Consider the following 120,498-nt stretch of genomic DNA (forward strand, 5'->3'; position numbering starts at 1 on the left):
CCGAATAATTTTTTTGCGGGAACTGAGGGGGAATTAGTTGTCGTCGACAGAGTATTAAAAAAGGGGGGGAATATGAGTGCCAATTAACTGTTAATGAAGGGGGGGATCATCGGAATATAAGAAATCCTTATGAGGAGGATCAGGATCAGATATTTCAATCGTGAAACCCCCCCCCCCGGCAGTGCACAATAACCGCTCACGGAACAATGCAATTTGCATGGAAATCGAGGAACGACCAATTTCAGAAAGAGTGCACAGATTGGATCGAGTGTTAAAATTCAATCCAACGATTAGTGTGCGGTTCGATGAGCAACGACAAACATTAAGGTTAGGGTCGAGGGGAAAAGAATTCACAAGCCCAAGTGTGCTTGGTATGGAACTATCATCCTATCATCAGTCTATTGTCAAAGTACTTGATTAAACTTCATGCAAGATTTTCCTTCCGCGCAAAAAGATATATACATGTTTATCATTTTTATTCGTAGCCATTTTAATTATTATGCAAAAATGGAAACTGTTTAAAACAAGTCACGCAAGCAACATATCATAAACACGCAATTAAAAAGGTTGCATCAAATGAATGACTCCTTACTAAAATGAAATCCTCACCTTGATCGCGCCCGTGCACGATTTCGGAAAGGGGCACATCGCCCGTCTCATCGTCACTGTAGCTCAGAAGAAAATTGAGAGTTTGATCCAATTACGGGATACATATTTATAAATTGACCTTTTGTCGACAAAAGCTGTTTATTCATAATCATGAGCGCATGTTTATTCTTGTTTGATAAGCAGTATATTACCTCGTCATCACATCATCTAACTGAATTCGTGCGCTGCTTGTTCAGATCTTTAGTTTGTTTTTGAGACCAGTGATCGAGTAAAAAGTGCCCTCACAACACTGAAAAAAAACTTAGAGATGAAAGTCCTAGCAGCTTTACTGTTTCTCTCCGTGGCTCTTTGTTTCACAACAAGCGCATCAGGTATAGCTGATAGACTTTGGTGGTAAAAGATTCAGATGTTTTTGCTACCCTTAGAGACTTTTGTTGACGATGATCATGAGAGCTCATTCGTGTAAACGGTGGCTCGAAAGTCTTCGCTGTTCTGAAATTACTTAACGCTGGCGATAAGTTGTTGTTGTTGCTTTTTTTCTTTTAAGGTTTAGAGTTTTAAGATTTCTAAGATAGTGACTGACTCGATGAAATCAACCAGAGGGTGTTGCGTGTCGTTCGCTTTTCCATACTTTTGAAATTGTTTACCTGGATAACCTTAGTTTGCGGAGGTGCCCAAAATTACTCACTTAGGTCGATATAAAAGGAATTAAGTTGCTTTCCACCAATCTTGAATCATTTAATATTTTTATATCTAGCTTTGCCAAGGAGTTCCAAACGAGATCCTCGTGGGATACTTGAAAACATCGAAAATGCGTTTGGTAAGTTTAACAAGAAACGATGGTCATGATAACTTTGGAAGTTCAACATGTTTTCGCTGTTTTCAGTTCTTAACTTCGAGTTGGTTTGAGAAGCAACCTTTTTCGGGAGCAAAATTAGCTGCATGCATGTTCGCAGGCATTATAAACGGCATAAATTTTTTTTCATGCGATTTTTCAATCGTTTTATTCTACATTTTCGTTTGCGATTTCATAGCCTAAGAGTACCCACCCCCACCCCCTCGGAAAAAAACGGGAGGGTACGTCGCCCGAGCATTTTTTTCAAGAGCCTCTTGCAGGAAAGACTGGTCAACCGCCCCTTCCACCCCCCTCCTCTCTCCGACGTCTCGCCTCGTTATCATCCGTTATCATTTATATGTAGTTAAATTACATGTTTTTGATTCGTTCCCAGGCAACCCGTGCCCCAATGGTTGGACACGCTTTAACAACTACTGTTATCTGGTGAGCACCACCTCTACTTATTCTTGGTCCCAAGCTCAAGCGCATTGTCGCTCGCTGAGTGCAGATCTGGTCAAGATAAACAGTGCTGAAGAAAACGAGTTTATCTTGAGTCTCGTCAGGAAATTGGCTCCGTCTCTGAAGCAAATCTGGATCGGATTGAAGTGGAATACAAACGGATTTTACTGGATTGATCTTTCAGTTCCGGTTTACAAGAGTTGGGCCCCTCAGCATCCGAATGGCAACGCAAACGAACCATGCGTTCAAATGTGGATCAATAATGGACAACATCTGCCCAAGTACGCATCAGGCTACTGGAATGATATAGATTGTCATTACCGGTCAGATTTCCCAAACGGAATTGTCTGCAAGAAACTGCCTTAAATGACAATTTATCCCGTTAACAAAGTCTTAAGACTGTGTGACTGATTGATTGAGTGTAAGTGATTGGGTGACCGAGTGACTGACTGACTTACTGACTGGCTGACTGGCTGACTGGCTGACTGGCTGACTGGCTGACTGGCTGACTGGCTGACTGGCTGACTGGCTGACTGGCTGACTGGCTGACTGGCTGACTGGCTGACTGGCTGACTGGCTGACTGGCTGACTGGCTGACTGGCTGACTGGCTGACTGGCTGACTTACTTACTGGCTGCCTGACTGATTTACTTACTGACTGACTTATCATGACTAGTTGACTTCAGTACTAGAATGATCTAATGACGCCAAGACTGTATTACCTATCGACACTGAAGCACTGAGTGACGAGCGCAACTGACTCACTAACTGCATGACTGCCTGATTGAAAAAAGTTCTTATTAACAATTTGAGTATTTAGTAGTCTTACGCCTTTCAAGTGGAAAATAAATGACAGCCTGAACGTATCAATTTGATTTATCATTGTGCTCGTGGGTATCACTTAAACAGCTTGTTCGTGTCTTAAAAATTTGCCAGTTTTACGATCAACGATTGATAGTTCGAACAAAATTAATTTCTCGAAACATCAACGAGGACCTCAGATGGCCCCATAGAGTTTTAGCCAGATTATGAAACATCAACGAGGACCTCAGATGGCTCCATAGAGTTTTAGCCAGATTATGAAACATCAACGAGGACCTCAGATGGCTCCATAGAGTTTTAGCTAGATTATGACGCGTGCGCAAGTGTGAAATCAAATTTGTCCTGCCGATCATTTTGAAGTCGAAAAAGGGGTTACAAAGGCAGCTCTTCGCCTTTTCTAAATTGTTCTTTTCTGCATCTAACTTATTATTATTATTATTATTTTTTTTTATTCATTGACAATAGGAACGGCGAATAGAATAGAACTTCGCCAAAGCTTCGCCAAGATCAATATCTGAGCATGCGTAAACATTTGAAACTCGCGAGTGCCAGAAAACCCTTTGGAGACTCTTTAATGTAAATTTCTAAAGAAACTGCGGTGCTGCGTCGGTGGGAGATTCCAACAGGGTAATTTAGTACCACCGACTGAGTTGAAAATGTAAATTGGCCACCGTTAAGAGTTTCAAAGCCTAAATTTCGAGCGTTAGCCCTTCATCAGAGCGAATGACGAAGGGCTAACGTTATCAACTCAGTTGTTAAGAGAAAATTACCCTATCTTTTAATATCCGTACGATCTTGCAATTTTCGTATCAGCTCGTGCGCATTCCTTTGTTATCGACGGTTCTTTAAGATTTGCTTAAAGCTTGCAGGCATACAACATTGCGTTCGCACAGAGCAAGATTTACCACAAATTTGCGTTCGAAGGCCTTCTATTTCAAGTTGGATACACAGTCAGCTAAGAATCCCTTATAAGAAACAGAGCATAACAGCTATTAGCTTCGTCATTCAATAGTTTAATGCATGGGAAGCAGTTTGAAGAGAGCCGCTCTTTAAATGTACTGAAACATTAAAGTGTAACTTAATTGTATAATCTCTAATCTGGCTTTACGTTGAGAGTTTTTAGCAACAAAGCCACGGGAGGAATCAGGAAAAAAAAGAGATAGTTTTGAGACTCCGTTGCTTTTACTTTCATGAAACGCACGAAAAACCACTGGCGATAAGATTTCTTACCGCCTCTTGTGCTAGCTTTGAGTAAAGTTAGGAGCTTTGTTTTGTGGCCGTTTTCCCCTTTCATTTTGCCACATTCAGTCTTTTGCAAGTGGCCCGTTTTCCTGATTTCACGTTAAATCAGCAACAACGTCCACTTCGCAAAGTCTCGTTTCGAGCGCGAGTAAGTGGTTTATTAGATTTCCATGTGTTCCCGTCATTGGAACTTTTGACTGTTTTAATAGATTTAAGCACAGTACAAAATACCTCAATGAAATGAATGGTTCTTTTTCAATTAGTCGTATTTTCACTTCCTTGTGGGAAGTTAAACAGGCTGAATCTTAAAAGAATGGAGATTCACATCAGTATTGGCCTGCAGAGCAGCCTTAATGAGCAAGTGCTCAGTATTTTCTAGCTGAAAATTTGATTTTGCAATGGTGAAAGGCTAACAAGAGAAAGAAATCTGTTCTAAAGGGGTAAGCAGTGTTCAAAAGGAAGGAGAGGGGAGGGGTGGTGGAGCTCATCTATTCCTGCCCCCTCCCCACTGTTCACTTTAACTCTATATCAAACATGGCCGTTTGGATGAGCGATCTTGAGATTGTTACACCTGCCCTTATAGGACACCTGTAATGCAAGCTTCATCAGTGTAAGCCTCAGTCAACAAGATGTCATCCTTTTATTTCTCCACATGTATAGAGACACTTCAATTGTTTCCCCTTTAAGGGAGAACTGATGAAAACTAATGAAAACTTATTGAAGTGACACTATCTTGTATCATTCTTGATTTAAATAAATAAATATAACTCTTATCTAGATATGAATAAGCCAGATAGAATCTGTCAATCTCAAAACAGCAACAACAACTTGCCAACTTAGAACTTGGTTTTCAAAGAGAGCACATGGACTGCTCCCTGTGGAGGAGACTACTATCTCTTCACTTGCCAAACTTGGATAGCTGAGCAGCTTTTATTATTGGTTGAAGCAGTGGAGAGGTAACGTCTGCAAGAAATTATATTCAATAAGAATTGTATTGTTTTTTAAATTTTAGATTTTTTAAAATTTTAGCTTAATATCTTTGACTTATAGACCACATTATACTTATAATAACTACTATGCCATTTTACCATACTATGGCAACTGAACGCTCAAAATATGTAGCAGTATTACGATGTGGAAGAAGGCAAAAATACAGATGAAAAGTGGAGCAACAAAATCAATTAATAGGAGAATGATAAATCTCGTATTTTATGGTTAAACACATAAAACATTAGGATGAGGGAAAGTGGGGCAACTAAATGAAATAATAATGGAATTATAATTCCTCTATTCAATTATGGTTTAACATGTAAAACAGGTGGAAAATTTGCTTGTTGTTTGAATTTTTCCTTAACCTTAAAGGGCTGATGAAAATACCATGCAACTCCCAAAAATATCCATGCATATTACCATGTCAAGCCATCAGATAAGGTGTATCTATTGACTAAGACTCTGATCAGTGTCTAGGCAATGTTTAGTTTTGTGGATGAAGGAAAGGCAGTAAATCCTAGGATAAAATTCTCAGAGTAAGGATGAGAAGCAACATCAAACTCAACCCTTATGTGGCCCAAGTCCAGTTATCAAAATCAAAGCCACAGCAGTGGGAGTTGAACATTCTCACAACTGTGCTATCCTCATCTTCCTGTGACAAGTCTGCTTGGTTGTAAAAATGTTAGTTATTGTGTCTGACAGAATAGTCCATTTTACAGTTGTGTGCTTGGTTGCCAAGCATTTGAACAGGAGTGAGCTAAGGGTGACCTTGTTATGACACAAACCTTGCTGCTCTTCATATGAAAATTACTTTGTTATCAATTTGCTAACTAGATAGTGGTCTCTATCACAACAAGGTCACCTTCAGCCTCATTCCAAATCAAAGGCTTGGTAACTCAGTACACAACTGTAAAATGGCATTTTCATATCCAGGACTATTCTTACCTGGACAATCAGACATAATTTAAGAAATAATAATAATCATCATCATTATCATAAAATATTAAATGATCATTTATCACTTACATGAGTCACAGCCATAGCACCACACACTCACATCACTGAAACTCAAAACCACTGGGTGTCCTGATTCAGAATTGTGATCCACCATGTGACAGTTGACATAACGACTGCAGAAGACAGAGGAGCATACAAGACATAACCAGTTCTCGCCAACATTACTGCATGTCCCACATGGCTTGGACAAGTCAACGTGGAGTGATGATACACTTGTTAATGACTATAAGAGAAAGACAAACAATTCAAATATCAATTTAATGTGCAGGTATCAAGAAGTGAGTTTTGCTGAGGAAATTTTGTTATCCTTGCATTGGCGAACAGTCAAACGTTACATTTTCTGTCGAGCTGAGTGGCCCATTCAGCCAGACCTTAGCCAGTTCCTAAGATATGAAACAACCACCAGTAAATTTTTTACCCTCCCAACATGTTATCCTACCCCCTGCCTCACCCAATCCCCAGCCAGAAATTCACTAGCCTTCCCTGACAGTTCACCAATACCTTCATGTACTCCTCAGTCAGGGGTTTCAAAATGTTTCTAAATAGGCATCATACTCTCCAAAAGTAGGTGAATACAAAAATGGTCATTTGGACCAGAGGAATCCCCAACATGTTATCAAGTAGCTCGCAGAACTTTGGCAGTCGCTGGCTCATCATATTTTTTTCCTGTGCGAAAAGATGCCACTTGCCACTCATGAAAATGATGTTGCACTCAGAAATAATGCAATGTAGGAGTGACCCCCAGAATATTCAGTCATGATCATGATCTGCTCACAGGCAACCACTGGGGCACACTGACTTCCAAGATTGACTGAGGGCTCTTGACCACTAGTCTTAGCCGATGTGAAGAAAGACAGAGACTTAAAATAAATTAAATTATTGATTGTTTGAGTTAAACAGCTGGACAAAATGCAAAATGTCAAATCTTAACAACTGACTGCGTTAGATCAGAGGAATATTTGTTGAACGTCAAGTCACATAAGCTATATTTGAATATTTTTAGAGGGCAGATTTTGCCATGAGCTTAATCGGTTCTCCGTATCATCTCTGTTCCATCGATCCTCTCATTAAGACCAAACGACAGATTTACCCTGTTCACAAACACGAACAGTAAACTGCGATAATCGAACTTACTCTATGAATATGTTTGGCATTGGTGACATATTCTCGAGCAAGGGCGAGCGTTTCCGCTCGTTAAGACACGTTAATTTTTCACCAAACCGAACAAATAGAGATCGACGACTTAAAGCGCGCGGTTCTAACTCTGTCAACCCTGAAGATTTCTGTGATCAGATCTTCGAAGAGCTTAACAAATATACAACGCTTTCAGTTCAAACCTGAACGTGCGGGCAGTCTCTCTTCGGTTCAACAGCAACGAATCCTGCTGCGTCTGACCCTCCTGTAGCCATGATCTTCTAGCTACATTAACTAAGTGTCAAAATTTTTTAAAACCGCACCTAAGTCTGTGCTTTCTTCCTCAGGAGCCTGGGTAGAGCATGTGAAAATTTCAGCCTCTGTATTTTTATTACCCCAGACAAACAGATTATAGTTTTGATTTTCTTGGTGGTACTTCCGATGCGCTTTATCAAAATTTGAATAACCTTCTTTCCACAGCGTGAAAATTTGCCTACCCAAGAGTAAACATCGACTGGCAAATTTTGTGAAAATAACACAGCAGGGGTCTTGTAGATGATATTCACTGCTGACCAAATGTCTTTTGATACTGGAACGAGTCTCTGTCAAACAAGGCCGATATCACTGGGTACAAGAGTTAGTAGAAAGATGGCGGCCTTCCTTTAGGTAATTGAAATTTTGTGAAAAGGTTACTCTTGCCTGCTGACAGAATGGTCCGAATAAAAGTGATAAAATGTCCATCGGACAAATTGTCTTTAACAAATTGTCTTGTGGTGAACGAGAATGACTTCAGTCGCGACAGAGTCAAGTAAGTGTCGAGTTTGTGATTCTTGTGACGTGTAGTTTCTTAATGCGTTCCCGTATGATTTCTTTTGCCGATGTCAGCTAATATTTGTTTTTAAAGGGAAAGATTTCGTAAAGATGGGGAATGCTCTGATTTCTATATAGTTTAAAGACAATAACATTTGAAATTACTAATGCTGGCTAAGATTAAATCTTCCTTAAAATTTTTTCTTCAAAACGAAAGTCGAAAGTGCGAGTAGAAACTAAACGCGAAAATGTTATGTCCGCGAGATAGTATTAGTGTTAGCTTGGGATGTTCTATAGTGATTAAATCGGTATATTTTTACATTACGGTAGCCTTTTCCAGGAGGATCGAGTTTACAAAATTAATCTATTTAAGAAACATGTCACAATGTCTCAAGCTTGGGTCAAAGAAAAAAAATCTAAGTCTTCCCGGAGGAATGAAGTTAGAGACCCTCTGATGAGGATAGTAGACAAAGTCAATTTGATGGTTGTAGAAAGTAAAAACTTCTCAATTATTCTTCACTACTCTGTATTGAAATGACTGATGTTGTCTCAAAGTCACTTTCTACATGTATCAGATCAACTATTTCAATGTATCGAATTGACTTTGTTGTTGTTGTATTAAATTGACTTTAGTTTGTTTTGAATTGACTTGTACAGAAACAACTTTGAATCAAAACAACCATAGATCCCTCCCTGATATCACAATTGAATGCTCGATGGACTGATACTGAAAACTCTTTGGTGTGCTGTGGTAAAGATCTCCACATAACCCCACTGTATTCTAGAATAAAACCTCAGTCCTAAAGATAAAGTGCTGTATTCACCATTGATTTCCTCTGTCAAATAACTGTAAGCACAATTTGATGTATGGGGCTATATGGAAATCTCGGTGAGTTGTGCTTTATCACTGTACTCCAAAATCAGTTTATATATAACTTTCCTATAGGATTTACATGTAATCCAGTCATTTCAATTTATTTTTATTGTTTAAAATGGATCTTTTTTTTTTTTTTTCATCAGACATGTTGAGGTTCGGACCAATGCTCCACAAGGCTACATCTTTACCATAGAAGTATCACAGGATGTTCCACAAGGTTCTGTAGGATTCAGTCTTGTCCAGGTAAATTACCTCACGAACATCTCTCAAGATGTATATTCAAACTCACCTTGCTGTTTGCTACATGTTTCTCAGGATCTTATCCCTGAGAATCATCTGTAAATGAAACATTATCGTCTTGTCAGTATTCCTCTTACTTCTCATTACCTTTCTAAGGGAAAATTCTCTGTGTTTGCTCCGAGAAATTCCACTTTGGTCAATCCTAAAAATGAAAGGGTTAAAAATTCAAACTAATTTTGAAAGAAATGGTTTTAAATGTCTCTCAGAGAGAGTTCAATACTAACAGTGTTGTATTTGTTTCATTTTTTCTGGTGGATTTGTCATTTTTGACATCTTTCAATCACTGGAAAAAAATTCAATTTGATTTTTGTTTGCTTATCATATGATGCATTTAGAATAATATTATGTCTTCCATTAGCTGAAGGACAAAGTTGATTTTATTTTGAGATTTATGACTTTGAATTTTACTTTACTACAATTTCAGAGAAAGTGGACCAATGTAGCACTTAACAGTATCATAGATGGTAAGACATCACTGAGACATCCTCTCACTACTTCACAGTTGTCATTAGAAGCTGGTAGCTAGATACTTTTTGAGTTGTGATCAAAGACAGAAAAAAAATATTTTTAAGCTGATTCTGACATTAATGTCTGGCTAGAAAAATTTACTCAAATAATATTATTTCCTGCAATGCTTTAAATCATATCTCAGAGAGTCTTGAATTCAAAATGTTTCCAGGGGAGTTGTAACCCCCAGAGCCCCTTGAAGGACTTGTTGCTTTGCAACATGCCATGCTTGTTACCCAAGCATAATTTCATTTCAGCTGTGTACTAAGTTCAGATTATACATCTTCTAATGACAACCCTGCTGCCTTATCTGTAATATAATTATTTACTTACATGTAGATTTGCATCCCACTGAATTTTCTAAAACAAAGGCACACAGGGATATTACAAAGATTTCGTATATTTTCAGAACAGGAAATTTTTTCGACTGGAGACAAAAGAACTTTCAAATTTTTTTATGGAGTACTAAAGGAAAATCATCAGATCTGTGAGAAGTGGTCTAGAGAGTGGAATTTTTACAAACTCAAGCCTCTGATTTTAAAACCTGTTTCACTATAATATCACTAGGGTTGAAAGATGAAAATGTATTTATTTTAGTCTGTTAATATCTTTTCTAGTTGTTCCATACAGATTTGGTGAAGGATCATACCTGTCAAATATTACATTTGAAGCAGATTTTCTTCAGAAGGCCAAGTAAATATTCCTGTTAACTATGATTATTACATCAAGAACATTATGTACATCCATGTCGATTATTCTACTTGTTTCTCACGTGAAGGATATTAAATATCTCTTACTTTAACGAATTGCAAGGTGAGTACTGTTTGTTAAGAACCAATTTTTTTTGCTCTGATTTATGGCCCAAGTGCAAAGCATGTGGGCTTTAAATGGGAGTGAAAACATAAAAGGTTCTGTGACATACAGTATGGACCGAGAAAACCAGATTAGTGAGATATTTCTTGTATCTCTGGGTTCAAATACAGCAGGAAGATTTCAGTTCAACAAAATTTTCAATTTAGTAAGCTGTGCAGTGAAATATGACCTGCACCTAGAGCAGTTGGAAGATAAGCAGAGGGAATTATTCTTAAACCCTTCTTATCCCCTTAGAGTGACGGTATCTGATTTCTCCTTTTTATATCACCCCTGAAGCAAACATTATGGTCAGGAGAATAAAGGAATTGATCACCTACTGAAGTTCCTCTTGATTGTTAAACAAATTCTCCTTGTCAGCACCTTAGGAAATGTTTAGAGAACAGTATGGAGAATATGCATACTGATGTTTGGGTGGAAAAGGTTAAGTTAGATAACAAAGCAGTAGCATGGCTTGAATTGCTTGTGGAACTGCTTGTGTCTCATGAGCCCAGACACCATGCTAGATTGAATGCACCTGTTAAACTAAACTGTCGTGTTATACTGTTGTTACAGACTTGTAACATGTACATGTTTTGCAGTGTTTTCATCTTGGTCTTCTTTGTGGCCCAGGATAGCTGACTTGTGCGAATATTAAAATTTATCCAGCGATAATATCTTTTGTTCTACATTAACCTTTTAAATCCCAGAAATAACCACCATGTATTTTCTCCCTAAAATATGTTATCCAGCAAACATGTTATAATGCGAATGATCAAAATTATGAGGTGGAAGCTTTTATTGTAATAACAGGATGGAAAATGTGGTGAAACAATTGTTTCATCCGTCAGCAGTACATTGTGGATTGTATTAATATTTATTAATACAATCCATATGTCATAAATGGAAATGATTGATAGGCACCCCTACCATTCCCATATCCCATATCATTCATAGTATGGATGTTTGCAAAATACATACTTTTCCTATAGAGAAGACAATGGAAAGGCAATACATGGCAATATGTGGGTTTCATATGGCCATATCAATGCTATATAAAACCCAGATATGGCCCATAGATTATCCCATATCACATTCATACATGGTCCACACCTGTCCCATATCACCTGGTTTTTAAGGGATGAAGCACTTGAAAAGTTTGGAGAGCTCTTAAGAAGCTATTGATAGCTGCTCTGTAACCTATCTAGGGAGTATTCCAAGTTTCCTGTAAGCTTCCTGACTTGATGAAGGCTTCCTGACACAAAAACTTGTAATTGTTAACCCTCAAACTCCCAAGATCTGATTGTTGATTTTCCCCTCTACACATTTCCTTGTGAATTAATGGTGAAAATTTGGTGCTACGTGTAGATCAAGATAACATCTTGAATATTCTCATTACCTGTTTACTGGATGGTGTATGGATGTTATAGGGAGAAGTTACATATTAATCACCTCTGGAGGTTGAAAGGTTCAATGTTGTTCATCTTTTCTTGCACTAGGGGTAACCAAGATGCCTATGATACGAACAAAATGGCAGAGGAATTTACACACCTCTTTTATGACCGGGCTTTTTCTGTTGGTCAGCAGGTAAATGGCATTTAGTCTGAGGCTGTGATTTAATAGTTTAATGAAGCACACAGTAAATATTACAAGGATTTCAAAACAAGCCAGTAACTGCAGAGTTTTGTCCTGAAGCTACTTGATAACATGTTGCCATTTACTCTGCTCAAAATGATTACCTTTTGGCCCCTGAAAAACGTTTGACAGTCACCAAATTTTGCTAAGTCTGATGCCTACTTTAAATACTTTGATACCCCTGAATTCCTTTTTATAATTATTTACTAGTTAACCAGTCAGTATGTGAAAATAATATTCTGTGTATACACTAAGTATAATACCACAGGGGTGAAAAGTGTCATGGGCTGCTGGTCAGAAAGTAGTAAGTAAGTATTATTCACCATCAAGCCACAAAGGGGATAAAATTGCATGTCAAGAGTTAAATCTCTGACCATTTGGCTGTTTATTGACAGAAATAACCTAATTTTATTGGTTTCTGTGTGGTATATGCTTAGACGTGTGTTAACCTCTGTCAATGTTAGTGATAGTGGTTGTTATTTACCTTCAAAAACTGATGTTTGGCAGCTCACATTACCTCAGCTCTGATGAAAAATTATCAATTATTTTAGTTCTGTTCTTGTGTTTCTTTTATTGTTAATTTTGATTGTGACAATTGTTTACTGATGACAATTTTTATGATAAAACAGGCTGTATTTTCTTTTCAAGACAAGAAATACCTCATTCTTGTTGTAAAAAGTATGGAAGGTGAGTGGAATTATCTATGATTGGTCTTATTCATCAGTCTGTATTTTTCTTTCTAATTCATTTTATCCCTCAGAGGAATGTTGGTGATACTGAAGATCACATAATACTCCAGCCTCCACCAGAATTCATTGGTTAAAGTGTAATGGCCCTTTGTCTTACTTACATGTAGGATTTTCTCTGTTACTTTACACTTATCTCCTGCAACAAGATTTCTTGGTGAAACTTAGTTTTCATCCTGAGAGATCTAGGAGAAATAAATGGAGGAGAGGAAATTAAATTTTTTGATTCACTTCAGCTTGGAAAGTTTATTTCTTCTCCTTGTTATAAGGAGAAGAAATTTGTGAATTCCATGGAGATACAACAGACCAGTCTTTTATTCACAGTGAATCTCTGATTATTGAATTTTTTTCAATTTGATCGAACCTTGCTTGATTTTTTTCTTTTTTTTTCAAGTTATTGATGTCAGTCTTCTTGGTGGGGCCAAGAATAATGCTTCTCAAGGAACAAATGTATGTACTTTATGGTGCTGTCACATAGATGTCCCAGACATTTTTTATGTGATATACTCTTTTTAAAGTAGGACATGGATTTGCACAGTTCCAAAATGGTTGTCGTTATGTGACCTGCACTTCCCTGTTTGAAATTTAATTGAAAAACATAAGGCATAAATCTCTGTATGAGGGCCATACAGCACTTAACAGCACAAGCAAGACCAGGAAAAAAAAAAACACTTGTGATGGAGTGGCTGTTGACTGACTGTGGCCAGGTCAGCTGGGTTACTATTTGGTTTCCAGTTATGATGCACAGGATTTATAGTGACCTAGAGCCAAATATTTTCCTTTGTTGCCCTTCCATGCAGTCAAAAGTATCTAATTATTATTCAAACAAATAGCAACCAGGGTGTTTACTGTGTATAAGAGATTTGGAAATTCTCTGTTTAATACTCAGTACTCTTTGGCTAAATTTTGATGGCCCACGCTATCTTTTTGTTTCCATTCAGATGTGGATAATTTTCCATTGGCACCCATACTTTAACTATTTTCCTGCTCCTTCATTCTTAAACCCTTTCTCTCCCATGTTCTCATTAGAAATTCTTCTTAATGTCTGTGCTAACAATTCCTATGATTTTGGATCAGAGAATTTGGTATCGGATCAACTAATAATCCTCTGATCAGTATTCTTCTTTATTTTCATCTCTTGTCAGTCTGCTTTATATTGTTATGACAATGTATGAGACAAATTCTGTCTTGGTCACTAATAGGAATTAGAGGATAATGAAAACAATGAATGACCTACATCAACTTGAGGTGTATATGCAGCCTGATTTGCGACCTGTATCAGTGTACTATACATTTTTTGCTTCTCCAAACCATAGGTTGATATGGGTCTCATAACAAGTAATACCCATGTGCTTTTTGAAAGAGCAGAGGTAATATGAAATATTTATGGATATCATTTATAACATAACTAGAGCTAAATTATGACATTTGTCAATTTTACAGCATTTTCTTTTTCCTTATTTAACCTATGATTTATAAGTAATATTGTGGTTTTTAATAAAATCTCTATTGAAGTCCACAATGCAATTCAGCCTTTAAACAAGTTACCTGTATCATCTTGTTTCTGACATCAACTTGCAAGCCAGTCTGTCAAGGTCTGCATAGGTTCAGTGAGTCATCAACATATCACCTTGATATTTACTAGTTAGCTGAGGCAGGGTGATGTACATTGTACCACAGATGAGAGAACTTTTGCAAATTACAATGAAATGGTGCATGCAGGTTAAGTACAGTTAGTGTAGTTAAACACTGAAAGTTATATAAATATTGACGTTTAAACTGAATTAAATCTAGTTAGGTTTGCCCTTCTCTTTGTTTAAAGACTATCAGTGACAATATACCCAAAGAAAACGAAGGAAAGAAGGGATTTTGACCTGTAACATTAATTTAATGTCTTCTCTTGTAGGGTTCCATGTTGAATCTGACAGGGACAGCCAAAGGGTAAGAGCAGATAGCACTGTTGAGTGACACTTCAAAATACATTTACATGATGTACCATTGAGCAATAATAGTAGAGACCATTGCATTTACCATAACCTGTCATCCCCTTTAGAGTGATGAGTGATTATCATCTAGTTTCTCCCCGCAGTATCGACTCTAAATCAAGCATTATGGTCATGAGTAGAAAGGAAATGATCACCAGCTTAAGAAATTCTTAATTGTTAAGCATACTCTCCTTGTTATTACCTCAGGAAATGTGTAGGAAACAGTATGAAGAATATGCTTGCTGAAGTTCGGATTTAGAGGGTTTATATCGGTCCAAATTGTCCTTAACTGTTTTACCAGGGATGCAGTCACACTGTAGAAGGGAGAAGTGCTGAATTAGTTAATCCTTTAATTCCCATGAGTGACCAAGACAAAATTTCTCCTTACAATATCAACACAATATCAACCAGATAAGTGATTAGAATAAAGAAAAATATCAATTTGGGGATAATTAGTTGATCCAATAATAAATTCTCTGAACTAATATTATAAGTGTTGTATTATTGACATTGAGGAGAATTACAAATTTGATCTGGGAGTTAAAGGTTACACAGAACTAGAGATGTGAAGGTTTTTTAGTGAGGATGACATTTCTAAGTTTTAATTTATACTTTTGGAGTATGTAGGGATATTATTTTTATTGTTTGATTTTCAGAAAAGCAGCAACACAGTCCATTATCAGTAGAGACTGGGACTTCACAAAGCTGGGAATTGGAGGCCTTGACAAGGTGTGTTTTCCCACTTTTAATGTCTATGGAAATAATTTGTTGCATTCAACTGGTACCAAACAAAATATCAAGTTGCATACGACCATACTACGATCTGTTGCAAACACAGTGTGGCTACAACCCTCTCACTTCAGGGGTGACCTATAGTTCATTTCCCCTCACCATATCACCACACTGCCAAGCGGAAGGTTGATGAGAAGACAGAAAAAAAAAACGTCGGTTAGGGAGTATTGTCGGATTTAACACCAACTTCTCAGAGCTAGAGTGATAGAAAATGTCTGGAAGACAGTAAAGAGAATTTGTATTTAGATCTTTGGAGTCAAGGGGTACATGCTACTTGTAGTCAACACTTATTTCCTATAAAATGCTTGATGACAGTTTGTTTTGCTTTCCTTCCACCTGGCAACGCTGTATACATGTATTTTCTGTCATTTTGTTCTTTTGCAAACAGGAATTCTCTAACATCATAAGAAGAGCTTTTGCCACGAGGCTTTTCCCCCCAGAAGTCGTTGACAAATTAGGTGAGAATACCAAGAGCTTTAGATGTAATAAGTAAAAGGATAATGGAGCTTCTCCGTACAATATCAGCCCTGAATCACTGATTAAAGTCATGACTCTTAAACAAATTCTCCTTCTCGGCACCTAAGGAAATGGGAAGAGAACAGTCTGGAGAATATGCATTCTGATGTTAGGGTGTAAAGGGTTAAAACCTCGTAAATCAGTCAAGAGTCCAACACGTACGGCAGGACCCGCGAGAGGAGTGCATTAATTTGGGGGGAGGGGGGAAGGGTGGGGTATGGATTGTAGCACTATGAAACTGTGTGAATTGTTAGCGTGAGTGAACATTCAACGGTCGAACGGAAAATAAATACCAGGCTTTGTTGTTCAATGCGCGGATAACGCTATCCGGCGGACAGCGGTATTCACCCAACGATCAATCGGGTCAAGGAAATAACTAATAGCGAGATTCACGTTGCGACCTTTTATTATTTTTGTTCAGGACTTCGGCATGTCAAGGGTATTCTGTTACATGGACCGCCAGGTATTTCTAACAGATATTTCTTGTGTATATGCTGTCACACTGTGGAAAATCAAAAACTCGAGCACCTATAAGCGTGTTTGATTTTTAGGAGATTGATGCTCGTAATGGTTGCTGCTTGATTTGAATTCTTTATCATTAAACGACTTTATATCGCTAGAATCCTTATAGGGTGAAATTCAAACGTTTCTCAATGGTTTCGCCAGTGATTGATTATTCTGGGGTTTGACCAGTAAGAAGTTTAATTTATAAGTACCGTAGTAACTAACTGCGGAACTTGGTAAATTCAGGAACTGGAAAAACGCTGATGGCTCGGCAAATTGGCAAGATGTTAAACACAAGGGAACCTAAGATTATCAGTGGACCAGGTGAAGTATCTTATATAGTGGCTAATTGATACTCTCGACCAACTTGTGTTACAACTATACGAAGTATTGATTCAGTAACTAAATTGCGTTTTCCCTCGCTCATTAAACACCTTGTTCCATTTTCCATTTTTTCATTTTTCCATTTTCCATTTTTCCATTTTGCCATTTTGCCATTTTCTCATTTTCCACTGATTGGCACTCCTCATTATTCAAATCGAAATGAGGTCTACCTACAAGCTCTGACTTAACTTGCGATCTTGTTTCAGAGGTTCTCAATAAATACGTTGGAGAATCGGAAGCCAATATCAGGTGAGAAAAGAGCAGAGACCGTGACATTGTAATGTGCATTCTAGGAGTCGTTCTCTGCGACTTGCAGAACAAGAAAACTAAGAACACCAAAGTAAAGAGAATAAACTAAAGAGGATCTGGGATAGTTGAAGATGGAAAAGATTAGTAAAGACTACAAAATGCCAATTTGATAATGAATGGACCAAGGTTTTCAAGATGCGCAGGCATTAGCGCTTTTACCGACAGAAAAGGACTGTAAGCGGCCAGAACGGCAACGCCAGGAAGACATCGACTGAAAAATGAAGTTATTCTTTTGTCGGAATTTCTCGGGTAGCCGTATGTGTTTACCAAACATGTGAAATTTCAATACTCGCGTCGCAGATGAACAGTTCGCACATGTGGTGTAACGAAACTGTAACCCAGTCACCATGAAATAACTAAGCTTGTTCATATCTTATTTACAGAAAGCTATTTGCAGAGGCTGAAGAGGAACAGAAAAAGGTACAGTGCCGTCGCAACTGCTTTCCAAGCTCTTAACTTTTCTTCTAAAACTTCCATGACGGTTTTGCGGTAATTAAGATTGTGGGTTCCGTTATGGACTATTTCGTAAATGAGTGTTCTCCAGTTTAATAACGAAGAGCATTCTATAGAAAAATAGGAATTGGTTGGGGTTCAATGCACCCAAAGGACTCGGGGACGGGATTGTTTCTTACAAAAGTTTCAGGCAATTATGAGGTTTCTTTTGCCCGAGTTAAATGATTAGGCAAAGGATGAAACATAAGTCGTCGGCTTGGGCATATAGGTAGAGGTTAAGAGCCTTTTCTTCCAATGAGAAATTTCATGTTAGGAATTGGTATTTTTTCGCGTACCGAGAAAGCACAGGGTTCCCGATAAGATCAAGAGTAACTGTCAAAGTTCCCATTATCCGTGGGCTGCTCCAGCGTAAGAAAAAGTGTAATCTTAGGAAGCGGTTAACATCCATCCCCTAGGGCCGGTGTTTTGAAGGTTTTTTTTTCCGGGGGGGAGGGTGTTATCAAATGGTTTTCAGGGGGAACGTAGGGGAGATCAGCCGTCGCCAACAGAGTATAAAGGAGAAACTATAGAAACTTGACTGTCAGTTAACTGCCAATGAGGGGGAGGGGGGAGGGGGGGTCATAATATTGTCACCGAGCCTTATGAGGAATCAGGTAAATTTTGTTTTTCTCCCCCTCCCCCTCAGGTAATAGATAATGACGGGTCTCTCTCAACCAACTGTGAGACAGGGGAGCGACAAAGTTACCTAAGGGGACTTCTGTTCCGTATTTGTGTTATCCTTGCAGTTTGGTGATAACAGCGGACTTCATCTTATAATCTTTGACGAGTTTGATGCAGTTTGCAAGTCAAGGTACATGTACAATGTAAGTACTAGTATCTTTTCAACTATTTCTATTTGTTATCGATGGCTGCTCCTGTTTCTTAGGACAGAAAAGACCGAGCCTTGTTAAATATGTGATACATTTTTAACTAGGCTAGATGCGCTATTAGTATATACCACCGGTGTGAATAGTGCTTTTTGTGCTTGCTGATCGGCCAGTTCGGAAGTGATTAGCAAGTACTATTCACCTCTGAGCTGTCGAATAGACAAACCCGTGCATCAGGAGCTTGATTTCCGACCATTTTTCGATATATTGACATAACTAAAGATATTTTTGTTTCTATATGGTATGTGCTAAAATAATTAGTCAACTCCATATCAGAGGAGGAGGTGGATATTTACCTCCACTTTGGTGAATAAATGTTATAAGTAATAATAGGAGTCATCAAGCTAAAACCAGAATAACTGCAACAGCCAATCAGAACAAAGGGGATTATGACAAGTGCCTAATAAGAACTCAAAGTGAAAACAATCAAACCGCCCGAAACGCGGGAAAATGCCCTTCAACATATCGCAATTTCTCTTGGTTTTGCATCTGATTAGTTGAGAGGGTAGAGTGAGTTTTCTTAACCAATTACATTTAAAAAATTGCCGTGTTACATTTAAGTAATCAATGAATTATTGTTCATTTTTTAATATTCTTACCTTAGAGCGGAGGCACTGGAGTGCAGGACTCAGTTGTAAATCAACTTCTTGCAAAGGTGAGTAGATTTTGATGTCTCTCAATAAAATTCTTCAGAAACAGATTTTCTCAAAAGCACACTAATTCATGTGCCCCATAGATTCTTTACGTCCTGATAAGAGGTTTTTTTTATTGTGTATACGAGATTTTCCCCCCAAAAGAGTGAGTGCGCAAAACAGGCTTAGGCGGGAATGATTTGATAGACTTAGAATGCTCGAGTATCTGAGGAATCTCGACATGATATGACTGTGGATGGAGGCCATCTATAATTAACAATTTTTATGTTTGTTGCGGTTCTCACAATGATAAACAGGAAGCCAAAAAAAACAAAATACAATTAAGGTTCAGTTATATGTATCAGCTTCGTGATCGTTAAGTGTACAGGTCGTTGTATAAAAATCGATGCTCTCTCCGTTGTATTCTTTTCCCTATGTTAACTATTAATTTTGCTTTAGATTGATGGTGTGGAACAACTTAATAACGTTCTTCTCATTGGTAAGTTTCGTTAATGTCATTCATGGACGCTATGCAAGTGATGTTTATATCCGGGAGGATATATTTGACGTTTTATTGTTTCGTTGCTCAAGGCATGACAAACAGAAGAGATCTCATTGATGATGCCTTACTCAGACCTGGACGACTTGAGGTTCAAGTTGAGATTGGTAAGTATGTTACAACGATCTTCATTCAAGTGCACTGCAGCTGTATCCTGTGGAACAAAGGCATCCTACAGTTGTGATGGATCCTCTTTACGTGTCCGTTTGACACTCTACCGCTCATGCGTGAACCACGAGGCTACGTCAAACATGCCCTCTGCCTTCCACGCTCTGTTCACGAGCAACAATGAATTTAGTAAACCGAAAACGGGACAGTAACGGAAAGGACGTTAACAATAATAGTCAGATTTTAGAAAAACTCGGAATCCATCCACCCTCCCATGGAGTAAACTGAAAAAAAAAAACTCAATCTTAAATACGACATTTTCAAGTTCTAAGACGCTAACCTGGTACTTTCGGGATGAGATCACGTGAGAAACTTTGTGGAAAAGAATCAAATTTGTCTGAGAATAGACATCGTTTTCCAAGGCTTTGCACTCAATCTCAATTTCAAAAAGAAGCTGTGAGTATCTCATAAGTGTTCTTTTACTGAGTGAAAATGCTTTTAGAGTTGGGCGATAGATGTCTACAATAGTCACCTCAAAACGTTGTTTCAGCATGAGTTGGTTCTTCTTCAGGCCTACCAGACGAACAAGGACGCGTACAAATCCTGGAGATTCACACAGCAAAGATGCGAGAACACAAGTTACTGGCAGCAGATGTCGACCTGGCTGATTTGGCCGTCCAAACAAAGAACTTCACTGGGGCAGAGATTGAGGGACTGGTGCGAGCGGCACAGTCCACTGCCATGAACCGCTTCATTCAGGTACTGTAAGCGACTTTTCGTAGATAGTTTTTGTGCGGTGAGAATTCAGTAGAGATTTATGCAACGAACTGGTTTCAGCAAGCAATGCAACGTGGACTAGGTTTTATCATAAAACTTACTTATCACTAAAGTCTATGACTTAAGGAAATATTCCACTACTTTCCCAAACAAAGCATGCCCAAACGAGGGCCAACCGCTGATAGACACGACAGCAGTGTCGATCGGTAAACTTCCAGGGACATTATTGGAGATAATTATCCTTTTTCCTTCATTTCACAGCTCAAGAATAATTTCGAGATCGATCCTGAAGCAGCTGAGAAGATAGTTGTGAAGCATGAAGACTTTTACCATGCTCTGGAGAATGATATCAAACCGGTAAATGAATATTTTAGATATGTAATGCAATTTTTAATTCAGTGTCAAAAATAATCTTAGATGGCAATGGGTTTTGCTTTACTTCGCTCTGTGATTGGTCCAGAAAGCTGGCGCCACTCTCTCAACCAATCAGATGGATAACTAGCACGAATCATGCCTTGGTCGCCCGCGTTTTCCGCGCTTTAGTCAGTTTGGTTGGTTTTACTTAGGACACTCAGTCGGACTAGTTATGTTGTAGTGATTGTAGTGGTTGGGGAATATTGCCCAAGCAAAAGGTGTTGTATGGGAAATAAACGGGGTTATAATGTCTTTCGTTGCAATTTTTTTCTCATGTCGATATATTATTTTAAATGATTTTCCATTATTTTGTTTTCTGTTGCACGTGTAGGCATTTGGACCCTCTGACGACAATCTTGATCTGTATGTCGCCAATGGTGAGTCTACTTGAAGTTAAATCTCCAGCGGGGATTTTGTGCAGCTTAACTCTCTCTTTAAGAGTGACTAGCAACCAATTTCTTCTTACAATATCACCTCTGTATCAGACATAAAAGTAACAAGAATAAATGAAATGATCAGCGACTAAAGAAGCTCTTGATGTTAAACAAATTCTCCTCATCAGCACCTTAGAGAATGTATAGACAACTGTTTGGAGAATATGAATACTGATGTTAGGGTGTAAGGGGTCAATCGTACTGTCAACCAACGTAGCTTTCATTTAGTGATTAATGCAGTCAGTCATTCAGTTTCTCAATCAATCAATCATTAATTCATTTATTCAACCAGTCATCCAGTCAGTCACCCCCTTCCTCTCTCACTCGCGCACTCAGCCAGTTTTTCAGTCAATGAGTCATAAGTCAGTCAGCAAGTCTTTTAATAAACCATCGCTCTGACGAATGTCTAACGCTTGAAACGTCAGCCTTTAAACTCTTTACGGTGGTCAATTTACGTTTTCAACTCAGTATTTAGCACTAAATTACCTGTTATACTCTCCCACCGACGCAGCACTACAGTTTTTTTAGAAACTTACCCCCTTTTTTCAATTAATCAGTCAGTCGTTCGGTTAATCATTCAGTCAACTAGCCAATCAGTGAGCCGGTCAATCTGTCATTCAGTTACGCGGTCACTGTGTCTGTCAGATACTGTCGTCCGTCAGTGAGTCAATCTGTAACTCAGTCAGTTAACTTATCCTTCTTAGACTCACTATGTGCTAATCTCTGTTGACTTATTTTGTTAGGAATTGTCCGGTGGGGTTCCCAAATTCAGCGGATAATAGATGATGGAGACCTTTTGCTGCAACAAACACGAACTCAGGACATCACTTCCCCAATAACAGTCCTGTTAGAAGGTGAGTACTCAAAATATGGGGGAAAAAAACAAACAAAAGATAAAAAGAGTACCTAAGAGTAATGCGAAACGACTCGTTGGTGAAACGACCGCATTCAGCAGTCATGTTTGAAAACTCTCTCTTTGGCAGGTCCTGTTGGATGTGGCAAGACGGCCCTCGCTGTGCACTTGGCTCTAAAGTCGGACTTCCCTTTCATCAAGTTGTGCACACCAGAAAACATGATCGGATTTGTGGAAAGCGCAAAATGCCAAACCATTAAAAAGGTCAGGATCTCACTGATGCTCCTTTGAGGATTGGTACAGCCAATTTTGAAGACTAAAAATGGCCTTGAAGATTTCTGATGAATTCTATCGAATTCTTAATACAAAACATAAAGATTTGGGATTATGCCATTAGGAACTGAATGGCCAAAGAATAATATGAGTTGAACATCTGATAAGTAGATCTTCATGACTCACTTACACTGACTGTGCAACCGATAAAATACTATGACGTCTGTGAAACGTAGATCGGTCTGGTTTTTCTAGTTTCGTCATCTGAAGTACTGTTATTACTACAATAATGTCCAGGGCCATTTCATAGTGATGATTTCTTCTGTTTTGAAATACTTTGATTTTTGACGTTAGATATTTGACGATGCTGACAAATCGGAGTTGAGCTGTATCGTCGTGGATGACATAGAGCGGTTGTTAGGTACGTTCTCCAGCTGTTGAATTTACCCCATTCAATGAACTCGACTAACACAGTTCTTTCCCTAACCCTTAACACCCCAGTATGCAAACTTTCCATACTATTCTCTGTACAGAGCTTCTCTAGCCGGTGATCATTTCCTTCATTCTCGGGACCGTGGTGTTTGTTACAGGGGTGATAGTGTACGGAGAAATTAGATGCTAGTCGCACTTAGGGAACAAAGGGTTTTAAAATTATTTTCTTTATCTTCACTATCATTATCGATATTTTTTGGTTGTTTTGTTTTGTTTTGTTTTTATTAATTTTTGTCACGTATATAAAAGGGTACTTGAAAGAATAAAATCTAAACGATGGGAGGATGGTTTTATTATCTTACTCACATTGTTTTACCTGGTTAAACCCTTTGACGCACAGACCAAATTTGTAATTCTCCTTACTGTCAACCATACAATTCTTATGATGTTTGTTCAGAGAATTGAGTTTTGGATCAACTAATTATCCCCAAATTGATATTTTTCTTTATTCTCATTACTTATCTGGTTGATTTTGTAATGATATTGTAAGGAGAAATTCTGTCTTGGTCACTCATGGGAGTTAAAGGGTTAAATGATGCTGTGTTCCACTGTTTTTTTAACCTATATTTAGTAAAAATATCTTTTCTGGTTGGATTGATGTTCCCTTACGTCGCTTCGTTTACGTGAATTCATTAATTTTCAGACTATGTTGCTATTGGGCCAAGATTTTCAAACACTGTTCTTCAAGCTCTACTTGTGTTGCTCAAGAAAAAGCTAAGAAAGGTTCGTAAACCTACTATGCTCACATCCTTCCAGGTTTTACTTCTCGTTAGATTGTCGACGATCACGACGAAAATGCCGATGACGACGGAGATAGCAACGATGTACTCTACGATAATTTTCGTATAGTTTTCGGATGATTTCGTGATAGCGAGGATAACAGCGATGGTGGTGATACACTTCGCCGTCAGAGGTCATTGACAACCACGATATGAACACTTGCCGTGAAAATGATGACGAGAAAGACGCGGCAATGAGAAGTTCAGGACATTTTGATAAGAATTTGCCAAATTTAGACCGCTTGAAATAAGAGCAGCAGCAATTACAAATAACGCCTTTTTTACTTCTTTTTCTGTCAGGGTCGTAAGTTGATTGTGATCGGAACAACCAGCTGCCGAGATGTATTGGAAACCATGGGCATCGTGGAAGCGTTTAATACTGTAATCCATGTGCCCTCAATCTGGTCCGCAGACCAACTCAAACAAGTGCTACAGGTTTGTTTAAATTAATTACAAAATACAGGGGGTAGGTTTACAAAGCAACTGTGATACTACGTCGGTGAGGGGTAAAACAAGATGATTTTGTTCAATCAAATTAGTTGATAATGTAAATTGGCCACCGTAACGAGTTTTTGAAGCTGACGTTTCGAGAGTTAGCACCTCGTCAAAGCAAAATACGAAGGGCTAATGCTCGAAACGTCAGCTTTACTGAAAAACTCTCTAACGTGGCAACTCAGTTGAGATTATTACTGTTTACGTCATGGATGTGAGCCCCGTCAAGTCTTTCTCCTTTAATTTCTTGTTTTTCCAACCTCTAGGAATCAAAGTTGTTTGAGGATGATGAGATTAAACAAATTGAGAAGAACATGGGCCAGAGAAGGTGTGCTAGATATACAACGGATTTATGACAGTTTGTGTTTCCTTACTAGTGATGATCACCAATTTAAGAAGCTCGCGGTGCTTAAACAAATTCTCCTTGTCAGCACCTTAGGAAATGTATCGGAAACAGTATGGAGAATATGCATACTGATGTTAGGATGAAAAGGTTAAGCATTTGTTAGGAAAAAAAATCGAAATAAAGGAAATAGCACGCGTCACTTCAGCAACCTTCTTTTCCTATTTCATATTTAATATTTTAATAGTGCTTCTCGCACTTCTCGAGTGTTCTTAAAAATTCCCAAGTGCTTAACGATGCTCGAGGAACAAGTTTTTTTTATCTCTTTTATAAAATGTATTGTGAATTTCTCGCGCTCGTACCGATGACGTAGGTTGCATTTATATCTCGACAGTGCACTCGTGTGACGTAAGGCGCGTGCTTTATGGAAATATAATGAACTCGTTCTGACCAATCACGGCGCGCGCATTTTTTTTGAACATTTTATCGTAACCAATCAAACTGCGTGTAGGATGCAGCTTATTATATAATTAGTAATTATTTATTTATTGAATTATTTATTTGCTTGTCTACTTTGTTTGGTATGCTCAGTTTACTTAAATCTATTTTCAGACTCTGTATTGGAATAAAGAAGTTACTCATGATGGCGGAAATGGCAGTTCAGGTACAGTTGCCCCTTTCGTGTCATCATTCAGATTTGTGGTGTTTGTTTACCTTTCTCAAGTTAAAAATGCCGTGTTTAACCGAAGAGAATGTGAACTAGCTGCTAAAGAAATTTTCAGCTGTGTCGAAAGTAATCTGAAGTTACTTTGTTTTTACTCTACTTCGCTACTTGATTGGTCCAGAAAACTCGCGCCACCCTATCAACCAATCAGATGCAAAACTAAATTCAATCACGACCTGGTCGCCTGCGTTTTCCCGCGCTTTGGCAGTTTGGTCGGTTTTACTTTCAGTCCTCTTTGGCTCTTGCTTTGGCTTTGGTTTTACGACACGTAATCGAAAAGCGCTCCAACAGCATATAGAGTAGTTTCCAAAATAAGCTTAAGAGAGTTTTAAAAAATGATTGTTTTGTTAGGAAATTATGACTGGAATATCGGGAACTGCTTTGGTTGTGATTCACTTCGCCCTGAAATCGGTCTAAAAACCTTGTACGCCCTAGCATCAGTTTTCATAATCTCTGTACTATTCTCTATAAGTTTTCTGAGGTTCTGACAAGGAGAATTTGTTTAACAATCATGAACTTCTTTAGTTCTTGATCATTTCCTTTATTCTCGTGACCTTGATGTGTGATTCAGGGGTGACTTTGAAAGGAGAAATTAGAGGCTGGTCACTCTAAGGGTTTAAACTAGTGAAATTTAAAACGTATGGTAATCGTAACTAGTTCACTCGTGTTTTTTCGCGTTTGAGTTTGGACAGATATTTTGTTATTTTGTTTTGATTGGCCAGGATGTTGAAGGTAAATTTGGTAGAGCATAAATACTCTTGTACTCTTATACTGTAACACAGATACAGATAGCTTAATTTTTTTTTTCTTTGTTTCTTCTTTTAGACTGTCAAGCGGGACCGAGTTGATAAATTTGTATGTCTTCTGGAAGACGAAAACTGGTGAGTACTGATTCGCTAAATCTAGCGTATGCCAGCTTTGTTTTAATGGTAGCGTTTGAGGTTTCTTCTGGAATAAATTGGGCTGTATATGCAAAGAATGTCTTTTCACAATTGGACTTTTCAAGCACTTTCAAAGTTAGTTGTCTTTATCAAGGCGTGGTCCTTCGTTTTTCAAAGCAAGCGAGGTAGTAGATTCAAAGTCTGAGAAAGTATCAACTGTAAGAGTGAATTTATTGAATTACTTGTGGCTACTATGGGCAAAGAAAAAATGTCATTTTGCCCGACGAGACACTAACGTATCCTCCAAAATGTGATGATCTTCACATGTTTTAGTTCCAAGAAGCTGAAGTCAACCTTTTTTCTTGTTGTAGCCTAAGAGGCCCACAGACATAATGCAAGACCATCAACAAAAATGAAACGACTGCAGGTTTGTTCAGTCATAGTTCTAGTTGGCTTTTAGCATGCATTATAGGCGTCTTACTGGGGCGAGTTAACGGTTCAAGCTAGCGGTTGTTAATCCAACCGGCAATGTTTGGTTCAGATTTTAAATGGACGGTGGGGGGAGGGGAGAGCGGTGATTGCTACTGCCCCACTTCTCCCCTCACCTTTCTTTTGAGCGTCGCTCACCTCCCTGATAAAAATTTATTACTCTCCTGACTCTTCCGCTGCTGTAAACATCGGATATGGCGGCTCTGATTTTCACCAAGAAAATACTGAGTACCCTCTCACCAAAATCACGCCCGTCCTGCCGGTTAGCTGGTTGAAATTTCACTAACTAATCTCGACTAATATTGTTAATTACCGGTGCCTTACCTCTGTGAGACCCGAAGGTGATTTTTTCTCTTTTGATGTTACTCCTTTGTTTTGCAGATGCTTTTTGTTCCAAGCAATTCGAGAGTTAGTTCTGTTCCACACTGAGGATCGAACCCTGTGCATGTGTAACATTTGATTCAGGACAGTCAGCTACAGCAGTTGAATAGCTCTCGTAAAGCGTGCTCTTTGATTAAGTGTCTTACAACCAAAACCAAAATCTTGTACAGACAACGAAATATCAAATCGGCGGGAAAACACGAAAAATCAAGTAGTGATTGGTTGCAAAGGTTGGCGAAAATTTTTTAAGGCCAACCACAGGGCAGAGTAAAGCTAAAACGAACCAATCCCGAATTGCTTTTGTTACTTAATTGAAAATTACTCTATTATAACTGTTAGAAAGAGAAACAAGTAACAATTTTATTACTACACAGGAAGTGACTAGCCATCGACGCGGAAACCAACAAATTGAAATACATATTACATATTTCTTGGAAAACACTTTGCGTTGTATTTTGAAATTTTGAAATCTCTTATATAAAATTAAGGAGAAAATTAAGTGAAGCATGCAACTACGTACAATTTGTAAAATGCACTTTTAGAGTAAGTCTCTCTATAATCCGTAATTTTCTGATTTTAATCAAAGCGAGGTATAATTTGAATATATTTGTGTGTCTGTGATAAATTTTACAGTGTTTACCTTGTCCTTACACTGGAGGAATGGAATCTCATTTCATCACATTTAATATATACGATCTTCAGAGTTAATAGCAAGTAAAATATGCGAAGATAAGAAAATTTATTAGGTTTAGTAACCCCAGTGATGGTGAAGTCAAATACGACTTAATCTTCATTCTAAGTTGTCGGTTAACTCTAATTAGTTGTTAAAATTTATGCGCATGCTACAATAAATTCCCTTTGAAATGATATTTTAACGGTCTTATGTGAGCATCTTGCTGCGTTTTACAACTGAACGAGCTGACTCACCGAACATTTTATTGAGAATGTTCAGGCCGCTCTCGGAAAGTCGGAAAACCAAGAGAATACAAATATATTCTGTTGAGAGAACCATCTGAATTGCAGATTATTTCTAAAATTAGTATTAACATTTTCGATAATTCTCGCACGTGGAAAGAGCTTATGAACCAGAAGACATTTCAGCGTCTTCTCCAGCTTCTCCTAGGCCAAGAAATATGTCTTTTCAACGTTATTATCTTGGGTATAGTCAGTTCTGTCAAGACCGGCTTGAGTTTCATCGTGACTGCAGAATCGAGGGCCTTTCGGATGTCTCTTTGATGCTAAATTTCTTTCGTTTGAATATGTTTTGAAGAGATGCAGTGTTCTTGTTGTCGTTGTCGCTACTTGAAAATTAAACTAAAGACATTCGCATGGAGTAAGAGCTTGATACATGTTGAACAGTGTAAGAAAACTCTTCAATGCAAACCGCCATAACAGTTGACTCATTAAACCACGTGACTTCAAGAGCGACAATATTTTATTATCAATACCTTGATCTCTTTTTTCCTCATATCTCTCATTTTTTTTCTCGACTTATTTTTGTACTACAAATATTTATTAACTTCTTTTTAACCTCGTTCAGTTTGCTCGGGCAGTACTGAGAAAACTTGGCTCTCGATCGTTCTTGTACGGACCGAGCTGAACTTGGTTCGTACAAAAACGACCCAGGCCCACTATTCTTTAGTACAGCTCGGGCAAGCGAGTTTAAAAGGTGTTTTTGTGACTAACCGAAGACTGACCGAATTACATGGCACTCGAAGACTGACTCGAAGTCTGACCGAAGACTGACCGAAGATTGACCGAAGATTGACCGAATTACATGGCACTCGGGCTAAACTTGCCGATTATGAATTTACCCACTTGCGATAGCAAAACTTCGGGGCTTTTAATCGTTTCCATGGAAGCGGTCCATATGGCAAAATCCTGACTAGGTAAGAACCAATCAGAAGGCAAGAATTTACCTCAAGACTACCTTGCCATATAACAACTTACCTTTATATTGGTTGAAACACTCTTGATATTTCCCTGACTCTCAATTTCCACTAAAAGAATAATTGAAAAGGTGATCGTACAAATGTTCTAAGGACTTCCCCTTATCGTAAATCTTGCGATGGACTAGGAGAGGGGGGTTTGGGTTTTAGTCCTAATGGGATCATTGTGCTTTGTTTTTCGAGCGAAACTCGACTCAGTGAGGTAAAAACCAAAACCAAAGAAATTACAACAGCCAATCAACGGAATGGAAAATATCACAACGAAAAATATTTTTTGTATTTGTTTCCAAAAAAACAAATACACCTAGAACAAATATCTCCAAATATCTAAAGACAATATCTTTAGTTAAATATTCTTCCGTTTTGGAAATTGCCTTTTTTTTTCTTTGGATAAGTGGTTGTTGCCATGGTTATTGTGATCAGTTCTGCGATTGGTGGATTTAGCAGAGTGGACCTAGTGTGATTGGCTGCTTCAACTGTCCGACTACAGGTGTCCGATTACAGCCAACTGTCCGATTACAACTGTACAGAATGATTAGTGAAAAGTGAAGCAGCTGATGCACCAATCACATTTGAGGAAATTGTAATTGTTATTATTAAATAAGTAATTTCAAATTTATGAGTAAAAAAGAGTGGTATCGAATGGTCTGTGTGAGCATTTGTGAGCATGCGAGCAGTGTGTTTATGTTTGAGAGCATGCGAACAGTGTGTTTATTTTTGCGAGCACGAGCATTTGTCAAATTTTACTTGCAAGCAGCGAGCACTTTAGAAAAATACAGATGGCGAGCAGCGAGCGCTGAGAGTACTTCGTAAATTTTCCGCTGGCCGGAATTTCTCTTTAATTAATAAGATACGTTGTTTTGCACCAAGTAATAGCTAATAATCTGGCTGACACCTCCAGAACAGAACAATAAGAGCAAAGCTTGGGCTAGCATCTTACAGCCAATTGTGCCCTGCTTGATGCCAAATTACGTCACGTAGCTTGACGTGAGTCAGTCGGGCTGGACGCTCAAGAACTTCAAGAGCTCTCAAGGAGACCTATCAGATGAAGCCTGCGATTTAAAGTTTTCCATATCTTTCTAACCTGTCGCTAAAATGGAAGGTATAGTTTTTTTGGTTATATAGTTCTTATGAAATGTAAATAACGTGACATTCGGTCTAACAAGCATTTCGGACTTCGGTTTCGATGATCGACAAACTGGTTTCCCGCTGATTGACTGAAAAAGATTCAACGCAATGAATCTTTATTTATTTGGAGGTTTCTAGAATCTAACCAATTACAGCCGTACAGATCTTACAAGCTCTAGTAGTAGCTCTGAAGGTCAAATAGTACTGGTAATAGTGGTATTTCTCTAGATTACTTTCTACCTTCGCGAGTGCCTTTCGAGAAAAATTCTTACATTTCGTGTTTCCGCGCGACATGGAGATATAGCTTCTAGACATGTCTCCTCGTTTGGCAAGGCCTTTAGTTTTTGATCAAAATGATAAAAGCAACATTTCATTCTAGAATTTTTCTTAGTCGGTGAAGCCCGAACGACCGAGGGTTGTTATTGATGTTATTTTGTTTAATCGGGTTTCATATGCCACCGTTATATTATAGTAGATTATGATAGTTATTATTACTAGTGGCCAGGAAACTTCCAAGGTTGAAAAATCCGCTACAGAATTCGATCCGATACACTGTTTCAAAATATTATGACTCCGACAATTTTATTTCCTATTGCCCACTGGAAAATCCATCATATCTACAAACCCTGATAATCTGCAGCTCGTGATAAAACCTGAATAGTGACCGAATAGTGCGAATAGTCGCGAATAGTGACTTATTTCTTATTTCATAGATTTTATAGATTTATTTTATCTCTACAAAGAGCATAAGGAAACACATGGACTGGACCATTGGACCCTCGGACTATTTTTTGGACTACTTTTTGGACCATTTTATCCGGGGGGGTGGGGGGGGGAGGCAGACCATTAGTACATAGGAAGGGATGGTAGGTAAACTGTTGTTACTGAGGGTGGGGCGGAGGACGAACTATTTATACGCAGGGAGGGGTAGGAGGTTCATGTTTTAGTAACTGTTACTGATTTATGGAGTGTTTATTGAATCAAACGAATTATTTTGAGCGGTTTTTCGATTGACTATTTGTATATCAAAATTTTGGCGCTGAGCCGTATCGTTTCTTTAATTTTTTGTCACGCGAATGCGAAACTGGCACCTAAACACTGGACTATAATTGTTATTGGAAATATCGCCAATTCCTGTTTTCGATCCTCCACTGTTAAATCATGCGTGTGCCTGTTAAGTCGAATTGTGCCAGTGCCAAATGATACTCGCGGGTTAGCATGAATCATCTGTCAGTTGCCTCACGTTTCCCTTTTTGTGTGAAACAAAAAAAGCGAAGAAAAAGCGCGATGTCTCTATAAGTGGTTTCACGACATGGGGTGTAATCTAGCTGTCAGTAAAACTCTCAGACAGTAAAATTTTCCGGGCAGAGTTGGTCACAGTTACTGACTTCTACGCGATTTCCGGTGTCGGTGAGTAACTCTTTTGTTTACGACACGGTAAGTAGTACCGCTATCTATTTATTTCAGAATGATAATTTACATGATTAAAACACAATTCGATGTAATTTAAAAGTTCATATTACGTACATTTGTGAACATAGATAACTAGTTTTGTTTTGTGTCATGTTCTGATCATAAACAGGTTGTTTAACACAGAAATAAACTTTCTAATGAAATATTTCCTTAGCATACTCGACAAGACAATAGAATAAATAAATAAAAAAACGTATTTGCATCATGAAACAATTCATGAATGGTTCTCTGTCATGCAGTCATGCAGTACTACTGAATCATGATGTAAACAGAAACAGGGCTTTTAATTTCTCGTACATACTCTAAATAACTTGCATATATACCTATTTCCAAACCCTTGCGCTTCACTTTACTGACATACAAGAATCTGGAAGTTCCTATTTCGAAACTGGTTTTAAAATCATTTTCATGCTATTGGCGTTGTACCCGGCAACGAATCCGATGTCAGATTTCAGATCTTGGACCTTTTGAAACAGGTTTATATATACATAAGAAGCGATATTAGCCATGCAGTCATATTAAAACCGATTTTAAATTATTGCAGACAAACGTTCATAGATGAGACGGCAGCCAATATTTTAAACTATATAAGGTTCAAATCCAGAGCTTTATAAATAACTTTTGCTCCTTAAATCTATGAAATAGAGCAATAAATATTTTTTTTTGTTTCATTATTAATTCATTTATTTTTACTATTCGTCACTATTCGCGACTATTCGCCACTATTCGCCACTATTTGTCACTATTCGTCACTATTCGTCACTGTTCGCGACTATTCGCACTATTCGGTCGTTAAGATCAACAAAGGTTCGCAAGTAATGTTGTCTCTACAGGATATTATGTCACCTCTCGTCACGTCGAGCCTCCTCTTAACTACATCAGAATTTTCCTGGTAGACAGATCGTGTTGCAGTCATCACGTTTTCTTGTTCAAGCGAAAGAAGGTTTGAGTCATTGGGTAAATTACTAAACTGGTCAAACAACAATTGTAAGGCTAGCTTCAAGCAATGAAAGCGAATCTACTGAGAGAAAAAGTTACAGAGGTAGGGATGTTTCAACCTTTTTGTTTTAACCATATCATAACTGATTTATCGTTTATATATATATATATATATATATATATATATATATATATCGTTTATATATATATATATATATACTACAAAGCGGGATTAACGAAATTTCAAGCAATCGAGCACAAGTTGACGAGAATGCGAGCATGCGAGCAGTTGCAAAAATTTTTGGAGCACGAGAAAGCGAGCACCCGTGTAATTTTTGCCAGCAATTCAAGCAAAGGCCAAATTTTGTGAGCACTTTTAAATTGAATGGGACCATTCGATACCCCTTAAAGCTGCACGCCAATTCTTTTTCTCGGATGTTTATGCCTTTATCTCTTTCGAATTTTTTTGGATCACAAATATTAGCACGAAACGAGTACAAACGTTTTTAAAGAAATTGCATCATGGGAGAGCAAAAAAGGTTAATCAGAATTCATCGATAAATCGGGATTCATCGATAAATCTGAATTCATCGATAAATCTTATTCATTTTTACACAGTACAAGGTGGTGCCAGTTTATTTAACAGGCTCATTTTGGACCTAATATTCTAGACTCATAGGAGATAAGACTCAATTGCTGCGATTTCATCTTGAACGCAAGCTTCCATTGAAATAATCGTTCATGCTTAGTACCTTAGGAAAGCAAAGCCTTATCCGGCGGCGTTCACTCCATGTGCAGAGTCACTGCAATTTTTCTACAAATCTAAAACATGACGTAAGTCATTATAGTTAAAATTGCATATGGCTTGATTTTCCTTTATCGATTAGACAATAAAGTTTAAAAATCTGTTCTACTCCTCACTTTATTTGCGTAATTTACAACTGAATAGAAATTTCTTTTGTATCTGTGGAAACTCACTCAATTGATGTAGACCTCATTACTCTTCGATTCGTTTTGACTAAAGGCTAACGCTCAAAATTTCAGCTTTAGGAACTCTTCATACGGTGGCCAATGCAATATCAACTCAGGTGGCAAAACCAAATCGTCTTGTAACATCCTCCACCGAGGCATGGCCACAGTTTATTTAGGAGCGAACCCACTTTCCTCATTATAACGTGACACGTTTGCTTTAAGTTGTTACTCATAAATGTTTATAAAGCATGGAGGAAAATTTTTTTCTCCAATCGTGGCTCATAACTCAGCGCACACAAAACCGAAAGCAACGTAGGCGAAATGTAATGCTATAGTTGGTCTCACGAAGTAGACGGCTATACCACGCGAAATTTCGATTTTATTGCGTTTAAGATCTTTATCTTCTTCGGTTGATTTGGTCGACTGATTAGTTAACCTTATCGTCTGAAGAAGATAGGGAGTATATTTTTACCAAGATTAAAAAACGCAGCCCACCCAGTGCGTTATTCATACCGTACTTAATGTTTTGGTCCGGAGTTGGTGTATCATTGATGGTTGTAAACCTACATTGTATGTCCATTTGCTTTCAACAATACTTGCAAAGTAAAGGATCGAAATATTTATAATCAGCACAATGTAAATCAGCTATTTCAAATGCAAAACAGTCCAATCTCCTACATAAGTGACATTGAAGACAAAAAAGGGGCAAATTAACTAAAGTTTGAGAGAGAACATAAACAACACAGGACGAAAAAATTAATGATGAGTCCACCAGTTTATTAAAGATTCGCTTACAGATTCGCTTAACAATATAAACTTGTTGGATCAATATCAGTATCCGAGACACTGCGCACCCACCTCTCCCCTTACCCCAAAAAGTCAACTGATATCACAACTTTTTCTCTGCCATTCGTCCGAGGGTGACTAACTGCCCTTTGTAGAGGGATTTTCAGAGACCTTAAGCAATCAGGACAGTAACGCTGTTAAAGACGTCTATTAAAAAGTGAATTTATACAGTTATATTTTCACGAATGGCTGGATACGTATACCGTCTCTTACGGTCACACCTCAAATTCAGCAAATGTATGTGAGCAGCGCTGAGTTCCAAATGGAAACTTAAATAAATTGCGGTCGGGGTTTCCGCTCTCACACTACACAAATTGATGTTGTCTTGCAGAGGACGGCTAAAGAGTTTACAAAGTTCTCAAACGTACGTGTTGAGTTATTGCTCTGCTAATTAAATCTTTCGTTTTGACACGTCCTCGTTACCGTGACCGTCATGCTTTACTTAAGTTCCATAGTTCTTAGTGTTTGTGACGCCTAGCACGCACCCCACAAATTAACCATCGCCTTTACGGCAGGTGGCTGTTATAGAAAGGTTAAATGGGGGAAAATGTATGAACAGTCGACCAGGACAGAGCAAGAGGCGGTTTTAGGGCGGTAGCGTTACTGAACCATCGACTACAAAAGTTTCTTGAATAAAGCCGCAAGTTTCCAATTTTTTGTAGTATCGACAGGGTTTGTTAAACAGTTGTTTCAGGCTTTGATTTTAAGTGATGGCAACAAACAATGGTTAGACAATAGTAATTAAAGTTTGAAAACATTGACGTGTTTTGCCCAAGGGAAGCAATTCTAATCCAATCGGCTTTTTAACCCCTAATTTAAAAGTTTGATAACTTTTTGTCTCTCAGTTCTCCATTTTCAAGATGTTTATTGTGATTGGCACGTTTTTAACAGCTTGCTCAATTGTACTTTGCATTTGTGGGTAGTGTTCCGTAATAGAAAATAAGTAACAATTTTTCACCGGAGTGGAGGTGAATAATTGTTTTAGTCTATACCGCAAATAGTTTATTTCTTTAATACACCGAAAAAAAGTCGAAAACTTAACTCTTGACAAACGATTTTGTCTAATCGGCTGCTCGTGAATATTACTTGCTATTCCGTCCCGAACCAACCAATCAGCGCTCGAAAAGCACAATTTACCCATGTGATATTGATCATGACTGTTTTGATCAAATTTAATCAAAACAGCCACTAATTAATGATGGTTATTTTTCATCAATAACTCCATACAACACTGGAGATAATCGGACAGTCTGATTTAGTTGTACACAGTGTTTATCAGACAAAACTGAGTATCACTGGAAGCAATAATACCATGTTACCTCAAAAAACTTTTGACTTTCATGAGTTTCATTGAAATAGCTACGCAATACGATAAACATGCGCAGTTGCGTTTTATGGTCACTGAGCAGAAGAGGATGATCTTGAAGTGTTTTTGAAGATCACCGGAATCGATAGTCATGCAAGGAGTGTTGAAGAAGCTTTTAAATCTATCTGGTACCCCAGGCACTTTATCACGTTTATGTATAGAAGTGTATGTTATCAATCGCAATAAAGCTTTTGCTAAGAGGCAAATGGGTATCAGATTTATTGCTGTAACTTCACAAATTTCAAACGACAAAAAAAATAAATAAATAAATAGACAATTTCCCAAATAGAACTGCACGTTTCCTGATTTGCACAGTAATTACATATCATATATTGGTCAAATGACTTGTAATTTGTTTGTTATGCGACAGCTGTCTCAAGGTCTACAATAGCCCACTCACTATCAATATCACGTACTCATAGATGGCATTGGAAGACTGCAAATTTTCTTAGTAAAAGAAAGAAATTAAGCAACTGGTTTGTATCCCTCGCTTTTTTCTTTTGACGATGGGGTTTAAAACGACTGTCAGAGCCATGCCATAAGTTCTAATGAAGAACAGCATTCTTACATAACAGCCTGCCTCTTGTGTGTAGCGTTCCGGAGATTGAATATGGTCTCATAAACAGCCATTACTTTTCAATTCGATGAGATACTCTTAACTATAGTTACTTTAATCAGTAGAGTATTTTATTGCTGGAAGAAATTTTATTGCTATAAGCCATTTTTCGATCTCGATCTTCTGATGATCTATTTTGGTGAACTGAGGGTCTTTGTACTTCATAATCATAACAGTAAAAAAAAAAAAACACTTAAAGAAGCTTTTATCTTCACCTTCCTGCGGGCACTCTCCAGCGATGCAATATCAGAAATTAGACGTGGAATATCACCTAATGACATAAAAGGCCCTTCGCATTCTTGCCTTCAAGAAATTGTTTAAAATGAGAGGGAATTTTGGAACCGCAAAAAGGGAGAGTTAGGAACAAAATATTAGGCGTGGAAAAACGATGAGACAGCATGCAAATTGACTTGCTTTGTTTTTTTTCTGTCTCACGTCTTCACAATTTTCTTCAAAAATGTCAGTCTTGGTCATATTTAAGATAGAATTCAGCTTTCCTTTGCCACTATACAGAAGCAGATTTACGATGTACAAGAATGAGTTTATAAATTGACTTTGAAAACATGGCTTTTTCGACAACAGGCTTTAAAATTTTCACCCTCCGTCCCCAAACGTCCTTCACCTCAAGCACTTAGTTTATCAGAATTAATCTCCCGACAAGCGTTTTGGTCACTGAGCAAAAAGGGTTGAAGAAGAACTTAAGATCAAAGGGTTTCCTGTTTATGCGTCGCAGCCCGTATCCCGCTTTGTGGCCTCAAGCGCTTTCCCACATTGGAATACCTATTATTAGGATTATTAAGGATCTACATTCCAATTACATTAAAGAGCTGCACGCAGTCCTTCCAGCTCATAAGTTGTTCAGTTTCATACGGACCACTTAAGTAATTTCGAGAATCGTCCAGAATCTTATGCAAGTTGTGCAAAGTAAGTGACTTTACATATTTTCAGTTTTTCAATAAGGATTGAGATAAGGGGAGTTGAAACCGAGTTTACGAAGGAGAAACCTTCACAAAAGGAAATCTCGTGGGCGAAAGTAACTGCTCACACGATGCGAAGTCGTGGGATTAGGTTTGACACTCAAAACATGCCTTGAGCTTAGAGCAGCCTAAACTTTTTTCAAGGCTTTAGTCATTCCTGACCTCCATTTGGACCGCCAGGCTGGATTATTTTACATGATTTTCATTAGCTTGTTGGTTCGTCTATTATTCTTGTGAGATAAGACAGGGAGAAACACTCCCTACACTTTGACAAAACAACAGTTAAGAGGGAGGAGTAGGTGGATACCATCTCATCTCTCCCACAGTTCAGAGGTACTACGTCAAGGCATTCATCCGAATCTAATCTATACATATGCTAATTCTTATGAATGGCTTTTTTCGCTGGTGATACTGTATCATCACTGATCTATATCTCCTCCATGTGGTCATATGAATTTTTCCATGTTTCATCTTAAGCTAAAAATGAAGAGCCTTGTAGTTTTGGTGTTTGCTGTCGTCGCTCTGAGTGTCATGGAATGCTCTGTAGCAGGTACAAAATTTGGTTTTTTTTTGCTCATTTACATTTGCTTACGTCTCAAGGAACCAATCACCATTTATCCCTGAAGGCGGGGGGGGGGGGGTTGAGTGAGGAGTCCGTAAATTTTGATTTTGCCACAACAAAACTTACCTGATCCCGTAAAGCTCTGTAGTATTCTAATGATCCCCCCTCATTGGTGGTCAGTTTTCTGTAGTTCCCCGTTTCAAAAACTCTGATAAAGACGACTGATCCTCCCAGGCGGTGTGCGCACTCCGATTGCGTTGCATCATGGTCATGAAAGAAAAAATGAGTCATTTGCATCTTGAGGCGGTCGCGTGAACATCTCTTGTGCCAGGGAGAATAGCAGACTGGGTCCGCAATAAGTATCACTATATGACTGAAAAATGAGCTGAACTCGAGTTAAGTGTTTGATGCGTGCGAAAAAAGGGTTTTATGGGATTCTGTAGCAAGAATGTTTTGAAATCTGCTTGGTTCTATACTTCTCGGCAAACGCTTGTAATTTTCCTTTCTTATTTTTTTTTTTCGTAATTTTCAAACCGTCCCAGACCCTTGCGCAACCCGTTCCGGACTTATGCACAAGTTTTTTCAAAATGACCGCCCAAAAACTAAAGAAACCTCTCACCTCGTTCATAATTCATCTGTTGTTCAAGAAAAGATTCTTGACAGATGCGAAGGCTCGCTGCAAAGGGGTCTGGTTATTACAAAACACAATTTGCAATTTAAAGCTCATGTTCCAAATGATTGCAGAGCTAAGCTCATCAAATTATTTTATTCTTTTCAGCTGAAAACTTTAAGCCCAAGGCGGATCTAGGGGAAGAACAATACATTGCAGGAGATACGCGTAAGCTTATTCAAATTATTCCTTACTAAGACTATTCCGTTTAATCATTCCAAACCCAAGATCTAACCGCCAATTTTATTGACTAGTGTCTAATTTCTCCTTACAATATCACCCCTCAATCACACATTAAGGTCATGAGAATAAAGGAAATGATAAACAACTGGAGGAGCTCTTAATTGTTAAACAAATTCTCCATGTCAGCAGCTAAGGAGATGTATGGGAAATAATATAGGAAAAAAAAAATTTAAAAATATTGATAGAAGGGCTTAAAAAGTGAAAAGTTTTAAATTTAACCTTCGACTCACCATGTTTTATTAAAGATTTCTCGCGTGACCCCGAGGAAAAGGACGAAGAGGATGGAATAGTGGAAAATGACGAGGACGAGTTTGGTAAGTTTTCTCTAAATACCTTTTAAAAAAGAGTGATAGTCGGGGTCTGCACTGCATTGATGGGATTGTTTCGTTTGCTTAACTGCTATGCTATTATTAAATATTTCTTCTCTGGAGTACGTGATCATTTGTGAATAGCAAGGGTTCGGGGCTACAGAGATCACATAATAGAGCCGCTTACTTACGACAGTTTTCGCCCTTCCTTGTTGCTACTAGAACCGGTATTAATTGAAAGAGGCTTTTGCAACTGTTGGTACCCGGCTGTTTATCACGTTATATTTCCCTTTTCAGTAATTTTTCTCTGGCGTTGTTAAATAAGTAAATGAATTTAATTTTTCTCCTCAGACATTCCCCTTGAAGACTTCGAAAATTCAGAGGAATTTCCCGCGCAAATTTTCCAATTTCGTGATAGAGGTAAGTACATCACTTAGCAAGACATTACTTGTGGGTAGACAGAGAGTAACCTCGCATCTTTTTCAAGAGACCACATTGCGCACTAAAAATCGCCTTTTTGTCTCATTTTTTTTCTCTCTTTAGAGACAAAGCGAAAATTTTCAGAGCAACCAATAAACCTTCATGAAGATCATGTGAGGTCATATGGGCAAGGTAAAGTGCATGATTATTTCACATGTTATAAAATTTAACATTATTTTTATCTAACTTTCTTATGTTCCCGGTCTCCTCATTTTGACATGGCGTCAGTAACTTTCGAAGGTAGCACACCTCTACTTAGTTTTCTGAAAATTTCGAACACATTAAGGGTATCGTATGTAAATTAGACGTAGAGTCAGAGCTGGAAATCGAGATATGAAATGTGGTAGAGAGGGCGAGGTTTTATCGTATTTCTCTCGCAAGATCGCCAGAATTCGCAGCGTGATCATGTATTTGACGATGTCAGGACAGAGTTTACATAATTGAGACTACCACTCGCTCTAACGAAGGGCCACTGCTTGAAACGTCAGCTTTAGAAACTCCTTAAGGTGGCCAATTAATACCATCAACCCATCAACTTAGTTCCATTCAATATTCAGGCCTTTGAAATGTTCTTTCTAAATGTCACATTTCGGTCTCTGACGTCGACAGAACACTTCGTTTTTTTTTGGTTCAAAGACGCATTAAATACTTTTCGCATATTCTCCCTTCAAAGGGCTCATTGAAGTTGTGAAGGTTGAAGCGATGACTGGTTCCGATGATCCGCTACGTAGAGGAGAAGGTCAAAGCCGTTACTATGGTAAAAATCCACAGCTGTTGATCGTTCTGAAGAATGGCAGGGAGTATCGCGCAGAGCTGCACTACAGGAAGACAGCAGGTCAAAGATATACAATACAATTGGAAAAAACTGCTTTCAAACCGCGACTTGCCTGCACCCACGGAGACATAGACAAAGTTTATCTCGAGGCTCAAGGAGGGGATGGATGGTACGTTGCATCGATCAACACCTACACCGCAGGATCAAACAAAATCTTCACTGAGCTGACCACTGATCCAGGCTTTAGTATGTGGGTGGACATCAATGAAGAACACCTTTACCCTTACAATGCCAGAAAGCTCCTCCTTACCAATGCTGTCGCAGGATCCTGTATCACATATATACGTGTAAACGCAGTGACGGGACACATGTATGGAGCTGAATCTTCAACGTCGTACACTAAGTATAAAAGTCACATGATAGTTCTCACTTTATCAAACAACCAAAAATATCAGGCCGAACTTGAAGGACCCATGTATCGAGGGCAATCCTATGTGCGAGAGCTAAACTTTGCAGCCCGGTTTGGAACCACAAACTGCGTGTCGTTATCTGACATTAAGGAAATCCACTTAAAGGCTAGTAGTAACAGATACGAAGATTGGTACATATCATCCATTCGCACCTCTGCTAAGACTGGTGTGGAACAGTACATGGATCTGACAAATGATCCACACCTTAACAAGTGGCTTAGAGGGTACGATTCAAAAGAAATCAAACTAACATGGGTACATCAAGAGACCCTCAATTGTGAATACGGAAATCCAACGTGCGAATGCATGGCACACGCAAAGGTCTGTAAATTTAATCTTGAAATTGACGAAATTCGAACCTTCACCAGCTATCAAAAGTTGTCAGTGGATGAGCCCACAGGGGTTGCGATGCGAGGATCTCAGGGAGTGATTTATTATCTCGATAACGATGGGTCTCCCACACCACTCCAGGATGACAGAACATGTTCAACACAAGACAGCGCCAAGTGCACTTATCCCCAATTTGTTGATGGCAAAACGTATCGTTTGGCAATAGCCGTCAATGGACTAATTCCTGGACCTACCTTGATTGTTCACGAAGGACAAACTGTTGAGGTGCATGTTCACAATAATCTCACCACTGAAGGTATTTCAATTCACTGGCATGGGATGCATCAGAGAGGGACACCTTGGATGGATGGTGTGGGGCAAGTAACTCAATGTCAGATAGGACCATCATCGACCTTCACATACGTTTACAAAGCTGAACCTGCCGGCACGTTTTGGTACCACTCTCACAGTGGCGCTCAAAGAACAGATGGCTTCTTTGGTGGACTTGTTGTAAAAGAAAGTCCTAAGAAAATGACCCAGATTCGAGATAAACTCCATAGGTACCGTGCATTTGAAGACCTTCCAGACCAGCACACCTTAACGCTTCTAGACTGGCAACATGAGGCATCCTTAGACCTGTTCACACAGATTCACGCCAGTTTGGGCTTTTACCCAGGCAAGCCGCTGGGAGAGGTGCCAACTAAAGATGATTTAAAGCGGCGGTATGACTCCACGCGTAGTTATGAAGAAGGAGAGGTTGGGCCAGTCCCGTATTTTTCCGGAATTATAAATGGAAAAGGCAGGCATGATGATGTTCCATACATCAAAACCAGACTAAGTATATTTACTGTTCAGGCCGGTAAGACGTATCGCTTTCGGCTCATTGGAGCCCAAAATCTGTACGCCTACAAATTCTCCATTGATGGTCATAAGCTGACTGTGGTGGGCACTGATGGATACTGGATCCAGCCTGTAGAAAACGTTGATTACATCATCATTCACACCGGAGAGAGGTTTGACTTTCTACTTGAAGCAAAACATACAAGAAAAGACTACTGGATACGTGCAGAGACTCTGGAGATTGATCACAATGGCCAAGGGCCACCATACAAGTCATTAGAACATGTGGCAGAAGCTATTTTGCACTACAAACAGGATGGAGACTCGGCCGACCCCAATGTTAATGTGCCGTCGACAAATTACGAAGATATAAAAAGAAGGTCTCCTCCCCTACAGTGCTCCTTCTACAAACCATGCAAAGCAGTAAACTGCCCATTCAAAAACTTCCATCCATATTATCATATTACCTGTATTAATGTTCAAGACCTACGTTTACTTGAGCCAACTCCACCAGCGGAGCTTCCGAACGCAAATCCTAAAACCCCAGGGCAATGCCAAAATTGTCGACATTTCATCAACTTCAACTTTGAGGGTGACTCTCAAACTAGTGCAGTGAATGGGCGCAATTTCATTCTTCCCTCCTTTCCTCCTCAAACCCAACCTGAAGAGTTTCTCAAAAAGGACAATATTTGTGACCTGAAAGCCGACTGCAACCCATCAACACCCGCGTGCTCATGTGTGCAAGTGATAACTATTCCCCACCAGGAAACTATTCAATTGGTATTTTCAGCAATTGGTGCTTTCCACAACGCTCATCCAATTCACCTTCATGGCCATACCTTCCATGTAGTTCATGTCGGATACCCAGATTATGACCCAAAAACTGGTTTTATTACAAACCACAACAGTGATATATACTGCGATGACGTTCACTGCACACAACAGAACTGCGATAAGAGGAGATGTACCAGACCAAGATGGAACCGAGAAAAGCGCTTTTCTATAGATTCCCATACGATCAGAAAGGACACAGTTATGCTCCCTGCTGGAGGGTACGTTGTTATCAACTTTCTATCCGATAATCCTGGCAACTGGTTTCTTCACTGCCACATAGAGGTACACCAGCTCGAGGGAATGGCAATGATTGTCAATGAAGCTCCACACGAGCAAAGTCAATTGCAACCACCGAAAGAGATGAACAAGTGTGGAGACGTTGAGATAAGTGTCCAAACGTATCAAAACTATCAATCCAAGTTCCACAGAATGTACGCTTAGCTGCCAAAAGAAAGGTTTTAGCACTCTCAACAGCCAAAAGTCTAACTACAACCACTTAGCTCTTAGTCAAAACTATAACAAAACTCTCGAACATGATTGGTTATCACCAGCCCGATTTGAGCACTAATAGGACAGTGCACGCGTCATACTTGTAATTGGACAGTGTAATAGGATATTTTAAGGGATAGTAAACACGTCGTGCCTATGTTAGTGGACAAAACGCGTCATGTGCGTGCGTTGTCACGCATTTCTCCAAGTTTACGGTTTTTTTTACTAAAAACTTATAACCGATGTCTATTTTCTTTCTCAAATTTTGTCATGGTTTTGACTATTTTGTAACAGGACTTCGTGTCTTCCAATTCTGTCTGTAATCATACCTGTGATGAACAAATAGGTCTCCCGCTTCGCGGTCGTCCTATTTTGTTAATCACTCGTATGATTATAGACAATTCAGTCCTATTACCATTATTAATTAGAAAACAATCGGTGGAAATGCATGTGCTAAAAGCCGTACTTTCTCTCCGTATCTTTCTCTTCGTGCGAAACACAAGACTAGCAATTAAGTTGCTACTTCTCGTTATTCGATGAATACCCGAAGCGATGCGTCGTGCATGCATGTAACTTGACAGCCTTTTTCAAGAGGTAAATTCTACGTCGACTCGCCTTATTTTCAGACCCAAACGTTCTTTCTTTTACACAAGGTAACGCTAAGGAAAATCATGGTATCGAATAATAAACACACATCAGACGCGCATAATACCTATATGTGCGTACATTTGTTCGCGTATATATGCCTCTAACAACGTGCAAATGTGTGTACCAAATTTCTATGCGTAGTTAACGAATAGGTACGCGGCTCTGTAGTTGTTGACGCAATCTCTGTTGGAAACAGAGTGGCATTGTTAGGAAGGTATTCCTCAAGTTTTTCAAAAATTTCAGTATCCTCAACAACTTCAATGACACTTTATGAATGCTGATTCAGCAAGTAGCAATGTCGTTCATTACGTTATCAGAATGCTTTCCACGCATTTTCTTTAAGATTTTTATTAAGTTTAGTAGGCATAGCAAAGGCTAGAACGGGGCCTAGTTCCTGCAAATGTTAGCCAATGATAGCTGCCGCACCTCAACCTTGAACTTCAATACTAGTGCGAGTTCTCATAACATCACCTCTAGAGTTTGGCTTGTCGGGAGGGAGGGGGATCACTACCACAGAATTTAGACCAACCAGTAAGCAGAGAGGATAATGGGAATATCCATCCTAAACCCTTCGTATCGTTACTATGTAAGATTACAAGGCTATACATGTACCCAGCTAATGATGGGTTTAATTTTGGTAAGCAAAACACGTATCACCCACAACCAAATATTATCTTGGTCGATTTCACGAGACAGTGGACTTTAGTCGCGTTTAAAGTAAATTGTTAGCTGATTAGGAAAGAAGAGAAAAATGAGATAATCGTGAATTTCGTCGGGTTTCAAGTGAACCGTTTAAGCTGATGGAAGACATTTCGGATGTTTAGCAATCAGTTTGTAGTACTTGTATCTATAAGCTACCTTGAATTTCTTATTACCTTTTGAAAGTGCGTTAAAAATGACCTAATTGATTTCCTAAGATTTTCGCAGGTTCAGGATTCTGTACTTTGGACGAAACTTAGATATTTCAGACTACCACTCAATTACGTCTTTGCTGAATTTTTTCATTACTTTGTTTACGGTGTATTTTAAGTTTTTTTGCCTTTTTTGGTAGATATTCAGTATTTAACCAGTAATATCTTTGTATTCATAGGCTTTGCTGAATGTTTGAATACCTCGCTGAGTAGAAGTTTACTATAAGCAGTACTGTTGTACTTTATTGAGTGCCCTTTAATTGAGTGTCGTAAAAAATTAACTTAATCTCAACAGCCAATCAGAAAAAAGAAAAGCAGTACAAGTTGCCAATTATACCCGCACCTGTGCGAGGCCCAGGAAAACATTTTAGTTTTGGATCTGATTGGTCGAGAGGATGTTGTGATATTTCTGGACCAATCACCAGTCAAGGTAGATCAAAACGAGAGAAGTTATGCATTACTTTTGACACTCAGTTAAAAGGTGTTCTTATGCATCATGAAGACTTCAGTCATAGGGAAAAAATAGACGCAAAAAATTGCACGTAAAATTTGGTTGAATGAGAATATCAACAGTTGTTTTATTCATTAGTCTCTGATTTGATGTTTTAAAAGTTCATATAGACATTTTGCATAAGTGCTATTTACTCTTTAGGAGGGGTCACCTTTGACAAACAGTAACACACATTCATTCATTAACTGAGTTGATAATGTAAATCAGTCACGGTATAGAGTTTACAAGGATTAGAGCTGTGTCCTTGTGGTCTGGCACAACAATGAAACTGCCTCCCTTGATTTGGACCTTTGATTTTCACTGTTCTTAGGACGCACGGTTCCTTGTGACCGCTACAAAGAGGGGGTGGACGCGGCCCAGAGAGAATACTTTTCCAAATTGCCGCATCCACTTTACGCTTCTCTGCGCAATCTTTGCGACTCAATGCGTTTTCAGGGACAGGTTCGTTTTTAGAAACATTTAAAGCCGCGTCTGAAGATGAAACGGAGGTATTTGAGAGTGAAGAGACGTTATCCGCGCCTGCGTACTGTTCAAACTCGGAAGGAGTAGTCTTAACTAAATCAAACGCTTCGTTAGTTACCTCGGTAACACTCTTATTGACTGCAACCGGGTCTGAAGACCTTTTAAAGAAACTAAACAGATTTGTCTTTGGCTGTCCTTCAGCTTTGTTTTTCCCTCCGGCAGATTTTTGACGTTTTACAGATTTGCTTTTGACATCACCGCAAGGGGCACTCCGTTTTAAGGACGTCTTTGTTTCCTGTGTAACACTTAAGTCCGTAGAACAAGCCTCGGGTTGACTCTGCGACTGTTGTCCATGTTTCAAAAAGTAAGACTTAAGTTTCTGTTGTTTCCCAGAAAATTCTGGCATAAACTTCGTACAAAGGGAAGGAGGTTTCAATGCAGCTTGAAAAGAAGTCTTCAAAGTTGCTACAACTGGACAGTGATCTGAGCCCTCGACATCGGCCAGTATCTCACAGTTTAGGAATTCTTTATCAACAAGTTCTTTATCGGCAAAAATGTAATCAATTCTTGTACCGTAATTGGTTTGACGCGCACTGGTCACCGTGCACCAATTGGTGTAAGCGTCACGCTGGGAAGGGTGAAAATAACGGAATGAGTCTACAAAAAGCCCACCTTGTGCTTGGAGAGGATCACCTGTGTCATGGTCTGGATTAGCGCCGTTAACTTCACATGGAACCAAAAACTGATCCAACCACTTTCGTCCAGGATGAGCATTGAACAGTTCCTGAGGAAAGAGTAAAAACATCTACATGTAGATTTGTAAGATCCCACAATTATCCTTCTCTTTTAAGACCTTTTGTGTTGGCAGAAAGGTAACAGGTGGGTTAGAGACGTTCTTCCATATTTCTGGGCAACACCCTGATCGGTTAAAAAGAAAGGATTGTAATGATTTTTTTAATGAATTCAAATTTATAGTAAAACGAAATTTTTAAAAAATTGGACCAATGACGACATATGGATGAATCTATGTCACATGATGAACCATTTCATTATCAATAATCAAATCATATGGTAAAAACAGTGACATTGGGTCAGCATTCGAGCAGAGTGGGCCACTCTACCAAAGCTTGTCCATTGCATGAAGTTACTAAGATTGTTGCTTTTCCCACTGGATGTTGTTTATCAATAATCAAATCATATGGTAAAAACAGTGACATTGGGTCAGCATTCGAGCAGAGTGGGCCACTCTACCAAAGCTTGTCCATTGCATGAAGTTACTAAGATTGTTGCTTTTCCCACTGGATGTTGTTGGTCCATGGCAGGTTACCCCCAAGCATTTCCACCACTTTCCCTGAAATTTGGCCTAAACCCATTTATTCTGCTGGGTAGAATGAGGAAATGGGAGAGTTAAGTGTCTACCCTAAAAACACAACACAGTGAGCAGCCTGGTCTTGCAGCAAGATCTCATGACCTCGCATGAAGGAGAAGCTGCTTGTGCCCATTGGACAAGTCTGACATACTAGCTGTGACCCTAAGGCTATTAAATCTCCCAAAAAACAAAACAAATGGAAAATGAAATTTTTATGTTTATTATTAGAGAAGGGGAAAAAAATTAAAGTATGGCCAAAATATTTACCTCTTTATCAGGATCACAATGATCTATCATTTTATGTGATGTGTTAATGTCACCAAGAACAATGACGTGCCTACATTGAAAAGAAAAACAAATAACTGAGGAAGATCAAATCTTGACATTTCAGTATGGTAAATACATCTGTAGATGTATCTTGAGGCTCATGCTCCTCTCTTACCAGCCTGGTATAAAGTGACAGGTTGGTTTCTAGGGTAATTTAACAAAAATATTCTTTCCTAAAGATACTGCTGGGCTCCACTGACAGGCAAGAGAAACAGCAAGTTGGTTATTAACTACAAGTTGATTAACCCTTCAACTCCCAGAAGTGATGAACATAAAATTTCTCCCTGCTATAAGCATACATTCTTCAGCAAACAGGCGATGAGAATATTCAAACTTATCAGGTAGAAGCTGCTATCTTGATCTACCACCAAGTTCTCATCACTAATTTACAAGGAAATGTGTAGCAGCTAGAGGGGAGAATTAACAATCAGATCTTGGGTGTTAAAGGGTTAAGGCACACATGATTAGCACTGAAATTGCCAATGCCAGTTTGACAAAAGCCAATAGCCATTAGCTAACCAATCCCTTCAAAAAGTAAAACAATGTTTAATTTCCACAACTTCATTGAGGCATAACTGGGTAGTTTAGTATTGTTGACTAAATTGATAACACTAATTGGCCACTATAACCCTTCACTCTAGATAAAAAAGGGCTAACATTCAAAACATCAGCTTTGAAACTTTTTACAGAGGCCAATTTATACTTTTAACTCAGTTGAGAACATAAAGTACCCTGTTATACTCTCCCACCAATGCAGCACCACAGTTCTCTTAGAAACTTATCCCCTTTATTAAATTGAGGCACAGCTTTTTTATTTATTAAATGCAAATATTAAAGACAAAAAAGCCAAACAAAAGAAACATACAGTTTCTGTACCTTCCTGCATTGACAAGGGATTCAGCTCTCTCCTGCAGCAATTTATAAAAGTTCATTTTAAAATCCACTCTTTCCCTATTCTCCTTGTCAGCTCTGGGACAGTACACATTAATAATAACAACTGACTTGCCCTCAGGGAGAGTATGTTCTGTGAGTATGGCACGACCCTCATTATCCAGAGCTTCTAGCTCATCAGGTGTGAAGTCAGTGTTACTGCCGTAACAGGCAATAGATGGCTGAGGAGTAAGGCAACACGAGAGACCCTCCTCAGCAGCTTTAGGTGTCACTGCGTCACGGCAAAATGTTGCAACTCCTGTGGAAAAAGCACCCACAGTTGGCTAAAATTACAAACAGTGCATTCTTAAGATCTGGAAACTCATTTATGCATACATTTCCTCTCTATGCTCTTCAAGAGAATGGAGGTGTAACATAACCTTGTATACATTAAAAGAGTAACATCATCCATTCAAAATGGAACTTTTATGCTTTGCAAAGAACGAAAGGTGAATCCACATGCAAGGCAAGAGTTCCACAGCAATGGGAGTTTATTCTTTTCTTCCCCCACTCTCCTCACCCCCAGAAAAGATACAGTGCTTGTCAATTTAGAGTAATCCACCAAGGCCTAATGTCCTTTGAAAGGTGAATAACACTATCCCAAGAATAAGTTGCTATCCAGTGTATAATTAGTAAATAAACCCCTTCAGGCAGCTGGTATGTCACATGACAATGTACTGTAAGTGGCTGAGGTATTGTTGGAAAAATAAATATTTGGCAGAGAAGCGAAAGCTTTGAGGGAAAATGTGAAATTTTGAGGATAATCTCTCAGCCAAGGACATTGTCAGCCCACATACCAGCTGCCTGAGAGGGGTTTTATTATTTTATAACACCTTCATTAAATTTTGCTTTGCGTGTTGACAGCAAAATTTTACTGACTGTTTGTGCACTTTCTGGAGCAGCATTTGAGATAAGCTTTCTAATGTCACTACTGGTGGAATCCACAAAACAAGTTTGTTTTCTTCCACTTAAAACAATAAAGGTGAAACTCATGAGCTGGTTTTTTTCTGCTGGGTTAGTTGCTTTCCCATGGAAATAATTGGACGATAAATATCAATGTAAATGGGGGTTATGGCCTGATAATTGTCCAAGGATTTTGTTAATGGAAAGTAGCCAATGGGGTTGCGCCAAAAATTATAGATGTGCTACATTAGTGTCAATATACCATGTTGCACTATCAACAAGACAGAGATTATCCAGAGAATAGCATAATCTATTCAAAGAAATGGGACCAGGTGTTCCTGCAAGTTTGCCGAAGATCAATCCTAAAATATCCTTGTCAGGGGAGAAAATGTGAGAAATTATGTGCCTTCCATAGAAAATCACAAAAGACCCCCATTTAAACCAGCTTAAAGATGAACTGGGCCATCATGAATAATCACTGCATTATTAAATTAATTTTAAAAGTGAATCTACATGCAGCAAGGGTCAGACCTGAATGTTTTAATCCCAAGACCAGTCTCCTATGAGACATTCAGAAAATACAAAATACCACATCCTACACTGACCTCCTTCACTCCTTATACTATAAAATGAGCAAAAACGAGAGCTAGCTCTTAAGTTTAGTGGCACAAGTCGGCTTGCATAAGCTCAAAAGCTGTACGTTACAGTTTGATTTTCAAAAGCACAACCAAAATTGGTGAGGAGGGACAAAATTGCTATCTTTTACATACCAGAGTATCCAGTCTTCACTTTTGAGAAGCTAAAATAAGCATTGTAACCATCCACAATTGCTGTCACTTCATCTAACATATCACCTATAGTGTAAAATAAATGCAGTTTGTTCGTGGTGAGTATAAAACTGCATAACCACCCTAACTTAGCCCGCAGAACAGGTTTAATTTTGGCAAGTGAGTGCTCAGTATTTTCTTAGTAAAAATTGTGGCTGCTATCTTTGATTTCAATGGAAGCAGAAGGCTGGGGAGAGAAAGAAATTTGTACCAAGACAGTCAAAAATAAGGAGGGATGGAGGAGTGAATACTACCTTCCCCTGCCCCCTACCCTCACCATCCACTTTGACTCCAAATCAAACATGGCCAGTGGGATAAACAATTGTGAGCTTATAACTTTAACTTGCCCCCATGAGACACATGTATTGCAGAATAACCCTAACTGTAAAAGTCACCAAATTTTGGTTTAAAATGTGAAATGTTTACACAAATCCCCCTCAACATTCAGTCTCACCCCTGCCCTCCTTCACACAAACAACTAAAACAAATCAAAATAAAAACTTACAACTTTTTATAAATTTAGATCTTTTTTAAAGTACATTTGCTATTAGAAAATGATTGATATGTGACAAGCACTCGGATTGGTTGGAAATCTATTGCTCATTGCACTGGTAAACCCATAGTAAATTCTTTTGCTTTAGATTGATTAAAATAAAAAAGCAATAAACAGCACTTTCCATCAGTTAACTGGCATAAAAAACCAATTGGGATGTTAGGAGAACACTAGAAAGGTTTGTAAATCACAAGCTAGATACCAGTTCTCCATCATCCTGTGTTGGTTATCACAGTGGTAAACCAAAAGTGCAGTCTATTGCATAATTTTATCTTTTTTCAAGCACTTCATCATCAAACCCTTGCCCAAATTAATGCATATCCAAAAACACTTATTTTACCTTTAAGCTATTATTTACAAAGATTGACATTACTGGACAAAATTTCTGTATGACCCCTTACTTAAGTATGTATCCAGTTCTTTGATATAACAATTCAATGCCAAAAGCAATAGACTACCTCTGCGAATAGGACTGTTTTAGAACAGAATGGATTTATAAGTGGCTTATGCTCCACCTGAGACTGTGCTAGCATTATAAAATACACCATAACATAGCTAGTAAATTTGTCTGATCAAATTCAATTGCGTGAGTGTGTTTCATATTCCTGTTGTGCATGCTTATGATGTCAGCAAACAAATCCCTCAAGAAAAAAAAAATTTTCTCTGCAATTTTTACTCTGGGATTTTACCATTAAAAAACTGGTTAAGACTTTGGCAGCAATTTAAGCTAAACATGGAAACAAGATTGTTTACAGTGCAGCAAAATGTTTTCCTGAAACAAAATTATCAACGTGTTGAAGCATAGCAGAGGGAATATTAACCCTTTTACAACATTTAAACCATCGGGTTGAAAATGTTATAAAACAATTGGTTCATATGTCAGCTACGGCTACACCTTGAGTAACTCTTACGCATCTTTCATGCTCTCCAAACTTCCTGTGTGCTTCATATCTTGATGAACACATGCTGATGTATGAACCAGTTGTTAATTTAAAAGTACATGGTTTGATGTCAGCAGTCAAATTGCTGAGCATCATTGACTTACAATTTACACTATTGACTGGGACTCTGTGTAATTCCTAACCTATAGCACTAACTTCTGTTAAGAACTGACTCTAGAAAGCTGGTTTCCTAACAACATGTAAGAACAGACTCCCCTCGTCAGGTGTCAATTTAACTACTGGCACAATGAAAAGACTTATTCACCATGTCAACATCACAAACTAACCAAACAGACAAGCCAAACATTACCAACGGATCAAAACCAACCAATTGCGACACTTAAATCTTACAGCCAATAACATGACAGCAAAACTTACCAATCAGTTAATATGAACCAGACAAAGAACATTCGAATGACAACAATCATTGACTCAGATGATGATTTCTGCTCAGTTTGTCGAAACGTCAGTCACCACTACCGACTACAGTCCTTCTCAGGACTACACTCACCAAAATCAAACTGCCTTTGTTCCATTGCAATCATACGGTACATTTTTGTATGCATTAACAATCTTGTAGTTGGAATTAAGTGGCTCTTCTTTCCCAACTTTTTGGAATGTTGGTGGGAGGAAGACTGCCAACGCTCTCACTACCATGCCATTCCTGTTTCCCGTATGTCCGAGCAAAAGGGAAATGTTTGAAATTTGAACAAACCTACGCGACTACCTAGATGCTTGCAACCGACTGAAATAATTTGATGTACCTGTGCAGTGTGTACTTACGAGTAACTTTCGTCTCTTGCAAGCAGATAACATCAGCTTCGAGGGAATCTAAAAGGACTTTCAAGGATCTTTCACGCCTAGAGGCACGAATTCCGTTGATGTTCCAAGTTAAAATCTTCATTTCTCACGAATGCTCTTCCAAGAACGTCTGATCTATAAACGTTCAACAATTTCGCGCGCTGGGCTGACTGTATCTGTCAGCGGTATTTGACATCAAAATGAAGTAATCTGTATATTTCGCATAAAATCTCCCATTGGCTGTCTCTTTCGATGGGAGAGGGGTGGGTCATATACTGTTAATTTCTCATCATTTTCGAGAGTCTGAACATAAAATAACGGTAACGTCGATTCCAATTTTAATCAATTATCTTTGTTTTTGACAAATAACTTTACATATCCACACCATCGAAATGGAAAATTTGTTCCTAACAGGTGCATCAGCACTTAAAAAATTATTTCATTAATTATTAAATATCGGAAATATTAAATATCATTTATTTTTCAAGTTAAGAATGATTGTAAGCGATCACGGTGACCCGCAGTTATCCTCATTCGCTGTATGACAACTGTCCGGAGTTTGTACTAACAGAGTATCATATAACAATAAATGAGAATTTGCCATTCAATCAGAACATTGTTCAAGTGAATGATGATGAAAAGAGGTTATACGCAGTTTGGCAAGGAAAAGAAGGAAAGGCTTTTATAATCGATAGACAAGGTATGTTAATTTATGATAAGATAGGAATATTTTAAGGTCTATAAACGTTCAGTCGAGTAACACAATAGTTAAACGTTGGGCATGCACGAGAGAATCAATTCTGGTAGGCAACGCGTCAACGTCCCGCGTAAAATTTCGGGGGAAAACATACGAAACAACCACCGTTTCGCAAAATAAGCAAAATAAAATGAACACGTTAATAGGAATCTGTTAAAGGAAAAAGAGTAGGGAAGAGGAAAACTCGAGACTTTTGAACACAGAGCCTATTCAATTGAGTACGGGTATCCTGTTGATTTACCAATCTCTTCTTAGCTTAACCAAAAATTTTATAGGCCTTTACAACACCGATACTACTGGTACTTCTACTATTACTACTACTGCTACTACTTCTGTTACTACTAGTTACTACTATTACTATTACTACTGCTACTGCTACTGCTACTGCTACTGCTACTGCTACTGCTACTGCTACTGCTACTGCTACTGCTACTGCTGCTGCTACTGCTACTGCGACTGCGACTGCGACTGCTACTGCGACTGCTACTGCTACTGCTACTGCTTTTGTTATTCATTTGCGCAAAATTTACGTTTATTTAAGTCAACAGTTGAAACTATACGGCAAATAAACGTTCATTAGCACTTCCATGAACTTCACTAACTCGAACAAATTTTCAGTAACGCTATTTGCATATGTATCAACATTCAGTAGCATCAACGGATGAAAAATTGCACCTTTGGACAATCAAAGATAACAAATATACTTTCAATCTCGCACAATGGTCAATCATTAACACCAATAGAAAATCAATGACCTAGTATGACAATCAGCGCCTTGTTAGTGACATACAATAATATAGTTTGCATAGGGACGCACAATCAATTGCACCTTCATACAATCGTTTATTCGAAACGGTCAATCATTGACGTGAACCGACAAGCGTTGGTATTTTTCGATTAATCAATGTTGAATTGCCCTAAAGTGATAAACAACGAAAAAAATTTCAAAACAATCAAAGAAAGAAAAGGAAAGAAATACATAAACTTGTCATTGTATTTTCCTCATGTCAAATATGTTACCTGTTTCCCATCTCATTCGTGATCACATTCTGTAAGGAGAGAAAGGTAATTTTCAATAAAAATTTAATTTGTCTCGCACCTTGCATGTAGCTTCATAGGTTGAGACGCAGTTGGATTCAAAAACTGGTCTTTCGAAAATTCCTTATCGTCTGCAGGTTAAACATTGACGAGCAGTTAAGATTATAAAAAATTCGATTCGAAAATTCCTTATCGTCTGCAGGTTAAACATTGACGAGCAGTTAAGATTATAAGTCTTAGTCAAAATGTCCCCCGCCTCCAACGTGCGACACGGATTCGAACCCCGTCGAAGCCTGAATTTTTTTTTTTTTGTAGTCTTCTTTTCTGCAGTTGCTTAAATTGAGGATCTTTGCTTATCTTGATTTAAGAAACTGCTTTGTTGCGTTGCATGATAACAAGTGAATCATTAACCAATTTTTAAAGGCCGACATCTCGAGCCTAAGCTATTAAAATAGAGGGGGTGGAAGTGGGGATGTTTTAATTCACATCTATTTTTAGACACTTTTGTGGCCACACCCTTATATTAGTCACTGTCGACCACAAAATTTACATATGAAGTGATGTCTCGTGAAAGATACAATGAGCTTTCTGTAGTTTTTAACAGCAACACAGATAAGTATTAAGAAAAAACCAAGATAAAAACAATGACCCTTTGATGACCTGTTTCCTTTCGATAGAGTCACGCTTGAGCTCTTTGCTCCCGACGAGTCTGGTAACGATTTAAACTCTGCAGAAGTGATCGATATGATAAACAAGGGAAGAACGGAGGAGTTGGATCAAAATGGTTTTAATGGTTTCACTACAGCCATTGAGTACCATTATTCTGTTCGTCCTGAATTAGGGGAATATGGGAAGGGTTTTGGTTCTCATAATAAAATTTTACCTATTTAGTCCCCCCCCCCTCCTCCTTTATGCTCTGTTGACGACGACTATTCCCCCCTCCATTTCCCTTGAAAACCATGTTATTCACAGCCGAAATCCTCCCCCCCCCCCCAGTGATTGCATATGTTTCGTAGCTGTTGAGCTTTGAAAGACTGTGGAACTAAGCTGTGCAAAATCATATCAGGTTTGTCCTCTGAGCAAGTAGAATCTTCATGCTGGTGAGCATAGAAGGATTTATTTTGACGTCAATTTTCAAAGAATGATTATCACATCGGTGGACATTGGTTGCATAGCAATAAAATTTACTAACAGATAGTGCTCTGATATATTCTCATGATCTCTGCTTATTGGCATTTGATTGGCAGTCGATTTTCTACAGAGCCCCTTTACACTCTGTTCATGACGACTGATCCACCCTCCGCCTCCCCTGAGAACCAAGCGCTCCTCCAAACTCCTTCTCTCCCCCAGGCGATAAATAATTTCCCTTTTTTGATAACAAGTTTAATGATTCTTTATCTTTTTTCAGGCTACACTGAACTTTCTAAAGGTAAATATGCTGATTATCGAATGATATCATATTAAAAAGCTTAATCAATGTAGCATCTCTTCTGCTTATGAGGGATGTTTCCTTCACTTATCAACTTCTTCCCCTTGGTTTCCGCGGTCGATTTTGAAAATAGCAGCAGGTCACCTCTTTTAATACGACCGAGAAAATCGTGAGGTCGATGTTATCCGCAGATAGGGCGAGCGTAGTTTCTAGTGCATCTTGGAATAGCAATTAAGGTCGAATTTTGAAAGACAAGTTTTGGATGGCAATATAATAACGCAACTCTGGAACTCATTTCGGAAAGTTATTTTCTCGCACTAACTATTTTGCAGCTGAACCCCGTCTAAAATTGGTTCAATCTTCGGTCTGACAATTGAACTGCTAGTCCTTATCATTGCAGTAATTGCCATTGGATTAATTATTACCAAAAGGTAATCAAGGTCTTTTGCATCTGGACCGTTTTTTCGCATTCTGCAATGGCAATTGGTCAGCATTTCAAATTAATTTGATCTGCATTTGTCGGAAGAGAATAACTACCCATGTTAACAGGGATGGGGTTGGGAGGGGGGGGGGGTGGAAATGGAGAGGCTCATATACTTGATCATATCTCTTAGTCAGAGCGAATGACGAAGAGTCAACGCTCGAAACGTCGGCTTGTAAAAACTCTCTTCCGTGGCCGATTTTACATTTTCAACTCAGTTACTAAATTAATGTGTTGATTTAAATTAACAATATTTTGCGAAAGAAAGTAGACACCGGTCGCACGTTTTTATTAAAATAAACTGTTAATTTAGCGAAATGCGAGACAACAGCGCACGCACACAACACATTCTGCCCCCTAGCAAAGGCACGACGTGTTTACTATCCCTTAAACTGTTATTACACTATCCAGTTACAAGCATAACGCATACATTGTCCTATGAGTGCTCAAATTGGGTTGGTGATAACCAATCACAATCAAAGAATTTTGTTATACTTTTGATTAATAGCTAAGTAATTGTAGTAAGACTTTTGGCTGCTGAGAGTGCTAAAACTTTTCTTTTGACAGCTAAGCGTATATTCTGTGGAACTTGGATTGGTAGTTTTGATACGTTTGGACACTTATCTCAACGTCTCCACACTTGTTCATCTCTTTCGGTGGTTGCAATTGACTTTGCTCGTGTGGAGCTTCATTGACAATTATTGCCATTCCCTCGAGCTGGTGTACCTCTATGTGGCAGTGAAGAAACCAGTAGCCAGGATTATCGGATAGAAAGTTGATAACAACGTACCCTCCAGCAGGGAGCATAACTGTGTCCTTTCTGATCGTATGGGAGTCTACAGAAAAGCGCTTTTCTCGGTTCCATCTTGGTCTGGTACATCTCCTCTTATCGCAGTTCTGTTGTGTGCAGTGAACGTCATCGCAGTATATATCATTGTTGTGCTTTGTAATAAAACCAGTTTTTGGGTCATAATCTGGGTATCCAACATGAACGACATGGAAGGTATGGCCATGAAGGTGAATTGGATGAGCGCTGTGGAAAGCACCAATTGCTGAAAGCACCAATTGAATAGTTTCCTTATAGGGAATGGTTATCACTTGCACACATGAGCACGCGGATGTTGATGGGTTGCAGTCGGCGTTCAGGTCACAAATATTGTCCTTTTTGTGAAACTCTTCAGGTTCGGTTTGAGGAGGAAAGGAGGGAAGAATGAAGTTGCGCCCATTCACTGCACTAGTTTGAGAGTCACCCTCAAAGTTGAAGTTGATGAAATGTCGACAATCTCGGCATTGCCCTGGGGTTTTAGGATCTGCGTTCGGAAGCTCCGCTGGTGGAGTTGGCTCAAGTAAACGTAGGTTTTGAACATTAATACAGGTAATATGATAACGTGGATGGAATTTCTTGAATGGGCAGTTCACTGCTTTGCATGGTTTGTAGAAGGAGCACTGTAGGGGAGGAGACCTTCTTTTTATATCTTCATATTTTGTCGACGGTACATTAACATTGGGGTCAGCCGAGTCTCCATCCTCTTTGTAGTGCAAAATAGCTTCTGCCACATGTCCTAGTGACTTGTATGGTGGCCCTTGGCCATTTTGATCAATCTCCAGAGTCTCTGCACGTATCCAGTAGTCTTTTCTTGTATGTTTTGCTTCAAGTAGAAAGTCAAACCTCTCTCCGCTATGGATGATGACATAATCAACATTTTGTACAGGCTGGATCCAGTATCCATCGGTGCCCACCACAGTCAGCTTATGACCATCAATGGAGAATTTGTAAGCGTACAGATTTTGGGCTCCAATGAGCCGAAATCGATACGTCTTACCGGCCTGAACAGTAAATATACTCAGTCTTGTTTTAATGTATGGAACACCATCATGCCTCCCTTTTCCATTTATAATTCCAGAAAAATACGGGACTGGCCCAACCTCTACTTTTTCATAACTATGTGTGGAGTTATACCGCCGCTTTAAATCATTTTTAGTTGGCACCTCTCCCAGCGGCTTGCCTGGGTAAAAGCCCAAACTGGCGTGAATCTGTGTGAACAGGTCCAAGGAAGCCTCATGTTGCCAGTCTAGAAGCGTTAAGGTGTGCTGATCTGGAAGGTCTTCAAATGCACGGTGCCTATGGAGTTTATCTCGAATCTGGGTCATTTTCTCAGGACTTTCTTTTACAACAAGTCCACCAAAGAAGCCATCTGTTCTTTGAGCACCGCTGTGAGAGTGGTACCAAAACGTGCCGGCAGGTTCAGCTTTGTACACATACGTGAAGGTCGATGATGGTCCTATCTGACATTGAGTTACTTGCCCCACACCATCCATCCAAGGTGTTCCTCTCTGATGCATCCCATGCCAGTGAATTGAAATGCCTTCAGTGGTGAGATTATTGTGAACATGCACCTCAACAGTTTGCCCTTCGTGAACAATCAAGGTAGGTCCAGGAATTAGTCCATTGACGGCTATTACCAAACGGTACGTTTTACCGTCAACAAATTGGGGATAAGTGCACTTGGCGCTGTCTTGTGTTGAACATGTTCTGTGATCTTGGAGTGGTGTAGGAAACCCATTGTTATCAAAATAATAGATCACTCCCTGAGATCCTAGCATCGCAACCCCTGTGGGTTTATCCACTGACAACTTTTGATAGCTGGTGAAGGTTCGAATTTCGTCAATTTCAAGATTAAATTTACAAACCTTTGCGTGTGACATGCATTCGCACGTTGGGTTTCCGTATTCACAGGTGAGGTTCTCTTGATGTACCCATTTTAGTTTGATTTCTTTCGAATCGTACTCTCCAAGCCACTTGTTAAGGTGTGGATCACTTGTCAGATCCATGTATTGTTCCACACCAGTCTTTGCAGAGGTGCGAATGGATGATATGTACCAATCTTCGTATCTGTTACTACTAGCTTTTAGGTGGATTTCCTTAATGTCAGATAACGACACGCAGTTTGTGGTTCCAAACCGGGCTGCAAAGTTTAGCTCTCGCACATAGGATTGCCCTCGATACATGGGTCCTTCAAGTTCGGCCTGATATTTTTGGTTGTTTGATATAGTGAGAACTATCCTGTGACTTTTATGCTTAGTGTACCACTTTGAAGATTCAGCTGCATGCACGTCTCCCGTCATTGCATTTACACGTATGTATGTGATACAGGATCCTGCGACAGCATTGGTAAGGAGGAGCTTTCTGGCATTGTAAGGGTAAAGGTGTTTTTCATTGCCGTCCACCCACATACTAAAACCTGGATCAGTGGTCAGCTCAGTGAAAATTTTGTTCGATCGTGCGATGTAGGTGTTGATCGATGCAACGTACCATCCATCCCCTCCTTGAGCCTCAAGATAAACTTTGACTATGTCTCCGTGGGTGCAGATAAGTCGTGGTTTGAAATCAGTTTTGGCTCCCAATTGTATTGTATATTTTTGACCTGCTGTCTTCTTGTTGTACAGCTCTGCGCGATACTCCCCGCCATTCTTCAGAACGATCAACAGCCGTGGATTTCCACCATAGTAAGAACTTTGACCTTCTCCTCTACGTAACGGATCATCGGAACCAGTCATCGCTTCAACCTTCACAACGTCAATGAGCCCTTTGAAGAAATAATATGTAAAAAGTATTTGCTGCATAGTTAAACTAAGAGGAACGAAGTGTTCTGTTGAAATCAGATACTGAAATGTGACATTTAGAAAGAAAATTCCGAAGGCCTAAATATTGCACGGAAATGAATTAGGCCTTTCAAACGATTGAGGGGGATAAATTTCTAAAGAAACTGTCTTGCTGGGTCGATAAGGAAGGGGGAAGGGGTGGGGGTGGGGGTGGTTATCAAAATAATTTGGTTTTATCAACTGAGTTGGTGGTGTAAATTGACCACCTTAAAGAGTTTCTAAAGCTGATGATGCAAGCAGAAGCCCTTCGGCAAAGCGAGTTACATACGCCATATCAAAATTATGGGACCGAGAACATAAGAAAATTAGATAATAATAATGTTAAATTTATAACATATGAAATAATCACTTTACCTTGCCTGCATGACCCTACATGATCTTCATGAAGGCTTAATGGTTCCTCTAAACATTCTTTCATTGTTTCTAAACACAGATGAAAAATGAGACAGAGAAGTGATTTTTAGTGCGCAATGTGGTCTCTTGAAAAAGATGTGAGGCTACTCTCTGTCTACCCACAGGTAATGTCTTGCTTTATGATGTACTTACCTCTAACATGAAACTGGAGATTTTGCGCGGGAAATTCCTCTGAATTTTCGAAGTCTTCAAGGGGAAGGTCTGAGGAGAAAAATTAACTTCACTTACTTATTTAACAACGCCAGAGAAAATTACTGAAAAGGGAAATGTAACATTATGAACAGCCGGGTACCAACAATTGCAAAAGCATCTTTCAATTAATGCCGGTTCTAGTAGAAACAGGGAAGGGTGAAAACTGTCGTAAGTAAGCGACTCTATTATGTTATCTCTGTAGCCCCGAACCCTTGTTATTCACAAATGACCACGTACTCTAGAAAAGAAATATTCCAATAATAGCTTAACTTTTATGCAACCGAAACAATCCTATCAATGTAGACCCAGACTATTACTCATTTTAGAGAAAACTTACCAAATTCGTCCTCGTCATTTTCCACTATTCCATCGTCTTCGTCCTTTTCCTCGAGATCACGCGAGAAATCTTCAATAAAATATGGTGAGTAGAAGGTTTAATTCAAAACCTTTTACCCTTTAAACCCTTACGTCAATATATATATATATATATTTGTGCGTATATTTTCCATATTATTTCCTATACATTTCCTAAGCTGCTGACAAGGAGAATTTTTGTAACAATTGGAAGCTTCTCCAGTTGTTGATCATTACCCTCATGACCTTAATGTGTGATTGAGGGGTGATATTGTAAGGAGATGTTAGATGCTAGTCATTAAAATTGGCAGTTAGATCTTGGGTTCGGAGCCTCCCGGGATCAGGTAAATTTTGTTGTAACACAGCTAAAATCCTCGGACTCCCCACCCCCCCAAGGATAAATAATGATTGGTTTCTTAGGACGTGAGAGCTTCCTGTGTCCCTATACAAACTTAGGCAACATAACAATTTTTATTTTGAATAAAAAAAAAACATAAATGAGCAAAAACATAACCAAATTTTTTTACCTGCTACATAGCATTCCATGACACACACAGCGACGACAGCAAACGCCAAAACTACAGGGCTCTTCATTCTTAGCTTAAAATGAAACGGAAAAATTCATATGGAAGAGATATACATCAGTGATAATACAGTATCACCAGCAAAGAAAAGCTATTCACAAGAATTAGCATATGCATAGATTGGATTCGGATGAATACCCTCTTGACGTTGTACCTCTGTAGAGAAGATTGTAAGCTGCTTTATGCAGTCTAGCCAAAGTTCGAATTCTCCGTAAGAAGTTGTAAACTATCTCAAATTACCTTCCTAGGTGGAGGGTTACTTAAAATTATCGCACTCTACTATGGGGCAGCGTGTGACCCCTCGAATGAAAGCTTGTGAGGAGAATTTTTATGCGGTATCCGGTATATTTATACGAACGAGCTAACGATCATTTACAAGAGTCCGAAATCAATGTCAGAATATAAAATACGGGTGGTCGTAGGACACAATGAAAACTTACTTACGATTGGCGGCTTTCGCTTTGGAAACACGTAAAGGTTTGTCCAATCACCTTTCATGCAACGGAGCTTTAAAAAGCTGCAGAGAAGTTGGTGTTGCAAACCTGTAAAACAGTTACATTGATGGAAAAGACCTTGACATTAAGTTTGAACTCAATCCGATCAATAGAAATATCGCTGAGATAATTGCATCGAATATCGCTCGGTCCTTGAAAACTATTACATGATTACAATACATTGCATGTACAGCCATTAACTGGGTGAAATTAGCAAACCGTACATTCTTCTATCACGTGAAGTTGCTTACCTACACCGGCTACGAAATACTGCACCTCTTACTCTTTGTTATCGCGGGGACAAAATTAAATTCGGCTTACAGTCGTCATTCGACTTTCGACGGCAATCGCGAAACAATTTCAACCAGCTGAGTCTAACGTTGTCTTCTTCAATTCCAAGAGAGGTTAAATTTGAGAAATTTAGATATAAACCCTTTGCTAACCGAAAAAAAGGGAGTAAAGCGGTTATTAAGAAGAAATACGTTGCATAGCGCAGCTGTAATTTCAGGGTGAAATTGAAGGTTGAAAATTTTCTTTATATAGGGTCGAACCAAAGTTAGTTGAATTTAAATTAGACGGCGAAACTGAAGTGTTGAAGCTGGTTTCAGGCGATTGAAACTGATACATTATCATTTGATTTCAGAAACTTTGACCAGTCTGGATAAATAGTAAGAGATTTTCACTCTAAAGAGCAGTTGAAAATTATTTCAGAGCTTTAAAACTCACTTTCTGTATTTCTATAAACTGAACAATGGCAAAAAGAATAGTTGCAGAGAGCTGAACTGAATAATAATTAAGAAAAATATATAACAATTAAATCTTTTAAATTAAAGCTCAAATCGACCCTGCTATGTCGAATAACTTTAGTAGTCAACTAATTTGGTTCTGTTTGAATGTCAAATTTAAAAAAAAACTGGCCTAATTTGTAAATTAAAAACTCGCAGTTTGGATTAATACGATTCAGATAGGTTAATTTAAAGCACATAGCCTTAAAGCAAGCTTTGATAATAATTTATATTACAAAGACAAACACACTTAAACCGTTTAGCTACTCTGCAGGAAGTTTATTGAGTGAAAAGAGATGGAAAAGACACGAGAGTTTGCTCTATCATGTCTTTTTGAAAGAATTTCTTCATATAAGCAAACATTAATGGGTCTTGGTAAGGGCTCGGGTAATAGATTTGTGGAGGGCGTATTCTTATGCGCTTAATAACGACTAAAGGGATCTTTAACTCAAAGCAAAGTTCACTAAAATCACAGCAAGGCAGAGAAATTACGTCTCACATACTCGAACCGAGCGATTTTCAATGTAATGATCTCAGCGTTATCTCTACTGATCGCAGTGATTATATTCTGATTGTTTCTTCGCATGACAAAAATCCTATTACTTGTTGAAAGACCAGTCGAAAGTAAAAAGGTAAAGACAATCACACAATTCAACATTACGTCAATAGTCTCCGTGTAATTACAAGGTGTGATCATGAATTACATTTAATAAGGTCGTGGTAGCCAAGAGATTCATCACATTATTGACAGCGATCTTTACGATCAAAGATATCGCTAACTTCCATCGAAATCGCTTACTTCCACCGAGTTTTGACTGTCTCAGGGAATTCCTTAGTCAAAATAACTTTATCATTTCTATATGCATTTACAGAAATACCTATTTTTTTCAAATGCATCTGAATTTGTAATGGCGTGTCGCAATCGAATCAATTTACGTGAAAAACTTTTGACTATTTTGGGTAATCTGTTGTCAATTGAATTAGATTTAAAAATCATATGCATCGCTATTCAAAGTTAGCACTACAACAAATAATTACTTGGTTTATCGCAATCCCTGTGAGGTGCGAAAGAAAAGAATCTAACATTGATTTCGGTCTATTGCAAATGATTGTTAGCACGTTCATAGTTAGCTGTAGACTTCCGGTTTAGTATTCGGATTTTCAGCCGTCTATATCCCGCTTTCACAAAATCGCGTACGTTACCATAATGTGACTTTATATTTCATTTCTTCTAAGCCTTAAAACAATAGAAATGCAAAATACCTAGAAACAGATTTGGGCGCACTATTACAAACCAGTTATCGATGCTGTCGAGCAGACAAAATTGAAAGAGGCCATTAATTTTAAACAATGAAATCGTGAAGAAAAAAATTAAAGGGATTTTAGTAATCTCGGGTTGTGGTAATTCTGGACTAGTCAATAAAGAATCAATGCAAATTAGGAACAAAGATTTTATTTTTCATAAGTCCATTGGCGCAAGCCGTTCCGGACTTCTACACTAGTTTTTTCAAAATGACCGCCAAAAAATTAAAGAACCTCTCACCTCGTTCTCGGTTCATCTGATATCCAAAAAAATAAAAAAAAGATTCGTGACAGATGCGAAGGCTCGCTGCCGAGGGGTCTGGTTATTGAAAAACACAGTTTGCAATTTAAACCTCATGAACCAAATCATTGCAGGGCTAAGCTCATCAAATTATTTTATTCTTTTCGGCTTTCCAAACTTAAGATCTAACTACCAATTTTAATGACTAGCATCTAATTCTCCTCACAATATAACCCCTCAATCACACATTAAGGTCATGAGAATTTAAAGGAAACGATAAAAAACTGGAGAAGCTCTCAATTGTTACACAAATTCTCCTTGTCAGCAGCTTACGAAATGTATAGGGAATAGTATGGAAAATATATATATATATATATATATCTATATATATATATATATATAGGTAGAAACTAATCCCTCTCCTACCCTCAGTCCGCACAGCTATCCATATAAGTTTGACTTTTGTGCAGATCATGCAAAAAAAAGGTGTCAGATCATTCGGGGTAGCCAAATTCTTACACCTCCTTCCTAACATCAGCAGTGCACTGATGAGGCCCAGAAGGTCGAAACAATACTGCAGTTACATGTATATATATATATATTCACTCATCAGGAGATTTTCTGAGAGGGCAACCACGAAACAGGTCTGTAGGGATGGACTTGTAGTTTTATTTCTCTTTTTCCTCCTACAATATATACATTGCTCTACTCCTATGTATTAAGCACTGTTTTACGAAAGTCAAAATTTTACACTTTATAAATAAATTATGTATATACTGGTTTAAGGGTTTAAGGGGTGAAAAGTTTTGAATTTAACCTTCGACTCTGTGTACTTTATTAAAGATTTCTCGCGTGACCCCGAGGAAAAGGACGAAGACGATGGAATAGTGGAAAAAGACAAGAACCGTCTAGATAAGTTTTCTCTGAAAACTTTTAAGAGAGTGATAGTTTGGGTCTAAACTGCATTTTATGTGCTGTGTTGATGTCACCAAGAACATACCTGCAGTGCAAAGAAAAGAATATAGCTGGGGAAGGTAAAATCTTGACATTTCATTTCATTACCATTCGATAACTTGCACATGCACAGTGCTTACTCACGAGTACCTTTCGTCTCTTGCAAACAGATAACATCAACTTCGAGGGAATCTAAAATGACTTTCAACGATCTTTCACGTCTAGAGGCACGCATTCCGTTGGTATTCCAAGTTAAAATCTTCATTTCGCACGAGTGCTCTTACCTTCCAAGAACGTTTCATCGAAAGACGGTCGAGATTTTTTTAACGCGCGCTGGGTTAACTGTACCTTTGTTCAGCGGTATTTAAAATCAACAAGAGGTGAACTGTATATTTCCCGTAAAATCTCCCATTTGATGTCTTTTTCAGTGGGAGAGGGGTGGGTGGGGTGTTGGATACCATAAATTTCGAGAGAGTTTGAACATTAAATAACTACAACTTCGATTTGAATTTTAATAAATTATCTTTATTTTTGACAAATTACTTACACCAGAAACATTGTTTTCATAAAATTATAATACAGGTCGCATATGTGTTTCTGTCAATCTCTTAATCGAATTTAATAGTTTGTTCTTAACCGATGCATCAACACTTTTAAATTATTTCATTAATTATTAATTAAATATCGGAAAACACTCGTGAAAGCATCACAACTATAATCTTGTAAATTAGCTAAAAATATAATTCAACATGTTAAATTATTGATGACGATGATGAAAATGATGATGATGACGATGAACGGTGATAGGTAGGTCGTTAGGGAGTACTGACCTCTAATAAAACCCTTAGTGATAGCTTAACAATATGATACTGACGGTGAGATTTTAAGGTTAAATACTGATCTCTAGTGTAGCTACTCCGGAACTCAACTTTAATTTGTAATAAAAACAAAAGTGAGATTACAGCAGAGACCCGCTGACTGGAACTCCCAAAAGAAACAAAGAATGGTTCGCGTCTGCGGGAGTTTGAGTCAGCTGATTGTAAATTACTGAAAAACGGGATCAAGGGAAATCGGATCATCTTCGAGTTAATGGGGGTTCGAGTTAAACGAGTTAAAAAATAAATCAACGTTTACCCGGCAGGTATTTGAATCTATAATGAGCTATTAATAGACGAAAACGTCTCTTCAAGGGACACTTTGTATTACCCTTTTTAAGTCCCTTGAATGGAGGTTCCACTACACAAACTTTGTATTTGTTTCCTTCATTGAAAAGGAATCTTTAATTATGGAACATCTTTTTTTTTGTTTCGACGATGTCCCCATAGTGGAAGTTCCACTGCATTTCATTTAATTAAAAAAAAAGAGTTAGTTAGTGTTCAAGATGCTTACAAATACTTGAAATGAAGCGTCTTTACTAAAAGACGATCGACTTTTCAACAAGAAAATGAACATCACTTAATTACAAACAATTACGGCCATAATGCCAGTTTTAGCCTTGATCTTGCCATCGAGAATATAAATTGCCAAGTTAAAAATTTTAGACTTTTTCAACTTTAATAACAAGAGTTAAATAAATGGGTCAAAATTCGTAGGCTATGAAATTAAAATACAATTCCTGTCTCTTTTTTAATCCATTTTCCAGTCAACCATCAAGGAAACAGCTTTACACTTCACTCTTATTCCAAGGATGCGTAAGGACAACATCAGGCGAATCCTCGTCAAATGTGATCGGTGTAACTTGAAAATGACTGACAAGCTCTTGCATTGAATGGAAACTCATTTCATCGTCCATGGTACCAAAGTTTGTTACCAGGATAGCATCGCTGGCCTTGTCGTACTTAAATGGAAGGTGTCTAAAAGAAGGTCCGCCCTCTGGTGCACGCACTGTCAAAATAAACTCCTTGCTACTGGCTCCCTCACGCACAAGGAAGGTTCCTGGTTGTACCAAAGAAGACAGCATTTCTTCTGCCTCTAGTGTAGTGATCTTCTCGTAGAAATACGGCTCGTCGCACACCTAGAAAATGAATGAAAATATTGATTGGAGCGCAGTCGATTTTGTTTGCAATGTAGTCATGCAACCTCATAGAAAAAGAGCGTTTGTTGCTGATGTTGTTGTACTCTGTGAAGATACCACGACCTTGAGCTTTCTGTGGCTTACACCCTTAATTAGGGAATAGTGAATCGCTCCATCAAATTGAAAAGGGAGCGTCAATTTTTTAATAAAGCGTTCTAAAAATATATTCCACAATGCGTTCCCATGCGTGCTAAAAGGAAAAGTAAAGCAATAATGCAATAAAGACGATCGATTATAGAGAAAGATCGATGTTTTTCGTCTCGTCAGGATACCCAAGAGAATCGAATCAACCTCATTCCTTCGAGTTCCGCACTCTATTGCTCTCACGCTGAGCCACAAAGACTCTCTCTTGTGAGCTAGGCCAGTACAAGGTTCAAATCTGACACGCATCCTGCCCACTGGCTAAGAGCAACGATTCAAATGTGTCAAACGCGTAAATAGAACGAGTAAAATTGTAAATTTTTAAGCTTGTCTCATCACGATCGGTTACTGGTACCATAAATACTAACCATAGATATCTTCCTGCTTTTTGATTTGCCAAGATCGACCTGGACCATGAATTGCTGCCCCTCTTCATCGGACATGTCGCAGTTTTCTTCGTACGCGACATTAAGGTAATGCTTCTCTGAACGGGAGAGGTCTTTTACGGCTCGATCACAGCCGAGAATGGTCTCCTGGCTGTCCTTGCGAGCCATTGCAGCTCTTTGTTGAAGCGAGTAGTGAAAGTTCTGTGGCTTCTTTCGTCTGAAGGGAAGATGAATATCACTTACTTTTGATGATAAATTAAAAATCGAAGAGGAGAGACAAATATACTTTTCCTAGATTACCGGCTTGGAAGAGAAGGTCAGAGATATGATACCTCTCCTTTATGTTTGATGGGTTTGCAGAATGGCTGTGAATAACTGACACAAGTCGAAAGCAATACGGGCCAACTCGAAATCGTTGATCAACGGTTAAATCGTTCGGACAAAAATTTTGAAGAAAATAAGATAGTCAAACTTTCAATTATTCTTTAAAGCTAAGAACAATTGCCGTTAACAGAAATAGCCTTTAATTTCAACGGGCCATGCTATTGAGAACGGCCTGTTAAATTGACGAATCAAAATCCATCCCCATCCCCACGGCCCCTCACCCCACCCCTGTTCAAGTGGCGCAATTATTCTCTTCCGGCAAATACAGATCAAATCCTTTGAGATGCAAATCGATTGCCATTGCGGAATTCGAAACTATCGGTTCAGATACAACAGACTCATGGGGTATCACTTAATTACCTTTTGGTGATAACTATTCCAGCTGCAATTACTGCAATGATAAGGACTAGCAGTCCAATGGTTAGACCGACGATCAAACCAACTTTAGACGGGGGATCAGCTGCAAAATAAAGCCCATTTTAACATTGGTTAGTGCGAGTAAATACCTTTCCAAAATGAGTTCTAGAACTGCGTTATTAAATTGCAGTCCAACAAATATTGTTTTCCAAAATTGGATCTTGATGGCTATCCCTAGATGAATTAGAAATTGCATTCAGCCTACCAGCGAACAACCTAGTCCCCAGGATTTTCTCGGTCGTTTTAAAAAAGGTGATCCGCTGCCATTTTCAAAATCGACCGCGGAACCCAAAGGGAAGAAGTTGATAAGAAATATTATATTGACTAAGCTTTTAATGTTATATCATTCAATAATCGGCATATTTACCTTTAGAAGGTTCCGTGTAGCCTAAAAAAGATAAAGGAACACATTCAATTAGTTATCAAGGAAGTGAAATCTTTACGTACAAGATTACGTTATGATGTGATCAAAAATTTGTGGGAAGAACTTCGTGGGAGATCGCTTGGTTTTCAGGGGGAGCGGATGAGGGGATCAGTCGTCGCCAACAGAGTGTAAAGGGGCACTATAGAAAATCTGTTGGGATCTTAAGAATATTAGAGAGCCCTATGTAGATTTTATTCGCGACAATCAATTTCCTCCGACCCCCTCCCTGCAGGTGACACCTGATGACCAGACCCTTACCGCTTGTCGCCTGTAATAATCACCCAAAAAATTGACGTCAAAACAAATTATGCTATGTTCAACAGGAAGCGGATTCTACCTGCTCAAGGGACAAACCCGAAATGATTTCGCACAGCTTAGTTCCACAGTGTTTCAAAGCTCAACAGCTGCGAGACATATGCAATCACTGGGGGAAGGGGTTTGGGTGTGAGTCACATAGTTTTCAGGGGAAACGGAAGGGGTACTAGCCGTCGTCAACAAAGCATAAAGGGGGGACTAAATAAGGTAAATTTTATTATGACAACCAAAATCCTCCCCCTGTTCCTCTCATTGAGCACGAACAGAATAATGATACTCACTAGCTGTAGCTTTTTCAATTTTAAAACCATTTTGTTCCAACTCCTCCATTTTCCCACTGTTTATCATATCGATCACTTCTGCGGAGTTTAAATCGTTACCAGACTCGTCGCGGGCAAAGAGCTCAAGCTTGACTCTATAGAAAGGAAACAGGTTATCAAGGGTTAGTGTTTTCCTCTTGACTTTTTTAATTTTTAATTTTTACTTTGATTTGTGTTGCTGTTAAAATTGCAGAAGGCTCATCGTATCTTTCACGAGACGTCACGTCACATCAGCGTGACCATGGGTGTGGCCAAACAAAGTGTCTACGGGTGAATGTAAATTTAAACACCCTCGCCCCCCTTATTCTTCTCGAAATGTCAGATTTTCAGAAATGGTAAATGATTCGCTGGTTATCATGCGACGCAACATAACACTTTTTTAATTGAAGACAAGCAATGATCCTCAATTTAAGCAATTCCAGAAAAAAAAGCCTAAAAGACAAATCTAGGCTTCGTCGGGATTCGGATCCGTGTCACACTTTAGGAGAGGGCACATTTGGAGGATTTTTCTTTCCTATGGAGGAATCTGATCATAATTTTGATTAAAAATTATGGGTTTCTTAATTTTAAAACTGCTGGATAAGATATTGCGCTTGTGAAGGGAATTACATGTTCATCACTTCTTCAAGCCAGCGGTTAATAAATTGGAAGGATATGACGCGAGTCTTCTATTTTAAAAGAATAACCTTGCAAAATTATTGATTAAACGCGACTTACTCCATTGGCGCCATCGGCGGGGTGGTTGTTGGTGGAATCGGCGTCTTCATCGAATCACTTCCACCACAAGATGTCGAACGACCAGCATCAAATAACAAGCCACAAACAAACCGCTGTGCACTTTGCGGCTCAAGTGGCTTCATTTCCGGTGGACACAGTAGCACAAAATGAACCTTGCCTTCTTGGTATTTAGTGACACGGACAGAGCATGCGCCATAGTCCAATTCAACACCAGCCCTACGGAGTCGCCTGGCATTCACACTCTTTTGAGGACAAATAAAGAAATAGATGGAAATGAATAAATGAGTTAGGATTGAAAATATATCAGGGAGTTTCCTGTAAATCAATGTTTAACCTGCGGACGATAAGGAAATGGAGAAAGACCAGTTTTTTAATCCAACGGCGTCTCAACCCATGAAGCTATAAAGTCATATGCAAGGGGCAAGTGCACATTTTATCGAAAAGTTAACTTCCCCCCTCCCCCCCTACAGATGTGATCACGAATGAGATGAGAAACAAGCATTTATATTTTACACGAGGAAAATTAAATGATAAATTTATTTGTTTCTTCTCTTTTACGTTTTCATTTCTTATCACTTTATGGCAATTCAACATTAATTGTCAGAAAGCTATTATTGGTTTTGTCTAACTTCGACCTGTGATGGCTCCAGAAAAACTTGTTCCACCTTCTCAGGACCAATAGAGCGCAAGACCTAGAACGAGACCTGGGCAGTGGCGTTTGTTTATGCTTCAACCAATTACCTTATTTTTAGTCTGAGCTCTAATTGGTTTTCTGCGAGATTTTTCTTTGATCTGATAGGCCGATTACTTTGGTTTTGCTGTTACGTCAATCGATCGAAGTACCCTCCAACTCACCTCATTCACGTTGTTCGGTGCAGACCGGATAATATTCTCGACTTGTTTTTCAAGATCAAATAGACTTCCTCGTTGACCCACGGATAACACCATAACCATTTCCAGCTCCTTGTCAACGCACTGATATCCATGAAGAGCGCGTTCAGACAACGCACAGATCTTGGAGCCATTACACGGATTACCTTCACATGCTTTCTTTTCCAGTTCACAGTTTTTGCCTGTCTTCGCCGATGTACAGTTGCAGTTGTACGAGCCAGCTGTATTTGTGCATGCACCATTAGAAAAGCAAGGATCTAAACGGGACAGACAAAAATTTCATTCAGTATGCTACTTATACATGGCTTTCCAAAAGTCCTCCAATTGTAAATGAAACTAAGTCGAGCTTTTCACATCTCGAAAATTCAGTTGTTTAAATATTCTCCAAACTGCTCTCTATTCGTCACCTATAGTAATGACAAAGAGAGTTTGTTATAGAATAAGAGACTCTTGTGTGGGTGGTCATTTCCTGTACTCTCATAACCATGATGTTTGATTCAGGGGTGTTGTTGTATGGAGAAATTAGATGCCAGTCACTCTTATAGGTCAAGGCGTAAATTTATCAAAGTTTATCGTTTTCAGTCGTTAACAAAACCATTGCCATGTGGCTCTGCTGTAATGTTTAGAATTAAATACTTAAGAGTCGAAAGCAGGCCAAAAAAAGCCCCTAAATTTCAGAATTTAGCTAGAGTGACAGATTACGACTATCAATTTCACCTTGACTACAACGAGACTTCATTTATTGGTTCCCAAGCTTACCTCCACTGCATTCATCAACATCCAGCTCACAGTGGTCCCCAGTCCATCCCGGTCTACATAAACAGTCATACTGAGGGCCTTGTTTGGAGCAGACGGCGCCATTTTTACACGGGTTGGAATTACATGGATGTTCTTCACACCGGTTGGGCGCTGAAAAGCCGACTACTTCCACATTGGCCTTCAAAGCCTTGCTGAGGAGTTGCTGGAAATACAAATCAACGAAGTTAGATGAGGCAGAACTGAATCCTGAGATCAATAGAATCAATTTTCAAGTGAATCACGGCTTACTTGAAACGCTTTCTTGTCGAACATCTGGCAGGTTCCTTCTTGGTTCGGATTTGTCACCGAGAGTGTCATAGAGACAAGTGCCTTCTTACCTGAAAATGGATCAAAAATGCAACAAAGCTACCTTTCAGAAAAAAAAAATAATGCCTTATATCGCACCCCTCATTCATTATTCGGTAAGCGACTAGAAGTGTTGGAAATTCTCCTGGATGAGACGATAATCCCTCAAAAGTTACCCTCCCACTCCCTTAACAATTTTTAATCTTCACGTAAGGCTTAGGCAGGCGCAGTTACACAGACTAGGAACATCTTTTTACTTCAGGTACTCACCAAACACCTTGAGCGTTGCCCAGTCAGACCTCACTTTACCAGCCACGTTCCTAGCTTCGCAGAAATATCGCGCCTCATCTTGTGCAAGCGCATCCTTAAGCACGAGTTCCGGCTTGAATGGATCAATCTCGTTAGTTTCCACCATTGGGATATTGTCCTTGTACCATTGAAGTTCAGGTAGAGGATCTCCAGTGGCACTACACGCTAGTGTCACTGTACCACCCAGCTCTACACTGCTGTTTTGTGGATGCGCCACAATCTTTGGTGGGTCTATTGATCACAGAAAAATGAATTAGTTGAGATGGCATGGTCTGCTTACGCATTGCAGACCTACTTTATTGGAGCGTTCGTTCAGCGGTCGCCTCAGTTGTTCCTAAATGACAATTAGGTTAGTTGATCATTGTTTGATCAATTAACTCTGGTAATGACGTGAAAACAGTATTTTTTAGGACTACCTGTACCTCAACAGCCAGACTTTACGATTAACTGATGATTGACTGACTGACCGACTGAGTATCTGACTGACTGACAAACAGACTGACAGATAGACAGACAGACAGACAGAAAGACAATCAGGCTAACAAATAAACGTACAGATAGAAAGACAGTCAGGCTGACAGACAGACAGACAGTTAGATGGACCAACAGACAGACTGAATGAATGAGTTACAGGCTAGCTGACCGACCAACTGATTGGGTAACTGACTTGATTGACCCACTAACTTACTGAAAGTGAGCAAACTTAACTCGTCTTAACACACTAACTGACTAATTGGAAATGAACAAGAGAAAACCATCTTACCATTCACTGTCATATAAGCAACACTGGACTGTATCAAGCCAGCTGAGCTCGTGGCCAGGCACGTATAGCTGCCTTCGTCCTCCTCGGTCACATGTTCAATGACGTAGTCGCCAAGATCATCCCAGTTTGACACAAATCGACCGTCCTTCATCCAGCGGTACTGGGGAAGAGTGTTACCCTTTGCTGAGCATTTCATCTATAGAAACAGTTGCACGGTAAACATTAAAACAAGTAAACAAAGAAACATGAGTCTCTAGGGAAGCAAGAACCAGACTTTTATGGAAGCCTCCCTATCGATCGTTTGATGACAATGGAAGCTCCAAACAGCATTAATATCTACATGACCATGGAACTTTTTAAAAATCCAATTTACGTTGGAATGATTTTCTGAAACAAGCATCGAAAGCGGTATTCTTGGAAAGCACAGATTTTATTCCACTACGTCCTGTGATTGGTTAAAAAAACTCGCATCTTTTTCTCAACCAATCAGTTGCAATGTTAATACCTGTCGCGGCGAGTGAATCACTCACTTTTCCCACGCTCAATGCGTTAACTTCTCATTGGCTCTCAAATAAATTTACTTTTGTTCTGGTCCGTCGGCTTTCCTAACCTTTACCCACCTGTACTGACCATGTTTTCATCTGTTTGCATCTAAAATCGCTGGTAAGTATATTCAAGAGAAATGAAAACTAAGTTTAAAACCTCTTAAAATAATAAGAGTTTGAAATATATTTACTTGATGTTTATCGCCCACAAGACGCTTTGCTGTCGTTGGAATCTCAACAAAATTACACAAAGTGTCTGCCTGTATCATACCATCCTCGGTGACTTTAAAAACCATAGCTTGACAAGTGATCCTGTAAGAGAAGACAAGTGAAGTTAAGGCAATGACAGCTTACACGCTACAAAGCTCGTTATGTCGGAGGGTATCCCGGTTTCAGTTGCTTAGGGGAAGATTTTTCCACATTTAAAATTGATACTTAAAGAAAAATAATAAAACGATTAGGATAACTTATCGTACCTTGAGGTAACAAGGACATCAATAGAGTTGTTAAGACTCGGGGTACCCATATCATACGCCTGTACCGTCACTTTCCACTTTCTCTCCACCTATAATTGAAAGTAGAGGAGGTTGTGTCGCGTTAAGTTCACATGTCAAGTAAATATTTAGACCAATGACAAGATCATACTTTTTGTCAAAATTGCAATGGAATATAAAACAGTTTTGCTATTTTGACAAATTTACTCGGCAGTTCTTAATTCAGAGGCTTCCCTTCTTTGCTCGTACCTGAAATATAACCGTAGAGGCCGTAGTGGTAGTAGTAGTAATAGTAATAGTAATAGTAATGGTAGTAATAGTAGTTGTTAGTTTTAGTAGAAGTAGAAGTATGTGTTTCATTCTGTTACAAGAGGTTGAGTGGATTGATTTTATGCTTTTATGTGTAACGTCCAAGAGGAAGATCTGTGCAAAACATCTTCACTCCGGCGGCCATGCGTTCCTTTGTAGCATAGCTTTGAGATACCTGAACTCACCTCAATCTGTTGTAAAAGTCGGAATTTCACGACTCCGCCTGAATCAAGATCCTCATCAATCGCCTGAACTCGGCCAATATTCGTATCATTGAGGCTGCTGAGGGGGAATTCATAGTTGGGGCGAGCAAAGCGAGGAGCGTTGTCATTTTGATCGGTTACAATAAGGTTGACGATGGCTGTAGCAGCTAATCTGTCGTCTGGTCCTCCTTCGGCTGTTGGAAATCAAAGGAAAAATAATATCTATGAGAGGTTGCTCTTGAAGTCTGCATCCACAGTTTGGCTGTGAAAACATCGGTATTGAAAAGTTGTTTCGTTATTGATCCATGCATAAGTGTTCGATAGCAATCCAACTAAAGGGATCTAGTCGATATCATTAATGGTGATAGGACCCATTGGAGTACTGATTGGAGTCTACAGTCGTACAAGTGATTCCCAAAATCGGGCGACAGCGAAGCGAGAGATTGTTTCTGTTTAGTTCCGCGTTAATTACAGAAAATTGAACTACACGAAATTCTGTTGCCAATTCATCAAACTATGGCAAAGTCAGAAAACAAACCACAAAGAGGTTGAGATATTCAGAGATACAAAAAGCAGCTGTAAAAAATTCAAATTTGACTCTGAACCCTCTTTGGCCTTTCCTTAAACAGGGTTTTCATTGGTATTTCTTACCCGTGTTTCCATCGCCGGTGTTGTTGATACCACAGTCGGCACGACCTGCCCGGATCACCAATTGGAAAGTAGGTGAAACTTCTCGGTCAACTCCGGCGGAGCTAACTCTTACGAATCCTGAGACAGAGAAAAGGTGGCTTTAAAGGTAATTGAGGTATAAAAAAAAATTTTTTTACAGCTAACGAAAATCACGCAGTAAACGGATGATAAACAAGATGTCAGCAGTTCTAGCCATCACCATTGCATAGTGCTTTTTCAGCAGGGGAATTATGTTTTTAATATTTGCTACTTTCGAAGTTCACAGCTGAATAACCAGTGTGATACCTAAATTCTCGCACAGTCTCTAATTTTCAGTAGTCCTAAATCAGTAATTTACCATCGTTAGACTTCATTTAATAATCACGTTTCATTTAAATCTACTTCAACTCATAGGACACAGCGGTAAAACGTCTGCGTATATACGTACGTTAGATGACTAGCTGGCGTGCTTTCAGGCTGTCAGAAACAAGTTTTCTCACACGAGTTACAAACAACCTCTCAGGCTAGTAAATTACGGTGTTGTAAAAGCGTACAACTTTTTTGGCAAAACTCAAAACAGAATGGTAAATCTGCAGTATACTGTACTTGAATAAGCTCTGGGTTCCATTTCCATACTTTTTTCCCCCTATTATGAAATTTCTATTAACACGTCAATTTTCTTTCACTTATTTTGCGAAAAGGGGGTTGTTTCTTGTTTCCCTCTGAAATTTTGCGAGGGAAACTCGTGCGTTGCCTGCCAGAACTGATTCCCTCGCGCATGCCTAACGTTTGACCACTGTGTTACTTGACTGAACGTTTACAGGACATGAATTATTTCTATCTTATCATAAATTACCATACCCTGTCTATCGATTGTAAAAGCCCCTCCTTCATTTCCTTGCCAAATTGCATACAACATCTTTTCATTATCCTTCACATCTGCATCAGTAGCCGTCACTTGAACAATGCTCTGATTGAATGGCAAATTCTCACTAATTGTCACATTATACTCTGCGGGTACAAACTTCGGACAGTTGTCATCCACATCAAGGACAGTGATCGTGACGTCAGCGGATGAGGATAATCGCGGGTCTCCGTGATCGCTTACACTAATTTTCAACTTGTAAAGATCTTGCTTTTCGCGATCGAGTGATTTCAACGCAGTGATCTCCCCACTGGTAGAGTCGATGGCGAAAAGATCCGCGTAGACCTTTGAAGTGAAGTTAAACATCAGTTGGGCGTTCTCTCCGACGTCGGCATCCGTAGCCATAACGCGCATGACGGAAGTTCCGGCGGGAGAGTTCTCTAAGACTGCGCCTTGAAGAGAGGAAGTATTGAAGAGTGGTGCATTATCGTTCACATCAGTCACTTTGATCAGCAGTTGTACAGAGGAGCTCTGTTTTGGATCGCCAGAATCACTTGCTGTGATAGTTAATGTGTGAGAATCTTGCTTCTCCCGATCAACTTTTCCAGAAACTGTCACAACACCTGAAAGAAAGTCCAAACAAAATGGAAGTAAACCCTTTAGCCCCTAAAAGTAACTAGCATCTTAGCATCTAATTCCTCCCTACAAAATCATCCCTGAATCACACATTAAGAATAAAGGAGATGTTCACCAACTAAAGAAACATTCACTCACCAGTTCCATTTCCGATATCAAAAGTACCATCGTCATTTCCGGCCGTGATGCGGTAACTAACAATTCCGTTGAGCCCGGCGTCCTTATCCACAGCGTGCATCTCTTCTACTACAGTCCCGGATGAAACATCTTCGGTCACATTCACCATGTACACTGATTGATCAAATATGGGTGCGTTGTCATTCACATCTGATACAGTCACGTGAACAATGAGTGACATGGAATACAAGGGATTGTTTCCACGATCGGTAGCTCGACAAATAAGGGCGTAGTTTGAAATATTTTCTCTGTCGAGTTTCATATTGGTTGTTATAATACCAGTATTTGGAGAAATAACAAAAGCTGACATTTCATTTCCTGAAATTATGCTGTAAGATATTTCAGCATTGCTTCCAGAGTCTAAGTCGGTGGCGGTAATTTTTGTAACAAAGGTAGAAACAGGTGATGCTTCAGAAATAACAGCGGTTACTGAGCTACTGTTGAAAACGGGAGGATTGTCATTTGTATCAGTTACATTAACCATGACTGATGTAAAACCGTGACGAGATGGTTTTCCTCCGTCCGTTGCCTTGACAGTGATGACATAGCTGTCAATCATTTCTCTGTCCAGCACGTCAGCGGTTGAAATTAGACCAGAGGTTAAGTCTATACTAAAAGCATCACTATGGTTACCAGGTTGAACAGATTCGATGGAGTAGGTGAGCTGACCGAACGGATCGACATCAGAAGCAATGACTGTCACTACGGAGGTAACCACAGCAGAATTTTCTGCGACGTTTGCGTAGTACATCGGCCGTGGGAACGAAGGATCATTATCGTTTTCATTAACCACTTCAATGACCACGCTGACAAAGGTTGTGAACTTGGAATCCGAAGCAGAAACAGTTAAGTTAAATGCCGGTGTTTTTTCGAAATCCAGTTGCGCAGTGGTGCTGATGATGCCAGCGCTAATGTTTATGGCAAAGAATGATTCTGAATTGCCTCCCGTGATTCGGTAGGTGATGTCTGCATTGGATCCCACATCGGCATCCGTTGCTTTCACCTGAACGACGTCGACAACTTTAGCAGCATTCTCTTCGACAGTACCTACAAGGAGACAATAAAAGAACATTTCTCATTATAACACACAAAAAAACATTGTGCAGGTACATGTATATATTGCACTTATGAAAAGATCGTTATTTATCGTTTATGGGCGGTCGAAGGATCTTAGTTGAGTTCACTAATCCCCCAATAAGGCTCTGTGATATTCATATGACATGACCCCCCCCACGGCAGTTTATCAGCAGTCAATTTTCTGTGGTCCTTCCTTATACTCAGTTATCACTGATCCTCCCTCCGTCCCCCCATGAGAACCATTTGATCTCCTTTTCAACTCACCAGGCGACACATAATGACCGATACCTTAACTTTTAACTCCCACGATCTCACTAGTAATTCTCCTTACTGTCTGTCATGTAGTTCTTGTGATGTTAATCTGGAGAATTTGGTATTGGATCAACTAATAATCCCCTAATTAATATTTTTCTTTATTCTCATCACTTTTCTGGTTGATATTGTATTGATACTGTAGGAGGAAATTCTGTCTTGGTCACTCATGGGAGTTTAAAAGGGTTAACCGAACTATAGGCCTTTGGCTTGAGAAGTATGACAACGAATGAATACTGTTTAAAGGACAAAATTTTACAAACCTTCAAAAACGTTTGCGTCAAATTTAGGTGGGTTGTCATTTTGGTCTTCCACCGTCACATAGAAATTCTGCGTGGTTTTCATGGATGTTTTTCCTTGGTCAGACGCCATTACAGTCAGGGTGTATCGATCAGTTTTCTCTCGGTCGATTTTGCCATTCACCTTTACTTGACCAGAAACAGGATCTATACGGAAAGCATTATCATCGTTGCCTTTGACAATTGAAAACCTGATTTCACCATTACTTCCAGCATCGGCGTCTGTTGCAGAGACTAAACCCACGTTGGCACCAATCGGCACATTTTCTACAACTGTAAAATTCTCCACATTGACAAATACTGGGCTGTTGTCGTTCTTGTCCAAAACGGTGAAATTAACTCGAACAAAGTTACGCTTAGGGTTTGGGGCGTTATCAGAAGCACTGATGTATAAACTGTAGAAGGCGACAGCCTCTCTGTCCAAATTTTGATTAACAGATAAAAAGCCTGTTGAGTTATCTATCTTAAACGCATCATTGGTATTTCCAGACAAAACGGAAAAAGTCACCAGACCGTTGGAGCCATCGTCAAGATCTGTGGCCATCACGTGCAATACGTTTGTTGTAAGGGCGGTGTTTTCGAGTACAGACGCTTGGTAGAAAGGTTTCGAGAATTCCGGTGAGTTATCGTTTTCATCGAGGACTGTTACCGACACAGTAGTGGTGGAAGAAAGAGAAGGTTTTCCCTGATCTTTGGCCGTGATGACCAATCGATACGAAGACGCTACTTCACGGTCTAGCTTCTCAGATGTTGTTATAACACCAGTTTTAGAATCGATTGTGAACTTGTTGCTTTCGCCGGAGGTTATCTTGTAGCTGATAATAGCATTGTCACCAATATCTTTGTCTGTTGCCTCAACGGTAGCAACCAGTTGACCTGATAGACACAGAAAGAGAAAAAAATTGCAATTTAAATGTGATGACATCTGTCATCTCCCTCCCTATACCAAGTAATTCGTTAAAAATGTGTGCTTGAAGAGGGCAAAAGTTTACGTACAAATACAAATGTAAATAATGAAGCATATTTCAATCGGTTATATAGAGAGCAAATATCAAAGAAGTCACAAAGGGTGTTTATCACAGAGCGGCGATAATGAGTCAAAGCAAAGCTGATTGGGGGTGTAAGGGAGGGGAGGTAGTTTTGAATAAGATAGCGCAGGTTTTCAACGACAAATCACAAGGTGAGGTAAAGCAAAAACAACGCAATTAAGAATTTCTTTAAATATCCTGCCCAAACCTCCTTGGCCTTTCCAGGAGAGCCCAGAGAAAAAGTCACGCGTTCTCTAAACGAAATAATATGTATTAGAAATTTCATACCTGGTGCTAAGTTCTCCATTATATCTTTAGAATAGCTGGGACTGGTGAATTTTGGTGCGTTATCATTCACGTCCATCACCTCAATTGTTGCATTGTTATTCACGAACTTTCCACTTGTATCGGTCGCACGCACCGCCAAATGGTACTTCGCAACGTTTTCGCGATCAAGCTTCGTCGCAACTGTTACCAGTCCAGTGGAATTCTGTATAGCAAAAGCACCACCCACATTACCGCCTATTATGTGAAATGTTAAATCATTTCCGTCGGCGTCCGTAGCATTCAAGCGCACAACTCGAGTTCCTATAGCAACGTCTTCGCGGACCTTCGTCGGTGCCGAGGACGTCTCGAATACAGGAACGTTGTCGTCCACGTTGACGATGGTGATGTTAACTTTCGCAGACGCGGTTTGCGCAGGAGATCCACTATCCCTTGCGATGACAGTCAGGATATAGGAGCTCGTCTTCTCGTAATCCAAAGGTGTGGAAGTGTGTATGAAGCCACGCGAATCAATACTGAAATTTCTACTGCCTTTTCCTTGCAAATCGAATTGTAGTTGACCGTTTGGCCCTTCATCGTCATCTTTTGCTTCAACCTGTGAAATGATTTACGAAAGTCTAAGTGAACTTTCTTCGACCGGTAGGATAGTATGGTGGAAGCCTCAATTCGTGGATCTTTCACTTAATTTCTTTATCACGCTTTGCTAGGCTCTGGAGGAATTCCCTCACGCTCTCCGTATATTATACTCTAGCGTTCTGTTTTGTCATTTGAAACTGTTCACATCTTAAGCACGATCAAAATTTCCTTTATGGTGACATTAATTGATCATTCTTATCTATCTGGACAGCGGTTTAAACAAATGCCGCTTATCTCCAGTCTACCGCCGTCTGTTTAGCCTGCGATCAGGCTCTTGTACTTGGGTATCGTCTGAGGCCCCCCTTCCGGGCACTGCCTCCGATCACCCCATAAGCAGCCGCTAATGGAAAAATTATTAAAACCCCTTGCCTTAGGAAGCAACAACAGTTGTAAAATTAGCATGCAGCAACATAAAAATGAATAAAAGCATCGCACTGTAGCTCACCAAAAATACAACCAGTAAAATCAAAGATAAACAATGAAAGAAAGAAGAGAGAAGTACTTACCTTCAATACTGTTGAACCAGTGGAGGCATCTTCCCTTATGCTACCATAAAATATCGACTGACTGAACATTGGTGGATTATCATTGACGTCATCTATTATCACCGTGACAACGACACTGGCTGAGAGCGAGGGTGACCCAGAGTCCTTCGCTACCACTGTTAATGCGAACTGAGCCTTAGTTTCCCGGTCTAGTCCTGAGTTGACGGTAAGCACACCTGACGCGGGATCGATTTTAAAGCTAGTAGTGGAACGACAAAAGAAATAACAGAACGTTAGATGAGCACTGAATAACGGAACTGGATCAATGTTGTTCTTGTTTCAAAAATCTAATGTGGCAAAATCATCTCAGGAAAAGGATCCTCTCCATAATTCGAAAACTACCAAGTTATTTATCAATCAGTCATCCATCAGAAAACCAATCAGTCAATCAATAGGTTTAACGGAGAGTTAGTAAATCATTCAGTAAGTTAGCGTATATCAGTCGGTTAGTCATCTGGGTCCAGTTGTTCGAAGGCCGATTAACTCTAACCCAAGATTACATTTTAATCCAGGTTTCATTATTTCTTTCCTCAAAAGCCTTTTTTGGATAAAATTTTCTCTCCTTTTAAGAATATCCAATCATCAAATTATAGAAAAAAAATAAATTACCCTGAAATTTCTTTGAAGCTTTCAGATATGAAATCAAATTTCAAACTAATCCTGGGTTATCGTGATCCAGTTTTGAAAAACCCGACCCAGGTTAGTATTCGGTTAGTCACCGCTCAGATAGTCAGTCAATCTGTCACGTAATCTTCACATCTTCACAAATCTTACCTGTCCCCAGAGTTTCCAGCCGATATACTGTACGTTAATTTTCCATTGAGTCCTGCGTCTTCATCTTTTGCTCCCACTTGTCCTACTAATTGAGATATCGTTGCATTTTCCAACACGTGGAATGTGTAAGAGGGCTGGTCAAAGATTGGCCCGTTATCATTCTCATCCATAATGTAAACTAGAACGGACGTGGTATCGCTTAAGGATGTGATGCTTCGGCTATTTTTTCCATCCTCTGCTTTCACTGTCAAGTTATATACAGCGATAGATTCTCTATCTAAAGTGCGCTTGGTTGTGATCTCCCCAGTGGCCTGTCAAAATAAAGATGCAAGTATTACACTTTGGGATTTCTCCGTCCGTGCTCGTTAGTAAGCAGTGTTAACTTAAACCCAGGGAAGCTAATTCAGGGAAAAAGATTGCAAACCCAGGGAAAACGGTTGCAAAACATCAGGGCCCAATTGTTTAAAAGGCAGGTGACACTATCCAACTGACGAATGTTAACAAAAAGTACTGCGCTATCCACCGGGTAAAGATTATCCAGTGGATGCTACTGTCCGCCCTTTCAACAACCAGGACCAGGACTGGAAGTACTCTGCATGAGCCAATAATGAAATGTTGGAAAGAGAGAGACATGGAATGAAAACATTTTTACTCTTTAAACCAGACGATTTAATGAGTAACTGCCATTTCCTCGTAAATTAATTGAGAGAATTTAGTTATATCAACATTATGCCCTTAAGCTGATAGGCATTTCCGTTCTCAATGCCATTTTGGTGAGTAACATGCTTACATTTCAAAAATAGTCACCAAAGATCCTGACCAAGGTGTATGTTTGCGGTGTAAAACTCACCGTATTTATAACAAAAGCATTTCCATCGTTCCCGGATGTTATGCTGTAAAACAATTGGCCATTCAACCCAGAATCTGGGTCAGTAGCGGTTACGAAACACACAGCCACGCCATTGGCCAAGTTCTCAGCAACAGTGCAGTTGTACAGAGAATGTGGAAAGGAGGGTGGATTGTCATTGACGTCACCAACTGTTACCATGACATCGACCGATGACGACAACTGAGGAAACCCGTGGTCTGTTGCTGTCACGACTAAAGCGTACGCAGCCTTCTTTTCGTGATCAAGAGTTTGATTGAGAGTGATTAATCCAGTCCTTCCATCCAAGTTAAACGTGCCGTCTTCATTTCCAGTCTTGATATCATAAGTTATCTCCTTGTTGAGTCCTATGTCGTTGTCTTGAGCTAACACCGTGACAACGGATGCACCTGAAGGCGCAGCCTCGCTGATAGACGCACCGTACTTTGATCTGTCAAATAAAGGTGCGTTGTCGTTCACATCTGAAATTGTGATTTGGACGTCGACTAGAGTATCTTTGAAAGGATTTCCACCATCGCGTGCTTCTACTTTCAGAGTATACGATGCAGTTGTCTCCCTGTCGAGTATGGACTGGACATTAAGGACACCTGGAGACAAATAGTACAAAGATTAACCTTCTTGCAAAAGTTGTACCGTTATTCAAACCATAAACTGGTCACGACCTGCGCATCTTAAACCTTTACACCCCAACATCAGCATGCATATTCTCCCTACTTTTCTTTAAACGTTTCCTTAGATGTGGACAAAGAGAATTTGTTTAACAATCAAGATATTCTTTAGTTGGTGATCATTTCCTTTATTCTTACTGCCTTCAAGTGTGATTCAAGGATGATATTGTTTAGAGAAATTAGATGCTACTAACTCTTAGGGTTTAAAGGATTAAAGGATCGACCCGAAAGTTTCTTCTTGATCAATTAGAATCCTTGTTAATCTTGCCCATAATGATTCCATCTTGTCTCGGTATTGCCCCTTTCATGTTTGTATTTGTCGTTCACAAACTGTATTATTCTTGTCCATCTTTAAAAAATCTTTCTTTAGTTATTCAATAGTATTATAGTTTGTCATTTGAAAAAAATTTTAGTATCCCATAAACCTATTACCAACCGAGTTTGAGGTCCGTACTGAAAGTTGCGAACCCACCGAGTTTAGTTCGCTTAGATTGATGGCGAAGGCGCGAGGCGAGCGGAAAAAGCTCGGTCCGTAACTTGCAGTGCGGACAGGGAAAAAGAGGTTGGTAAGATGTTTATTAATTTATTAATGTCAATTCAAACAAACTATTGAATTTAGCGGGTAGCACAATAAATTACGGCCCGCTAAATTGGCCAATCACATCGCAAGCATTAACTGAGAGATACAGTAATGCACATTCGTCACTGACCAATAAGGAGCGAGATTCTTTGTTGAGCATATAATAAAAGAAGGGGATACTGACCAGTATTTCCATCAATTGTGAAGGCATTGCCCACATTTCCTCCTGTTATGGTATACAGCAGCCTGCCTCTTACCCCTGAGTCTTTGTCTGTAGCAAAGACTGCTCCGACCCTCTCACGCACTGCTGCGTCTTCGCTGACAACTAAGTTATAGCTGGACTGATTAAATTGGGGCTTGTTGTCATTCACATCTTCTATGACAACCTTCACCGGAACCGTCACTGACTTCGCAGGGTTTCCGCCGTCCACTGCCTCTACGATCAAGTCGAACTGCTTTTTGGTTTCGTAATCAGGTGGGTTCCTGATCACAAGATACCCTAGGAGAAAGAATACCAACAAATGAAAGGTGTGTTTCTGACTTAAAAAATAGCGAAGAATGTCAAAGAAAAAAGCAGCCGTGCTTGTATCATTTGAGTGACTCTCATTAGCTACACGTCGCGTCAAAAAATACTTGGCTACACATTTCATCGCGTTAAACGGAAGTGGTTGAGGTTCTAGTTTTAACAGAAGGTGGGGAGAGAGAGAGCTTATTGCAGCCACAAAAAATTGCTGCGAAGGAGACTTTCGCCAGCTTTCTTGCTTATACTAAATTCAGGTCTGGTTGGATACAACGAAATTCAGTCGCAAGTTGATTGCATCAGCTAAATAGCGCATCCAAAATTTCAGGAACAATGGCAGAATTTAAAAATCTTATCAAGTGAAGTAAAATCTGTTTATGACTTGGATGAGGTGGGAGGGGGGTGTTTTAACAAATGTTTTATTACCTTTTCCATCGATGTCAAAAAAGTTCCCGTTGTTGCCGCTGACAATAGCATACGTTATAGCTCCATTTGAACCAGAATCTAAGTCTGTCGCAGTTACCTAAAAATACATAGACGCCGTTAATAACTGTTGGCATGGCAAATATTTCCATTCAAGTTCGTCCTTTTTGCTCCGCGGTGATATTTCCGACTCCTGTCATGATATTGCAACAATAAGAGAGAAAGAAATGATGTCACTGTTTCCTACAGAAACGCAGGAAGGTTATGAGCGAAGTCATTTCATTAAATGCTGATAATATCAAAAGTAAGTTGTGGTTAGTTTTATCTTACCCTGAAGAATGAAGTTCCCTTTACTTTATTTTCTTGTACCGTTGCTCTGTACGATGAGAGGCTAAATATCGGGGCGTTGTCGTTCACGTCTCGTACCGAGATTGTAAGATCAGCAGAGGAAGACAGAGGTGGACTTCCTCTATCTGTGACGCGGATTTTCAGTGTATAGCTCGTTCTGCAGTGGGAAATATTATATATAAAGAGAGTGTCCATAGTCGTTTTTTATGTGAACTCAGTGACATCCACTACAGATTAGAATGCTTAATCATGACTATGGAAGTTTAATTCTGGATGCGATTGTAGCTGACAGTAAATCTAGAAAGCAACTTCTATAAAAAGTATTCTCTCCCTTTTTAGTTTACATTATCTGCTGGTATGTATATTACTGTTTTTAGAGAGGAAGTCGGAAAAAAGGACAAGTGCACACGACAATCTTGAAAGTTAGTCTGGGTATCTGGTAATCGGTGAGTTTTAAGAAGTGGAATGTAGAAATTCATCAAACTCGCGAAACCTCATCCTTACTGTGACGTTTTCTCGGATTTCTCTGAAATCCTGAGGTCAAGGAACCGTTCGCGACCTAAAAACTATCCACAATACCTTGAGGGGTTTTCGCGTGTATTTTTTTCGGACAATCTTTCTCGAAACAGCTGTAGATGCAACTTGAACCCTACCTTGTTTCATAGTCCAGTTTTCGAGCGAGAGTCAAACTTCCTGTTTTAGCCTCAAGGTTGAATAAATTCTGTCCGTCTCCTTTTTCGATGTAATACCGCAAATCAGCGTTCACACCTGTAAGCGACCGAATAAAAAAATCAAAACGACAGCAAGAAAATGACCGGTGTGGAGTTACATCAATTGGAAAAAGATTTATCTTTGTGAAAAACCCTCTGAACAAAGGTTACTCGATACGAAAAAAATATTGCGAGTCATCTGCAATGAGGGTGACAAGTGTCTGCAATTATACGCATGTCGTGTCTACCGATTACAGTTTGCATGATTGCACAAGTACGGAAGTTTCAAGTCGTTAACTTCGTCAAATACCACTATTTAAAAGTGGATCCACCTTGCCATGGACCGATCATGACAAATCGACGAGAATTTTGAGATAATAAAAATTTTCCTTCCGTCACAATTTTTGCATTGGCACCTGTTTGTAACCAGGTATACCATTAATTCAATTATACATTTTTTAAGTCTTGAGAATATTCCTCTGAAACTTCAAATAAATTCAAAATGGCCAAGTCTCGATCTCTCATTGTCTTCTTCTCAGCGGTTCTTATTTTGTCTAGTCCCGCGTTGTGTAAAGAGAAAGAGCGAAAGGAGACGAATAAACGACTCGTTGCCCGGGTGAAACGTTTACCCAAAACAGTTAACTTGCCTAAATCTCGATCAGTAGCTGTAACAACAAATAACACCTCCCCAGTGTTCTTGTCTTCAGGAACTTGTTTTGTCGCTGGTACGTTGGTTATGACCGGTTTGTTATCATTCACATCTAGAATCGAAATATCCACCGTCGCGGTACCGTCCTGAGGAGTTTGCCCATGATCCCTCGCGCGCACGGTAAGCGAATATGAAACCTTGCTTTCTCTGTCGAACGAAACTTTGCTCTTAATTGTTCCAGTGCGTGAATCGATCATAAATGCACTCGTATCCCCGGAAATAATACTGTACGATAACTCCCCATTGGATCCGGCGTCAGCATCTGAAGATCAAAAATTAAAGAAAATCACGACTTCAGCCTAAAAACATAAAACAGAAAGAGCGCTCTTCGATTGAGTGAAACCTTAACCAAAGAAATTATAAGAAAAGAAAATACCTTTAAAGATCCAATGAGTACTCAAAGTAAAAAACAAGCAAACTGCCTAAAGCGCGGGAAAACGCGGGCGACCAAGTAGTGATTGGTTTTAGTTTTGCATCTGATTGGTTGAGAATACCTGAACCAATCACAAAGCGAGGAAAAGTGAAACCAAAGCAATCCCGGATTTCTTTGAAACTCAATTGGAAGTTGCAGTTTATTTGCAATTATTTCTACAATTGATAATTAGTGAAGACTGTTCAGAAAAATATAAATATGGCTGAAAAATATATTTGCTACATCGAACACCTGCACTGTTTTTAATGCCTGGTGTTGCAATCTCTTCGCTTACCAAGAACGCAGCTTAGGATCCAAAAAAAGTAAGAACAGACTCACCAATGGCAGAAATTTGTACCACAGTGCTTCCCACAGCGATGTTTTCTTGCACGGATGCTTTGTATGAGTTCAAAGTGAATCGCGGACTCTCATCGTTTTCGTCCAGAACTTCCACTTGAATGCGAGTTAAAACTTTCAGCGCTGGCGAACCACAGTCCTGCACTGTAATCACTGCTGTATAATGCGGCTTCAATTCACGGTCTAATTTTACAAGTACCTTTACTTCTCCATTGTTATCAATACCAAAGACCTTAGAATTTTGGGACTGTTCCGTAACAATTTCGTAAGTTAAAGAACTGCAGCCTGCGTCTGGGTCTCTAGCTTGAATCAAGCCTAGTGGCGTGTTGCGGTTGTTATTTTCCTTCACCGAGAACTTACATGTGTTATTTTGCGCGCAACCTTTCACGAAATATGGGGGCTCGTTGATATCTTCTACAGTTACTGTTAGAACTGTGGTATCACTCTTGGGAGGATTTCCGCCGTCTTCGGCAGTGATTCCAAGAGTGTAGCTACTCTTTTCTTCGTAATTCAACTTTTGTGTGGTCTTAACTTCGCCTTTGTCGTTTATCGTGAATCTTTTATCGTTATTTCCCGAGTGAATGCTGTAAGTCAACTGCGCGTTAACGCCAGTATCGGCATCCGTCGCGGTAACCATAGTAACAAAAGTATTAGCAGGATTTTCTTCAGGTACAGTTGCCGAGTATGATGCATCTGGGAAACTTGGAGAATTATCATTGGTGTCTTTGACGTTAACAAGAACAACAGCGCGACCTTTGTGGCATCTGTTGTCAGTGTTTTGACCGAGGACGGTCAAACGGTAGGAAGATTTTGTCTCTCTGTCTAGTTTCTTTGTCGCTCTTATGAGACCACTGTTAGAATTGATGCTGAAAACGTTTCCATCATTTCCTTCAGTAATGCTGTATTTGAGCCTGTTATAAAAACAATATAGAAACAAAATTTAGATTAGGCTATCTTCGATCCTGCTATGTAGCAGTGGGCGTCAACCATGAACCTCCACTGGACCCTGTCTTTAGCTGTTCCAGATGATTATATTCTGGCCAAGCTCAACTTGGACAGACCCAAACCCCCACGTTTCACGCCTTTATTACTTTGCCTTGTTTCGCTAACTGAACGCTTGGGACAGACCATCCACCGTTTAAGAAAGACCTGATGCAAGATCAAGTGACTAAGTAAGGTTTCTGGTGATATAACAGTTTTGAGCACACTTACGTGTAGGAGTATGGCGACAGCTTTTCATTCAGTACCGTGACAGGTGCATTCTGTTCTTCCGTTACACTTGCAACGTACGTGTCACGCGAGAAGAGAGCATCCCACATGGACAATTTAAATTTATTGCTTGAGTGCTGGCCTTGAACTGCAACGAAAACGATCTAAAGACCAAACAAAATAAAAAAATAAATAAAAAAATAAAAGAACAAAGGAACAACAAATAAATAAAGACAATACGCTCCGTGGTTGGTTTGTGGCGGGAAAAAAAATCCTGAATTCGTTTTGCTATGAGTCATATTTCAAACAACAGTAAGTGATTTATCCTACCTTATTTGATTCGGATAGAGACAGGGAAATGGCACGAGGTGAGACATCACTCTCATTTTTGGACGAGGCTGGATCCATGGGGCCTGGGTTGGAACTTGTTAGTGATGCGTAAAGATGGGAAATACCTATGAAGATATAGGAAAGGTTACTCATTCAATTCAAGCAATAACTAATTCACCTACAGGTTTGAATAAATATCAGCAATTACACATGGAAACGAAAAAATATTTCCAAAATTATTGATAACTTTAGACACCGAAAAACTTGGTATTTCTTTCCAAATAATTCAACAACGCCTCGCTCGGTTGTAGACGAGGGAACTTTTCAAGAATCGTAAGAGGGCGTAACCTTCAAGATCTTGGGACTAAACCAGAAACTAAAATGACTTTACAAGTGCTTCCTTTGTGATGTGAAAAACTTCGTATAGATTAAAGGAGGCACAGAGATGATAGCAAAGTAAGATAGAAAAGCACTATACTAACAATTGTGACCCAACATAACTCAACATTGACACTGACTGCGTACATTCATGACACCTTAGTGAAGTTTTCAGCGATACTGAAGAAATGTTGCCTCTACATTTAAGATTTTAAGTTTTGAATTCCGCAAGTTAAGGGCTTGGCCCTTTAAAGGAAGAAAGACAAGTTCCTTACAAGTATCGAAAGCTAATCCCGCCTTAAGCTGTCTATCTACGCCTCAGTTGAAAAGTTTCCTACAGCAACTGACCTTCGATGTCGCTGACTTCAACAGATATTCTTTTATTCGCCACGGTGCTAAATTGGGTCCTGAAGTATTTAAACGTGTCGCTCTCCACAGTGGTAACAGTATCGTCACACGAGGAGACAGCGGCGCCCTCTGAAATGAAGAAGACAAGGTTGTGCTGACGCAAACAACTCGAATTTTTAACTCACTTTGGGAGCGAACTGGTAAAGGTGAAGGGAAAAGGGAGAAGGGAAAAGGGAGAAGGGGGAGGGAGGGGACTTGTTCTGCTCCAGGAGAAAAAGAGTTTCCGGTGCGAAAGGAAGGAGAGGAAGGAGGGAATTTGGGGAGATCTCCAGATGCCGATGATTCAAACAACCTGGGGGTCAAGTTGGAGGTGAACTTTTTTCACTTTAGGAGGCGTACTCGCAAAGGTGGTCGGAGGCGAACTTACAATACGCGACTTTGCTAATACTGCGTCCAAATGAATGCTGGGATTGGCCAACCCTGTATCAGATCCCTCAAGAGGTATGTTGTTTCGCGCGGCCTCGAGCTCTTTTACTGTTATGTGAGAAGCAAAGCCAAAAAAGCTTCGCAAAATCAATTAAAATTGTATTTTTGCAATCCTTTTTTCTTTCCATAATGGTGAAGATCATTGATCTGTATGAAAATGTGATAATGACCGTTGACATCCCGGATGGTTTAAACGGAAACCTTTTATTTTCAATCCGCGGGTTAGTGCAGATATCCGAAAAAAGTGGTTACACGTTACCCCTAAGGGTCATAGTCTAAGGATTGGCCAGTCCCAGCGTTCATTCTGACCCCAGTATTAGCAAAGTTGCGTAGTAGGGGAAACCTTCAGATACCACGACTCAAACAAATATAATTTCAAACTCTCAGGAGAACAATTTTCATGAGGTTAAATGACTTTTCGAATCTCACAAAATGCAGACTGTGTCAGGCCTAATTTGGGATAAAACTCTTAAAGAGGGTGAGAAGTTACATGATTTCTGAGCGCATGTATCCTTTTAAGGGTTACAAAATGGAAGAATTGTCTCTTAGCTTACCATCACATGACACTGCACTAAGTTTATCCACCCAGCCCGACAGATCGTTAAAGCTGCTCATTCGGAACACGTGAGTGCTATCCGGGTCAGAAGCTATTGTATTCAACTCTGCAGGATTGACGTTATAACCGACACCGATGGAAAAGATATTTACTCCATGGTTACGGAGTTGATTGGCAGGTCCGCTCACACCACGCCCATTGGAATATCCATCGGTAAGTAAGACAGTCACTTTAGGGATGCCTTGATCAGGTCTCATTCCCTGTGAAGCAAGGAGAAGGGAAATGTCTTGCCCACAAACATAACACATGATCAGTGGGGAAGGGGGGAGGGGTGGAGGGGAAGGGACCTTTGTGTCTTGCACAACACAATGATCCTGTTTAAAGGTATGACATTGATGTCAGAAACTTGAAATAAGAACTCTAATTTTACGTCAGTTTAATTAAAAAACTTTTCCTGAGAGAACCGAAAGAATGATCGCCTTGTCAGCGTTGAGTTAAATATCCTGAGAAAAGGAGCCCTCAAAATGACTAAAAATATTTTTTTTGGACGATTTTGTTTCCTTATGGATCCTACCAAAAGACTACAAAAATCGACCGACTCAGGAGTTGTGAAATTCTTCCCAGTCTACTCACTTGTGACGTGGTGAAAATGTTCTTGCGTACATAATCCAAAGCGTCTGCAGTGTATGTCCACCCCCCTCGGTAATTTATGTTTCCTACTGCATTCTTGATCGCCGACTTGGTGTGATGGGCTTTTAAATTGAATTCCAATTTTGTGTAGGTGGAGTATGTTACCACAGCCACGTGTGTCCCGGATGAACCAATGTTGAAGAAGTCCACCACATTTTTCACAAAGTCCTTTATTTTTTGGAAGTTATAGCTTCCCACACTGCCTGAACTGTCCAGTATAAAGGCTAGATCCACGGATGTCTGGCAAACTGAGAAGTAGAATTAAAAAAAAGAGTTATAACCCCTGGCAGGTTTGCTTGACGAATAAAGTCAAGCGCACGATGCTTTTTTTGGACTGGCTCGACGGATTTCGTCGAAAAACTGCTCGCACCCTCTGGTTGTCCAGCTCACCAACAATTTCCAGTGGTTTACTCTGTGTTACAACATCGGATCGCGAAATAAGTAGATCTGAGGTTTGATTTCTGATAGGGTCTCAGATATATATATGTATATATTTTTTTTGTCCCACGCTAGTGTCAGGCATCATTTTTTATGAAGGAAACATTGTTCACGAAGTTCATTGGCATAGAAATTGATGAACTACTTCAGTTTGTCAAAGATAACCTGCTAGGAACAGTAGAATCTCCCTTTTATCCTGAAGATTCAAATTGTAATTTTCCCTCTCTGTCTGACATAAATTTATCCCGAAATAGTCTATTTTTGCTTGAGAAAAAGTGCAACTAAGGCTCACCATCTCGAATGACGCTTGCATGGATGTAAGAATTGGTTGCGTAATGAACCCAGTCAAATCCTGCCTGTACAGCCAGGCCTGCTAAAGTGGATAGCTTTCCTGTGTCACCATCAGAGGTCTGGAGACGAACAGCACGTCCTGGAAGATCAATTAAATTTTTTTTTTCTTAAGTAACAGAGGAATCGAAAGATAAATAAAAACCTCTTTGTATTAAACCGATGGCGATAAAGGCTATAAACTTCCCAACTTAGGTAGCGTGACAGTGTCTCTGCAAATGTCACGCAATCAAGAGATGGTATTGTAGTACAATCCTGTTGCGTGTTATGTGTAGAGAAGCGGACTCGTTGAAAAAGGCTATAAGATAGAGATATAAAAAAAACAAGTCATTGAAACTGATAACGAAATGAATCAAGCAGATTAATAATAAAGTCTATTATGCACAGTTTCAATTAGAAGAATGAGTTATTTATATGTTTGCTGATTGATACTGGCCAAAATCCAAAATCAGCCTATGGAGACGTGACGGACGGAAAGAACCGCAGGGGTGAAAACTAATGAATTTTATCGTGGACTTATGGTTGTGAATTAGCTGAAAATCTGTGCGCTAGAATCTCATACGTCAAACAATTTCCTTTTTTTGAGAAGACTATAAACTTCTTCACCTTTCTTATGATCCAACGTCAATTTTAAAGTCGCTTAGGAGGTCAAAAATTTTCATTGTAATCTGCGAATTAAAATCATAACTCTTCGTCACTAGTTCGTTCATTTGGCTTCATCTTCCTGTTTTTGGTGTTTTCCTATCTTAGTCAACTAATATAAACGATTTTTTTTCCATCGACGCTGGAAGTAATATTGTTTGTCGCTGTTAAAATGTCCTAAATAAAGCAGTTTAATTAAAGGATTGACCACGAATATGCAAAACAAAAGTTGCAAGAGATTTAACTAACTTTACGTTAAAGCTCAAGTTTCTCTCCCAGAAGTAAAAATTCGATCGCTTAACAGGATTATAAAATTCATCTAATTTATCCTTTCCATACTGATTTGTAAATGAAGAATATTAGAATTTGATCATTAGGGGAATACTAGCTCGCTTAGATAAAATTCTCTGTTTGGCAAAGTGTCAGCGAAACCTATTGAGCTTGATTGAAAAGTAAATTTAGGTCAAGTTGCACAATCTTCGTGATCTGTCCTTCTTTCACCAAAATAGCAATTTCATGGACCGATGACCTTCTTGAGCAGTTGTCATTGTGAAATAATTTAGTTGAAAAGAATAGAAACAGCACTATTAGGAATTAGTGAATATAAAATTTATGAATATATTTTTAAGAGAAAACACATTCGTGAGCGAAATTTTTCAGATAAACATTCAACGGAAATTGAGGATCAATTAATTTTGTTCTCGATTTCATTTTCCGCACATCGATTTTAATTTAGTTTAAAATAAAGTTTTCAAGGTTTATGTCGTCATACCTTCATAGTGAAGCGAAATCGGCGCTTGTGGCATTATTTGGTCCGTCCAAGCTAAAGTAACTTTCAATTTTACATTGGTCCATTGCCGTCTTACTGTAGATCCGAGCACATCTAGCTTGCTCTTCGCTCGAGCAGTCATTCGACGGCAGTCATCGTTTGCGAAGTTAATCTCACTGTTTGTATTCTTGACGAGGATTTTTCGAAAGCGAGCTGAATTTCGTCTAATAATGTCGCGGATGTTTCCACATGTTTCTATTTCAGCCTCGTCAGGGTACCTTTGTCCTTGATTAATCGATCGAAGTTGACTGTTCACAAATTCTGCACTGATATAAGTTATCAGCAGGAGTTTGAAAATCGTCGTTGCCATCTGTAACTGCTCGGCCGAAGCAGTCAATAACTTAAAAATGTCTTGGATAGCTGTGGCAGAGGTGATTCAACGATGCGTTAAGCGCCAACGTGCGATTTTAAAAACCAGTGTGAGGAGTGCCCTTTGATGAATGTTATTCTCCTTTCTGCTAAGCTGTTACCAAGGCTCTGCCCCCAAATTGAAATGTTATATAGCAGTTCACGATTTTGAGGTCACTCGCCAGTGAGGTGTCTGATTACAACAGACAGCCAGGATTCCTTTTTTGGACAATACCGCCTCCGCTAACCTTGCCTACGAGAAAAGGAAAGTGGAACAGTCCGCTATGACGCCCATCCTTTTTGAGCGGAAAAAAAACAAAAAAAGAAAAAAGAAAAAAAAAACCAATGGATGCAGAATTACATAACAATCGGCAAAATGAAGGGAACAATCACGCACAGGGGCAACAGAGACCAAGTTTTACATACAAAAGAGACAATTCCCATATAAGGTTTTGATCGTGGCTGCGCGGGCAGCAATTTCTTTATCCCGTGATCACACGCTAATAGATTAGCGAGCAAGTTGCGACATGTTTTCAAACGCCCCTTTTCAACTCGAGTTCCGATTGCCTCCGGTTGTCGCTTTTCGATGAAGGCAACAACAAACTTGAAGGGAAGAAAAACAAAGGATTTACAGCAAATGTCACAAATGACGAAGCGAAACAATATCACCCTTAGGGGGTACTCCCTGAAATTCCTGTGAAAACTCGGAGGCCGCTTCCGGAATCTCATATAGATGAAATGAAAAATGAAATATTTGCGACCTTGCCGAGAGGCAATACTGTATTTTAGATTTACGATATTATTCTGACAATATAAGTGATATTTTGACTGTTTAAGGATAACGTTTGTTTTTGCGAACATTATATAATAAGAGCTAATTTTCACATTTTGCGATCTAATTGATGAAATTTCAAAGGGTAGACCCTGGAATGCGCAAAAGAGTGAACGATTCGAGATCAAAATGGAGAAAAAAAACTATACTTCTGATCAAAAATACTTTCAAATTAAGCTTTGTACGAAACATTTTCACCGCTTAGACCCATATATTTTCTTGTTTTTACAAGTCGGCGTGCGGAACAGAAAGGCCGCGTAGGCGTTCTGTCTCGTAGACTTTGGTTAGCGATTACAGTGGAAGTAGTTTACCCTTGGAATAAAGCGCGTTAAAAAAAAAAAAAACTTTAAAATTTGGTGCCGCACATACCGCTATATACCTTTCAAATTGGAGCAGCCTCCGATCACAGTAATATCGCCGATGGATCTTTTTTGCAGAATTATATTTCACAGGGGAGGCGGTCGTGGAAAGAAGTCAACTGGTTGTCAACAACTGGTTCAAAATCTTTTATCCAATCGCTTAAGAGGTACTTCGTCTAAACTGAACATTGAAACATTACTTAAAAAGGAAAAATCGAAAATTATCGTGTTTCTGTTGCAATGTTGTCAACAAAGAAATCGAAAATTATTGATTAATGTTTCAGTACAGCCCTTCGAGAACCCTGTCACCCTTCATGTGATCGCTATGTAAATTTTCCTCACAATGTCTGAACAGACAGGTGATGAAAATCAAGACAGCCGTCAACTGTTTGATATTGTTTGCATTCAACTCCAAATTCCTAACACAACCCACATGAAATGAATAGTGTGACCCTCTGATAGAAGAATTAGATTTAAGATTGAGACAGTGCAAAAGCACCCGTAATAGAGCAGTTTTCGGCTCGACTTTGCCTTTTTGTTGACCCCTTTTTTCGGAGAATTACATTTCAGACTCTTTGAAAGAATAGGAACCAGTGGTAGAGGGTTTCTCAGCGAAAAAGTCAGATCGTTAAGCTCAATTCTTAGCTTTTTGAGTCCGGTTTTCGATCCCGGCTCTGATGAATCGCCTTTCGATTTACGAATTCGATACGCTCTGCTTGTCAGTCGAGCTGAATAACTGGCGGCCTTTCAGGAAATACGCATATGTACTTAAGAATTCATATTCACTATGGTAACTTGGCCCGCGCCCGTCCCCTAAAGTCTTTTCTCTTGAGGAATGAAATCTGTTCCCAAGACGGCGGGGAAAATCAAGCCTCCGTCGATAAAAGCGACGGAAGTTAAAACAACCACGTAATCTTTGTTCTTCCATCTGCGGTAGAAACTCCATTTTAGGTTCTTATTTAACGGAGAGCAGAAACATTCTAGGGAGTAATCGAGCATAAGCGTTTTTCCTTTCCGGTAATTGGCCTTTAATCAGATTTCTGGTCACTATTTTAGATTTCTTTCGTGTTTCTGCTTAAAAACTAAACTAATTTTAATCCTGGAAATCGAAAATTTTTGTGTTTCTGTTGCCATGCTGTAAGCAAACAAATCGAAAATAATTGATTAATGTTTCAGTAAATAAAATGAAAAATATTTAATTTTTAATTTTTTTTTTTTGTCGAGTACAGAGTACAGCCCTTCAAAAACCTTGTAACTCCTGCTCGTAATCGCTATATAAATTGTCCACACAATGCCTGAAAAGACAGGTGATGAAAATCAAGGTAATTGTCACCTGTTTGATATTGTTTGCATTCAACTCCAAATTCATAACACAACCCACACAAAAGAAAGAAAGTGTGACCTTCAGATAGAGGTATTAGATTTCAGATAGAGAGGGTACAAAGGCAACCGTGAGAGAGCGGTTTTCGGCGGAAAAGGCAAATCGCTCGGTTCGACTTTGCCTTTTTGTGGACTACGGTTTTCGGAGAATTACATTTGAGACTTTGAAAGAATAGGAACCAGTGATAGAGGGTTTCTCAGCGAAAAAGTCAGATCGTTAAGCTCAATTCAGTCTTGGCTTTTTGGTTTCGATCCCGGCTCTGCTGAATCGCCTTCCTGTTTACGTTCTGCTTATTACTGAGTTGAGCTGAATAACCGGCGGCCCCTCGGGAAATATGCCCACGTACTGAGGAATTCAAATTCACTATGGTCATTTAGGCCGCGGCCGTCCCCTGAAGTCCTTTCCCGGGAGGAATGAAGTCATTTCCCGAAACGGTGGTGGAAATCAAGCCTTAGTTAATCATTTGTTTATTTTCAGACTTCCGTTCTTTCTTAGGTTGTTTTGTCCACCGCTAGCGACAAGACAATTTTTCTGTCAATTTTTTTCAAGGTCTCACATCCATGGAAAAGTGAGACACGCATCAACAAGAGAAAACTTTAGGCTGTTTTTGGTGCCGTTAAAATTATTCTCTCGCCCCAGAATTAATCGAAAAGATGTTGTGACCGAGAGTTTTTATGGTCTAATATTCGTCGCGATCCGACGAAGCTCGCATTCGTTGCTCATCATAGCCGTGAGAAAGTGAATTAAAAAAAAAGAAAAGAAAAAGGCAAACGGAAGTGCGTCGTTATCAGGATTTGTAGACGAGGAGAATTCATAAATAATTGGACACCTGTGTAGGAGGTGAAGGTGATACTGTAACTCCTGACGAAGTGGTTATGCAAGCTTTTTTCTTATATACTAAACCAAGAGCCCTACACTTGATAATCTTTAGAATGACGGCTGTAATTATTTGAGAAATGTCTTTCTTTTAGAAATTTCCTCCGCCTATTTAGCTTAATTTTTTATCATGAAGTCTTACCGGATTTAATTTGCTTTTCAAATAACTGTTAAATATTATTTACATAATTCATTATAGCATCAAAAAATTTATGAAAAATTTGACGTACGAATCACAATACATAATTAGCTCTTATATGATAGTTCGATTCGAGACGCTTCCTGTTTATCAAAATGAAATGCAATATCCTTCGAAAGTAAACACGAATGATTTTAACCTAACGTCAGCGAAAAAATAAAGATTAGTTATCACACAGTGTGGGTAGAAAGGTAAAGAAACGAAGATGAAAAAAAAAAAAACAAACAAAAAACAGAAAGTGCTTGGATTGCTGAAATTTGGATTGCTGGTCATCCATGGATAATTTTAGTCAAAATCTCAGTAGCATTTTACAGATGTGTCCTCTAGAATTCTTTCTATGATCTGTAATTGCGGGAAATTTAACACGACGGCATTCAACCATGCTAACAAACGCAAATTTTCAGTTTCGATTCGTCGATTGTTCAGGACAAGGAGGAAACAAAAAAACGAGAGAAACAATGATAGTCTGAAATAAGAATAGGCTAACCGCTGTTGATTCTCTCTGTTCTTATCTGTTCTAGTTCTGGATATTTCTATTTGGAGACCAGATTTAGGAAATGACTGTGTTGACGTAACTACTTGATCTAACCTCCTTTTGCAACAAACTCCGGTTAGTTTTTTTTTTTTGAGGTGGTAACGCCTTTTTTATCTTTGCGTCAGTTACCGTCATCGCGCACACCTTGTCTGACATCGACAATACTGCCAGCCATTTTGGGAAACTATTGTCTTTCCTCAGACCTTCCTAGTTCTTTGACGCTTGAAAATACATGCCGCGTGTGATAATCCTTACAAATGAATAACAGGCGCAAAGAAGAAAAACGCTGAGTTTCATTTTCGAATCTTGGCAATGACGCACCGTTCCATTTATTTTTTCGGATGGTCTGAAAGCGGAAGTACGCATTTGCGTTTTGCGTCCTATGCATTGGACTGGCAGATTGGTGGTAAAGATTGATTAATCTCAGAAGAAAATATACATAATCTGCTTGATAATTTCTACCGTTGTCGTTGCCCTTTTGAAAACAATTACCCAATCTTACTGTACCGACCAAGCTTGTCTGCTACTTCATTTTCCAAAAAAGATAAATCGAAGGAAAAAATCTCTCTTCCACGGAACTCATAAGCGGAAGACAAAGGGTATTTCCATATTGATGTGATTTCTTTCATTTCTCTCCAATAAAATGGTGCGCAATTTGAAGATTCAATTGAACAATTATCAATATAGAATTTTTTTCTTCATGTATGTCGATCTTACAGTTTTCGTAAAAACGCCAAGGAAAGATATAAACTAATTCGCCACTGACAATTTTTTTCTTTTCGGCCAAGAATTCAATGCGATCTTTTGACTAATATATTTTCTAGCGATTTCCCCTGGGAATAACAAAGAGCGGCGCACAGCTTTTTACAATGAAGAGCTCAGTTATAACTTATTGCCTCATTTGAACACGCCAGTCGCCAACTGTGCTTTGTAGACCTTTCATAATTAAACCATAGCAACTTCAATTAAATGCATAAGGAGAATTATGTTAGTATTCATTAGGTTTTCATTTTTTCATTCACCGCCGAGTAAGTACAATTTAAACGAACGCATATCGACCATCATGAAAGAAATGAAAACTAACCGTAATATCTTCAGAAAAAGTGCTTCCACATGAATCACAGTGTGTATTAGAGTATCGCTGGACTCTCGCAAGCAAATACTGCAGTTTATTTAGATTCGATTGTGTTAATTGTGTACTAAAATGCGAAAAAGAAAAACTAAATCGATCGGCAGCGTAAGCACGTCACTGTTTTAATTTATCTGACGGGTCCCATCCTATCTGATATATCGGGGAAGTATTGAGCTCTGATCATAAATCAAATGAAAAACATCGGTTAATCCCATTCTCCCAGTTTTGCTTTGATATATCGGGGAAGGAACGAGCTCTGATCATAAATCAAATAAGGAATTGGTTAATCCCATTCTCTTAGCTGCACACGCTTAGAAACTAGAGTCGTTATTGCTTACCTTATCTTCCAGCTTTGCTTCATATCTAAATACCTTATGCACTCTGGATCACTCATGAACAGCTTGTAGTGACTAGGAATTTTCTTTGAGGCAGCAGTAGTTTCGAATGTTAGTTTCCACTTCCTCTTCGCAGTCGTCGATGACTCCTAGGAAAGAGAGCAATACAAAACATTCCATTCCAGTTTAGGCTTATCACCTAATTATGACTGGCAAGATTTGAGCTCCGCGTGTAACAGTCAGTTTCGAATGCAAATTAACTAAGATGTACTGTTTGTTTGGTTATTGAAAAAAAGTGCAACTCGTAGCTGGAGGGCTGAATTGTGTGTACACAAAATAATAATTTTAAATAAAATTAATAAATATATAAATTGAATAATATTGAAAACGTGAATTACAAAGTTGGATTTAATCTATGTGATCTAAATATGTGTCATAAAAAAGGGCATTATATCTATATATATATATAAGTCTATTAGAAAATATAGTTCATAATTAATATATCAGGATTCGTTGTAAACTCCAACTGAAGACGGTATAAAGGTGTTCGTAAATCTACAGGTCTTTGCTCTTGGGGGAACAAAGTCTGTTTAAGATTGTATCTTGGAATGTGTCGTTCAGGTAGAAGATGTCCAAGGTTGTGACTGGGTGTAGTAAAAATGTTATTGAAAAGTTTGTCACATGCATTTAAACGCCTGTCGCTTAGCTTTAAAATTCCACTGAGGTCCAAGCTGTCCGCGTAGTCGATGTTGGGGTAGATGATTGCCAGAACACGATTCTGAACCCGTTCTATGGCATCTGATAAGTAGGCTGGTAGTGCGAAATGGAAAACCTGACAGTTGTACTCCAAAACAGATCTTAGGGGTAATAATGTCTTGTTCAGGGACTCTGGCGCGTAGATGTAAAATCATTTCAGCTTGAACATGGGATCAGTACATTACAAAAGTCAACGAACACTAATTCTATGGATCAGTTGCTAAATAAGGATACAGTAAACTAGAAGAGAGATAGTTCCACTGTGCAGTAAATCAAGCTAGAATATACGCTACCTGTGGATTACAATCTTTGTAATAATCAGGTGCTGCCATGCCTTTTTAAGCCATACATTTTTTTTTCCATATACCACTTTCAGTTAGGGGAAGACTCCAGAGGAGTACCATTTTCAAAGACAGGCATCATTTGCATTCACATAACAGTACGAATACATGCATTTTAGCGAGCACTCATCATCGTGTTTTTACTACTCCTTACGATGATCAAATTTACAAAGTAAAAAAATTCAAACAACCAGCAAGCTCCCTCTGTGAGTTTTATAACAGGAGAGGATAATGGCTATTTCACTCAATCGCACGTCACCAGAGAGACGGTCTGAATGGGGGGGTTCTCTTGTTGTTTGTCGGTAACAACTTTTAATTACTTTGACTGTAGTTGGTAAAAATTTTCGCTCCTTGTCCGTTGCCAGTAAATTTCAGTCAATGATTAAAAATGCAAGTTAATTGTTCATATTCCTTAGGTAATTCGTGGGCTCGAAGACTGAGTACTGTTCCAAAAATGAGCTTAAAATAAAGCAAGTTTCTTTGATAAACTGAAACTTAAATTTAAATTGGCTACCTCCTATACAGTAGCCGTCGATAATGTTGGAACATGTCCGTTGTCGGTTGGTATTTTCTTGGTGCTAATCGGTTTTCCATTTTTTGCGTTTTGTTAGTAGTCAGTTATATTTTTCGCCCCTTGTCGCTAGTCGGTTAAGCCCTTTCAGACCCTCTAGTGATTTTCTTAGAAGAGAACGTAAACGGAGCTGTCTTCTCTCTTTTACGATTATCTCACGTGAAATCAACAGTTACAGGCAAATTAACCTCTTTATGATCTCAGTTAAGAGCATCTTAATCAAATTTCCAGTTTTCGGTATCAGCGCTGTCCATCTTACTTCAAGTAAGCAGGAAACAGAATTCATCACCTTTGTAAGTGTAGACCTTCTCGCGAAGAGGCGGCTATCTAGGAAATTTTACGCGCGGTCAAATTTTATAAAGGACAAAAACCGAATAACTTCGTTAATTTTATTCCAGTCTCCCCAATTCGTGGGAAAGACACATCTGCCTTAAGCAGCATCATTGGGTGTCATACAGCCGCTCCCCCCCTTCCCCCTTAATTTCCATAAACAGGATCTACGCCCTCCCCTCCCCAACGCTCTGCATTACAACACGCGAACAAAGGAGGTATATCAAGAAATGATGTGCATTTGCTAAACTTTTATTACTTTAACGATTACAGCGCTTACCACTAAGAAAGCATTTACTAAGATAAAATCTTTAACTACTTAAAAACATGTTTGATCACGTCCTGCGTGTGTCATTGAGGTTTGATGAAAAATTACTGCACAGCAGTAAGGTCATCACAGAATCATATCTGTATTTAAGGATTTACTTTACAAAAAGTTTTCATGACAAAATTGAAACAAATATCGTTTACTTCTGATATAAAAATCTTGCATATCAAGTAGATCAGTGATCAATTTTTCAAACATACTCATTTAAATTACAAAAAGTTTAAAACCTAATAAATCATTTTTTCTTTTGGAATACCTTATTATAACAACCCCGATTTATTTGAAATATTCCCGAATACGGTTACAATTTCAGATACTAGGAAGGATGGGGGGCTTGCATGTGCTCAATCATTTTTAAAGGAATATACATCGCACTTTTGAGTGCGTTAAAAAAAATGCGGCTTAAAGTTTTTCAGGCTCGTGGCTCACAATCAGACGAATTTTCTCCATCTTTGACGATCTATTCTCAATTCATCTTTCACCCCCAAAATCTCAGTAAATAATTCTCCCTTGTACCTGCGATACAATTCTTATGATGTTAGTTAAGAGATATTGCGATTGGATCAACTGATAACCTCCTAATTAATATTTTGTTTTCTATTCCCAACACTTGCCTGATCAGAAAGTCTCGATCAATACACGATTGACTACCCTTACTTTTATTTCGTGAGGCAAACAATTAAACTTTCAATCATCGAGATATTATGCTATGGCCAGTCATGGGAGTTAAACGGAAAACCAGAAAAAAGTTATTAAAATCTTTAGAAAACGTCATGCTTTGCTGTTTTTCCTATTAGAAGATTTTCTGGGGGATTGTGGAATTCCATGATCTATTCCTTCCCATTAAGTGTAGAATTGTAACATGACAAAACCATCAATCCGTCCATCCATCAATCAACCCATCAATCAATCAATCAATCAATCAATTAACCATCCAATCAGTATTGCATCATGTAACCTTCATTCAGTCAGTTAATTATCAATCTCAATCAATCAATCTTTGAAACAATCAACTTGTTACTTTTCGTCTCCCTCTTGCATTTTAAAAAAGCAAAAAATCGACGTGAAACTCCCATCCACGTACGACAAGATTAGCCAATAAGATGCAATCGTTACCAAAATTCGCGTAATTCGAGTTAAAAAATGATCACATGATTAACAAACCGTGATCAAAGTCTCTAACCCCCGCAGAGGCTTACATTGTTTCGTTGACAATCGGTGAAGAAGATTCCTCAGTGCTTGGTCTTCTGTTCTTCATAACAACCTCTCCAAACCTGTAGATAAGCTTCTGTCCCTCTTCGTGAAACATAATTCGTCGGTCGTAGTAATATCGTAAAGCCCGACTCAGCTTTTCGTAAGTCATATTACGTTTGTTCTTTCGTTGGCCCCAGAGTTTTGCAGCCAATTTGGAGTCGACGAATTTAAAAGTTCCCTCTTCCTTTGAGACCCAACTCACACAGTTTTCTTCACCTTTATCAAGAAGCTCTTCAAGAAACTTCCACAGGACAACTGTTTTCCGAACTAAAAATGAAAAAATAAAAAAAAAAAAAGGAAAGGAAGGTTTCATCATTTGAAAAAAACTTAATGCTGAAGTTAGTTAGACGAATTCAGGCTCGTAGAAGCATTTTCCTTTATTTTGACCAGCCGTTGCGACTATTTTGCCTCTGGTGTAGGGACACTCATTTGGGAAGCGCTCTTGTGACTTATGTTTGAAGCCTGCGTTATGTTTTAAGTTTTTCATCCCATCAAAAACTAACTCGAGAACCTTTCTGAACTAAAACGGTTTCCATTTAATCATAGAGCTACGGACATAGAGCTACGGATTTGGAAATTACCGAGAAAGAGTTGCCTTCTTGTGAATTTATAGGCCCCCCAATGGTTGGAGGAAGGAGGACGCTAGTGGAGGCGGATTTTCTTTACCTGTCGTCGTTTTTGGATGTTGCCAACCAAATCAGAAGATTTCATCGTATTCCAGGACCGAGATGTGTCTGTAATTTTTTCTCTTAAACACGAAGGTGGTTTAAAATGCTGGGGTGTCACAAACTGAATGCAACCTCAGTTGAGCACAACATGTTAGTGGTTTTGATTTATGCAAACACGAAAACAGGATGGCCTGTGCTTTAATTTTCAAGAACATTATCTGAGCGTGTCCCTTCCCCGAACATTTTTACTAACTGGTACCGATGATAATACATATCCACCATTTATCAAATTTATTGGTTTGTAAGCTATCTCTGGATGACTTGCGAGTTTTCTGAGCATCATCATAAGAATATAAAAAATACATCTGGGTTTAGGTTGATGTGAACTTATATACCTGTGGGTCGGCATTGTTTGTTGGATGAACCTCCAATGATATTGCGAAGAGCGTACCGGGTATGGCAGCGACGAGCTGGACGGTCATCTTCTCCGTTATCTTCTTCTTCCTCTTCTTCTAAAAGATAAGGTAATGAATAGTCAAGGACTTGAGCGAATGAAAATACAAATAATGATAACGACGAAAGAACTACCAGTGATCATGTAACGATAACGGTTATGGTAGCGTAAACGACGAGATGAGAAAGACAACCAAAAGCAATGACAAATGATGAATATATCATTGGTAATGGCAATAGCAATAACAATGGCAGTGGCAACCGAAGTGGGTATTGCAATGCCAATGAAAATGGCAGCAGCAGCCGCAGTGGGAAGTGGCAGTGGAAGTGACAATGACAGTAGTACTGGTAGTGGCAGTGGAAGTGACAGTGATAGTGATAGTGGCTAGTGGCAATGAAAATGGCAATGGGAACTATCGCAATGGCAGCTGCAATGGTAGCTTTAATGGCAATGGCAATGTCGATAGCGATGGCTGTGGCATTGGCAATGGTAATAACAATAATAATAGGAAATTTGGAGTGGCAAAGGCATTGCCAAAGGCGAAGACAATTGCAATGCCTTTGGCTTATGGAATTGGATTAGCTATGCAGTTTCCAATATCCAGTGATAATGACCACAGCAGGGACAATTGTAACGGAATTGGCAATGAAAATTATTATAATAGTCGTTTGTTTTTAAACTTGGGATGGGCATGCTGCTTTTGGAGAGACTGAGTATGGGAAGAAAAACGAATGCCCTGCCTTTTTTTTAGCTTTTTACTTACCAGTTTTTATTTCAGGCTTTTGATCGACTTTTGGAAGAAGATTTTTCTTATGTTCCAACTCGTTGTTTTCCTTCCTCTCACTTACTGTCGAATCTGAAAAAACCAGACAAAGTAGCGCTCTAAGTGACAAAGATGTTTCATTACCTCGATGAACGGAAACATATCTGTTTTGGTTATATGAACTACAGCATATACTGTGCGCTTTGAAAAAAGTGATCTATGCCTGCGAGGCCTGACAGGGCACGGTCCAGTTTTGCCTTTTATTTATCAAATCCGACAAGTAGTTATTTCTTCCTTTCCTCTTTGTCCATTTATTCGAAAATTCGAAATTTCATCCACCATCGAGCATCGAGAAGACACTCTCTAGCGAATGACTTTTTCAATTCTATTTCCTGGATAGTTAATTGAACTTGTTAAGAGTACTTACGACTTGCTCAATTCTAAGGGTTAAAGGATTTAACATAGTCATAGCAAAAATTTTTTTCTTAGAACCATCTGACAAACCTCTGGGTTCTCCATGTTGAATCTCCATGGGAGGTGTTGGCTCTCTCTCTTTGCTATTAAAATTTCCTTCATTCAAAATATTTAGGTCATGAGATGGCATTTGCTGTGGTTGACTGACTATTGCTTGAATCGCAGGGGAAAATTTTTGTACGAAATCCGGCTCAGGTTCTGGTGTAGGAGGCGTTTGGAAAGTATTCACTCCAACTTGCGCACCGAGATCTGTCTGCGGGTTATATAATGAATCAACAAGGCTGCCATTTTCGTCCGGTATATCAGACAAAATGGACAAATCCAAGGGACCAGTGGGAAATTCTTCTTCAAAATTTAAAGGATAAGGACTCACTAGGCTCCACAAGTGCTGTAAGTCATTATCGAGGATATCACTTGGTACAGGGCAGATGGACAGATTTTCATGTGCATGATGTACAGGAGGGAAAGTTGCCATGGTAGCCATTGAAGAATACGAAGAAGCAGAAGTGTGACCTCAAAAGACTAGAATCGAATAAAGACAACGTTTGGTAAACATGATCACTGAAACCATTGGTAAACAGGGATGGTAGCTGTTTGTCTGTAGCTCTTAGAAAAAAATGTGACACTCGTAAGGGTTCATGCAAAAGGTTGCCACGGTAACGCCAAATTGCATTATAAACGGATCAAGAGGACGATAGGACTTTCTGCTTTAGTATTATAGTAGTTGTGGGTGGGAGCGCAGTTTCAAAAAAACTGCGCTCCAACCACCCAGCTACTATTCTACTGGGAGACGATGTAATCATGTCATGCCGACACAAAATGCGCTCATAAAGTTGTTTAAATATATTGAGGAAACATGTTCGATGTGACCATGTCACCCCAACACAAAATGCGCCAATAATATGTAAGAATTCCGAGAAATGTTTTCATAGTATGGTTATCGAATATTAAAAAAAATATTTTCTCGGAATTCTTTCCCTTTCGTTATACTATAGCCATTTTTTGAGCACGTTTCGTGTTGGCGTGACATGGTTACATCGAACGTCTCCCAGTAGAATAGTGGTTTGTGGTTGGCGCGCAGCTTTTTTGAAACTGCGCTCCCACCCCCAACTACTATACTTGCTTTTTTCCAGCTTGGAGGAAATTGGCTGAAAATTACTCATCAATTAATCTTCCTAGTACTGTTTCGTCAACCTCCATCTATGCAGAATTACGGTATTCGTCAAATGATCGATGGAAGGCTGAATAGGATAATATTTACAATTTTCGTGCCCTAGAAAACTATTCGATGTTTATGATAAATTTGAGAAAAATAATTGACGCCGTCTTCATCTTTCGGTAACCAAGGCATTTTGTATCGCCGAATGTTTTATCTTCCGCGTTCACGAAACGTTTTCACGTCATCAGTTGTTCCTGTTCCAATATTTCAGAATAACTAAATAACATCAAAATCAGGAAGCGAACTTTTCATTCTTAAAAGGCTGTTTCAGCACTATGGTTGAAAATAGCAGAGCTATTTGATGTGGGTAGTCATCTCTGTCTTTATTGTCCAAATTCATTTCATGCATCTTAAATCCATTGACGTTGCAAACCGATAAAAAATTCGAAAGAGCATCAAAACTTGACCGCGTTGTCGACTTTCGATAATTGGTTGATTGATTGACTACTTCAAAGCATCTTACATTTTCCCTTCTTTATCGGTAAAATTTGCGTGAAACCTTTCATGATATCACCGAGTAAACGTGCTTGTGCGAGAAAGAGAAATTATAGTCCCGATGTTGTTGAAACTATTGTCTTATCAGCCAATTACTCACATTCACGGTTCATGCCTCGAAATTTAAAGGACCTTTCAAGTTTGAAATTTTTAATTACTTATTGCGTTCTTCGCCATCTTAGGACTACCCCCGTTTTTCTCTTGACTTAAGTTTACCGCTTTGGTTTTTATCTGTAAAACACCACTCTGGTGTATCCCTCTAAGTAAATGTAACACTCTATGACGTTAACATTGCCCAAAAATATAATAACTCATACCTGACTTAGCAAACGCCCACCATGAAGAATAAAACAGAGCAGATGAAACTTATCGCTTTCGCAACGAGACGCTTTTGATAAGTTCGTCTCAATTTCATAACATCATGTAAGGATTTTCTGACACAAGTCTCTCTGATGCCAGTCAAACAACGTAGTAATATCAAACGCTCTCTAACTAGAAGCCGTCAATATCTCCGTGTAGAGGTATTTAAGCAATTAAACCAAAACCAAAAAGTAACAATAAACTCTTTACAGTTTAAGTTTTTCTGTGCATAATAAAGCTATTTAGGTTTTCATTATGAAACCAAGAGATGAAGCCTGGATGAAGCACACTTTTCACAGGAATGTTTTTGAATGGATTTCATGGCGGTATTTTTTTCTTTAGATTGTGCTAAAAGTTGGCCAATGAATGAGATGAATGAGTTAATAGAAGGAATCATACATATTTTACTTACTAGATGTCTCCTGACGAGTCAAACAAATTTATGCAGTTATTTCGAGATCCTTCCGAGAAGATTCGAAAAAAGAGAGCGTAACATAAACATAACTTGCATTTGAGTCACAGTGTCAGTTATAAAGCCATAGTAATAAGATCGAAACTTTTTTTGACAGAACGTACCTAGACTTCAGCCTGATAATAAACTGTTTCATCCAATAGCTGATTATTGAAAAATGAGCCGTAGGTTATAATTACAATAGATTTATTTTTAAGATGTTGTTCCACTTGGGCGCTTCAGAAGCACGAAGTTCCTGTTTACCGAGAAAGGGAAAATCCCTCTGGGCTGAAAGCAGCCTTTAAGATTCGAATCACAATGGTTGACGTGTGATTTTAAGCCCGATCCTTAATGAAGAATCGAAACCCCTTGCTAATTAATATCATGTTCGATAGTCTGCAGTAGATGATATGTTACAGTGAGAACAGGACTAATTTTCATAAAATTTATTTTGGAAACGGAACTACGGTTCTCAGAACATAGTCAAAGCGGTAAATATACTTTGGCTAACATACAAACATGTTGGATTCGTTTGGGGAAATTGCCAAGACATCACCCAAGCTAGTTTCGAAACTGCTTGGATGTTTACGAGCATAATCTCAAAGTGACGTGCATTTTCTCAACAGTGCATTTATTTCTGTGAACGATTCTTCGTTAATGAATGAACGTCACATTGTATGAAAAGACGCATACTCCATGAAAGTCAAAGTTGAAACTTGCCTGGACAAGCTACTGTGTTGATTCCGACGGTGAAAAACATTTCTAATTGGTTACGAACCAGACAACAATATCTTTTTCTCAGTAGTTAACCTTAATCTTGCTTCGTAAGTCATTTTTATCGTCTACTGTGGCTATATCCTACTTCCGCGTACAAATTTCGGTATCATGCGCTCCGTCATTTTATTCCATCGAAAACATACCAATCAATCAAAATATTTCTGTGGTTAAAATACCTATTCTATGATCCATGATCCATAATCCATGATCCATGATGTCTTCAAGAAACAACCCGATCATTTTTGCGGTTCGAATGCACTTTAATTAAAATGGTAGCGTAAAATACCTCTACCAATAATCATTAAAATTGGTGAAATTGTTTTTATTGAAGGCTGTCGGTATGTCTTGTGTCTGGCACGAGCCCAAGGTTGGTTGAAAGTCTAGTTTTATAGTTTTCGAATTCAGACGAATTTTTAAAGAAACGGTTCTATTTCGGACATGGAAATGACCACAATTCACTTGTTTTTACTATTATTGTCATATAATTATTTTGAGTCATCTGGGTCAGCAATGTGCATTCACTCTGCGAGACGAAATTGGAATTTGAACATGGTCGGTCATCGATTAGTTCGCTCTCTGCTTGTAAACGCCATTAAGAGGTTTGTAGGTAGTGAAACTTGCCACAATTCCCCTAAAAGCTTTCAGATACTTCTTCGACATAGAACTACATGTTATACGTCGGAATTCTACGAACCTGAAGCTTCATGGCATATCTTACTCCAACGTCTGGAGCTAAAAAAAAAGATGCTTGTCAATCATGTAAAATCATACAGCTGAGCAGTAACTTCATGCAAAAGTTTCACTTTCACTGGCAGCTGTTCAAGGTGATTCTAGTTAACTTTTAAGCCAATAAAAGAAAACCTTACAAGTGATAGCTTATTCTTAATTGACTTACTTTTAATTTTGTATTCGAGCGAAAGCTACTGAGCAGTTTTCTACCGTCTGGCACTGTTTACCATCCTGTCAAGGAGCTCGATCGAGGTTCTAACTCGTCTGAGGCTGTGAAGACACCCTCGTGTGTCAGCATCGATATGGAAGCTACTGAATAATACTTCCCTGTGGTAATGTTAATGATGCTCGGTATGGTAATTTTCATGTGAATTTCTAGATAAAACTTTAGGATTTGACCAACTTCAACAAAAGCTATGGAAATTTAAGGTCTCTCATGCAGAGCTTGGGGTGTGGACGGTGACTAGAATTTTAGAGTCTACATACGATCCTCGTGTTTGACAAACGAAACGACCTGAGTGTGAAAAATCAGATGAGAGCTGCTGAGCTAGCGCTGCTCGAAGGGAAACTTGAAGGGGAATGAGATACAGAAGCTGGACATGGGAGCAGCTTGACCGACAGAATACAGACGGGAAAACGATAGAAATCGATTGCGTTCCACTGTGGTTGAGGACTTGTGGGCGTAGACGCAAGAGCAAGACTAAGTAACTAACTACTGAGCACTTCTTTCATATGGAACTGTCTTGCTACGTTTTTCAAATTGAATTTTTTGTATCCATCTGCGGATAACACCACGCACCTCTTGCAAAGAGTAGGGAACGCAGTTTTTGGTGTTGAGGTCTGGCCTTCATTCCGAAAGTGGGGGCACTCGCAAAACGTCCTTCAAAAATTGTAAACTGCTTGATGTAGTCCGGCCAAAGTTCCCCCGAAAAGTGCTTTAATTTATCTCAGAATACCTTCTTAGCAGGAGAGTTTCTTTAAACTATCGCACTGTACTGTGGGGTAGCGTGTGACCACTCGAATGAAAGCTTGTGGGCAGAACTTTTATACAGTATTCGGTTTCCCAGAGAATACCGGATACCGTATTTCAAAGCTAGTCCAAGAATGAAGCTTAGATCATGTCTGGGTCTAAAGTAATTCATAGGCGTAATCCTTCATCAAACGAAAACAATAGAAACTATGCCAATGGACTTCTGAAAAATATAATCTTTGTTCTCAATTTACATTGATTCTTTGTTGACCAGTCTAAAATTCCAACAACCTGATATTACTAAAATCCCTTTAAATTTGTCTTCACGTTTAATTGTTAAAGCTAATAGCCTTACTCAATTTTGGAAAATTGAGGGCTCTGCTCTACAGCATAGATAACTGGTTTGCAATAGTGCGCTCAAATCTGTTTCATCTTGTGCATTAAATGCAGACGCACAGTCTAATAAAATTCCGATGGTTTGAGCATGAATAATGGAATGTGTTTCAGCGATGCGATTGCACATTTTAATCTTAATTTTTCTTTTAAAACAATTATTTGAGGATATAATATTGTTTAATACTAGGTATTTTGTATTTTTGCTGTTTTTAGGCTTAGCAGAAATGAAATACAAAGTCACAAATTATGGAAACTTACGCGTTTTTGTGGAAGCGGGGTTTAGACTGCTGAAAATCCGAACGCAAAACCGGAAGTTTACAGCTAACTACGAACGATCATTGCAATAGACCGAAATCAATGTCAGATTCTTTTCTTCTTGCAACCCATAAGGATAGCAATAAAATCTAGTAATTATAAGCTGTAGTATTGAGTTTGAATAGCAATTATTTATATCTAATTCAAAAGACAATAACAGATTACCCAAAATAGTCAAAAGTGTTATATGTAAATTGATTCCATTGCTGCACGTCGTTGCCAGTTCGGATGCATTTTGAAAAGGAAAAAAGGTAGCAGTTCTGTAAATGCACACAGAAATGATAACATTTTATTTGTTGAAGGAATTCCCTGAGAAAGTCAGAACTCGGTGGAAGAAAGTATCAGCGAATTCTTTGATCGAAAAGATCGCTGTCAGTGATGTCACCAGTCTCATGCTCCCACGACCTTATTAAATATTGTTCCTGATCACACCTAGTAATTACACGGAGACCATTGACGTAATGTTGAGTTTGTCTTTCCCTCTTCACTTTCGACCGGTCTTTCAACGAGTAACATAATTTTTGTTATGCGAAGAAACAATCAGAATATAATTTACGGGTGGTCGCAGGACGCAATTAAACTTGGTTAGGATTTGCGGCTTTCGCTTTAGGAACACGTATAGGCCTGTCCGATGACCCCTCAGGCAACGAAAACTTTAAAACTCCGCAGAGAGGTTGATATTGCAAACCTGTAAAACAGTTACATTGATAGAAAAAACCTTAAAATTAAGTTAGAACTCAATGCGATCAGTCGAGATATCGCTGAGATCATTAATTGAACTTCGCTCGATCCTTGAAAACTATTACGTGTAATAACAAAGTTAAATGCACTACAGGTTACAATACATTGCATGTAGAGCCATCAACCGGGTGAAATTATCTAACTGCACATACTTCTAGTACGCAAAGTTGCTTACCTACACCGGCTGCGAAATTCTGCACCACTTACTTTTTGTAATCGCCGGGATAAAATAACTTCGGCTTACGGTCGTCACTCGATTCTCGACGGTAATTCCGAAATAATTTCAACCAGTTGAGTCTATCGCTGTCTTCTTGAATTCCAAGAAAAGTTAAATCTGAGAAATTTAGATGTAAACCCTTTGCTAACCGAAATAAACGGTAGAAAAGCGGTTATTGGGAAGAAATACGTTGCATAGCGCAGCCGACTGTCTGCACAGACCTCCGTCACGCATGTATGACATGTAATTTTTTTAGGGTCAAATTGAAGGTTGTATAATTTCTCTAATTTATTTATGTTTAAACTTTGATGTAAATGCCTCATCAGGTTAATTAACTTGACTAAAAATTATACCGCTATCTGACAAAAGTTTGAACGGGCTTCAGAAAGATATAATAGAGAAAGACAAACAGTATTAAATGTGGAATTCATATAACATTTAGCATTCTTGTTTGTATTATTTTGTATTAAGCGCTTGGGAAAGTTTAAGCTCTGTGAAAAGTAAAGTTTACAGACTTCTGTTGTCTCTTAATCACGATAGACAGCTGAGAGCATTTGCATTTAAACTTAAACATATTCATTTAGTGTCGTGGGAAAGGTGCAAAAAAAAACCCAGTGGACTGAAGGTTTCGATTAAGATATTATACAATCTGACCTTCTTTGAGATTCACTTAGTCGAGAATTTTAAATCTGGTATTGCTTTCCTTTGATTGACAAGTTCACTTTCTTCCGGTTTTTAAAGATGATGTCGTCTTTTTAAAAATAGCCAAAAAAACATGCGTTTTTTAATGTCAAGTCACAAGGTTGCATTCCGAGTGAGATCATAGTGGATGCATCAGCCTTTCAGCAATGTGTAAGCGCTCCGCATGACTTCCTCGCAACATGACAGTAAGTGGTTTTAAACGCAACGCAACAGAACATATGCCAAGACCCTTTTAACTGATTTATCTTTCGTCTGAAATAGGTTGGGAGCACATTAGCAACTGGCAATTGGTATCGAAACAAATGAAGTCTTTCGCGTGCAGGTTTAGCTCCATTGAAAGCAAATTCTTTAGCTTTGTGGTTGTCCTGAGGTTAACTTGAATGACCTCGTTTCAGTTGATAATCAGAACAAAAGTCCCTTAATTCAATAGACTTATGAAGTGTAACTTCAGTGCAAAGCAAACATTCAGCATAACTTTCGAAGCCAAATGCAATTTTTTACATCCTGTTTAGAATAGACCGAGATTGAAAGCTATTTAAGTGGTCTAAGAATATTAAATACTCTGCCTCGAACACCATACTGGAACTAATGCTGGACATCGTTTAAGCTTGAATGAATTCGGTTGAATTCACCAATCTTTTAGTTTTGAAATAAACGTCCTCGCAATTGCCTGCCACTGAAATTCAACATTTCGCATTCATAGATTAAAATCTCGAGTTATCGCACCCATTTGACGATTGTTATTAGTTGCTGAAGAAGACAAGGTATTTGTGAAATTGTAAGAACTAAGTAAACAGAGCCCTCAAGCGGAGCCTTGAATGACAAATGTAAGTTAATTCCATGTTAGAGAGAGAAATGTTCTTCGATAGAATTCGATTTTGCTTTTCTTAAAGGAACAAAGCTGTAACATTTTCAAATCCCGAGGGTGCAGAATTAATACTGTTTGCCAAAATATTTGTGGCACATCACATTACACAAGACAACTGTCATAAATCTGAAGTATGATTGTTATCCATCTTTGAATGAATTAAAATGCACTTTTAGGAACTCACTTTTAGGAATTAGCTCTTTCACGAAAACAGCGCACGATTTCTTAAAAAAATATAGCGTCGAACCAAAGTTAGTTAAATTTGAACTAGACAGCGAAACTGTTAAAGCTGGTTTCAGACAATTGAAATGATACGTGACCATTTGATTTCAGAAACTTTGATCAGTCTGGATAAATAGCAAGAGATTTTTTACCCTGCTAAGCCGTTGGAAATTCTTTTCAGAGCCATAAAACTCACTCTCTGCATTTCTATAAACCAAAGAGTGATAAAAAAAGAATAGTCGAAGAGAGCTGAGGGCTAAACTGAACAATAATAAAGAAAAATGTTTGTAAAAAATTGTCAGAAATTCAATCAAAAGTGTTTTGGAGCCAATTTTGACCCTGCTGCTCAACCTGGTGATATAATGTTGGCAACTCAAGGATATGAAAAGCAAAGCCAAGCATTAAAAGTTGATAAATTTGAACATATTTGTTCAATATATCATTATCTAATTTTGCATTCTGAAATTTAATTGTTTGAAATTCATTGTTATAATCATAATAGCTCTAATGTTAAAAAGTTCTTCAATCACTTGAATTTTATGAAATGTTTAATAGATATCTATCTATACTTTTTAATCTGTTAATTGCCATCTGAAACGCCGTGCATACCGGACTTTAGAAGATGATGTTTATTATAAATCACGATTAAACCTTCAATGCTACTCAAAATTCTCGGTTATCTTAAAAAAAAAAGATCATACATGCGGCGTAGAATCGGTTTGGCAAAATCTATGTCATGTATTTGCACAAAACTGGAATCTGTTTCCTTTATTCGTGTTGAAACTTGTTCAAAAGAGGCCTGTGCTTGACCTGCACTTGCTAAGAGTAGATCAGTTCGAATCAGGGGTTCTTGTTCCTTCCTGTTACCACGTCACCGTATTCTACAGATCAATCCTACAGCAATGGCACTAAAATCTTAGGCACCAAAGTCAAAGTTTAAAAGGGTTGAAAAACTTTAACTCTAAATTTAAACTGATGTCAGTTATCGTAAACAAATCAAGTGCCTCCTCAAATGGTTTAGCATTTGTGGAGCTCTTTTACTGATGTATGCTCTGTAACGAGGTCTGAATGGCCGGGTTCAATATCTTTGACACAGGATAGATCTCGTGCCAAACGGCAATGTCATTTCAGATCCATGCTCTTATTGGTAAAAAAGTAACCAATGAAAATAGGTTCCGTGGATACTTTGGGCTCTTGCATTTTTGATCGAAGAGAGCGGTCCCTGCAAGCTGTAAAAGAGCTTTTGACCGAATAGACACTCATAATAAATCTTTTTCAATTGAAGCCCAAATCGACTCTGCTATGTCGAATAACTTTACCAGTCAGCTGATTTGGTTCTATTTGAACGTCAAATTAAAAAAAAAACTGGCAGTGCGGATTTATACGATTCAGACAGGTTAAATTGAAGCACAAAGCCTTAAATCGACCCTTGGTAATTTTTTGATTACGAAGACAAACAAACTTAAACCGTTAAGCTACTCTGCAGGAAGTTCATTGCATGAAAAGAGGTGGAAAAGACACGAGAGTTTTTTATTCATAACTTATCTCTACCATGATCTTTTTATAAGAATCTCATCATATGAGCAAGCATTAATGGGTCTGGATAAAAAGCTGTGTTAATAGATTATCGTAGGGCGTGTTTTATTCTCTTTAAGCTCAATAACGGCAAAAGGGATCTTTAACTCAAAGCAAAGTTCACTAAAATCACAGTAAGCCCAAAATGTTCAACGTCTCACATACTTGTTTGCGCGATTAATTAAGCATAACCACAGTTGCATGGATGATATCGAGACTTACCTCGAGCGAATAAAACTAGATAGATCACCACACCACCTGAGCTCTACTACCAGCTGAGACAATGAATGAACGAGCTACCTAACATCCGTCTATTAAGCATGCAAGAGAAAAATGCTAGAAATTTTGGAATAAGCAGTCTTCCAGCGCCCTATTTCCTTTTTTAGCCAATTGTGACAAGAGCGTTTACTTATCTCTCTACTATAGTCACTGCGTGTTCCAACGTATTCCCTTGCGGAAGTTGCTAGGGAAACGAATTTTGTCCCTCAGGCAGCCCCTTTAATTTGCCTCTGTTTAAATTTTTTATCAAATTATGATTATTTCCGCTGATTTCTTGCCACGCGTTTGCTATGACACATTGCACCTTACTTCGTGCGCTTGTATTTGTTGAAGAGATTCTTTTTTTAGAAGTCAGAGCAAAAGAGTATTAAGTTTTTTGAGGTGCATATTACGAATAGAAGAGATGTGTGGGTTAATTAAGCTGTCAAGATAGATTCAATATCAGTAAATAACTTTGGTTAGATCAGATTACACAGTGAAAATGTAAATGTAAATTTAATTTCAAAAAATTCAATACAAGCCCCTTGCTGAGTTATTGAATTTGTAGCAGGTGTTGGAAGTTTACGAATAAGGCTAATGTCTATTTCGTGTGAGCCTATCACATTTGCATGGTTGAATAAGGTTAAAGGGCTTGTTCTGAATATGGCGATAAACATTTTCTTTATATTTCTTCCCAGTGAGGACCAGTCTTCAGTGCCATTCTACAGGGGTAAAAGCAATGTGGACGATAGTAATAACAAACGAATGAGGTTGGCCAAAATCTAGACCTAACGGGACAGATTAGCACTCGTTTATTTAGGTATTTAAATGAATCAGTCCAATCTGATAAACAGACAGACCATCACAGACGAAACTTACATCTATTTAAATTTTGAAAAGCCAGCCCCAGGGGGAGGGGGTGGAGAGGAACAGAGATTGACCAAAGTAGGGGAGTATGTTAAACCATCACTTGAATAGAACATTGAGAAATAGCTTATATGCAAATGACAATTTATGTTTATAAGAGTGCTACTGGTAAATCTCAGAGCTTACATGATAATCTAACGCAGAAAATAAACCACGCTACATCAAAATAAACGTTTTCCGGGTGTTGGCTTATCACTTTGGGGGAGAGGTGGGGCTGACGTGTTATGTAACAGATGGTCACGTGGCTATAAAATATTTTTTAAATGTAACTAGAAATAGAAAATAAAACTGCGGTGACAAACGTGACGAGGAACACGTATCTCACGAAAATATGACTTGGTAACTTGACATTTCATGTGTGCTTTGTTTGTCTGTCGAAGTATAGGAGACATCAAGTTTCTAATGTCGTACTTTCGTGTCTACGAGCTTCGGAACGCAGCGTGTTATTTATTTCAACTATAACCCATGTAGCAGAATCTGAGAGTTTAAGGTCAATCAACAATGACAATTTGTGATTTTTGCATGTGCATCATTTACCGCGAAAATACAGGCTCAAGAAAGTTGGAACCTTGTCTTAGACAGTTTGTACCCATTGTAGAGAGTTAATTTCCTCAAGATCACAACACAAAGACACTGCAGTACGAAACCTAATACACTGATAATCTCTTTAGGTTTCATGCGATGTCCGTGGGTGACGGGAAGCCCTAATTAAACGGAACATAGAAATACTAGCTCAATTACTGGGATATAATTTCAGTCCAGAACATTAAAATAACAATAACGATGATGATAGAATAGTAATAACAGTAAAAATAACAATAATGATGATAATAATAACGTTATCAATATCAATAGTTATATCAAAATAATTACGACGACATCATACCGATGAAGATAACAATGATTATGATAATGATAATACTGATTATAATTACTATAATAATAATAATAATAATAATAATAATAGTAATCAACTGAAAATAATGATAACAATGACAATGATAACTATTAAACCAAGCTGAGATTACATGGTTAGATCGCAATGATGTCACTTGATATCCTTCCCTACAAATAACTCCTCAGCTCCTTCCACCTTCCCCCCCCCCTCTCCCCTCTTACCTCCCGCGTAACATTTTTCGTGGCATAACTGACGATGGTCATCGCTTGGAACTGACATCAGCAGTGGCTGCAATCGTTATCGAAAAGAGGAGGGCTGGAAGCTCATAAGTGGGAGGGGCGTGGTCAGGTTTAACATCCAACCGGTTGCAGTTATAGTGGCTCTCTGCTACTCGGGCTTTTAAACCTGATGGTACGAAGAGCAGTTGCCGAAACAAGTCAGACTGCCCAACCTTGTTTGGCACGGGCAAATGGAACACCTATAGAGCAGTTTCAGGAGTACATTGCGATATGCAAGACGTCCTCTGCCCGCAATCCTGCCCCATGAAATGTTCCTTAATCATCACGGTCCGAAATATTGCCGGCAAAATCAATTATATAACCATTGATAAAACAGTAAAAAACAAACCAAACAAGAAAGGCACTCCCCGAAAAAGGGACTACACAAGGCCACCTCTTTCTCAGGATCGTTTTCCTTCCCGTGCGGCTGCAAGGAGTGTCAAAAACGAGCTGGAAACGAGCTTTAGTCTGTGGTTTTACATACTTTGGGCTCAACCAATCAGGGGCGATTATATGCTCAGCAATGGAGGCAAGTCTATTCTTGCACATTCCGGTTTTCACTGGGCATATTAATGTTAGGGCGAGTAACACGAAGATTGCATGATGCTGAAACAAAAAATGGTATATTAAAGTCAGCAAACCTTGGGGTCGCTCGCATAGCGTTCGAGCGAGCTCCAATTTTAGCTCTAAACTCCTCTTTAGACTTGATTCTCTGGTGAGACTTAGACACTTATCACTTCGAAATTTAAAACTGTGATTGATGATATCTCCTGAACCAGAGCGAGCAAGGGCATAGCCAATAGTTTGTTTTGAGAGCTGTTTCTAGAGAGATCTATATCCCCTGACGCCACTTTCTGCTCCAACTAACGTTTTCTTTCTCCTCAATCGACAGTAACAAAATTTTTCAGCTAAACTATTTACCTTGTCTGCATAACAAGAAAACAAAACACCACCTCAGTGAAAGCTCTGATGCATCATCCAACTCTGTAGAAAACCGAAACTTTGCACATCACCATCTACCGACCCACTACCTTGATATAGTAAACTGCGGCAAACCCAATGAAGCAAGTCCAAACTAAATACTCTGAATCAAATAATCGCCTTTGAGGACCCTAGAGACCAAGGACAAGTCTAAAGGCCGTTGTCTCGCCGTAAAAATACACGAGAGCGGCACAAAGAGCAGTAACAGGAGGTTACCAGTGTGATCTTGCAATTCCAATGACGACTAAAAATATGTTGCCATATTCCCCATTAGGCAGATTCTCGCATGCTTGTTCGTACTTGCCCACACACGCAGCTTTCTTACCATCGTTGACGATAACGGCATATGAATAGAAAGTTTAGAGGGTGTGGGTTTTGCAGAGTTCTCATATCAGACTCCTCCTTCAGACGGCCAAGGCACGCGACTTCTCCATCAACACAATGATAACCCAAGTATGTTATTAATAGACGCCCAGAGCTTGTGTCTGAAATTAATCTTCCTTTACAACCCAATTCACCGCCTTAGAGGAATTTTGTCTATCAGGTTCCCGCGTGCGCCGTAATGGGTTATCAGTTGGCCCCGAGATATCATTTTACCGTTATCAATGCAGGTTGGTGCTATGAACCGTTAACTAATCAATTCTGTATTCTGTTTTAAAGTATCCAACTGAAGATTTTTTTAACAGCAAAGGATTAATTAAAACTTATTGGTTGTTGTTTTTTTTTT

The 120,498-nt window shown here is 38.9% G+C and overlaps 8 protein-coding genes across 18 annotated transcripts; 3 read left to right on the forward strand and 5 right to left on the reverse strand.

Annotated features, from left to right (window-relative positions):
- Nucleotides 1-835: 835 nt before the first annotated feature.
- Nucleotides 836-2,759, forward strand: LOC131789915 (lithostathine-like). Its single transcript, XM_059107105.2, has 3 exons — nucleotides 836-980; nucleotides 1,367-1,429; nucleotides 1,839-2,759. The coding sequence occupies exons 1-3, from the start codon at nucleotides 917-919 to the stop codon at nucleotides 2,267-2,269; spliced, it is 558 nt and encodes a 185-aa protein (XP_058963088.2). The 5' UTR covers nucleotides 836-916; the 3' UTR covers nucleotides 2,270-2,759.
- A 1,828-nt stretch (nucleotides 2,760-4,587) lies between these two features.
- LOC131789910 (histone deacetylase 6) lies at nucleotides 4,588-7,610 on the reverse strand. The gene is made up of 3 exons (XM_059107095.2): nucleotides 7,311-7,610; nucleotides 5,983-6,196; nucleotides 4,588-4,929 (listed from the first exon to the last, which is right to left on the reverse strand). Exons 1-3 carry the CDS (start codon nucleotides 7,380-7,382, stop codon nucleotides 4,865-4,867), a joined length of 351 nt encoding a protein of 116 aa, XP_058963078.2. The 5' UTR covers nucleotides 7,383-7,610; the 3' UTR covers nucleotides 4,588-4,864.
- A 134-nt stretch (nucleotides 7,611-7,744) lies between these two features.
- LOC131789907 (vesicle-fusing ATPase-like) lies at nucleotides 7,745-28,652 on the forward strand. The gene is made up of 32 exons (XM_059107094.2): nucleotides 7,745-7,915; nucleotides 8,938-9,037; nucleotides 9,519-9,558; nucleotides 10,219-10,294; nucleotides 11,950-12,037; nucleotides 12,715-12,772; nucleotides 13,226-13,281; nucleotides 14,148-14,201; nucleotides 14,738-14,772; nucleotides 15,473-15,545; nucleotides 15,997-16,066; nucleotides 16,546-16,587; nucleotides 16,875-16,952; nucleotides 17,219-17,261; nucleotides 17,705-17,741; nucleotides 18,560-18,637; nucleotides 19,305-19,355; nucleotides 19,792-19,831; nucleotides 19,924-19,998; nucleotides 20,571-20,758; nucleotides 21,038-21,133; nucleotides 21,522-21,567; nucleotides 22,368-22,478; nucleotides 22,608-22,741; nucleotides 23,105-23,171; nucleotides 23,886-23,965; nucleotides 24,322-24,456; nucleotides 24,780-24,841; nucleotides 25,469-25,520; nucleotides 26,406-26,461; nucleotides 26,833-26,888; nucleotides 27,332-28,652. Exons 1-31 carry the CDS (start codon nucleotides 7,818-7,820, stop codon nucleotides 26,852-26,854), a joined length of 2,241 nt encoding a protein of 746 aa, XP_058963077.2. The 5' UTR covers nucleotides 7,745-7,817; the 3' UTR covers nucleotides 26,855-26,888; nucleotides 27,332-28,652.
- Nucleotides 28,653-32,766: 4,114 nt separating this feature from the next.
- Nucleotides 32,767-45,821, forward strand: LOC131789888 (uncharacterized). The gene is made up of 7 exons (XM_059107071.2): nucleotides 32,767-32,923; nucleotides 38,075-38,147; nucleotides 38,938-38,997; nucleotides 39,318-39,386; nucleotides 39,732-39,800; nucleotides 39,924-39,992; nucleotides 40,534-45,821. Exons 1-7 carry the CDS (start codon nucleotides 32,888-32,890, stop codon nucleotides 43,548-43,550), a joined length of 3,393 nt encoding a protein of 1,130 aa, XP_058963054.2. The 5' UTR covers nucleotides 32,767-32,887; the 3' UTR covers nucleotides 43,551-45,821.
- LOC131789887 (DNA-(apurinic or apyrimidinic site) endonuclease 2) lies at nucleotides 45,706-52,932 on the reverse strand. 3 transcript variants are annotated; one of them, XM_059107068.2, is made up of 5 exons: nucleotides 52,764-52,932; nucleotides 50,430-50,513; nucleotides 48,703-49,015; nucleotides 47,767-47,836; nucleotides 45,706-46,914 (listed from the first exon to the last, which is right to left on the reverse strand). In XM_059107068.2, the coding sequence occupies exons 1-5, from the start codon at nucleotides 52,882-52,884 to the stop codon at nucleotides 45,850-45,852; spliced, it is 1,653 nt and encodes a 550-aa protein (XP_058963051.2). In that variant the 5' UTR covers nucleotides 52,885-52,932; the 3' UTR covers nucleotides 45,706-45,849. The 3 variants fall into 3 exon arrangements, with proteins under 3 accessions (XP_058963051.2, XP_058963052.2, XP_058963053.2); XM_059107069.2 differs by having other exon boundaries at nucleotides 52,492-52,906; XM_059107070.2 differs by lacking the exon at nucleotides 52,764-52,932 and adding an exon at nucleotides 52,085-52,463.
- Nucleotides 52,933-56,877: 3,945 nt separating this feature from the next.
- Nucleotides 56,878-62,591, reverse strand: LOC131789929 (uncharacterized). 2 transcript variants are annotated; one of them, XM_059107117.2, is made up of 7 exons: nucleotides 62,439-62,591; nucleotides 62,138-62,235; nucleotides 61,637-61,709; nucleotides 61,093-61,161; nucleotides 60,696-60,764; nucleotides 60,504-60,572; nucleotides 56,878-60,073 (listed from the first exon to the last, which is right to left on the reverse strand). In XM_059107117.2, exons 2-7 carry the CDS (start codon nucleotides 62,189-62,191, stop codon nucleotides 57,054-57,056), a joined length of 3,354 nt encoding a protein of 1,117 aa, XP_058963100.2. In that variant the 5' UTR covers nucleotides 62,192-62,235; nucleotides 62,439-62,591; the 3' UTR covers nucleotides 56,878-57,053. The 2 variants fall into 2 exon arrangements, with proteins under 2 accessions (XP_058963100.2, XP_066030477.1); XM_066174380.1 differs by lacking the exon at nucleotides 62,439-62,591 and having other exon boundaries at nucleotides 62,134-62,175.
- A 3,429-nt stretch (nucleotides 62,592-66,020) lies between these two features.
- Nucleotides 66,021-96,082, reverse strand: LOC131789901 (protocadherin Fat 4). Of its 2 annotated transcripts, XM_059107083.2 has the most exons (36): nucleotides 96,016-96,082; nucleotides 94,400-95,057; nucleotides 92,930-93,067; nucleotides 92,143-92,447; nucleotides 91,508-91,769; nucleotides 90,468-90,596; nucleotides 89,742-89,866; nucleotides 89,415-89,575; nucleotides 88,185-89,113; nucleotides 87,372-87,695; nucleotides 86,668-86,782; nucleotides 85,997-86,171; nucleotides 85,670-85,766; nucleotides 84,908-85,222; nucleotides 83,440-84,062; nucleotides 82,590-82,900; nucleotides 81,777-82,014; nucleotides 80,638-81,229; nucleotides 79,286-80,197; nucleotides 77,595-78,680; nucleotides 76,817-77,443; nucleotides 75,938-76,054; nucleotides 75,269-75,480; nucleotides 74,757-74,845; nucleotides 74,472-74,592; nucleotides 73,736-73,931; nucleotides 72,934-73,203; nucleotides 72,607-72,695; nucleotides 72,319-72,520; nucleotides 71,524-71,816; nucleotides 70,648-70,910; nucleotides 69,892-70,025; nucleotides 69,239-69,259; nucleotides 68,815-68,914; nucleotides 68,053-68,287; nucleotides 66,021-67,483 (listed from the first exon to the last, which is right to left on the reverse strand). In XM_059107083.2, the coding sequence occupies exons 2-36, from the start codon at nucleotides 94,764-94,766 to the stop codon at nucleotides 67,133-67,135; spliced, it is 10,524 nt and encodes a 3,507-aa protein (XP_058963066.2). In that variant the 5' UTR covers nucleotides 94,767-95,057; nucleotides 96,016-96,082; the 3' UTR covers nucleotides 66,021-67,132. The 2 variants fall into 2 exon arrangements, with proteins under 2 accessions (XP_058963066.2, XP_066030476.1); XM_066174379.1 differs by lacking the exon at nucleotides 96,016-96,082 and having other exon boundaries at nucleotides 94,400-95,067.
- A 7,253-nt stretch (nucleotides 96,083-103,335) lies between these two features.
- On the reverse strand, nucleotides 103,336-116,812 carry LOC131789912 (ETS-related transcription factor Elf-1). Of its 7 annotated transcripts, XM_066174139.1 has the most exons (6): nucleotides 109,043-109,102; nucleotides 108,879-108,930; nucleotides 106,423-106,914; nucleotides 105,919-106,011; nucleotides 105,097-105,213; nucleotides 103,336-104,300 (listed from the first exon to the last, which is right to left on the reverse strand). In XM_066174139.1, exons 3-6 carry the CDS (start codon nucleotides 106,874-106,876, stop codon nucleotides 103,975-103,977), a joined length of 990 nt encoding a protein of 329 aa, XP_066030236.1. In that variant the 5' UTR covers nucleotides 106,877-106,914; nucleotides 108,879-108,930; nucleotides 109,043-109,102; the 3' UTR covers nucleotides 103,336-103,974. The 7 variants fall into 7 exon arrangements, with proteins under 7 accessions (XP_066030236.1, XP_066030238.1, XP_058963082.2 ...); XM_066174141.1 differs by lacking the exons at nucleotides 108,879-108,930; nucleotides 109,043-109,102 and adding an exon at nucleotides 116,652-116,812 and having other exon boundaries at nucleotides 105,097-105,210; XM_059107099.2 differs by lacking the exons at nucleotides 108,879-108,930; nucleotides 109,043-109,102 and adding an exon at nucleotides 116,652-116,812.
- Nucleotides 116,813-120,498: the final 3,686 nt, after the last annotated feature.

This window comes from Pocillopora verrucosa, chromosome 11 (assembly GCF_036669915.1).
Source record: "Pocillopora verrucosa isolate sample1 chromosome 11, ASM3666991v2, whole genome shotgun sequence".
In the NCBI taxonomy this organism is placed as follows: Eukaryota; Metazoa; Cnidaria; class Anthozoa; order Scleractinia; family Pocilloporidae; genus Pocillopora; species Pocillopora verrucosa.

Bases quoted from the DNA above. Each gene is read 5' to 3' on its own strand.
- LOC131789915 (XM_059107105.2), top strand. From the start codon at position 917: ATGAAAGTCCTAGCAGCTTTACTGTTTCTCTCCGTGGCTCTTTGTTTC. The intron at 981-1,366 runs GTATAGCTGATA...TTTTATATCTAG, and splicing joins TTTCACAACAAGCGCATCAG to CTTTGCCAAGGAGTTCCAAA. The intron at 1,430-1,838 runs GTAAGTTTAACA...ATTCGTTCCCAG, and splicing joins AAACATCGAAAATGCGTTTG to GCAACCCGTGCCCCAATGGT.
- LOC131789910 (XM_059107095.2), bottom strand. From the start codon at position 7,382: ATGGCTACAGGAGGGTCAGACGCAGCAGGATTCGTTGCTGTTGAACCG. The intron at 6,197-7,310 runs GTTTGAACTGAA...TTTCTCTTATAG, and splicing joins GAGACTGCCCGCACGTTCAG to TCATTAACAAGTGTATCATC. The intron at 4,930-5,982 runs GTAAGTGATAAA...AATTTCTTGCAG, and splicing joins GTGCTATGGCTGTGACTCAT to ACGTTACCTCTCCACTGCTT.
- LOC131789907 (XM_059107094.2), top strand. From the start codon at position 7,818: ATGGTCCGAATAAAAGTGATAAAATGTCCATCGGACAAATTGTCTTTA. The intron at 19,832-19,923 runs GTAAGTTTCGTT...TCGTTGCTCAAG, and splicing joins TAATAACGTTCTTCTCATTG to GCATGACAAACAGAAGAGAT. The intron at 21,568-22,367 runs GTGAGTCTACTT...TTATTTTGTTAG, and splicing joins TGATCTGTATGTCGCCAATG to GAATTGTCCGGTGGGGTTCC.
- LOC131789888 (XM_059107071.2), top strand. From the start codon at position 32,888: ATGAAAGCGAATCTACTGAGAGAAAAAGTTACAGAG. The intron at 32,924-38,074 runs GTAGGGATGTTT...TTTCATCTTAAG, and splicing joins TGAGAGAAAAAGTTACAGAG to CTAAAAATGAAGAGCCTTGT. The intron at 38,998-39,317 runs GTAAGCTTATTC...GTTTTATTAAAG, and splicing joins ATACATTGCAGGAGATACGC to ATTTCTCGCGTGACCCCGAG.
- LOC131789887 (XM_059107068.2), bottom strand. From the start codon at position 52,884: ATGAAGATTTTAACTTGGAACATCAACGGAATTCGTGCCTCTAGGCGT. The intron at 50,514-52,763 runs GTAAGTACACAC...TTTACACTATAG, and splicing joins GCAAGAGACGAAAGTTACTC to GTGATATGTTAGATGAAGTG. The intron at 49,016-50,429 runs GTATGTAAAAGA...CTTTTTCCACAG, and splicing joins AGTGAAGACTGGATACTCTG to GAGTTGCAACATTTTGCCGT.
- LOC131789929 (XM_059107117.2), bottom strand. From the start codon at position 62,191: ATGAAAGGTGATTGGACAAACCTTTACGTGTTTCCAAAGCGAAAGCCG. The intron at 61,162-61,636 runs GTAAAAAAATTT...ATTTTATTGAAG, and splicing joins CATGGAATGCTATGTAGCAG to ATTTCTCGCGTGATCTCGAG. The intron at 60,573-60,695 runs GTAAGTACATCA...ATCTGTGTTTAG, and splicing joins TCTCCAGTTTCATGTTAGAG to AAACAATGAAAGAATGTTTA.
- LOC131789901 (XM_059107083.2), bottom strand. From the start codon at position 94,766: ATGGCAACGACGATTTTCAAACTCCTGCTGATAACTTATATCAGTGCA. The intron at 86,783-87,371 runs GCAAGTTAACTG...GGTCGCTTACAG, and splicing joins AGCTACTGATCGAGATTTAG to GTGTGAACGCTGATTTGCGG. The intron at 78,681-79,285 runs GTTTGTAAAATT...GTCTCCTTGTAG, and splicing joins TGACGCAAACGTTTTTGAAG to GTACTGTCGAAGAGAATGCT.
- LOC131789912 (XM_059107099.2), bottom strand. From the start codon at position 106,876: ATGGCTACCATGGCAACTTTCCCTCCTGTACATCATGCACATGAAAAT. The intron at 105,214-105,918 runs GTAAGTAAAAAG...CTTATCTTTTAG, and splicing joins AAAGCCTGAAATAAAAACTG to AAGAAGAGGAAGAAGAAGAT. The intron at 104,301-105,096 runs GTATATAAGTTC...TTTCATTTTTAG, and splicing joins CAAACAATGCCGACCCACAG to TTCGGAAAACAGTTGTCCTG.